The sequence below is a fragment of the Chrysemys picta genome, chromosome 21 (assembly GCF_011386835.1).
Source record: "Chrysemys picta bellii isolate R12L10 chromosome 21, ASM1138683v2, whole genome shotgun sequence".
Classification (NCBI taxonomy): domain Eukaryota; kingdom Metazoa; phylum Chordata; order Testudines; family Emydidae; genus Chrysemys; species Chrysemys picta.
Window position 1 is genome coordinate 23,036,862 of NC_088811.1, and position 144,179 is coordinate 23,181,040.

Below are 144,179 nucleotides of genomic sequence, written 5' to 3' on the forward strand. Positions count from 1 at the left end.
TTCTTCACAGGGCTGGTACCGTACAAAGTACACTCCACAAAACTGAGCTGCTTCTGAGCAAATTAAGTCTCTGTGTATCTCTCTTGAATAACCAAAGATTACCTGATGGCTCTCACTATGAAGATGCATCCACAATCTGCAAAGCTTGTGAAGCGCTAAAATGATAATTTGTGAACTGTGGCCCGTGGACCATGACCGACCCATGAAGCTCTGGCTGGTGGTTTATGGAGCACTTGGTAGTGGTCTGTGGAGTGCTGGTCACTCACATGGTGCTATCTCTTTCTCTCCAGCTGCTAAATCACTTTTTTAAAGGCTACAAATACTAAATACATTAAATACTTTCCTACTCTTACTTTTAAATGTAAATAATTGCTGTACATGCACAGGGATGATATTTGATTGCTAGTGGGAGTGGACAAGGTGTTTGGTTGTGGATGGAGGGAGAGGTGTCCAGGAGACCAGGCTTTCCATTAACATTTGGTCCACACTATGAAATCAAAGATGGATAACCCGTGCCCTAAAAGACTAGACCATTTTTTTTAGTAACAATAAAACACTTTCTCTGGTGTATTGTTAAAACATTAAAAAAAACATCCGTAATATACCCACGTATATGTACCCACTTACATTAAAGACAGCTAATCATTTCCAAGTCTCAGCAGCTTTTGCACACACCCTTCAGCCTTCCTGGTCAAAGAGCTGTTTCTACAAATTGGTGAAAAATTCTGGGCTTGTCCGTGCAGAGTTGTACCAATTTAATTACAGAAGTGATAAACCAGTGCAAAGGGTTTCATAGGCACTCTTCTTTGGGACTAAGTCACTCTTAAACCAAAAAATGAATGTCCACACAGGGGTTTTCACTGCTTTAATTAAACCAGTGCAAGTTTGTGTGTAGTACAGTGCTTGGACTTCACTTAAAAGTTAGGTAGACATAGCGACGTCAGTTGGGCGTGCTGATCTATCTCCCATTGTAGATGCAGCTGTGTTGACAGAAGAATGTGTTGTTATCTGGGGAGATGGTGTTCCTACACCTATGGAAAAACTCCTTCCATCAGTGTAGGCTGCACCTACACTACAGGGTTACGCTAGCATAGCTATGCCAGGATAGTCTCTGTAGCGTAGACACAACCTAGGCCTGAGATAGATTATGCATCTGCATGTCTTCCATTCAGGCAGAATTCTGAGGAGGCTTTCTACTGTGCCTTGCGAATTACTGCAAGGAGGATGACCATCCTAGCAGCCTGCTTAAATGGATTAGAATGAGCTTTTGAAACCCAACCCACTCTGCAAGGTGCCTTTAAAGTTATGTGATGTATTTAAGTGTTGCCTTGCCCAAAGGGGAAGAAATTCTAGCACCTCTGAACAATAGAATCTGTCACTGGAAGGTTATTTTGCTTGAAACGTTTGAATCATTTGAATGAAGGAGATGGCAAAATATTGATCAATGCAATGAGTGTTAGATGAGCAAAATCAATTGGGATGAGCAACTGGGAAAGGAGAAATAACTCCCAATATCCCTTGGCATTGTCTAACTCTTTCAAGTTAAATGTTTCTGGGGAATAGGCAACTTGCCTTGTTGGCACTCTGTAAGTGCCTAGAGGGGATGTTGTAGAGGTCTAAGCATCCTTTTAGGTGTATCTAGAATCCTGGAAGCACAGGTTCATATGCTGGCAAGCTTAATTAAGTCATCTTTTAAGGTAAATGAATTAAGTTCCATGCACTTTGTTAGGAGTATTTTGGATGAGACCGTAGGACTGTAGTTGTATCTGCCCTGCCTGGACATTAAAGACCCCATGTCTCTTTTCATAAGAACAGTTTGCTCTGGTGTCATTGACAAAATTGTCTCCTCCCATTACTAGTGTGATGCATTCTGTGTGCTGTTTGGTTACATTCTCTACAAAGATTCAGAAGGAGCTGAAGCTCTCAGGATAGGGCATATAGTTTGTAATGTGCTTTGAGACCTTCAGGAGGAGAGGTGATAAAATATAACTTCATTGTTAAATGATGACTGATTAAAATAGAAAAGGGGTAACTTAACAGTAGGTTCCATCTGAAAGTTCTGATCAGAAGGTATTTTTACAATGTATTTATTCCTAATCTGGAATGTTACTAAGGACGCACAAAAATAGGTTTATGTGAATTTCTGTGGAACCACCAACAAACAAATTACTCATTTCCTTTTGCCTGTCACAGACTAGTAGTGTTTTTTGTTCATGAGTAGTCTCATAGTAAGACAAAGGGGTGTGTGAGTGGATGCATCATAGACCTGCTGCAACAAACAAACACGGCTTTAAATTTTGCAAAGTGTGACCTTCCTTATGGGGACCACTGACCAGACTGGTCATTGGGGGTCCTGAAAGATCTTGCAAAGGGACAGCACAGTGCCCACATAACTGTTGTGCTGCAGCATAACTAGATGTTGCATATAGGCACAAGAGAGGCATAGTCCCACTATCTTGTGGTCAGGAGTGGCACCAGGGTTTTTGCCACCCTAGGCTGCAGCGCTCCTCCTCAGAGCATTCGGCGGCAGGGGTCCTTCCGCTCCGCGTCTTCGGGGCACTTCGGCAGCAGGTCCCAGAGCAAGTGAAGGACCCGCCGCCGAAGTGCCCCGAAAACGTGGAGCGGAAGGACCCCCTGCCGCCGATGACAGCAAAATGCCGCCCCACAAATCTTGCCGCCCTAGGCGACGCGCCGGCCCTGCGTGCGGTTAAATCCTGCACAGCGCAAGTGTGGAGTACTGCACTTACAAGCACAAGGCATAAGCTGGTGAGCAGGATAGAGAGAGGTGGGGAACCTAATTCTGCATTAATGAGAGAGCTGGCTGCTGTTTGGCAGCCAAGATTACTCCTTCCTAGTACAGGAATGAGGCCTAAGGGGAAAGGGTAGCAAGTTCCTTGCATGAATGCTGAGGATCATTTTTAAGTTGCTGTCCCATAAGTAAGAATTTGTCCCTACCAAATTCACAGCCATGAAAAACGATTTCACAGGGGAGACCAGCATTTCTCAAATTGTGTGTCCTGACCCAAAAGGGAGTTGCAGGGGAGTCTCAACGTTATTTTAGGGGGGTTGTGGTATTGCCCCCCTTACTTCTGCGCTGCTTTCAGAGCTGGGTGGCCGGAGAGCGGCGGCTGTTGGCCACACGCCCAGCCCTGAAGGTAGCACCCCGCCAGCAGCAGGGCAGAAGTAAAAGTGGCAATACCACACCATGCCACCCTTACTTCTACGCTACTGCCTTCAGAGCTGGGCGGCCGGAAAGTGGCGGCTGCTTACTGAGGACCCCACTCTTCAGGCAGCAGCACAACCCTAACCCTAATACCTAATGGTATGGTATTGCCCTAATGGTGGCAATACCATACCATGCCATCCTTACTTCAGTGCTGCTGCTGCAACCCCTCCCTACAATAACCTTGCAACACCCCTCCATACACACAACTTCTTTTTGGGTCAGGACCCCTACAATTACAACACTGTGAAATTTCAGATTTAAATAGCTGAAATTGTGAAATTAATGATTTTTAAATTCCTATGACCATGAAATTGACCAAAATGGACCGTGAATTTGGTAGGGCCCTACCTATAAGCCAAACCAACAGCACATCCCTTCTTTAAGCAGCATTCCTGTGGGTGCTCCACTTCAGGAGTCTTAGGGTACATCTACACTACAGCGGGGAGTCGATTTAAGATACGCAAATTCAGCTACGTGAATAGCGTAGCTGAATTCGACGTATTGCAGCCGACTTACCCCGTTGTGAGGACGGCGGCAAAATCGACTTCTGCGGCTTTTTGTTGGCGGCGCTTACTACCACCTCCGCTGGTGGAGTTAGAGCGCCGATTCGGGGATCGATTGTCGCGTCCCGACGGGACGCGATAAATCGATCCCCGAGAGGTCGATTTCTACCCGCCGATTCAGGCGGGTAGTATAGACCAGACCTTAGAGCCCGGCGCTTGTAATCGGAGATTTGTAGTATCAGTGCCTGGTCGGGCGTCGCACACACTGCAGCCGTCTCGTGCCACTCCAAGCAGTTATATAGCAATGTGCAGCCAACCAGCCGCCTTTGGCTCGAGTCAGAGCGACAGCAGCGCCCTTTTTTTCCCCTTCAGATAAGCTTAATAGTTCATAGTTGTTCCTGATGCTGTAAGCTTAGTTAGCCTTTGTCTTTTATATTTTACTTACTTTTTCTTCTCAAAAATATTTTTTTCCTTCCCTCTTTTACCCCTGCCTCCCCAGCAGATACTCTTGCCTTAAAAAAAAAAAGATAGAAGAAAGAAAGGAAAACAGGGTTTATCCCTGTCCTTTCTCCAAAAGACTTTCTCTCTCAGGCATGCCTGACTCACATGGCTTTAAATGTTGCCTGACTTGCAGACTCTCCATATGAGTCCCTGACAGCCATGCACAGTGTATCCACTGCCTTGGTGAGACACACATTACCAGGGCCGGCTTTAGGTTTTTTGCCGCCCCAAGCAAAACAAAAAACAAACAAACAAAAACCTCCGAGAGTGCAACTGCCGAAGGAAAAAAAAAAAGAGTGCTGCCCCAGGAATTGTGCCGCCCCAAGCACGTGCTTGATTTGCTGGTGCTTAGAGCCGGTCCTGCACATTACCCAAAAGTGTCCGCACTGTAGAAAACTGACAGGCAGGATAAGGAAGGCCAGGGATCTCCAATTGAAGCTCCTTGTGATACAGAAATCCTTCAGACCAGCCTCTGACCCTGAGTCCAGGACGCCTCCTGGCCAACGGCGCCAGTGGCAGCGTCTGACGGGATCTGCTTCAACAATGGCTGCTAAGGTGCCTTCTCCTAGCAATGCTACCAAAAAGCAGCCACACTGATCCCCACACCAAGAATCACCTAAAAGAAAGCAATCTCCAAATGAAAAATCTGCCATGACACCGAGAGTGCCGGATCGTGAGGCACCGGGAAAATCCACTACTGAGACTTCCTAAGGAGCTGAAGACCCTATGCAGGCAAGCTCTAATAGAGGTGCATGCAGCAAAGTCAAACCTCCCCGCTCGACACCTACGGAGCCGAAGAAAACCTTGGCACCAACCAGTACAATGGTGCCACCTGCTGTATCTATGCAGCACAGCTCTAAGTCATTGGCACCGACAGCTTCAACTCTAATTCCTGGTCAGTGCACGATGCTGTCCCCAACACCGAGCTTCACAGTCCCACAGCAATTCATGAGGCATGCGGACCTGACAGTGGCCTCATCGCCTGAATTTCCTCTACTCGGGACCGACGGTACTCCATCTAGACCAGGACCGAGCCTGGTAACCACTCCCTGTGGATCAGCCCTTTCCTTCTCCAGTGATGAGGAAGAAGAGGATGAGGCAGTAATATACACTCCTTGCCACTCCTCACCTAAACCTGGACCTTCTCATCACCAAATATCTACAGATATGCGGGGCTGGTATGGTCAACCATGGGCACCGCCCCCATACCATTCCCACCCAACTGGCCATACTGGGATCCGTGGGCAATGTATAGGGCCCAAAACTTCAGGCCCCCTAACTCGCCTAGACCGCACCCTCAGAGACATAAGAGGAAGAGACCGAGGAGCCTGAGGACACAGCTGAAGGTGACACTCTGCCGCCCACTCACATCTCATTTTCGTCACCGGACAAAACGATAATGCCACCACCACCACCCCACTATAGGGGATGATTTCAAATCTTTTCAAGACCTCTTCAAAAGGGTAGCAGAATCCCTGGACATTTCACTAGCACAACTACCAGAGACCCAACACAAGCTCTCACAAATACTCCAGGCATCCACAGCGGCAAAGATAGCTCTGCCAATTAATGATGCTATCATGGAGCCTGCAAAAATAATCTGGCAGAAACCCGCTACAGCCCCTCCCTCGTGTAAGAGGTCTGACAAAAAGTATTACATGCCAGCAAAAGGAGCTGATTTTTTATTCACGCACCCTGCACCAAACTCTCTCATGGTGGATGCTGTCAATTAAAGGGGACAACAACACAAGTCCAGAATGATCCCATATGATACGGACTGGAAAAGGCTAGACCAGTTCGGACGGAAAACCTACTCTTCTGCCACACTCCAGTTCCGCATGGCCAATTACGCAGCCCCACAACCAAAATACATGCACAATCTGTTTGCAAAAATGTCAGAATTTATTGAAAGTTAACTTGATGACAAAAAATATACCTGATGACATTTCTGAAGAGTCTCTCATCACCAGGACGGCCGTACAGGCCTTTCTTGACTCTGCAGACACGGCAGCATGGTCCATCGATACATCTGTGGTCGTGCACCGTGTATCCTGGCTCCACCTTTCTGGGTTCCCAAGGGAAGTCCAAGCAACTGTTGAGGACTTACCCTTTGAAGGGCAAAAATTATTCACAGACAAAACCGAAGTCTCTCTACACACCTTAAAGGACTCAAGGGCGACCTTAAAAACCCTGGGCATATATGTACCTTCAAATAAAAAGAAACAGAGCAGATTTTACAACCAGAGATTCCGGTCTACACCATACTCCCAGCCACAAAGACAGTACAACCAATGGCGTAAACAAAAACAGAACAGAACAAAAACCGTTTGAACCCATTGCAACTCACTTCTTGTTGCACTTATCAGTGAAGGTGGCTTTCCTCATTGCTATCATGTCTGCAAGACGGGTGGGAGAATTAGGTGCCCTGATGGCACACCTACCTTATACAAAAATTTTTAAGGCTAAAGTAATCCTACAACCTAAATTCATACCCAATCATAGAATATCAGGGTTGGAAGGGACCTCAGGAGGTCATCTAGTCCAACCCCCTGCTCAAAGCACGACCAATCCCCAATAATCATCCCAGCCAGGGCTTTGTCAAGCCTGACCTTAAAAACCTCTAAGGAAGGAGATTCCACCACCTCCCTAGGTAATTCATTCCAGTGCTTCACCACCCTCCTAGTGAAAAATTTTTTCCTAATATCCAACCTAAACCTCCCCCCCTGCAACTTGAGACCATTACTCCTTGTTCTGTCATCTGCTACCACTGAGAACAGTCTAGATCTATCCTCTTTGGAACCCCCTTTCAGGTAGTTGAAAGCAGCTATCAAATCCCCCCTCACTCTTCTCTTCTGCAGACTAAACAATCCCAGTTCCCTCAGCCTCTCCTCATAAGTCATGTGCTCCAGCCCCCTAATCATTTTTGTTGCCCTCCGCTGGACTCTTTCCAATTTTTCCACATCCTTCTTGTAGTGTGCGGCCCAAAACTGGACACAGTATTCCAGATGAGGCCTCACCAATGCTGAATAAAGGGGAATGATCACGTCCCTTGATCTGCTGGCAATGCTCCTACTTATACAGCCCAAAATGCCGTTAGCCTTCTTGGCAACAAGGGCACACTGTCGACCCATATCCAGCTTCTTGTCCACTGTAACCGCTAGGTCCTTTTCTGCAGAACTGCTGCCTAGCCATTTGGTCCCTAGTCTGTAGCAGTGCATGGGATTCTTCCGTCCTAAGTGCAGGACTCTGCATTTGTCCTTGTTGAACCTCATCAGATTTCTTTTGGCCCAATCCTCTAATTTGTCTAGGTCTCTCTGTATCCTATCCCTACCCTCCAGCATATCTACCACTCCTCCCAGTTTAGTGTCATCTGCAAACTTGCTGAGGGTGCAGTCCACGCCATCCTCCAGATCATTAATGAAGATATTGAACAAAACCGGCCCCAGGACCAACCCTTGGGGCACTCTGCTTGATACCAGCTGCCAGCTAGACATGGAGCCATTCATTGATCACTACCCATTGAGCCCAATGATCTAGCCAGCTTTCTATCCACCTTATAGTCCATTCATCCAGCCCATATTTCTTTAACTCGCCAGCAAGAATACTGTGGGAGACAGTATCAAAAACTTTGCTGAAGTCAAGGAATAACACCTCCACTGCTTTCCCCTCATCCACAGAGCCAAGGTCGCCTCCCCTTTTAATTTAAATCAGCCCATTTACTTACCTGTATTTTCCTGAAGCCACATGCTGACGGGAGGGAGGCTTCCCTCCACACGCTAGACATTCGAAGAGCATTAGCTTTCTACATAGAAAGAACAAAAACATTCAGAAAAATCAGCTAGACTATCTGTTTCCATAACAGAACACTCGAGGAGGCCAAACCATCTCAAAACAGAGACTATCCAAATGGATATCTGGATGTATCCATTTGTGCTACCAAAACAACGATCTGCAACCCCCACCGGGAATCCACTCACACTCCACCACAGCATTAGCAGCATCTGTGGCCTTTCTCAATAATGTACCTAGCGACATTTGCAAAGCAGCTACCTGAGCATCAGCCCATACTTTCACTAAACAGTATGCTTCAAGCATCTGCTGCTGATTGTTGTTCTAGTTTGGACTTATGGTGTTATCTGCCATCAATAAACCAACTCCAAAGCCCCTCCCCTCCACTGAGGGGCACTGCTTATTAGTCGCCTAAAGTGGAGCACCCACAGGGACATAGAAGAATAGAAGGTTACTCACCTTGTGCAGTAACTGAGGTTCTTCGAGATGGTTGTCCCTGTGGATGTTCCACTACCCTCCCTCCTCCTCTCTACTTCAGAGTTTCACGCCAATTCTCTGGGGTAGAGAAGGAACTGGGGAATGGTTGGCTGTACACCGCTATGTAACGGCTTGGAGTGGCGCAAGATGGCTGTGGCATGTGCCGGTCACTGTTGCTACAAATCTCCAATTGCAAGTGCATGGTGCCAAGACATCTAAAGTGGAACACCCACAGGGACAACTATCTTGAAGAAGCACAGTTACTGTACAAGGTGAGTAACCTTCTCTTCTTTACTCCACACTCCTGTGAATATGGGAGTAAGTTATTGATCAGTGTGAAAGACTATACTAGACATTACTTTAGTTAACATTTACTGGTGCTGGATGCTACAACCTTGTGCACAGGTTGTGTGCCATCTAAGAAGTGGCCGAATCAAAGTCACTGTTATTGGTGGAGCCGGCAAGGTCCCTTGTTGTCAGATGTTTGACTGCATGTGTGTGTTCTTCCTGTGTGCTGTCCCAGCTCTGCGCAGACAGCTGGCACAGCAGACCTCGAGCGAACCATCCAATGACCACAAGATCCATTAAGGTAAAAAGGCACCCGGCCAGGTTTATTGTCGATGAAGAATGGTAATAGCACCTGGCAGACTCTACGAGGATACTAAAACATGTATGCCCGGGACAATGGACGCAGCTCAGTGAATAGCAGGATTTTCCATTCTCCCCTCAGCTAGACAAAGATACTCCCTCTGAGATACATCTTTATACCCTGATACCAACAAGTTATGTACTGCCTCTGACATAGTTAGTTACTGCCCCGATGTGGCTAGTTATCACCCATCACCTTGTACATGTTGGTTCGATTCAAAACATCTCTATTACATACTGTCATCCTGACCTTATCTTTTAGGAGGGATCAGTGTGTTTTTGTTATTCTTGGGGAATGTTTTTGTACCATTCTTGATATCGAGATGTTCTGGTACCACTTGATACCGGGATGTGTTTGTGTGAGTACTCTGTGACTAGCACTTCTTAGGAATGTGTATTTCTGCAATATCAGCCCTGTTCTTGCTAGATTCTGTGAGCAGGTCCCCTACACTCCCTATGTGTACAGTTGCCCCAATTTCCCATTATTGGACCCTTTTTTTCAGTTGGCTTATAACTTCACCAAACTTTAACTATTCAGACTGAAATTTTCCATGTCAGGTTTCTGCCTTAGGATGAATTGTATTAGAAATTTTCTTCAGAAATGGTTCAACCATTTATGAAAATGAGATTAGGAAACAATGTTGTTTTGCCTAAGTTAAAAAAAAATGTACAATTAAGAAGCTATAGTACCTCCATGCTTTGGAGCAAGGGCTTGAAATTTGGCTGGGGTATGCCTGTTGCTATTGAAAAACTGCCAAATTATCAGCCTCTGAAAAATATCTGAGTTCACATATGCTTATTATTAGAGTTTGGATGTTAAATTCTTCAATGACACCATTTGTGGTGTGCATGCTCTAACTCAGGACTGCAGGGGCTGACCAGGACTTTTCCTGCAATTGTTGCTCCCAGCTGCTGCAGGCCGCTGTAGCTCTGGGCATGGGAACTCAGAGCAAGGACACACTGTCCCTGTTTGCTCAATGCTCCCCTGCTGGTGCCCAGGCAGCATGGAGGAAAAAGTGCTTGACTCAGACAGAAGTGACAGCAGCCAGACCACAGGGTTTGTTGTGGGTACAGAGGGAGTAAATTGGGACATCAGACGAGGATCTGTGAGGAGAGACTGGGACTGTCTAGGTGAGGAGACTAGGATTGAGAGAAGGAACCAGGATGAGGGAACAGAAGGGGATCAGATTGGCGAGAATAAGGGCATAAGGGTCTGTGACCACCAGAGCATATACTCGCCTCCAGAGTCTGGAATACAACTCAGGATTTCTGAGTCTCAGGCTCAGGACAACTTACAGTGGCACCAGTGGTTCTGGAGCTGACACAAGTGTTCTGAAGTACCATTTCAAAAGGTCAGTGTGTGGTGATCATTTGACCTTTGCACTTACAGGGATTTTTTTTGAGACTGGGGGGAAGTGAGGGAGCAAGAAAATTGTAGATTTCATGATAAGGGAGTTAGAGCAAGTTTGCTCGTTTGCAGAGCACTGATACACCCACCACCCTGCTGCCCTCTGAGCCCAGCCTGACTGAACAGTGTCTCTAGCCAAACAGGATCTGCAAATGCATGAATTCTTCCCCACCTAGATTATTCCTATAAAGTATTAACCTAGCAGTCTAGTTGGGAAAGCAAACGCTGACACTGAGTAGGAGTAATCTAAGGCCCCCTCTATACTGATAGAACTGGTTTGAAATTGTTCCATGCTAAAAGAGTTTGCCTGGCCAGTGTGGATGGGACATTTCAGAGCTGGGGAGTAGAAGACTTGATGTCAGAGCTTAGCTTCTCTCCTGCTTTATTGCCAGATGTAACTATGCTCAGACTCCTAATCCTGCTTTGCTGAGCTGTTTTTTTGAAAGTACATCTACCTCATATCATTTGCAAGAGACCCAGTGACTTGGTTTAGGCATAGTATATAATTAGTTAGTGTGAATGTGACTAGGACAGTTTACTTACAGAAGTTTTATCAAATCCCTGCAAATATCTGGGAAAATTCCCTGCCATTTTCTACATTTTCTCCCCCATCTCCCCGGGCCTCCAGTTACCATCTATGCTAACAATAACATTATAGCGGTTTGTTGAAATAACTTCCTCATGGTTATTCTCTGCTGCAGAGTGCCCAGTCTATGATCCATGGAAATCTGCTGGTGATACCATGTTGGCTACTCTTTCTTATTTCCAGCTGCTAAATTGCATTTTAAAAAAGCTAACACTACATTCAATAAAATCAGTACTTTCCTAACGGAACTTCTCCGTGTAAGCAATTGCTGTAGCTGCTGCTGCGGGGTGTTACATAATTGCAAGCAGGAGAGGAGGCGGGTCCATGAAATGTGGTCCACACTATGAAAATGTGACCATCTCTGCATTACTAAATGCATTTGTGCAATTACATAGTTCAGAAGAACCTCACTCGTACTTCACTAACCCACAAACACTGTGGTTTGCACACAACTTGGCTATCTCACTCCACTGCTCAGCAAAGGTTTAATGGTAGAGTCTGTAATGAAATCTCAGGTTACTAAGATTTATGCACTACAGAACATTAACTAGTATATAACTGAATGTTAAAAAGTACTACACTAACCTTGTCAAAGGAGGTGAGTATGTTTAGGGCTTTCTACAGAGGGAAATTGACTACTATTCCTGTGTGGACACTCTATTCCAGAATAAAGATAGCAATAATTATTGTGGAATAAAGTGATTTTTATTCCAGAATAGAGTATCCCTACTGAGAGCTCTTCTGGAATAGTAATGGTGGAATAGTAATGGTGGAATAGTTTCTTCTGCAATAGCTATTACAGTCAATTTCTTCTGTAGACAAGCCTTGAGTGATACATTATCGTTTACTCTGTTTGCTTACTCCTTACCTGACAGATTTTAGTGATTTGCAATGGGTCTCTGTAGTGTGTTGGCAGTTATCCCTCCCAGTCTGGCTCGGCGGGAGGCCACTCTGCTTCACTACATCACAGCAATCAAATAAGCAAATCAACAGTCTCTGGCCCTGGCCCTTTGGGCAGGGCATAGTAATAATCAATTTAAAGGCTCTAGCCTGCCGGGCAGGGCAGTCTAATGGCTCTGGCCTTAAGCCATTTTTTCTGGTCCTCAGGTAGGGCAGAGCAATAAGCAAACACAGGCTGTCCAGCCTAAGGTAGGGAGGTTGCCACCCCCTGGGGTGGGGCTAGCAGCAGTAGGTAGGGGGACCCAGGCCCACTCTGTTCCACTGGTCCCTGTCCAGGGCCCTGACAGTAGCGGAGGGCTCCACCACTGGGTCAGCAGGGATCCCACCAAAATACATTGGCTCATGTTCTGCCAGCAAAACCTGACTAAAGTCTGGTTCTTCTTCGAGTGCTTGCTCATGTTGATTCCATTCTAGATGTGTGCATGCCCATTTGCACCGTTGTCAGAATGTTTTGCCTTAGCAGTATCCGTAGGACTAGCGCTGGTGCCCTTTGGAGCCCCATGCTCACACGCCAGTATATGAGGCACTGCCAGCCCTACACCCTCTCAGTTCCTTCTTACCCATGATGGTTGGTCTGAGCACCTTCCTCTTGCTTTGCAAGTGTGATAGTGGTTCTATTTGCCTACTGGCTGTTTCTCTTAGTATATAGTTGATAGATAGTAAGTAAGTGTTAGATTTTAGGTTAGAGTCCCAACAGGGACTTTGCCCTGGGGTGGGGCATGCCCTGTTCCTCAGGCTTCAAACCTTGCTCAGCTTGTAGTAAGCCTATGATGGTTAGCAACCCTCACAGCAGTTGCCTAGTGTTTGGAGGAGTTGCACGTGAAAGAAAAGTGAAGACGCTGCAACAATTTCGGGCCAAGGCTCCAGAAGGAAAGGGACATTTGCTTAAGAGCCCTTCTCATGCAGGGCCCTTCACACTTCACCCGGCATCGGAGCCATCCTGCTCCAACTCAGTCCCAAGTGTGTCTGCATTGTTACAGAGTGCCCCTCCGGCACTGAGCTCTTCTCTATACCGTTTCCCCTCATTAGTGACGGCAAAGTGTCAGTAGTCCCCCGATGTTGAGTAAAGAGGGAAAAGGGGTGGCTCGCAAAGGATCGTGTTCAAGCCATCTGCCCACCCCAGAACATCAAGGGGCGAGGGGGCCTTACCATCAAGACCGTTGAGCCCTCCTAGTGATCCACCTCTGATTCTGTGGAGTGGTAGGGGACCCCGGCACCTAACAGTGCCTTCAGCACCCCAGATCAGCCAGTCTGCTAGGCACCTTATGTCCCTACCACTTCTGCATATGCCACGGCTAATGGGAGAGACCATGAAGGCCCCCTCATCCAAGGGCAAGTCGGCCAGAGATCCGCCTCAAGTGGCAGTGGAGCGTCGCCAGTCCCCAGGAGAAAGACTTAGATCCATCCATTGCAGCCGCAGTCTCCGGGACCACGTTCATGCTTTCCACTGTCATGATGTTCACCAACATCAAGATGTCAGTCTCCCGCCTCCCAATACTGATACCCTCAACACAAATCACCATCCCCCAGATGTTTACTGGGGTACTGGTCTCCGTCTACCCAGGGTCAATCTCCTGATTCGCGATGGTCACCACCCACCCGGCACTGATCTCCAGCGAGGCGCCAAGCACCACCCACATGGCACCAGTCACCTGTCCCCGCAGGCAGCCATCAAAGGGAAGGTCCCATGGCCCCACCGTGGTCCCCGGGAGCTGATTCCTCTGGGAATTTCGGATGTGAATTTAGCCCCTCCCCATGCAAACAGCAGTCGCCGTGGGTGCCGGATGCTACTGCAGAGCCCTCCACAAGCGCTTGGGCTCCCGATGATGCTAATGCTGTACTCGCACCGTTCATCTGCGGCTGCTTTGGAGAAGCGATGAACCATGCCAGCACCGGGTTCAGACATCAGTGCAGGCTCCATCGGAACAAGCACCAACACCACAGGGAACCTCCCCAGTCGGCGAGTCTGACACAGTCCCTCCACCTGTGGTGCCTTCATCATCCTAATCTCTGAATGAAGCTGTGGATGAAGCCATCTCAGTCTGCCCCTCCTGATGACTACAGCATATCAGGATCTATTAAAGAGGGTGGCTGCTAACTTAAAGAGGGAGGAGCTCGCAGAGCCCATGGACACATTTTTTTAATGTTTTGGCCGCAGCAGCCCTGGGTAAAGTGGCACTTTCAGTGCATGAGAGGGTCTTGAAAATAGCCACGGTCCTTTGGCAGACCCTGTCTTCCATACTGCTGACATCCAAAAGGGCAGAAAGGAAATATTTTGTCCCTGCCAAAGGTTGTGAGTATCAATACACCTACCCATCCCCCCGGGTTGTTAGTAGTGTCCATAGCTAACTAAATGAACAGGCAGAGTCAGGTGAGTGCCATGCCAAAAAATAAGGATTAAAAGAAATAGGATCTGTTTGGAAGAAAAGTTTATTTGACAGCCTTCAACTGCGGGTGTCAAACCACCTCTGGACTCTTTCCAATTTTTCTACATCGTTCTTGTAGTGTGGGGCCCAAAACTGGACACAGTACTCCAGATGAGACCTCACCAATGCCGAATAAAGGGGAATGATCACATCCCTCAATCTGCTGGCAATGCTCCTACTTATACAGCCCAAAATGCCGTTAGTCTTCTTGGCAATAAGGGCACACTGTTGACTCATATCTAGCTTCTCATCCACTGTGATCCCTAGGTCCTTTTCTGCAGAACTGCTGCCTAGCCACTTGGTCCATAGTCTGTAGCGGGTTCTTCCGTCCTAAGTGCAGGACTCTGCACTTCTCCCTCTTGAACCTCATCAGATTTCTTTTGGCCCAATCCTCTAATTTGTCTGGATCCCTCTGTATCCTATCCCTACCCTCCAGCATATCTACCACTCCTCCCAGTTTAGTGTCATCTGCAAACTTGCTGAGGGTGCAATCCACACCATCCTCCAGATCATTAATGAAGATATTGAACAAAACCGGCCCCAGGACTGACCCTTGGGGCACTCCACTTGATACCGGCTGCCAACTAGACATGGAGCCATTGATCACTACCCGTTGAGCCCGACGATCTAGCCATCTTTCTATCCACCTTATAGTCCATTCATCCAGCCCATACTTCTTTAACTTGCTGTCAAGAATACTGTGGGAGACCAGTGTATCAAAAGCTTTGCTAAAGTCAAGGAATAACACGTCCATTGCTTTCCCCTCATCCACAGAGCCAGTTATCTCGTCATAGAAGGCAATTAGGTTAGTCAGGCATGCAACTGTCCATCCAGGACCTCCTGTTTGAGGAAAATGCTCTTTTCTCAGAGCAGACCAATGCAAGGTTGCATGGACTAAAGGACTGTTGGACCATGCTACATTCACTAGGCCTTTACACCCTGCAAGCTGCTAGGAAGCAGTTTTGGCTGTCCCCACTGTCCAGATCCTGGGGACTGTTACCGAAATATCGGGTCCACCTAGCTGAGAGCCAATAACAGCCAGACAGGGATAAGGAAGAGTCGCTTTATTCTGCAGAAAAAAGGAGAGCTTTGCACCTTAGTACAAAAACTCTGTCTTACACACATTTTACAGATCCTTTATACACATTCAGACAAAGGTCCTTGCAATGTTAACACTTGATTGGTGGTTGTCAGACCCGTGCTTTTGCTATCTGGTCAGTGAAAACCGGCTTGGGACCAGCTCCAACTACCTTAAGGCCTTGAAGGGAAGACAGTTGAAAAGTTCAGGCTACTGTGTACTTGAAGTGTCTGCTTCCCCCTAATGGCCACTGGTTGACATAAAGGCTGCTCTGTTAAGGAGGGGGGGTCACTAGTAACTTTCACAGTCCCCCCTTCGGGCCTGACAAATTCAAAAATTGTCAGGCCCGTTATGCAATTTGAGATCAAGCTGGAGGGACAGATACTGGGTTTTCTTATGGAAAGCAGAGCTTTTGATCATAGCGTTACACAGGCATTTGGCACATTGTATCATTGTCCAAATAACACATAGAAAGAAAAGAATCCATTTAACAACTGTTCGAAAGAGCCCCGTAAACCATGACCCAACGTCTGGAAGGAGGTCCTCAAAACTAAAGGTGTGATCAAGAGATAAAGCACAGAAAACAACAGCAGCATTCTTAATGGCTTGTAAATCCTGCTCAATTAAGCCAGAATGATTAACATAGAAACAACATTTTCCCCGATGCGAGCACAAGTCCCCCCCTAATTGGTTCATATGCTTGGAAGGAGCATTGAGAATGTTTGTACTTCCACCCAGAAAGTTTCCAAGTATGTCTCCATGGCCACAGATCAGATGGTACTCCTGATGTGTCTGTAAGGGCAGTGGGCCAAGCCTGATGCTCTAGATCATTCCGAATGGCCATTAGCTGGTCATTCAGGAAATCCTGAATTTCTGAACATGCTAGATCCCACTGCAATGCCTTCCCAGCCTCTACACCAGCAACACCATCACAGGACCTAACCAGATCAGCTACAACATCACCGGCTCATTCACCTGCACGTCCACCAATGTTATATATGCCATCATATGCCAGCAATGCCCCTCTGCTATGTACATTGGCCAAACTGGACAGTCACTACGCAAGAGGATAAATGGACACAAGTCAGATATCAGGAATGGCAATATACAAAAACCTGTAGGAGAACACTTCAACCTCCCTGGCCACACAATAGCAGATGTAAAGGTAGCCATCTTACAGCAAAAAAACTTCAGGACCAGACTCCAAAGAGAAACTGCTGAGCTCCAGTTCATTTGCAAATTTGACACCATCAGATCAGGATTAAACAAAGACTGTGAATGGCTTTCCAACTACAGAAACAGTTTCTCCTCCCTTGGTGTTCACACCTTAACTGCTAGCAGAGCACCTCACCCTCCCTGATTGAACTAACCTCATTATCTCCATACTGATTTATACCTGCCTCTGGAGATTTCCATTACTTGCATCTGAAGAAGTGAGGTTCTTACCCACCAAAGCTTATGCTCCCAATACTTCTGTTAGTCTCAAAGATGCCACAGGACCCTCTGTTGCTTGAGGACTGCATACCAATATTGATGGCATACCTTATTGCCCCCCCCCCCCAAAAATTTGATGACTGTCTTACTCACTTTGCCACAACTGGAGGGCAATAACAATAGACAAGTGGGTACTAGACATCATGCACCAAGGCTACACTATTGAGTTTCTCACCTCCCCACCCAAACCCCCTTCCCAGGCCCTTTTCAGGGACCAATCTCACACAAAGATTCTTCATCTAGAGGTTAGTTCTCTACTCCAGAAAGGGGCCAGAGAACTGGTGCCCCCTCAGCACTAAAGAAAAGGGTTCTACTCCCCATATTTCTTAGTCCCCCCAAAATCCTGTGTACGGAGACCAAGTCTCAACCTATGCCAACTAAATCTATTCACCCAAAAATTAAAATTCCACATGGTCACATTGGCATTAAAAATTCCCTTTCTGGAAAAGGGCACATGGTACTCAGCTCTCAACATGAAAGACACTTTCATCTACATTCACCCATCCCACAGAAATTTCCTCCTTGGGCAAGACCATTTCCAATTCAGAGCCCTTCCATTCATACTAGCTATGGCACCTTGGGTCTTTACAAAAGTCCTTTCAGTGGTAGTAGCTTAATGAGAAGAAACAGCTTTATTGTGTTTCTATATCTTGATAACTAGCAGATCCAGCAGGGAAGTCCAACTGGCAACTCAATTCCTAGTCTGTCTTCCCTGGGAATCTGTCTCAACCACAAAAAGTCTATTTTGATTCCCATGAGATCCATAGATTTCATAGGAGTGACTTTGGACTCAACCACAGCAAGAATCTATCTTCCCATTGAGAGATTCCACACTGTGGACGAGCTGATAAAACAGATCAACCTCAAACATGAGACTACAGTCAGGACCTGTCTTTTCCTCCTTGTTTGCATGGCCTCATGCACTTATGTCTCACCATTCACCAGGCTTCATCTCCGCTGCCTACAAACCTGGCTTCAGTCCATCTACTCACCAAAGAAACAGACACAATCAATACCAAAGTAACTATTCCAGCACAGGGTATGGTTTCTCTCACTTGGTGACAAATCTGGAGAAAGTTTGGGTGGGAGTTCTTTCCTCACACCTACATCTGAGAAGACAAAAATCACAGTTGCTTCTTTCGTAGGGTGAGGAGCCCATATGGACAATCACACTGCTCAAGGCACCTGGACCTCTCAGGAGGCCAGCACGTATATCAGCTTAGTGGAATTAAGAGCAGTCTGTCAGGCCTGCAATGCTTTCCTTCCACTCATCTAATCCCAACATATCCAGGTAATGTTGGACAGTAGGATGACTGTCTTCTACATAAACAACAGGGGGGAACAAGCTCTCTCCTCCTGTGTGCAAAGACAATCAACCTCTGGAACTGATGTGTCAGAAACCACATAACCCTCTCAGCAGTATACCAACAAGTGTGCAGAATTCCCTAGCAGACAGTCTCAGTAGACAGTTTTCCATAGACCACAAATGGGAGAGTCACAATTCTGTTTTGAACAAGATCCTCACCCAGTGGAGAAACACCATCCTGAGGTCTCTTTGCCTCACAAGGGAACAAGAAACTACCCCTATACTGCTCCAGAGCAGCTGTGGCCGTAGCTCGAAGGGTGATACCCTGTTTGCTCCCCTGGACAGACCACCTCAGATATGCCTTCCCTCTCATCCCACTAATACCACAAGTCTTGCAAGAGATCTACCATGACAGGGCTCAGGTCATCTTTGTCGTGCTCAATGGGCCGAGACAAGTGTGGTTCTCGGAACTCCTGACGGTTTCAACCCATCTGCCCATCAATATCCAACCATTTCCAGATGTGCTAATGCAATGTAATGGTACAATCAGGCATCCAAGCCCAGAACCTCTACAACTCAAGGCCTGGTATTTGGATGGGCATCAGACACAGAGTGTTCATGTTAAGTGGCTGTTCAAACCATTCTCCAACAAAGCAGGAAGAATTCTACCAGGGGATGCTATTCGGCCAAATTCAAGCGCTTCTCCTCTTGGTAAGAACAGCATCAGCTACCTCCAGAGTCCCATAGAATCACTATTATTTTAAAATACTTACTTACCCTTAAGACATTAGGGCTCTCAATCAGTTCCCTGCAGGTCCATCTTCCAGCCATCAGCACCTTTCATCCTCCATTTGCGGACCATACTATCTTCACTTATCCCACAATGGCTAGATTCCTGAAGGGACTTATTCAAACTCTTCCACCAATGGCAAAAACAACACCACAATGGGACCTCAACCTTATTCTTTTGGTTTTCACCAAACCTATCTTCAAATCATTAGCCACCTGGTTCTAGGGTGACCAGAGAGCAAGTGAAAAATCGGGATGGGGGTGGGAGGTAATAGGATCCTATATAAGAAAAAGACCCAAAAATCGGGACTGTCCCTATAAAATCAGGACATCTGGTCACCCTACCTGGTTCTACATCCCATCTCTTGATGAAAGCTGCCTTCCTAGTAGCCATAACATCAGCCAGGAGGGTGAGCGAGCTGGGAGTACTCATGGCAGAGCCGCCATATGCCATCTTTCATAAAGAGAAGGTGTCTCTTTGCCCCTCTCTCCCACTTGGAAATTCATCCCTAAAATAACTTTGGAGATTCAAATGAGTTAAACCATCCACTTACCGGTATTTTTTACAAAACAGTATGCCTTTGATGAGCAGGGCTGACTCTAGGCACCAGCAAAGCAAGCAGTTGCTTGGGATGGCAGATTTGCAAGGGGTGCAAGAATCCAGCATGGGAGCTGAGAACCAACAGGGGGCCCTGGGAGCTGTAGTTCCTTGGATAGCTCCCTGCCTATTGAGCCAGCCCTGGAGCAGGGAAAGAACTACATTTCCCAGCATTCCCTTGGCCACTAGCAACAGGAAGGGGTGTGGGAAAGGCATAGGGAACTGAAATCTGCAGCTTGCTGTGAATGGTAGGAACAGAGCCAGCTCTAGGTTTTTTGCCGCCCCCCCCCTCCCCCCGCTGCCCCAGCTTTGGCCCCCACCTGCACTCCCCTGCTGCCCCAGCCCTGGGCTCTTCCCCCCCACACACACCCCCTGCCGCCCCAGCTCTGGCCCCCACCTGCATTCCCCTGCTGCCCCAGCCCTGGGCTCTTCCCCCCCCCCCCCCCGCATCCCCAGCCCCCCCATCCGCACCTCCTGCCGCCCCCAGCCCTGGGCTCTCCCGCAAAGAAGGAATTGGGGGGACTAAATGGACGGTGCACCTCTCTATCTGAAGCCTAGCAAGGGAGGTATGTGGATCCCACTAGAATTTAAAATGAAAAGTAAGGGAGGGGAGGCTCTGGACCTGGGCAGCTTTAGATACAGTACCAGGCACTTAGGAGGATTTCCACTTCTGAGCCATGGAAGCAGAAATTGACTTTTCCTCTCCAGATATAGCTAATATTCAGAAAGGGAATCTAGCACCTGCCTTCCAGATTTAAACACCCTCAAAATTCAGGAGTGCTCAAGCTCAATTTGCGCAGCTGTTACTTCATTTCCCCCAGATCAAATATACTGATCCACTGTAACTTGCTGTAGAAAAAGTAGAATAAATTGAGCAAGAAATGCTTCCCAGTGGTTATTAGGACTGGAGTTGCTATTTTCAACAGCCATTGCTTTTTTAATTTTTTTTAAAAGTTTTAGTTTTATTTGTTTAAAAGAAAGACCGTGATAGTGCATTCCCCATAGAAACAAAGAATGGAACAAAAGAATAATAAAGGCACCTCAACTTTTCCTCATTTATGTAGGACAGTCTTATAATGTGCATCCAGATATCCTCCAGTCACATAAGCTGAAAATTGTTCCACTTTACCGCAGTTCTGTAACCATATGGGAATCAATCCTGTCTGTGTTCTGTGCACATCCAAAATTCCTGCTGAATGACCTGCCCTGGGAGCGAGTTACCAGTGACGGGGCAGCAGGAGGGTGCAGTTGGGAGGGGGAGAGCCCAGGGCTGGGGTGGGGGCAGCCAAAAAATTTTTTGCTTGGGGCAGCAAAAAACCTAGAGCTGGCCCTGTTGTTGAGGAGAGAGGGCTCCATTCTCTAGACATCTGACAGGCACTGGCGTTTTATCTACAGAGAACAAAAGCAATTAGAAAAACACAAACTTTTTATTACCATAGCGAAGCGATCAAGGGGTCAAGCTCTATTTGTGTAGAGACTCTCTAAGTCAGTGGTTCTCAAACTTTTGTACTGGTGACCCCTTTCACATAGCAAGCCTCTGAGTGCTACCCCCCTTATAAATTAAAAACACATTTTTATATATTTAACAGCATTCTAAATTCTGGAGGCAAAGCGGGGTTTGGGGTGGAGGCTGACAGCTCACGACCCCCCCATGTAATAACCTCCCGACACCCTGAGGGGTCCCAACCCCCAGTTTGAGAAGCCCTGCTCTAAGTGGATCTCAAGTTGCATCATCCTTTGTTACCAACTAGCTCGTATTCCCTCCACCCCCAATGGGGTGAGATCCGATTCCACCAGATCTCCAGTAACCTCTGCAGCATCTCTGCGAGATGTACCTTTTCTAGGCATATGTAGGATGGTGATCTGGAGCTCCATATATACCACAAGACATTATGCATTGATCCAGACTTCTACTGCAGATACAGCTGTGGGGACAGCAGTACTATAGCCATACTGTGACCCTATTTTTTTAGTAGTTTACATTTACCACAGTACTATACTTGCCTTTTTTTGGTCTCTGCTGCTGCTTAATTGCTTACTTCTAGTTCCAACTGGTTAGTTTGTAACTCTGGTGTTTGTAACTCTGAGGTGCTAATGTACACACTATTAGTGGCTTTTATAACTTCTATGCCCAGGCAAAGAAGTGAGATGTATTTCCCCTATCAACTGGGCTTAATCCCTCCTCCCCATGGCTTTCAGTTTATGTCACCAGTGATATTGGGGGTGGGGGGGAATGTTATCCCCACTTTCCAAAGAGATAAATTAGAGGTGTTTCAGGCCTAGTAAATGCCCAATCAGTGCATGTTACACTATTTAGCCATTTGCCCCAGTTTTGGGCTGGGGCAGTCATTCAGCATGAATCTGGAATTGCTCCACTCCACTGTAGATTGACACTAAAGTGAGGACAAGGTCCTGCCATGTGCCTTAAAGCAGTTTATGACCAGTGTGCTTGCCTGGAGCCTGTTCGCTCTTCTGCCTGGTCTCGGTAGCTGCTCCCTCCCCCCGACTGGTTCTGTCCATTAAACACTCTCTGCAAGTAGGGCAGGGCCGTTTCCAGGACACCAGGGACAGGGCTACTGTGATGCGGTCCAGCAGGGAAGCATGGGCCCGGCTACCATTAGGGTATGTCTACACTTACAGAGTTTTTGCGCTGTAAGTTTCACCAGTGATAGGGAACCGGTGACAGTAAAGCACTGGTTTGTGTACTCACTCAATTCCTCAGGCATCAGAGAGTGTGTACACAGAGAACATGAAAAAGTGGGTGTTGCCATACCAACTGTAACAAGAGTAATTAATTAAGGTGAGCTATTAGGTGAGCTATTATCAGCAGGAGAAAAAACTTTTGTAGTGATAATCAGGAAGTAAGTTTTTTTGTTCAATACTCCAACAAAAAAACTTCAAAAATAGACTTCAATGAGAAACTGCAGAATTGGAATTAATTTGCAAACTAAACACCATTAAATTAGGCTTGAATAAAGACTGGGAGTGGATGGGTCATTATACAAAGTAAAAACTGTTTCCCCATGCTATTTTCCCCCCTACTGTTACTCACACCTTCTTGTCAACTGTTGGAAATGGGCTATCCTGATTATCACTGCAAAAGTTTTTTTTCTCCTGCTGCTAATAACTCATCTAATAGCTCATCTTAATTAATTACTCTTGTTACAGTTGGTATGGCAACACCCATTTTTTCATGTTCTCTGTGTATATATATCTTCCTACTGTATTTTCCACTGCATGCATCCAATGAAGTGGGTTTTAGCCCACGAAAACTTATGCTCAAATAAATGTGTTAGTCTCTAAGGCCTGGTCTACACTACGACTTTAATTCGGATTTATCAGCTTTAATTCGAATTAACCCTGCAACCGTCCACACAACGACGCTATTTATTTCGATGTAAAGGGCCCTTTAAATCGATTTCTGTACTCCACCCCGACGAGCGGAGTAGTGCCAAAATCGATTTTAGCAATTCGAATTAGGGTTAGTGTGGCCGCAATTCGATGGTATTGGCCTCCGGGAGCTATCCCACAGTGCATCATTGTGACCGCTCTGGACAGCAATCTAAACTCGGATGCACTGGCCAGGTAGACAGGAAAAGCCCCGCGAACATTTGAATTCCATTTCCTGTTTGCCCAGCGTGGAGAGCACAGGTGACCACAGATAGCTCATCAGCACAGGTAACCATGCAGGCTGATAATCGAAAAAGAGCACCAGCATGGACCGTGAGGGAGGTACTGGATCTGATCGCTGTATGGGGAGAGGATTCAGTGCTTGCAGAACTTCGTTCTAAAAGACGAAATGCAAAAATTTTTGAAAAAATCTCCAAGGGCATGATGGAGAGAGGCCACAATAGGGACTCTGAGCAGTGCCGCGTGAAAGTCAAGGAGCTCAGACAAGCCTATCAAAAAACAAAGGAGGCAAACGGTCGCTCCGGGTCAGAGCCGCGGACATGCCGCTTCTACGCCGAGCTGCATGCAATTCTAGGGGGGGCTGCCACCACTACCCCACCTGTGTTCGTGGATTCTGGGTCGGGGATAGTCTCATCAGCGATGCCTGAGGATTCTGCCGATGGGGGAGAGGAGGAGGATGAGGATGAGGATGAGCTTGCAGAGAGCACACAGCACTCCGTTCTCCCCAACAGCCAGGATCTTTTTATCACCCTGACTGAACCCTCCCAAGCCTCCCAAGCCAGTACCCAAGACTCTGACCCCATGGAAGGGACCTCAGGTGAGTTTACCTTTTAAAATATAAAACTTGTTTTAAAAGCAAACGGTTTTTAATGATTACTTTGCCTGACTTTGCATTCGCGGTCAGTTCAGCTACTGGAAAAGTCTGTAGCTACTGGAAAAGTCTGTTAACGTGTATGGGGATGGAGCGGAAATCCTCCAGGGACATCTCCATGAAGCTCTCCTGGAGGTACTCCGAAAGCCTTGCCAGAAGGTTTCTGGGCAGTGCATCTTTATTCCCTCCTCCATGGTAGGACACTTGACCACGCCATGCTTGCAGCAAGTAATCTGGTATCATTGCCTGACAAAGCCTGGCAGCGTATGGTCCCGGTGTTTGCTGGCATTCAAGCAACATCCGTTCTTTATCTTGTTGTGTAATCCTCAGGAGAGTGATATCACTCCTGGTAACCTGGTTGAAATACGGGAACTTAATTAAGGGGACAGAGGTGGCCGTTCCTACTGGGATGTTTGCCTGTGGCGGAAAATAAATCCTTCCCTGCAGTTAGCCAAGCGCAGATGGGAAATTGGCCCTGAGTTTTTCGCGTTTGGCTAGCAGGGATCTTCCCTGTTACCAGCCACGCGGTGGGGGGAGGGGTACCGTGATCATCCCAGAGAATTCATGGCGGGAGGGGGCGGGGGGGGTTAGTTTGGTGCCTGCAGGGATCTTCCCTGATACCAGCCACGCGGTGGGGGGGAGGGGTACAGCGATCATCCCAGAGAATTCATGGCGAGAGGGGGGGGTGGTTAGTTTGTTTTCTGGTGCTGCTGAATGTTAACAGAAAAACCGCAGCACTCTACTTGCCTGAAGGGGCCCAGACAAGCCCCCCCACACTGCCCCCCCCCCCAACTGGCTGAGATTGGCCAGGCTTCTTCAGCACTCTACAAGCTATGCTTGGTATGTGGGAAAGGAGGAAGCAGAAGCTTACCATGGCCGCATGCAAGCCGAATTCTGTTGCCCAGACCTGTGATCTCTAGCAGCAAAGCCACAGGCACTCAGCATTAAGAGGCAAAATGCGACCTTGCACAGAAATCACATGTGCTATGTAATGTGAACAGTGTTGGTCACCGTGAAAGAGTATAAGCATTGTTCTGCAAAATGTAGCTTTTAAAACAATTCTCTCTTTTTTCCCCTCCCTACAGCAGCTGCAAATTCCTCAAGCCTCCCTCCTCCATCCCGAAGGTTATCACAGATAAGGCGTCGTAAGAAGAGAACGCGAGAGGACATGTTTTCGGAAATTATGGAATCCAGCCGCAGTGACAGAGCTCATGTGAATGAGTGGAAGGAAACAGTTTCAAAGTATAGGAAAGAAGTCAGTGAACGTGAGGAGAGGAGGGACCAACGTGAGGAGAGGAGAGACGCTCGAGATGAGAGGTGGCGGCAGGAAGACCAGAGGATGAAGGATGCAACGCTGGGGCTGCTCCGGCGTCTGGTGGAGGTTCAGGAACGGCTGCTGGAAAACAGACTGCCGCTTCAGCCCCTGTTCCAACCTCCCCCCTCCCCATGTTCCGTATCCTCCTCACCCAGACGTGTAAGAACGCGGGGGGGGGAGGCTCCGTACACCTTCCCATTCCACCCCAGTAGACAGCCCAAGCAAAAGGCTGTCATTTTTTTAACCTTTTCTTTGTGGCTTTTTCCTTCCCAGCAATCCTCCTCCCAAATACCACCCGGGTTCCCTCCCTCTTTTTCTAATCTATTAATAAAGAATAAATGATTTTTAAATGATAGTGACTTTATTTGGTTTGAAAGAAAGCTGGGGGAAGGGGCAGGGTGGGTTCCTTACAGAAAATCAGTCAGTAAAGGGGGAGGGTTTTCATGAAGGAGAAACAAACAGATATTTCACACGGTAGCCTGGCCAGCCATGAAACTGGTTTTCAAAGCTTCTCTGATGCACAGCGCTTCATGGTGTGATCTTCTAATCGCCCTGGTGTCTGGCTGCGCGTAATCAGCAGCCAGGCGATTTGCCTCAGCCTCCCACCCCGCCATAAAGGTCTCCCCCTTACTTTCACAGAGATTGTGGAGCACACAGCAAGCAGAAATAACAATGGGGAGATTTCTTTGGCTGAGGTCAGAGCGAGTCAATAATGATCTCCAGCGACCTTTTAAACGGCCAAATGCACATTCTACCACCATTCTGCACTTGCTTAGCCTGTAGTTAAACAGCTCCTGACTCCTGTCCAGGCTGCCTGTGTATGGCTTCATAAGCCATGGCATTAAGGGGTAGGCTGGGTCCCCAAGAATAACTATGGGCATTTCAACATCCCCAACGGTTATTTTCTGGTCCGGAAAGTAAGTCCCTTGCTGCAGCCCTTTAAACAGAGTAGTGTTCCTGAAGACGCGAGCGTCATGAACCCTTACCGCCCAGCCCGCGTTGATGTTGGTGAAACGTCCCTTGTGATCCACAAGTGCTTGCAGCACCATTGAAAAGTACCCCTTGCGGTTTATGTACTCGGTGGCTTGGTGCTCCGGTGCCAAGATAGGGATATGGGTTCCGTCTATTGCCCCACCACAGTTAGGGAATCCCATTGCAGCAAAACCATCCACTATAGCCTGCACATTTCCCAGAGTCACAAACTTTCGTAGCAGCACCTGAGTGATTGCTTTGGCTACTTGCATCACAGCAGCCCCCACAGTAGATTTGCCCACTCCAAATTGATTCCCGACTGACCGGTAGCTGTCTGGCGTTGCAAGCTTCCACAGGGCTATCGCCACGCGCTTCTCAACTGTGAGGGCTGCTCTCATCTTGGTATTCTGGCGTTTCAGGGCAGGGGACAGCAAGTCACAAAGTTCCATGAAAGTGCCCTTACGCATGCGAAAGTTCCGCAGCCACTGGGAATCGTCCCAGACCTGCAACACTATGCGGTCCCACCAGTCTGTGCTTGTTTCCCTTGCCCAGAATCGGCGTTCCATGGATAGAATCTGCCCCATTAACAACATGATCTCCAAAGCACCGGGGCCTGTGGTTTCACTGAATTCTGTATCCGTGTCTGTGTCCATGTCCTCATCATGGTTGTCGCTGCGCTGCCGCCGCCGCTGCCTCCTCGCCTCGTTTCTCTGGTCCTGGCTGAGCATAAACTCCACGAGAACGCGCGAGGTGTTTACAATATTCATGACTGCTGTCTTGAGCTCAGCGGGCTCCATGCTTGCCGTGGTATGGAGTCTGCAGTGTTCACCCACCCAGGAAAAAAGGCGTGAAAATGGTTGTCTGCCGTCCGTTGCTTTCATGCAGGGAGGGAGGGAGGAGGTGAGGCTGTACCCAGAACCACCTGCGACGATGTTTTTTGTCCCATCAGGCACTGGGATCTTAACCCACAATCCCAATGGGCGCGGGAGACTGTGGGAACTATGGGATAGCTATGGAATTGCTACCCACAGTGCAACGGTGCAGAAATCGACGCTAGCCCCGGTACTTGGACGCACACCACCAAAGTAATGTGCTTAGTGTGGCCGCATCCATTTCGACTTTATACAACCTGTTTTTCAAATCCGAATTATCTAAATTCGGATTAATCCCGTAGTGTAGACATACCCTAAGATGCCACAAGTACTCCTCGTTCTTTTTGCTGATACAGACTAACACGGCTACCACTCTGAAAACTGTAGGCTGTAGGGCAGCTATCCCACAGGGCAACTCTCTCAACAGATCTTGTGGGGGGTGGGAGGGGGTTTAAGCAGAAGGCATTCTGGGTCCCTGCTCAGTGCTGCCCTGCTTCATGTCTCAGGAGCCCCATTACTTCCTTGTTTCTTCCTGGGCATTTTTTGTAAATGTCCTGCTGTCTAGCTGCTTTCCCTGCCACATCTACAAAGGGAGCTTCAAACTTCCCGGGGCTTACTAGGGGAGGGGCGATGCTGGCCAGAGTGGTCGCTTTTTGAACGGTGGGATATCCTCCGGAGGCCAAAAGGTGTTTACAGTGGTAGAACGTGTCTTCACTTTCACAGCAGCACAAAAAGAACAGTGGGAAGAGCTGTATGCCTCTGGTGAAGGTGGTTTTCTTCAGAAAGTCATTAACAAGTGTAGACACTCCCGCAGTTTCACTGCGAAAAGGGACTTTTTGCGATTGAAAGGGTAAGTGTAGACATACGCTAAGTTACCCCCAGGCGCTGGCTGAGCCTGGCCTGCTGCCTCTTCCCGCGCAGTGGCCCAGCTTCCCCGCCTGAGCAGGAGCCAAGGGCTGTCTCAGTCACTGTCTCTTTAAAAACAACTGCAGGGAGCGCGTGCTGTAGGGGGTGTGTCTCCTCTCGGGAGCGCGCGCGCGACGGCTGCGCAGGACTGGGCAGTTGGTGAGCGCTGCCGAAGTGTCAGGCCCCGCGGGCAGCACTGAAGTAACCGAGGCAGGGAGCGCGGCCGGCCGGCTCCCGGCGCCATTGGGGACGCCCCGCAACTTCGCCCTGCCCCGCGCGCTCCCGATTTGTTTTTTAGGGGCTGCCCTGCGCTGCGCTCTGATTCCCGCCTAGTTGTGCGCCTGCGCTTTGTGCGGCGGCGCTGATTGGCTGTCAACTCAGGGCTCTTCTGACTGAAGAGCCGTGCTGGCTCTCGAAAGGTGCTCGGGGGCTTCGATTGGCTGCGGTGCGGCTGTGCCCGCCCCCCTCCCTGTCTTCCCCGGTTTCTCCGTCGCCGCCATTAGAGGGGTCGCTTTGTGTCTACTGAGTCTGCCGGTGAGTAACCCCCCTCCCTGCGGAGGGGTTGGGTCCCCCGGGGTGGAGCCGAGGTGGGCCGCTGTTGGTGGAAGGGCCGGACGACCCCTCATCCCCCGCGTGGGGGGAGTGGCAGGCAGCGGCCCCCTGGTTCCCCGCGCCACTGGCCTAGTGTCCGGAGCGGGCGGGGGGCCAGACCAGGCCAGGCGGGAGCGAAGACAGGAGAGGATGGACCTGGAGCTGAGCAGGCTCCGGCCTCAGACGGCGTGGGGGCGTCCTGGCGCGGGTAGCAGCGTTCAGCTGTGACCGGGGGCGCAGGGCATTGGAGCGGAGGAGGCTGTGGATAGCGACTGGAGCGCCCTGCTCCCGCCCGAGCTCCGCGGGGTCATCCGAAACAGCACCAAGTGATACGCTTTACAGTAGAGTAGCCTGCAGTGACAGGTAGAGCTGTAGCAGCGGCGAGAAGAGGTGGTAGTTTTTTGGCCTGGCTTGGCATGGAGGGCCGTTGCTACCTGCATATCCAGCTGTGCTGAGGGATCTGATGTGGCTCCAAGGCTGGGCTGGACTGAGAAGGGCAGCCCTGGACTCTAAAAATGAAAGAGCCCCATTCCGCTTCTCTGGATAAACTCCCTGACTGAGCAGCATTGTTTCTGGTCTTGTCCTGGTTCAGTCACACCCAGAGACAAGCCTCACAAGCACAAAAGCAGCAGAGTTGAGTGAAACGAGATGTAGAATGGAGTTTCACCTGAATGCCACTGACATTGCGGTTTGTAACCCCTCACTATCTCATCTGTAGCATTTACGTATTGGGAGGGATAAAAGACTGAACCTTATTGTATCCAGTATTTGAGAGCCCTTTGAGAGGAAGTGATACGTGACACCACCTCCTTGATTGCAGTGTTGTTGATGCTAGACACTAAAAATCAAGGACTCAGTAAAGACACTGGATTTATGGCTCACTACAACAAACTGTAACCTACCAACCCTCCTTTGTCCTGCAATTACAGAGATGTTAACTGCCCACTTCACCTTGAGCAGCCTCTTGAAACATGTATCAACTCTCTGAGTACCTTTCCCAGACATGAAGAAGAGTTCTGTGTAAGCTTGAAAGCTCTCAATGGTAGAGGTTGGTCCAATAATATTATTTCATCCACCAAGTTTCCCTACGGTTGATGCTGTCCGATGTTGCTGACAGATCTAACAAAATCAGCATGGGATCTGTGAAAGTATAATCGCTTGGAGTAGCACAACCACCAAAAATATCAATAGCCTCTCTGTCATAAGTCCTAAATAGAATTGATGAGGATTTAGGGTGTTTCTTAACACCAGCTGTCTTAACACCATTTTCATCACAATCTTTGCCAGTACAAGAAGATTTTAAATCCGATGGTAGCTGTCTTAATTACCACTGTTGAGATGGTTTCTTGAGCAGTGGCCCAAATCTGCACAGGGGGCATAGCATCTAGTGCATTGTGTTTCCAAAAGAAAAGCCTTCATCCATGTCGGAATGTGTTTAGAGTCTGTTAGAAGCTATGGTTCAAATCCTAGAATACAAGGCACCATTCTCCATCTCATTAGGAAAAAAACTTTTCTTTGGTGAAGTTTCAAAATCTAAGCCTTTATCTTCACTACATTTTAGGTGGGAGAGGAGGCTATAAATTCTATAGCCAGAAAAAATTGGACTGTTCCAAAGTGGAAGCATTCTGGATTTATTAGCCTGTCCACCCTTCTGGACTGTGTTCCTGTTCTCTTTTCTACAAGAACATACACAAGGTTTCAACCAGAACTGTGAACACATTCTTAGCTGGTGCAAATTGGCATAGCTCCATTTAAATCAACAGAGCAATGACCGTTTACATCAGCTGGGAATCTATTGACTGTTCTTGTCCTTCTCCACATCTGTAGCTTGGGAACACAAACTCTATCACAGAACAAATTTTCTGTGTGATAACTGCTCATTGGCAACAAATCTATAAATCATGGAGACCTGCTTATCATCAGGGAGGAGATGTTTAGATAACACCCAATCACTTTTATCTCTGCTCTGTGACTCTCAGCTCACCTATATCAGCATTTCACATGCAAGTTTGTGTATTCAGGCATCTGACATAGCTGCTAAACTTCATTCTAGCATGTGAGTTGTGGTTCATAGCAGGCTTCTTAAACACACCCAATTTGTGACTCTCTAGGCATGTTTCAGTTATTTTTGCTAAAAATACACAATGTTTTCATCATTGTTTTCCCTCTCTCCTAACAAAAAAATCCTTTGGCAAGCATATCTTTACTGTATGGAAAAAGCAACAAGGAGTCCTGTGGCACCTTATAGACTAACAGAAGTATTGGAGCATAAGTTTTTGTGGACGAATACCCACTTTGTCAGACGCATGTGGTGGAAATGTCCAGAGGCAGGTATAAATATGCAGGCAAGAATCAGTTTAGAGATAACGAGGTTTGTTCAATCAGGGAGGATCTAGCAGTTGAGGTATGAACCACCTAGGAAGGAGAAACTGCTTTTGTAGTTGGCTAGCCATTCACAGTCTGTATAGAAAAAGATACTCAGGCCTTGGCTACACTTGGCAATTCACAGCGCTGCGAAGCGTGAGTGTAGTCGCGCCGCCAGCGCTGTGAGAGCTCTCTCGCAGCGCTGTAAGTACTCCACCTCTCCGAGGGGAGTAGCTTGCAGTGCTGCAGGCGCTGATTACACTGGTGCTTTACAGCGCTACACTTGCTGCGCTCGGAGGCACGGGGGGGGGGGGCGTTTTCACACCCCTGAGCGCAGCAAGTTGCAGCGCTGTACAGCGCCAGTGTAGCCAAGGCCTTAAATATTGATGCCTTATAAATAGGGCCCTACCAAATTCACAGCCATGAAAAACGCATCTTGTGTGCTTTTACCATATACTATGCAGATTTCATGAAGGAGACCAGTGTTTCTCAAATTGCAGGTCCTGACCCAAAAGGGAGTTGGGGGAGGAGGTGGGGGGGGGGTCACAGTACTGCCACCCTTCATTCTGCACTGCCTTCAGAGCTGGGCAGCCGGTGAATGGCGGCTGTTGGCCAGATGCCCAGCTCTGAAGGCAACGCCCCACCACCAGCAGTACAGAAGTAAGGGTGGCAATATGATACCTTCTGCGCTGCTGCCTTTAGAGCTGGGTGGCCGGGAAGTGGTGGCTCAGCTCTACAGGCAGCAGCGCAGAAGTAAGGGTGGCAAAACCGTACAGTAACTCCTTGCTTAACATTGTAGTTAAGTTCCTGAAAAATGCAACTTTAAGCGAATCCAATTTCCCAATAATAATTAATGTAAATGGGGGGGAGGGAGGGTTTAGGTTCCAGGGAAATTTTTTTCACCAGACAAAAAAATATATATTTTTTTATTTTTATATATATCAAATACACACACACACACACACACACACACACACACACACACACACACTATAAGTTTTAAACAAACAATTTAATACTGTACATAGCAATGATGATTGTGAAGCTTGGATGAGGTGGTGAAGTTAGAGTGTGGGATGTTTCCCAGGGAATGCCTTACTGCTAAATGATGAACTAGCATTTGGCTGAGCCCTCAAGGGTTAACACATTGTTAATGTAGCCTCATACTCTACAAGGCAGTATGAATGGAGGGAGGGAGACAGCATGGCAGACAGAGACACACACGCTGTGTATGGGGGGGGAGAGAGAGAGAGAGAGAGATGCGCATTGCCCCTTTAAGTATGCTGACACCACATTCTAAGTACATTGCTTTTAAAAATATCAGGAAGTGGAGACAGCAGCTGCAGCTGTGTCTTCTCCCTGCTCTATATGGAGAAAGGGTAAGCGGGCAGGGGGAGGGGGACACCCTGACATTAGTTTCTCACTCTCCTCCCCGCACAGCAAGCAGGAGGCTCCGGGGAGCAGTTCCAAGGCAGAGGGCAGCAATTGGTAGCCTGCTGTGCAGCTGCTGCACAGGGAATTTAGGGGAGAAGGGAGCTGCTGGGGGGGCTGCTGGTCCACCCTGATTCCAAGCCCCCACCAGCCAGCTGCAATGGGCTGCTCTTCCTGCAAGCAGTGGACAAAGCAGGCGGCTGCCAAACAACGGTATAAGGGAGCATTGCGCAACTTTAAATGAGCATGTTTCCTAATTGATCAGCAACATAACAACGTTAACCAGGCCAACTTTAAGTGAGGAGTTACTGTACCATCCCATCCTTACTTCCCCAGCTGCCCAGCTCTGAAGGCAGTGCCACCAGCAGCAACGAAGAACTAAGGGTAACAGTACTGCAGTCCCCCCTACAATAACCTTGTGACCCCCCCCCCAACTCCTTTTTGAGTCAGGATCCCTACAATTACAACACATGAAATTTCAGATTTAAAAAGCTGAAATCATGAAACTTAGGATTTTAAAAATCGTATGACATGAAATTGACCAAAATGGACCGTGAATTTAGTAAGGCCCTATTCATTAACAATTGGATAGCACCATAATGACACTGTTATTCACTAACCTCTAGGACAGTGGTCTCCAAAGTGGGGTGTGCGCAAGAGGATCCTTCGGGGTGCGCCGCCAGAGGAGCGCTGACGGAGCAGTGCTGCTTCGGCTGTTCGGGCGTTGTTGTTTCTTTTGGTTTTGTTTCTTTTTGCTTTGGCAGTTCGGGCAGGAGTCCGAGTGGCTTTTTTTGTTTTTGCTTGGGGCGGCAAAAATGGTAGAGCCGGCCCTGCGGCGCGGCAGGGGGTGCATGCTCAAAATTTTTTTACTGATGGGATGCATGATCAAAAAAGTTTGGAGACCACTGATCTAGGGTTTAACAGTCTCTTGCTCCTGAAGTTGTCATGAATGTTGTGCATGCAGGGAGCCATTGACTCATAGACTTTAAGGTCAGAAGGGACCATTATGATCATCTAGTCTGACCTCCCGCATGATGCAGGCCACAAAGCCGTCCCAACCCTTTCCCTTGACTCTGCTGTTGAAGTCCCCAAATCCTGTGGTTTAGAGACTTCAAGTAGCAGAGAATCCTCCAGCTAGCGACCCCCGCCCCATGCTGCGGAGGAAGGCGAAAAACCTCCAGGGCCTCTGCCAATCTACCCTGGAGGAAAATTCCTTCCCGACCCCAAATATGGCGATCAGTAGAACCCCGAGCATGTAGGCAAGATTCTCCAGCCAGACCCTCACTGGCCATTGATACTATTACCAGCGATGGCACACTGTTCATTTGACTAAAATCATGTTATCCCATTAAACCATTCCCTCCATAAACTTATCTAGCTTAATCTTAAAACCAGACAGGTCCTTCGCCCCCACCGTTTCCCTCGGAAGGCTGTTCCAATATTTCACCCCTCTGACGGTCAGAAACCTTCGTCTAATTTCAAGCCTAAACTTCCCCAGGGCCAGTTTATATCCGTTTGTTCTCGTGTCCACATTAGTACTGAGCTGAAATAATTCCTATTCCTCTAATATATTTAAAGAGAGCAATCATATCCCCCCTCAGCCTTCGTTTGGTTAGGCTAAACAACCCGAGTTCCTCGAGTCTCCTTTCATACGACAGGTTTTCCATTCCTCTGATCATCCTAGTGGCCCTTCTCTGTACCCGTTCAAGTTTGAGTTCATCTTTTTTAAACATTGGAGACCAGAACTGCATACAGTACTCCAAATGAGGTGTCACCGGTGCCTTGTACAACGGAAGCAGCACCTCCTTATCCCTACTAGATATACCTCGCTTAATGCATCCCAAGACTGCATTGGCTTTTTTCACCGCCACGTCACATTGTTGACTCATAGTCATCCTGCGGTCTACCAGGACTCCAAGGTCTTTCTCCTCCTCCGTTACTTCTAACTGATGCGTTCCCAGCTTGTAACTAAAATTGTTATTAGTCATCCCTAAGTGCATCACCTTACACTTTTCACTATTAAATTTGATCCTATTTCTGTTACTCCAGTTTACAAGGTCATTCAAGTATCAGAGGGGTAGCCGTGTTAGTCTGAATCTGTAAAAAGCAACAGAGGGTCCTGTGGCACCTTTGAGACTAGCAGAAGTACTGGGAGCATAAGCTTTCGTGGGTCAGAACCTCACTTCTTCAGATGCAAGTAATGGAAATCTCCAGAGGCAGGTATATATCAGTGTGGAGATAACGAGGTTAGTTCAATCAGGGAGGGTGAGGTGCTCTGCTGGCAGTTGAGGTGTGAACACCAAGGGAGGAGAAACTGTTTCTGTAGTTGGATAGCCATTCACAGTCTTTGTTTAATCCTCATCTGATGGTGTCAAATTTGCAGATGAACTGAAGCTCAGCAGTTTCTCTTTGGAGTCTGGTCCTGAAGTTTTTTTGCTGTAAGATGGCTACCTTAACATCTGCTATTGTGTGGCCAGGGAGGTTGAAGTGTTCTCCTACAGGTTTTTATATATTGCCATTCCTGATATCTGACTTGTCCATTTATCCTCTTGCGTAGTGACTGTCCAGTTTGGCCAATGTACATAGCAGAGGGGCATTGCTGGCATATGATGGCATATATAACATTGGTGGACGTGCAGGTGAATGAGCCGGTGATGTTGTAGCTGATCTGGTTAGGTCCAGTGATGGTGTTGCTGGTGTAGATATGTGGGCAGAGTTGGCATCGAGGTTTGTTGCATGGGTTGGTTCCTGAGTCAGAGTTGTTATGGTGCGGTGCGTGGTTGTTGGTGAGAATATGCTTAAGGTTGGCAGGTTGTCTGTGGGCGAGGACTGGCCTGCCTCCCAAGGTCTGTGAAAGTGAGGGATCATTGTCCAGGATGGGTTGTAGATCACTGATGATGCGTTGGAGAGGTTTAAGCTGAGGACTGTAGGTGATGGCCAGTGGAGTTCTGTTGGTTTCTCTTCTGGGCCTGTCTTGTAGCAGGAGTCTTCTGGGTACACGTCTGGCTCTGTTGATTTGTTTCTTTATTTCCTTGTGTGGGTATTGTAGTTTTGAGAATGCTTGGTGAAGATCTTGTAGGTGTTGGTCTCTGTCTGAGGGGTTGGAGCAGATGCGATTGTACCTCAGTGCTTGACTGTAGACGATGGATCGTGTGGTGTGACCGGGGTGGAAGCTGGAGGCATGAAGGTAGGCATAGCGGTCGGTGGGTTTTCGGTATAGGGTGGTGTTAATGTGGCCATCGCTTATTTGTACGGTGGTGTCCAGGAAGTGGACCTCCCGTGTAGATTGGTCCAGGCTGAGGTTGATGGTGGGGTGGAAGCTGTTGAAAGCATGGTGGAATTCTTCCAGGGCCTCCTTCCTATGGGTCCAGATGATGAAGATGTCATCAATATAGCGTAGGTAGAGAAGGGGCATGAGTGGACGAGAGCTGAGGAAGCGTTGTTCCAGGTCAGCCATAAAAATGTTGGCATATTGTGGGGCCATGCGGGTGCCCATAGCGGTGCCACTGGTCTGGAGATATATATTGTCACCAAATTTGAAATAATTCATTCAAGTCTCCCTGCAGAATATCCCGATCCTCCTCCGAATTGGCAATACCTCCCAACTTTGTGTCATCCGCAAACTCTATCAGCCCACTCCTACAAGTGGTTCTGAGGTCAGTAATAAATAGATTAAATAAAATCGGTTCCAAAACCGAACCTTGAGGAACTCCACTGGTGACCTCCCTCCAACCTGACAGTTCACCTTTCAGTACGACCCGCTGCAGTCCCCCCATTAACCAGTTCCTTATCCACCTCTGGATTTTCATATCGATCCCCATCTTTTCCAGTTTAACCAATAATTGCTCGTGCAGTACAGTATCAAACGCTTTACTGAAATCAAGGTATATTAGGTCCACCGCATTTCCCTTATCTAATAAGTCTGTTACTTTCTCAAAGAAGGAGATCAGATTGGTTTGGCACGATCTGCCCTTGGTAAAACCATGTTGTAATTTGTCGCAATTGCCATTGACCTCAAGGTCCTTAACTACTTTCTCCTTCAGAATTTTCTCCAGGACCTTGCACACTACAGATGTTAAACTGACAGGCCTGTAGTTACCCGGGTCACTTTTTTTCCCTTTCTTGAAAATAGGAACCACATTAGCTATTCTCCAGTCCAACGGTACCACCCCCGAGTTTAAAGATTCATTAAAAATTATCGCTAAGGGGCCTGCTATTTCTCGCGCCAGTTCCTTCAATATTCTTGGATGAAGATCATCCAGGGTTGGGTATTGCCATTACAACACCTATTTTGATCTGTTTAACTTATCTCCACTCACTAATGAACTGTAAAGGGAGATCCATCCAGTTCTCTTCCACCAGAAGGATGGCAGTTACAAGATATGATCCAAGGGTATTGGTGAATAAAGTGGAAGGTCTCAGTAAATCAAGGATGCATAGGACATAAAACTCTTCTCCCACCCCACGTTCTGTCTTTCCATGGAGAGAACCCAGTGAGAGTACACTGTAAATATATACTCTGGCTTTTACAATTTCTCGTAATTATTCTTAACAGTTACTCCTAAGCATATAACCACTGAGTGCAACTCAGGAAAGTGCAGAGTTAGGATTTTTTTTCATAATTTAGACAAAGGTGGGAGCTGCTTCAGTCTTTAGGGTATCACTTTTTTCACATTTTCCTTTTTGATTAAAACTGTCGTCTGTTGCTGATGTCTTTTATTGTCTGTTTACAAGTGACCTAAGATGTCCTCTTATAACCTTTTGAGAGAGAGAGAGAGAATAAAAGTAAAAAAGAGTTTCTTTACATAAAAAAACAAATATGAGCTGTTAGTGGATTATGTCCAGAACACACACAATTTTTTAATCTTTAAAAAAACCTCTAAAAATGTTATGCAGTTAGCATGAATTTAAAGAGTCATATTTCTCACTTGTCAACCTCTCTCCCTGATACATAGTATTAGTGATATAAATCTCCCTTCAAATGTAAGGTTAGCGGTATATCAAATTTTGAGTTACATCTGAATTCCAGTATCTATATTTTGCCCATAACTTCTCCAAGTGTTTCCATAATTAATTTTCTGTTATAGTAGCTTTAAGCTTCCGACCCAAACATACAATAAACTGCAAAAAGAAGAACACTACTCTGAATACAATAAACTACAAGTTGATATCCTGAGTTCAAAAGTCAGTGTATTGTGCCCTCCAAAAGTCTTCTGCCATAGCAGAGATTAGGATTCTAGGCCGGGAACCATAGCTAAAACTGTTTGAAAACGGTTTCCTCATATGGGTCATAGGTATCATGGTTTTGTGCTGCAATGCAGAGGACAAAAAATAACAATGCTGTTGTTTTTAAACAGCCATGCAAGCAGAAACTTCTGCTCTATGCTAATCCTTTAGAGTTCTAGAACAGTTCCTCAGCGTGGTTATAATATTACCTGTAACTTCCTGGTACAAGTGCTGGAGGAACCGACTAGGGGCGGTGCTCTTCTTGACCTGCTTAGAAACAGGGAAGAATTGGTAGGGGAAGTAAAGGTGGGTGGCAACCTAGGCAGCAGAGACCATGAGCTGGTTGAGTTCAGGATCCTGACCAAAGGAAGAAAGGAGAGTAGCAAAATACAGACCCTGGACTTCTGGAGCCTGAGCCTCCTAGGGGATCCTGCCCATCAGTTCCCTAAGGGAGTCTAAGTTGGCTTAGACTCCCTTAGGGAACTGATGGGCAGGATCCCCTGGGAGGTTAATATGAGGGGGAAAGGAGTTCCAGAGAGCTGGCTGTATTTTAAAGAAGCCTTATTGAGGGCAGGAACAAGCCATCCCGATGTGTAGAAAGAATAGTAAATATGGCAGGCGACCAGCTTGGCTTAACGGTGAAATCCTTGTTGATCTTAAACACAAAAAAGAAGCTTACAAGAAGTGGAAGATTGGACAAATGACCAAGGAGTAGTATAAACGTATTGCTCAGGCATGCAGGAGTGAAATCAGGAAGGCCAAATAACAACACTTGGAGTTGCAGCTAGCAAGGGATGTTAAGAGTAACAAGAAGGGTTTCTACAGGTATGTTAGAAGAAGGTCAAGGAAAGTGTGGGCCCCTTACTGAATGGGGGAGGCAACCTAGTGACAGAGGATGTGGAAAAAGCTAACGTACTCAATGATTTTTGCCTCTGTCTTCACGAACAAGATCAGCTTCCAGACTACTGCACTAAGCAGCACAGTATGGGGAGGAGGTGACCAGCCCTCTGTGGAGAAAGAAGTGGTTCAGAACTATTTAGAAAAGCTGGATGAGCACAAGTCCATGGGGCTGGATGCACTGCATCCAAGGGTGCTAAAGGAGTTGGTGGATGTGACTGCAGAGCCATTGGCCATTATCTTTGAAAACTCATGGCGATGGGGGCTGGTCCTGGATGACTGGAAAAATGCTAATATAGTGCCCATCTTCAAAAAAGGGAAGAAAGAGAACCCGGGGAACTACCATTCAGTCCCTGGCAAAATCATGGAGCAGGTACTCAAGGAATCCATTTTGAAGCACTTGGAGGAGAGGAAGGTGATCAGGAACAGTCCACGTGGATTCACCAAGGACAGGTCATACCTGACCAACCTAATTGCCTTCTGTGATATAACTGGGTCTGTGGATATGGGGAAAGCAGTGGATGTGAGATATCTTGACTTTAGCAAAGCTTTTGATACAGTCTCCCACAGTATTCTTGCCAGCAAGTTAAAGTATGGGCTAGATGAATGGACTATAAAGTGGATAGAAAGATGGCTAGATCATCGAGCTCAACAGGTAGTGATCAATGGCTCCATGTCTAGTTGCCAGCCGGTATCCAGTGGAGTGCCCCAAGGGTCGGTCCTGGGGCTGGTTTTGTTCAACATCTTTATTAATGATCTGGATGACGGGATTAATTGCACCTTCAGCAAGTTCGCAGATGACACTAAGCTGGGGGGAGAGGTAGAGACGCTGGAGGGAAGGGGTAGGGTCCAGAGTGACCTAGACAAATTGGAGGATTGGGCCAAAAGAAATCTGATGAGGTTCAACAAGGACAAGTGCAGAGTCCTGCACTTAGGAAGAAAGAATCCCATGCACCACTACAGGCTGGGACCGACTGGCTAAGCAGCAGTGCCCTCGTTGCCAAAAAGGCCAATGGCATATTGGGCTGTATTAATAGGAGCGTTGCCAGCAAATCGAGGGAAGTGATTATTCCCCTCTATTCGGAACTGGTGAGGCCACATCTGGAGTATTGCGTCCAATTTTGGTCCCCCCACTACAGAAGGGACGTGGACAAATTGGAAAGAGTCCAGCGAAGGACAATGGAAATGATTAGGGGGCTGGGGCACATGACTTAGGAGGAGAGGCTGAGGGAACTGGGATTATTTAGTCCGCAGAAGAGACGAATGAGGGGGGATTTGATAGCAGCCTTCAACTACCTGAAGAGGGGTTCCAAAGAGGATGGAGCTAGGCTGTTCTCAGTGACAGAACAAGAAGCCATGGTCTCAAGTTGCAGTGCGGGAGGTCTAGGTTGGATATTGGGAAACACTATTTCGCTAGGAGGGTAGTGAAGCACTGGAATGGGTTCCCTAGGGACGTGGTGGAATCTCAATCCTTAGGTTTTTAAGGCCCAGCTTGACAAACCCCTGGCTGGGATGATTTAGTTGGGAATTGGTCCTGCTTTGAGCAGGGGGTTGGACTAGATGACCTCCTGAGGTCTCTTCCAACCATAATATTCTATGATTCTATGTAATGGAATTGTACATAATGTACTATAACCCTGTTTAGAAATTATATTAATCTCTGGCATTCCCTAGCATGGAGAGGGCCAAAAAGGCTTAATGCGGTGGTACCTGGCTCTGGTCATCAAATTAGAAATAATAGATAACTCATTAGAACCTAATTGGTGTTATCTTCTCATCCTATAGAAGTGATCTGTAGAGTCCTGCAAATCTGTGGATATCCGCTTTATATTCACGGATATCTGCACCTGCGGATGCAGATATCCGTGGACCATGTTTGCGGATTGGATGTGGATACAAATTTTGTATCCATGTAGCGCTCTAGTGATCTGTTGCTGAGCTGCTTCTATAGAATTCAGAAGATTAGAGAGTGGACAGAAAGAGAAACTGGAGTTTATGGTGTTTTTTTTGGGGGGGGGGGGTTAGGGAATAGGGGAGTTAACACTGAGAGAACTCTCTCGTACTCAGTGATCCAGGGAGGTCCTTTCTAGTCCTATGTTCTTAAGATGTAAAAGCCTTGTAGAGACAAGGCATAAAGCTAGTTGAGATTATCACTGCCTTGTCTCCACTGTGAATTTACATCAAGAGAGCTTCCTTGAGTTAGCGATCTCAGTGTACACAAACAGGTTTTTTGCAGTGAAGATATAGCCTATGTGTAATCACAAATGTAGCATTTAACCTGTATGTCCTGTTTTTAGTTACTGCTGTTAATGCTATTGGGAGTCAGATGTCCAAATTTTGGTTACATTTGGTTACATTCTCATTTCAGTGCTGTATCACTCCGATTTATAATGAAGCTCCCTCTGTAGTATTTTGTATCTTTCTTCGAGTGCTTGCTCATGTTGATTCCATTCTAGGTGTGCGCGCACTCACGTGTGTGGCCGTTGGAGATTTTTGCCTAGCGGTACCCGTAGGGCCAGCTGTGCTGCCCTCTGGAGTGCTGAGCTCACGCCATGGTATATCAGGCGCCACTGGCCCTACGCCCCCTCAGTTCCTTCTTACTGCCCATGGTGGTCCGTCGGAGCAACTCTCTTCCTTGGCAAGAGCTAGCGGTTGTCTACCATTTTGAACTTCGGGCCTTAAGGCCGTTGTGTATATAGTTCACTTTGTTGGTCTTAAGGAGTTGGTAAGTAGTTAGTGGCCCAGTGGGACTTTGCCCCAGGAGGGGCATGCCCTGGTCTCCCGGGTTCAAGGCCTGCTCAGACTGCAGCAGGCCTATGCCTGTGAGTGACCCCCACAGCAGCTGCCCCAAGTGCCTGGGGGAATCGCACGTTCAGGAGCAGTGCCGGATCTGCAAAAACTTTTGTCCCTGTGCCCAGAAGGAACGGGACATCCGCCTAAGGGCTCTCCTGATGGAGTCCACCCTCCGCCCAGCTTCTGAGCCGTCTGGGCAGGTCGCACCAAGTGCTTCAGCCTTCCGTGCAAAGTGCACCACCAGCACCCGACTCCTCCTGGCCCCGTTCGCCATCACTGGTGTCGAAGAAGTAGTCCAGGAAGCGCTCCCTGGCACCGAGCAAGAAGGCCCAGCGGTCATCTATCAAGGGACCCAGGCCTGCCCACCAGATTGCTCCAGAGCCGCGTGATTGTGCTTCCCTGTCTGGGGCACCCAGCCCCCTGAAAGGTTTGCCACCGACTCTTGGGGGTGGCATGGGACCTGCATGCCTGCCTGCATCTTTGTCAGCCCAAGCTCCCGCGGTACAGAGAGAGCACAAGTCTCCATCTGCTCCAACAATGACCCCGGTGCTGCAGGACCCGGCTAAGACTCCCTAAGAGGGCAAGAGGGGACCAACATCAGTCACCAGACAGAAGGCGTCTATCTTCTCTGCTGCATCCGGAATCGTGGGGCAGATCCCAATCGCGTAGTCAGTCGCCCAGGTGAGCTTCCAGATTCCCATGGGGCTGACCCTCCCCTTACTATTCCCGGCACTGCGTGCCAAATCAACGGTTATCCTCTAGGCATCGGTCCCGATCACCAGCACGATGGGAACGTTCCCCATCCCAGTACCGGTCCCCCCGGCACTGGTCCCACTCACCACACTGCAGTTACAGTTCAGTTACGCCCGGGCAACGGTCACCGGTAGCCACAACCAGCAAACAAACTCAGGCGTTGACAGCTCCTCCCTGGTCGCTGGAAGGTGGCTTCTCCAGTATGGAGGTCCAGTTCAGCCCGTCGCCACAGTCTCCTCGACCTAGCTGGGCACCGGAGCCTGCTCCCTCGTTGGCAACACCACAATGGCAGCATGACCAGTGGCAAGCACAGTGGCCATATTGGAGAGCATGGGGTGTACCGGTTGTGACGATGCCTCCTTCATAGCACTCCTTGGTGGCCGTGACGGGGCAGCGGCCCCACCAGCACCGACCCAGTACTGGAAGTCTGTTCTGAGGTTGGGGCAGAGGAACCTGTGCCCACCCCAAAGCCTCTTTCTCTGGCCGTCAAGACTCCCGCACGCCCACCAGTGTTCCAGTCTTCCTTGTTGTCCCCAGACGAGGTGGTTGCGGGACCTAGAGCTAGCCCGCCAGATGATTTTCGGTAGCATCAAGCCCTTCTCCGGTATGGCCGAGAATGGGTGCTCAAGGTGCAAGAGGTGGCAGAGTAGGAGGACACCCTCTTCAACGTCCTCTTGGCCTCTACGCCCATCTGGGTCACCCTGCCTGTGTATGAGGGGGTCCTCACAATAGCCAAGGCTTTATGGCAGACCCCCTCCTCCATCCAATCCACCTTGAAATGGGCCGAGAAAAAATACTTTGTGCTGGCCTTTATATGCACCAGTCCCCAGCTCATTGGTTGAATCTGCAGCCAACAAAAAGGACAAGCAAGTCCCTACCTCCTCGACTCCCAAAAATAAGGACGCTAAAAAACTTGATTTATTTGGGAGAAAGATTTATTCTACCGTTATTCTACCGCCAGCCTGCTGTTTCGGGTGATTGAATCATCAGGCCTTGCTGGGCTGCCGGTACAATTTTAATCTCTGGGATGGTCTCAAAGTTCCAGGAATCCCTCCCTCAGGGGTTGGCCCAAGAGTTTGGCACTCTGGTGGAGGAGGGCACGGCAGTGGGCAGATGCTCCCTGTAAATGGCATGGGACGCAGCATATTTGGTGGCAATGGCGGTCGCATTCACAGTGGTCATGCAACATAGTTCCTGGCGCCAAACTGCAGGCCTCTCCCAGGAGATGCAGGCCTCTCCCAGGAGATGCAGGCTTCAATCTAGGACTTCCCCTTTGACGGAGTTGGTCTGTTTTAGGATCAAACGGACGCCAGGCTGCATGGGTTGAAGGACACCAGAGCTACCCGTTGTTCGTTGTGTATGCACACTCTTCAGTCAGTCAGGAAGCCCTTCAGACCTCTGCCACCGCTAAGACCCTGGCAGCCTCGTCAGAGACCTATGAGGAGAAGGGACTCTAGTTTTGGTCATCGTTGCCCTTCGTCTTCCCGCTTGCCAACCCAGCCTGGGGCAGCCGAACACTTCAGAGAGTGCCATAGCCGGCCCTCCGGGTACTGCTAAGGCAAAAATCTCCTACGGCCATGCACATGGGCGCGCGCACACCTAGAATGGAATGGACATGGGCAACGCATCTCGAAGAACAACAGTTACGAAAGGCAGGTAACTGTTTTTTTCCCCCCCCATAGTGTATACAGCACATCCATCTTCTACGCCGAAAAAAGCTTGTGGTGTTGTGTAACTTTTTTTTTTTTTTTCTTTCTTTTCTCTCCTAACTACTGGTTTAGAGATTAGTACTTAGGAAAATGTACTGGGACTGGAAGAATTTATACTGATGAGGCCAAAGAATTTCTTTCTAGTCTGGCAGGTTGTGAGTTATTAGATCTTCATATTGGACCATTATTCTTTTTTTAATTGAAACAGGAACTGCTCATGATTTGTGCATGGGCTTGAATAGTCCGTAAGAGCTTTCTGGGAAGGGGGACCTCAAGGGAGTTACGGATATGGTCTTTGCCTCTTAATCAGGAGCTACTTAACTAGAAAGTTAGCTTAACTAGGACACCTCCCAGGAAGCCCGTGCAGTATAAGGATAGTGAATGGCAAAGTCTGCTGCTTAATCGGGACAATTAGCATAAAAGTTGCTTTATGGAGGTGACTGTGGTGAACCCATGATGAAGTGGTGCTTAACCAGCTATGAAATTGAGTTAGTTTTAATATAGACAGGTTTCAGAGTAGCAGCCGTGTTAGTCTGTATCCGCAAAAAGAGCAGGAGTACTTGTGACACCTTAGAGACTAACACATTTATTTGAGCATAAGCTTTTGTGGCCCATAAGCTTATGCTCAAATAAATTCGTTAGTCTCTAAGGTGTCACAAGTACTCCTGTTCTTTTTAATATAGAAACTACCAAATAAAGACCTGAAAGAACACAAAAAGATAAAACACAGAGAATAAGCGTGTGTTCCTCCTCTTTATTTAGTAAGGTATTTTAGTCTCATAATTTTTTTAGGCTGACTTGAATGGCTTTATTCTACTGGACCAGCTTCCTTATCAGGCCACAGGCTGTGCACCAGGTTCTCCAATTAAAAGTGAGCTGCAAAATAAAAATGGAAGCAGAGTGAAGATCAGTAATGAGTACTATGCCTCTCAACCTATTTAGAAAGGCCTATTCAGCAAAGAAGTGAATTTTAACTGTTCCCTTTATGAAACTTTTTTTTGGTACTGAAGGTATTACAGGATACAGCATTCTGTGATGTGGCAGATATCCTGGGTTGCAGTCAGATGTCTTGTATTTGTGAGTTGCATTTTGTGACATCTTCAGTGAACCAGGAAATACCTAGAGGACTTCAGAGGGGCAATAGTCTGTAGAAGACTAGTTTCAAACTTATTTCTGTGCTGGTTTCAAATTACTTAGTGGATAGCATGTAGCACATTTCTGGGCTTAACTCAAATTTTCATTTTTGCTTTGCAGCTCATCTTGTTTGGAACTCTTGAGCAATAGCTAACATTCAATAACCAAATATTGGAAAATGATTTTAGTAAAATTAGGTGGTATCCATGGCTTGAAATCAATTCATTCTGATTATTTTGCTTTTTAATACTTTAGTTCTGATCATAGATGCTGACTTCTTCTGTACCCGGGTGGTGCCTGACCCCCACCCCGCCTCTTCCCCACCTTTTTTCTCCCTTCCAGCACCTCCTGCATGCTACAGAACAGCTGATCGTGGTGGGAGGGAGGGGGATGAGTTGATCAGCGTGGCTACTGGTGGGCGAGAGGTGCTGCGGGTGAGGGGGAGAGCTTGGCTGCCGGTGGGTGCTAAGCATCCACTAATTGTTTTCCATGGTGCTCCAGCCCTGGACCCATGTTGTCGGCGCCTATGGTTCTGATATTTTTAAACAGTGGATACCTCTTGAACTGCTTTTTAGAGTTTGGTATTTTTTTATATCCTCTAAAGCAGGACTTCTAATCCTTCAGATGTTATAAAACACTGGTGTCTAGCTTTATTGGTTTGAGTCCCAGAACCACTATGAAGATAGAATGTAGAAGTCTTCACTAACCAGTATATCTTTTAGTCACTGGTATTGTATGTTGCATGATCATAGTAAGTAGATGCGCCTTCCTTGGCAGAACAAGACTGAATGCCATGCCCCCTACCCCATCCCACAGATTTTTTTTTTTTTTTTTTTCTCTGTTGCACATTTGGTTGCAGTATAACTTACCCTGTGTGGTTAAAACTGCTTTTTAAAGTATTTCCTTATGGTGTCAAGATATCTCTAAGCCAGGATTATTGATAGCACAACCCTGAGAAGAGTTAACTTGTGTTGTAGAACGCGTGCTGAGGACCTGTGGGGTGGGCCGTCATTACACACGGCTCATGAGACGCATAATGGTCTCGGACACTATCCGTTGGTCCCGGGACATCTACATCGAGCACATCACCGGCCACCGCCAATACCGAGAGTGAGCCGGGGAGACCTCGTGCACCCACACACACACCCCCTGCTGGACCCTATCCCCTGAGCCCTGAACCCACCAAACCTAGCTGAATCCCGCCATGTGAGGGTCACCCCATCCCCATTACCCAGCCCGCTTACTTATACCCATGACTGCCTCTACTTCCCGTATGGGTGATAGACCCTCACCGCTTATCGACTGTTTCCTGATCCCGCCCACCGGTTACCCACCCCTCATTGGGGCCATTGCAGTCTGTATATACTATGTGTGCTGCCCAGCCCCAAAACACCAACATACCCCTATACTCTGTATGTTACCCCCAATGACCAATAACTGACGCTTCAAATTTTCTGTATCGTTTATTCTTTAAATATTCTCTAATAAAATCTGCTGAGGAAAGGTGAATACTTTACTCACCCATGTTGCCCTATTCAGTTGTTGTTTGCCTCAGACAAGAGTCCAAATTGGTACCCAGGGCAGTTGCAATTGCACATATCCACTAACAGTGTTTTTACTGGTAGCAGGGATTCTGTTATCCCTGTTTGAGACGGATTATTATCCTTTTACCCTCCTTACCTTTTTTTTTTTTTTTCCATGCCTTTCTTTTCTCTTCCTCTGCCTCCCTGCAAAATCCACAAGGTCCTGACTCACAGCAGCTATCCTCAATGGAACTTTGTTTATGGATGTTAGGGATGGCCCTGGCTGTGGGTTTGAACAGTTTTGGGCAGGCCTGCACAACTCGAGGGCCATATTACTCCAAAGAAAACAGCTGAGGGCTAAAACCCCCCAGCCCCACCGAACACACCCCCCCCAGCGCCACCCAGCCCCCCTGAAACACAACACCTCCCCCCCCCCAGCACCTCCCGCCCCACGGAAACACCCCCCCCCCCAGCGCTGCCCGCCCCACGGAAACAAACCCTCCTTCGCCCCACCGAAACAGCGGTATTAAACCTTGGTAATATGTTATAGCGGGCCCCTAAGGTACTATAATTAAGGTAAAAGAAAACTGTCTTTTTGCTAGAAGTATAATAAGATCTCCCCCCACACACACACACTTTGTAATCAATTGCCCTGTTGAATGAATGAGGAAGACATGGAAGGCAAGCACCTCCAGACAGCTGCAAGCCTTGGAGAGGGGATGGGAGCTAGACCAGTTCAGTAGAACAGGTCAGCCACCGACTCACCACTCACCTCCTCAGCCCCTTCTATCTGTCATCTTGCCAGCCTTTATTGGCTATCAGTTTGGGGTCACTGCTTGGAACTGAAAGTCTCTTACCTGACTGATCAGTCCTTAAAGTCCTCTAATAATGCCTGCTACTTTTTCACCAGTGAAAATTACTGTTAAACCTGGTTTTTGTGAACTCACTAGGGTTTGTGTAAGAAGAGCATCCTCCACATACCTTTACCCCCTCCTTTCTTTTCTAGCAGAGATGGAAATGCCTTAGTAGGGGGAGACTAGAGATATGGAGAGACTTCACTTAAGGACAGTGAAAAGACTTGCAAACATCTTGGGTTAGAGAGGAATGGAATAAGAGGGCATGAGAAATACATAAAATAAATGGAATACACAAGTAAATTGGGTACTATTATTTACACTTACAAAACAAGGGGATATCAATGACATTGAAAGGCAAGATGTTTAAGATGTACAAATAAATGCTTTTATACAATGCATAATTAACCTATGAACTTCGGATTCAAAAACAGTTATCGGTTTGTGGATGAGAACATCCACAACTAAGATACATTTTTATTTTTATATGTATATAAAACACACATGCACATAGAATACAAACCCTCATGTTGCATTCAGGACATAAGCAGACAACTAACTGACAGAAGTTAGGCAGGAACTTCTCTATATGTAAAGTTTTCCACATCTTCACTGTGTCGTCTTGTACCTTTCACTGAACAATCTGGTACTGATCACTCAGAGAGAGAGAGGATACTGGACTACATGGGCCACTGGGCTAAGCCATGTATCATTTCTTATGGATAACCTAAGTGAATAGTAACTGTGTGTGTGTAAAATTATATGTATTTCCAAAGCAATTTTTAGAAATCTCACTTTTAGTATCTGTTTTGTTGACTCATTCTGGTATGTCTAGGAGGGATCTGAGGTTTTGATGGTAGTTGATCAGATTAACAAAAATTACCTTGTAACCATTTTGAATGGTGACCTGTTTCTTGTCTTAACCTGCATCACTGGTTTGTTAATATTCTCTTAAATATAAAACAATTACTGCTTTCCAAATTACTCTTGCAATTAAAAGCAATTATAGAAACATCTTCTATGTGTCACTGCAGCTTTTTTAAACACTCCTGACCATTAAAGATCCCTTGGTACTCAGTGCAAGGAGTTTGGGTATCTTGGTCAAATTCAGTTTGGGTAACTTGACTTTTACCTCTAAATCCACCTGCAATTTAATTGAAAACAGTGTTCTTGTTCACTTCCAATCCTCAATTTCTGTGCAGAAGAGTTGCAATTCAGTACTGTATGAAGGTTTCTGTCTGTGGTCTTGTCAAGGCTGGATCCCCACTTTGAACTTTAGGGTACAAATGTAGGGGCCTGCATGAAAACTTCTAAGCTTAACTACCAGCTTAGCTCTGGTTCGGCTGCCACCATTTCAATGGATTCCATTCCTGGGAAACCTTGAAAAACCTTCACCAAATCCCTGGTGAATACAAATCCAAACCCCTTGGATCTTGAACAAGGAAAAATCAATCAGGTTCTTAAAAAGAAGGTTTTTAATTAAAGAAAAAGGTAAAAATCATCTCTGTAAAATCAGTATGGAAATTAACCTTACAGGGTAATCAAACTTAAAGAGCTCAGAGGACTCCCCTCTAGTCTCAGGTTCAAAGTACAGCAAACAAAGATAAACACTCTAGTAAAAGGTACATTTACAAGTTGAGAAAAACAAAGGAAAACTAACATGCCTTGCCTGGCTATTTACTTACAAGTTTGAAATAGGAGAGACTTGTTTAGAAAGATGTGGAGAACCTGGATTGATGTCTGGTCCCTTTCAGTCCCGAGAACGAACACACTCCCAAACAAAGAACACAAAAAACAGCCTTCCCCCCCCAAGATTTGAAAGTATCTTGTCCCCTTATTGGTCCTTTAGGTCAGATGCCAGCCAGGTTACCTGAGCTTCTTAACCCTTTACAGGGAAAAGGATTTTGGAGTCTCTGGCCAGGAGGGATTTTATAATACTGTACACAGGACAGCTATTACCCTTCCCTTTATCGTTATGACAGGTCTGTAAAATGCTTTTGGATTAAAGGTTCTTTTTAAGTGTAAATTAATAAAAAGTTGGGGGAGTGTCTGCTTTCTTTTCACCTGGTCTGACCTTGCATGAATTTTGATGGAAATGTTGCTTTTGCTGAGACTTGTTGTTACTTGCTTCAGTGTTTTTGATAAACTGATTTAGACCTTTCATCAGCTGCCATCTCTCATGCTCAATCCAGAAAGCGAGGTTTGGGTTTGTCCTGGTGTAGAAATCAATCTTTAGCCTGATTCCTCGGGCAGGCAGGCAGATATATTTGTTAAGAGTGGGTTGTTTTTTCATATTTGAGTGGAAGGGACCATCACATCTAGTCTGATCGCCAGTATATCACTAGTCCATTAAATCACACCCACCCACATACCTTTTATATTAAGTCCAAAAACTTTATTTAGACCAAAGCATTTCAGTCCTCAGGAGACTAAATTGTGTGTTAGAGGGAGAGAGCAGAATAGACTAAGGTGCCACTAATGCCTAAGGCTCTTGCAGTAGCATGGAATTGATTAGGTAAGATATGCCCAGATGATTCCAGCTGGCAGACCTTGAACTTTGACTTCAGAGGACCAGAAGCACTTGTGATCTTGTTTCCCCTTATCAGAGCTTTAAATTCAGCAGAGGATTGAAAGACCTCTATTCTTTCCATTCTCCCTGCATTTTGCATTTTTGTAGGAGCATCTATATGAGAGGAGCAGAGTGAAATTGACAGGACTAATGTCAGTTTCAATCTACCACCTTAACTAAAGCATCTAGTTTCTTTGAACTGTCTGAGTAATGAATGGTAACCAAAAGAATGTAGGGATTCTTTGATAGCCAAAGCTGCTGATAGTTTATAGTAATTGGATTAATAACTGAAAGACTCTGAAATTTCATTAGGTGTTCTCTCTCTCTCTCTCACCCCCACCCACACACATTTGATGGGGCCTCCCATCCCAGACAGAAATGAAATTAAAGTGCTGGACATAGGGCAGATGGCTTAGTGATGTATTGAAATTCCAGGAGAAGAGTGGAATGACGCAGGAAAGTTCATTTCCCCCTCATGTTTGTTTGGAATGCAGCACTTTATGAACGTAGCTTTTTACCACTGGGGGGGACACAAACCTAGTCTACTTCATTCACTTCCATTAGTGTAGAGACCACAACACTTTTAAATGACACTTGCGTTCTTTTAATAAAAATTGTCCTAAAGAGCATCAAATGAGGTTTACATTGTAGAGGAAGTGGATAAATTGTATTTAACCATCAGAAAAGCCTGCCTTTTGCAGGCTGTCTGCTAAAGAAATGTCTCAGGGTATGTCTCCTGTTGAAATGCTGCCTGCTTTGGTTCATCTGGGAATAGTTCCAGTTATCTTACTGCCTCCCTTTGGTTGGCCTACGGTTGAATTGGAGATATTCTTAGCCTTACTCAGCCCTAAATCACCATTACATCCCCTTGTACTACGGCTGAATTTGGTCCACTAAATTCTGAAGGGAAGGTCATTTTTTGTTAAGCTTGAACCTAATTGACCATATTCAGTCTTCAGGAATCATCATTTCCTAATACTACATGTTCCTCTCAAGTCCTCCCTCTTTCTCTCTTCTCACTCCCCCCCCCCCCCCAACTCCACCAATTTTGTTTGTATGAATGTTGCTATGTGTATGTGTTACTCCTGCGTGCGCAGAATTCATGTCCCCCACAGATTTCTTTTCTTCCCTGCAGAAAAATGACTTTGACAGGGAAGCTGCAAGAGCAGTCACGCACTGCTACCTAGCATAAGAACATAAGAATGGCCCTACTGGGTCAAACCAAAAGTCCATCTAGCCCAGTATCCTGTCTTCCAACAGTGACCAGTGCCAGGTGCCCCAGAGGGAATGAACAGAACAGGTAATCATCAAGTGATCTATCCCCTGTCTCTCATTCCCAGCTTCTGGCAAACAGACACTAGGGACACCATTCCTGCCCATCCTGTCTAACAACCATTGATGGAGCTATCCTTCATGAATTTATCTAGTTCTTTTTTGAACCCTGTTATGGTCTTGGCCTTTACAATATCTTCTGGCAAGGAATTCCGAAGGTTGACTGCGTTGTGTGAAGAAATACTTCATTTGATTTGTTTTAAACCTGCTGCCTATTAATTTCATTGGGTGACCCCTAGTTCTTGTGTTATGAGAAGTAGTAAACACTTCCTTATCTACTTTCTCTACACCAGTCATGATTTTATAGACCTCAATCATATCTCCCCTTAGCTATCTCTTTTTTCCAAGCTGAAAAGTCCCAGTCTTATTAATCTGTCCTCATAAGGAAGCCGTGATAGACGGGTCACTATATGGGGAGCTGCTCCCCCATCCACTCAACCCCCATGCATCCAGACCTCCCATACCCAGACATTTCTACCAAGCCTCACCCAGTACATCCAGAACCCCCCTAGTCCTCCCTGAACCCCACCCCACTGAACCTCAACCCCTGCATCTGGAGCTGCCCTGCATCATACCCCCTGCCTCCAAACCCCCATCCCTGCACCTCCACTGAGCTCTCAAACCCCCACCCAGGTGCATTCAAACCCCACCCTGATGCCCCACCCTGAGCCCCCACATCCAGACCCCCATGCCACTGACCCTCAACTAACTGCACCTGCCTTCACCGGGAACACACACACTTCCTCCTTCTCCCGTGCCCCCCCCCCCCCCAACAAACCTCTGAGCATCCAGATCCTGCCCACACCTAGACCCCAACTGAGCTGCCTGCACCCACATTGTCCCACACAGAATCCTCTCACCTGGATCCCCCCAGACTGAGCGCCTCCACAGATCCTGCCTGGTTGAGCCTGCCTGTCCCATATCTGGCACAGAGAGGCAGGGGCCCAGGGTGTTTCTGGGGCGGGCCCAGGCCTTCTGCTGTGTCAGAGTCGGGTGCAGCCTCACCAATGAGTCAGTGTCCTGGGCATGGGGGGTGGGAGGGCTGCAGAGTGCTCTCCCATCTTCGTCCAGCCAGTGGCCTGTGGTTCCCACTGCCACGCTGGAGCCTCTGCATTTATTGACAAATAAAACTTGCAGAATTTTTAACTTTTTGGCATAGAATACCCCCAGAAGCAACCTGTGTGGAAGACCCAGGTTGAGTTGCCTCGGAATACGATGGAAACAGAAATCTGCTCTAGTGACCGAGAGAATCCTTGTAATTATCTAGGATGGGAGGGCAAACTATGGCCTGCGGGCCGAATCCGGCCCATCGGGGCTTTCAGTCCGGCCCATGGGATAAAATCATAGAATATCAGGGCTGGAAGGGACCCAGGAGGTAATCTAGTCCAACACCCTGTTCAAAACAGGACCGAAACTGGTAACACATTCCAGTGCTTCATCACCCTTCTAGTGAAAAAGGTTTTCCTAATATCCAACCTAGACCTCCCCCACAGCAACTTGAGACCATTACTCCTTGTTCTGTCATCTGCTACCACTGAGAACAGTCTAGTTCCATCCTCTTTGGAACCCCCTTTCAGGTAGTTGAAAGCAGCTATCAAATCCCCCCATATTCTTCTCTTCTGCAGACTAAATAATCCCAGTTCCCTCAGCCTCTCCTCATAAATCATGTGCTCCAGCCTCCTCATCCTTCTTGTAGTGTGGGGCCCAAAACTGGACACAGTACTCCAGATGAGGCCTCACCAATGCCAAATTGAGGGGAATGATCACGTCCCTCGATCTGCTGGCAATGCTTCTACTTATACAGCCCAAAATGCCGTTAGCCTTCTTGCAACAAGGGCACACTGACTCAAATCCAGCTTCTCATCCACTGTTATCCCACAGGTCCTTTTCTGCAGAACTGCTGCCTAGCCACTCGGTCCGTAGTCTGTAGCGGTGCATGAGGTTCAACAAGGACTCTGCACTTGTCCTTGTTGAACCTCATCAGATTTATTTTGGACCAGTCCTCTAATTTGTCTAGGTCCCTCTGTATCCTGTTCCTACCCTCCAGCGTATCTACCACTCCTCCCAGTTTAGTGTCTCTGCAAACTTGCTGAGGGTGCAGTCCATGCCATCATCCATATCAGGGGTGGACAAACTTTTTGGGCCAAGGGCCACATCTTGGTGGGGAAATTGTATGCAGGGCAGGGGGTTGGGGTGTGGGAGGGAGTGCAGGGTGTGGGAGCGGGTGTGGTGTGCAGGAAGGGGCTCAGGGCAAGGGGGTTGGGGTGCAGACTGCGGGAGGGGGCTCAGGGCAGGGGTTGAGGTACAGGAGGGGTGCAGCGGGGGTTGGGGTGCAGGAGGGGTGAGGAGTATACGAGGAGGCTCAGGGCAGGGAGTTGGGGTTCAGGAGGGGTGTGAGGTGCAAGCAGGGGGTTTAGGGCAGGGAATTGGGGGGCGGGATGCAGGAGGGGTTCGAGCTCTGGCCCGGCGCCGCTTACCTAAAGCAGCACTGGGGTGGCAGCGGCGCACCAAGGCCAGGTCCGGCTCCCTGCCTGCCCTGTCCCCGGCTCCGCTCCACTCCAGGAAGCGCTGCAGCCCCTGTGGGAGGAGGGCTCTGTGTGTGCTGCCCTTGCCGCGCCTGCAGGTACCTCTGCCGCAGTTCCCCATTCCCAGCCAGTGGGAGCTGCGGGGGGCAGTGCCTGGAGGCAAGGGCAATGCATGCGGAGCCCTCTGCCCCCCTGCGCAGGGGCTGCTTCTGAGAGTGGCACCAGGCCCGCGGCACTGCGGGCCAGATCCAAAGCCCTGAGGGGCTGGATCCGGGCCGTAGTTTGCCCACTCCTACTCCAGAGCATTAATGAAGATATTGAACAAAACCGGCCCCAGGACCGACCCTTGGGGCACTCCGCTTGATACCAGCTGCCCACTAGACATCGAGCCATTGATCACTACCCGTTGAGCCTCATGATCTAGCCAGCTTTCTATCCACCTTATAGTCCATTCATCCAGCCCATACTTCTTTAACTTGCCGGCAAGAACACTGTGAGATTGCCTGCCCTGTAGTGCAGCGGGGCTAAGGCAGGCTCCCTGACCCTGTGCCACTCCCAGAAGCGGCCAGCACCATGTCTGGGAGGGGGGGGAGCAAAGGTCTTGCGCTGCCCTTGCCTGCAGGCACCCACAGGCGAGGGCAGTGCACGGCAGAGCCACCTGCCCCACTCCACTCCAGGAGCCACTGATGGACATGCTGGCTACTTCCAGGAGTGGTGAGGGGCCAAGGCAGGCAGGGAGCAGAGTTTTAAAATATTGTGCACATAATTTTTAATTTTTTGGTGCAGAATCCCCTCAGGAATATGGGGTGCTGTGCAGCTGTGATGGTGGGACTGTGAGGAAGGTGATGGGCAGTGGCAGAGGTGGGGGGCACTGGGCAGGGCGCGGTGTGGTGCGGGCCTGCCCTCAAGGGGAAGGGGCATGCTGGCAGCACAGGGCTGGACAGGCCGGTGTGCGTCTGGCAGCTGCAGGTTTGTAAACAGTGCTCTCCTGCTGGGCTGTGCAGAGCGGGACTGCTCCCGCTGCGCTGTGCCTCATTGCCCCAGCCTGCCCTTCGCTCTGGAGACTGACCATCCCGCCTCCTGCACCTTGCCTCATGGGGGCCCACAAATATATTTGGGGCTGGGCCCCGCAAAAAGTTAATCCGGACCTGGATGCCACTGGCTATTTCTCTGGACATGAAGGGAGACAGAGGCCTAAGTGTTACTGCTCCTTTAACAGTATATGAGGAAAGTGGAAGAGAAGTTCAGCCCTGGTTTGTTGTTTGTTGGTTGAGTATTCTTAAAGGAGATGATGAGGGAGGGAAGGAAATGGAGAAGTTAAAACAATTCCCTCTTTAATGGTGGGAGGGAGTGAAGCTATCCATACCACAGAGGGAGAATGGGATCCTGTGATGGAGGGGAACAGATAATGAATGTGAGGTGTATGAAATGAAGGAGATAATGAGTAAATACAAATGTGGAAAAGATAGAGTGTGGGAGAGACTATGGTCATTGGCTCTTAAACTTGAACAGATGTTCATTACACCTGCCAAGCATTAATTTATAGTGCGTGATAGCCACCAATAAATCAATGTATATTTTCTTCCCAGTAAGTTGAGTTGTTTGAAACAGTTTTATTCCTCCTAAATGTTAAGGAGTGTGGCTTGGGTCACTGGTATATTTCTGCCTGTCTAATAGACTTCATTCTTGAGTTAGTAGGTACTGGGTAATTTTTCAAGTCCTGCTCTAGCCCTGTTACCTTGAAGCTTTATCTTTAGCCAACTGGTGCTTTAGCAGGGTGGATTTGATTTAAATCACTAGTCAGGAAGACTCGATTTAACCATGGATTTCTACATAAACATGCATTCTTATTGGTTATAACCTTAATACATATTCTTCACAACTCGGAGATAGATAGAGGTTTCATTTTTAGAAGGTACACACAAATCACTTTTAAAAATGTATAATTTTGAAAACTTTTCAGATTGATTTTACAGCTATATCAGAAAAATGAATGATTGGTTATTTCATTTACCAAAGGTAATTGAACCAGATAGTTCACCTCCCAGTTACTTCATAAACATCTCCAATTCAACAGGTTAATCATTAATATTTGGAGGATTTTTTTGCCATGATGTGTTAGGAGGAGAACATCGCCAGACAGACATTAAATTGCTTTATTTAACTAAAACAACAATGTTATGTATTCAACAGCAAACATAATATTTTAACAAAACAAGCATATAAATTTTTGAATTTCATTAAATCATCAAGTTTTTTAAAATCAGGTTTGTTTTTGTTAAATTGTTTTCAACTAAAATAGTTAAATGAAATATTAAAAAAAAAAAATTAATAGACTGTCAGCCAGGTCAACACGAGAAACTTAAAATATTGGCTTCTAATATTAAAAAGGTTAGCTGCTAACTCAGTCGTCTTCACCTTCATTTTTCCTGTTTGTTCCTAATCTGGAAAAGAAAAACAAGTTTTCCTGCTTTTAGGTCCCAAAAGATTTCTCAATTTGGAATGAATTAGTCCAAAGGAAAAAAATATTCCTTCTACACTGGCAAAAGAAGCTACTGCTGTTAAAAGTGAGATTATCACTTCAACAGTCTCTGAATCCACGTGCTTAAGTGACTTCCTCCAGTTCATTGGTGTGACTTTCTTTAAAACATCATCAGCAAACATATATTTCTTGAATGGTTCTTATTCCCAAACTGGGTCTCTCTTACGGCCTGCTGCCATTATAGGTTTTCCCTTCTAGTGAGAGAATGGTATGGTAGATCTCAAATCAGTTTATTTAATAACAATTTTGCTGTTAACAAGCATGTTATCTCTGGAGATACAAATCCACAGTTTGAGAACTGCAAAATTAAGCATCTCTGATGGTATCTTCTAGACTGAGCACCCATTGGGTAGATAGAAAGATTAACCTAAATAATCTATACAGAAGCCCCTGGAACCCCATAAGATTGGGTCCCTAATCCATGAACTATTGGAACTCACATACAAAACTTTTCTTAAACATTACATGAATATATTGTCTCATACTATAGAATTAGAATTTCTAATCCCTATTCCATGATTACATTATAGCTCAAAGATATCTATCTTAATTAAAACTATCATTAAGCAGGTTTTTTCCTCAAAAAGCATTTTATCAAAAAAATCTGATTTAAATTAAAAAATCATTGATTTTTATCCACCCTGTGCTTTAGGCATAGTGTATTGTGGTGGTTCTATTTTTGAATGTTTCTTCCTTTGTGGGGTCTCCTTTTTCCCTTAGAAGGTGCATTAACTGAACAGACTGCTGCTATAGCTTCTGCCTTTGTCCTAGCTATGTATAATAGTTTGTGTGTGATGTTGTGGCATCTTTATTGAACATGAAGTATATGCTGTCAGTCATGTTGATATAAACAGTAATTCATCCTTTTTATTTTTTTTAAATCTTTAGTTTAATAGAAGTGGTTGTGTTTTGTTTTTTGTTAATCATACCAGATCTTTTCTGTACTTTAGGTTGACTCCTCACTGCACTGTGAAAACCATTAGGAAAAAATCTTTGTGGTTAAAACCCGGGGCTCCACAGTGTTACCTGCACTCGGGGCTAGAAATTAATTTAAATGGCGACTGATCTGTCTGAAGCTGAACCCTTACATCATAAGGCGCTTCCATTGTTAGCGGGAGCTCAGCTGATCCACACGGACAAGTTAAGTGAGGTAGGGTCTGACCCATTCTCCAAGCTCGCCCTTGGATCAGTCCTTGACTTCCAGCCCTGCTGAGGGTTATTTTACACTCTTCCTCCCCTGCTTGTAGGAAACTTGTTTGGGAGTCTGATTAAAACCCTGTAGGCATGCTTCCTCCCCTCCCCTGATTTCCCTGAGATGTGTCTGGTTTGCCAGAATCCTCAAATGTTCTCCTCATTTAATGAATTGAAATGAAAAGATTCTCTCTCATAAATTGTAAACTGGAATAAAAAATGTGAAACTATTTTGTCTCCGAATGTGATTCAGAGAAGCTGGTTTGGGTTTTACCTGTAAGTTTAGAAAGCTGATTGCATCAGATCTTGCCTGGAAAATTTCTCCACACACTTCTTCCAGTAGCTTCTAATACTCTGCTTTAGGCCCATTTCAGGAACTTTCTCAGACTCTTTCTCATATTTGCTTGATTTTCTTACTCTGTTTCTTAAAGAAGGTTGAAGACGACACCATGCCAATCCGTCGTGCTGTGAATTCTTCTGCTCGGGAAACTCCTCCCAAAAGCAAACCTGCTGAAGGTGAGGAGGCCAAGCCAGGTAAAATGAAATAATTGTATACTGAGTTACCAATGTGTACACCAACACAGACTTCAGTTCTGTAATTCCTACATAGATATTACTGCCAAGTTTAGAGCAGTCACTAACAAAGAACTTCCATTCATACGCCTTTTTTTTTTTTTTTTGTAATTTAAAAGTTTTTTGTCTTGCAGCCATCATTTGCAATCTGAAACCGTACCTCACTTACTTACATGCACCAATATAAAACCACATATAAACTAAATTTGTTTTATGATTAATATAGTTGTGGCTTTACTGCATTGCATGAACATATAACTAATAAGCATGGTCTGTTATGATTGCCTGTTGGTTGTTCAGGATGAAAGTAGAGATATGTGGCTTTCATTGGTGGAAGGAAGGCAGTTTGCGATTGAGAAGGGGAGCTGACGAATGGAGTGTAGACAGGGTGCTGAATGACTTAACTGCATGTTTTTCTGCTTTTTTCTGTTGTGTTGATGGACTATGCAGTTTAGCAAGGTGTAACGTGTTGTGCTCTGGGGACCCACCTCACTTCCAGACCACAGCGTCCCCTTCAGGACACGGCCCTCCAGCTGTGCCCTAACTCCGTTGTCTCCCCCCGTCCGGGGAAACCGGCAGTCCTTCGCCTGGCCTCTCACCGCAGTGGCGAACTACAGCCCCTAGTCCAGCCCCTCACTCAGGGGCAAACTGCAGTCCTTTGGCTGACCACTTCCCCAGGCCCACCCACTTCTCTGGGCCCCAATGCAGGGACCCTATAGCTGGCAGCCACTCACGGCCTCTCCTTCCCCTCTGCTGCTACCTGCTTTCCCTGGGCCACTTCCCCGTAGCGCCAGCACCTACTTGGCCCGTGTATCAAGGCTTCCGTCTGGGAGCCAGCCAGGCTGGAGCTCCGCTTACACCCCTGACCTTGCCCAGCACTGCTCTGTCCCAGGCACTTCTCTCTACAGGCAGCCAGTCCTTCTCCCTCAAGCTTCAGGGAGAGACTGAGCTCCTCTCTGCTCTGCAGCCCTTCTTATAGGGCCCAGCCTGGCCCTGATTGGCTGCTTCTAAGCCTTCCTCTGGTTGTCTGGGTTCTGCACAGCCACTCCAAGGTTTGCTATTAACCCTTTGCCAGCCAGTGAGGGGCAGCTACCCCGTCACACTACCTCTTTGTAAGATTGATGTACGTTGCATCTCTGATCATCTGCTGAATTTCTTGGCAAAGTGATTCTTGGATATCATATTGAGTTAATCCCACTGATTCCTTTTACCCTCTTTCTTATGGAAAAAAGGAAATTAAAGCAAAAATAGTTGTTAATCCAGCATTTGAATTAATATTTTAAATTCACAAAATTTCAAAGAGAGATGTGCTCAGCAGAACTTCTTAAAGGGAGAGGGAAAATGGCTTTCCATAGTGCATAGAGTAGGTTGGGGCTCTCCATCCAAACAGGTAACGAATGGACAGTTGAAATAATGAATTTACCAGAAGTTTAATCATAGGACTGGAAGGGACCTCAAGAGGTCATCTAGTCCAGTCCCCTGCACTCATAGCAGGACTAAGTATTATCTAGACCATTCCTGACAAGTGTTTGTCTAACCTGCTCTTAAAAATCTCCAATGATGGAGATTCCACCACCCTGACAGGAAGTTTTTCCTTATGTCCAACCTAAACTTCCCTTGCTGCAATTTTAAGCCCATTGCTTCTTGTCCTGTCCTCCGAGGTTAAGAAGAAAAGTTTTTCTCCCTCTTCCTTGTAACAACCTTTTATGTACTTGAAAACTGTTCTGTCCCCTCTGTCTTCTCTTTTCCTGACTAAACAAACCCAATTTTTTCAGTCTTCCCTCATAGGTCATACTTTCTAGACCTTTAATCATTTTTGTAGCTCTTCTCTGGACTTTCTCCAATTTGTCCACATATTTCCTGAAATGTGGTGCCCAGAACTGGACACAATACTCTGGTTGAGGCCTAATCAGCGCAGAGTAGAGCAGAATAATTACTTCTCGTGTCTTGCTTACAACACTCCTGCTAATACATCCCAGAATGATGTTTGGTTTTTTTGCAACCATGTTACACTGAGTCATATTTAGCTTATGGTCCACTATGACCCCCAGATCCCTTTCTGCAGTACTGTTTCCTAGGCAGTTATTTCCCATTTTGTATGTGTGCAACTGATTGTTTCTTCCTAAATGGAGTACTTTGCATATGTTCTTATTGAATTTCATCCTATTTACTTCAGACTATTTCTCCAGTTTGTTCAGATCATTTTGAATTTTAATCCTATCCTCCAAAGCACTTACAACCCCTCACAGCTTGGTATCGTCCGCAAACTTAATAAGTGTACTCTCTGCCATTATCCAAATCATTGATGAAGATATTGAACAGAACCGAACCCAGAAATGAAAACTCTAAGGCCCTGTCTAGGACCATGCATGACTAGTGAACATTTAGGTAACATGTTAACACTTTTAAACACTACTGTTTAGTATAAACAAAGACTGTGATGTTTTAAAAACATTAGTTGGTCATGATCAAACCTATTCTTGAAAACAAAAGAATACCAGCCTGGGTATGTTTATATTGATCTCAAGTTTTTGGAAAACTTGTTTTTTGTATCTAAATGTTGTCAAATTTTTACCTGGCAGTGTCTCTTCAGTATTTAAAAGGTGTGTAAGGATGCCAGATATCATCTCAGTCTAGGCAAAAACCTTTCCACTTCATCTAGAGTTAGCACTAAACAGAGATGATAGTGGCTTCTTCTGTGGCATCTCACTTGAGTGACCACAATGATAGTAAACTTCCATAGTCTAGAACGGGTGGGCAACCTACGGCACGTGTGCCAAAGGTGGCATGTGAGCCAATTTTTGATGGCACGCAGCGCGGGCTGAGCCGCTCACCTCGCCGCTGCTCTGGGGTTCCCGCTGCTGGCCCCTTGCCAGACAGGGTCCTGCCGTCGGTCCCACTCAGCACCCGCTGCTGGCTTGGGTGAAGGAACCCCAGGCTGGCAGCGGGCTGAGACCCCGGCTGGCAGGAGCCAGTGCCCGAAACCCCAGAGTAGCGGTGGCCTGAGCTGCTCAGTCACTGCTCTGGGGGTTCCGACTGCTAGCCCCTGTCCGCAGCCCCACTCACCTTGCTTCTGGTTGGAGTTCCAGCGCAGGCCCCCTGCCAGACAGGGTCCAGGCCTCCGGCCCTGCTCAACCCTACCAGCCGCCAGCTCCACTCATCTTAGCTGCCAATCTGGGGTTCCAGCCGGTTAACAACTGATCACTCAGAAGCCTGTGTGCTGCTTAAAGTATCCAAATAGGTGCCAGACATTGGAAAACTCAGCAAGGGCAAGGATCACACTAAATTAAAATGCGGATCTTATCAGTGTAATTTTAAATAAAGCTTCTGAAACATTTTGAAAACCTTGTTTACTTTACATATAACAGTAGTTTGGTTATATATATTAGACTCAGAGAGAGAGAGACTTTCTAAAAAACGTTAAAATGTATTACCGGCACGCGAAGCCTTAAATTAGAATGTATAAATGAAGACTCGGCACACCACTGCTGAAAGGTTGCCGACCCCGGTGTAGGAAAAGAAAATGGGGGTGTGGGGGGGGGAAGTGGGTGAAATGAGAAAAGTGAGTTAATTCGGTTTGAGAATTTTTATGTAATGTCTGTTTTGAAGCTTGCTCTGGCATTTTGACATACTGAAGAGATTAATAAATTAATAGAACTATTTAAAGTTTAGTTTAAATGGATCATTTGAGTTTTTCACAGAGATTATCTGGGGAAATGGCTGCTTTTGGGTGTGCCTTTTTTTTAAAGAGTAGAGTTTTGTTTTGGATACAGACTTTGTATTTCCAATTCTTTCATTAGACCCGGAAATCAGCTCAGAGGAATCTGCTTCTACTGGAGAGGAGCAAGAGAATGAAACTCCACCTGCTACATCCAGTGAGACAGAGCAGCCAAAAGAACCAGAGAGTGAGAAGGGAGAAGCAAAGTCTTCTGAAGAAACCAAAAAAGAGTAAGACATACTCCTTGCTGAGTGCCTGGAATTGGGGGGGGGGGGGATTGTAGGGGAAGTTGGAAAATTTTTTGTAAAGGATCTTAATGAAAAAAGACTAAAATTTTCTTAAACTAAGGATGGAAGCCAAAATGCAGCTGCTGTTTTTGAAGTAAATTAATACAAAATTGAGTATTTTGTTTTGGGGTGGAACAAATTCCTTGGGTTCATCCAGTAGCAGATAACTTTTCCCAGGAAATGATTTGTGTGGAATTTTTTTCCCTTGCAAACCAGATTTGCCTGGAAAATACATGTGTTTTCTGCAAACCGGTTTGCTAGTCTGAATATATTGAACATATTCTCCATCTTTTGGGTTTCCATTTGTGCAGGGAGAGGGATATACTTGCGTCACTTGACTGCTGACCTGAAATGAGCAATTCTTCTTTGAGGTGGTTCTGCATATTACTGTTTGTGGGATGTACATACGCACAAACTCCTGTTTTTGACCCAGAGAATCTACAGCTAGTTGTGAAAAGGAAGGCACTGAAGAGGATGGGAACTGTGTACTCTTGGGGCACAGAATGCTTACTTGTGGTCCCAACAGGCATTGCTTTTCTAGAAGATTCCAAAGTGCAGCTGGGCTGTAGGCAAATCCCACAAATGTAAATAAGTAGGAGTAATAATTCAGGCAAACTGTCTTTCCTGTCCTAGTCAGAGATTCTGTGTAATGGGCTCCACTGTTAGCACCTTGTTCTGTTACCGCATTCCCAGAATGTGAAGTAAGTGTTTTATTGTATTTGATGCTGTTTCCCAAGAAGAAAACTCTTGAGGTTGCTCCAAACTGGTGTCCCTCCCCCACTTTGTGGTTGCAAATAATTCTTCCTGTTGTGCCACTTTCCAATGAACTGAAATAAATCCTTGCTGCAATTCAAAATCAGTTTTGCTAGACTGATAAGTTAGTGTTTTATATGTGCTATGAGGTCATATTCCTGTAACCTTCTTATGACAGTTACTTTGTCTCTTCCCTGATAAGGCAGAGCCCTTGCAGAAGTTTTATTGAACAGCCAATATGCCATGTTAGTATGCTGTAAGGGTGCTATCAGGAGTGCAAAGCTTTCTGCATTATCTTCTGACTAACTCTGACAGCCCATCACAGGGGGCTAGGTATATACTGGGGTATGTCTTCACTACTGGCTGGATCTGTGGGCAGGGATCGATTTATTGCGTCTAGTCTGGACGAGGTAAGTCAATCCCCGAGCCCTCTCCTGTCGACTCCTGTACTCCAGCTCAACGAGAGGCGCAGGCAGAGTCGACGGGGGAGCAGCAGCGGTCGACTAGATCTAAGTACGTCAACTTCAGCTATGTTATTCACATAGCTGAAGTTGCATAACTTAGATCGATTCCCCCCCCCCCCCCCCCCCCCCCCCCCCCCCCCCAAAAAAAAAGGTGTAGACCAGGCCTAGGAGCCCTATGACAATGTAGGTATAGTACTATACTGTACTGGCAAAGTGCTCCCAGTGTGGACACAGCTTGTTCTAATAAAACTGTACTTTTGCTCACATAGTTCCTTCTAGGTATCATGTCTGTTCTCTCACACCCTCACCCTCCAAAAGCTAACCAAGCATCATTGGCAGAAGTGCAGTTTTGCCAATATAACGATTTACGTTAGAGACCGTTACAGCTGTGTTGGTCACACCTGACTGACACAGGTATGTCCACAAAAGTTTGTAGGGTAGACCTGGCCTGTATATGGGCCTCCATTCTGTCTTGGAACCCTGTGTTATCCAAAGGAAAGTTACAGAGTTGTGTGATATACTGTGTGAATCCTTCTGGCCGAAGGGACAAGGGCAGATCTCTAGTTCCTTGTGTCCTTGTTGGTCTTGAACACGTCTGTTAGTTATGCAATAAATTAATTGGTCTTTTTGAGGGGTTTGGGATTTATCCTCTGGTACTGAACTACCACAGTCTATGCTTCAAAATATATCAATTTAATATAAAGTCCTCAGTGCTTTATCCACTTAGCCTCCTCCTATATTTTTTTAAAAAGCCCTTCCTTTTAAAGACAACGTTTTGAGATTTTTTTTTTTCTTTGTTTTGCTTCTTTGCTCCATGGGCTGTCTCGGTGCAGTATCTGTTGTCTTACTGTCACTATTTTTTTTTTCCCCTAAGTGAGAAGGATCAGTCTAAAGAAAAGGAGAAGAAAGTGAAAAAGACCATTCCCTCATGGGCAACACTTTCTGCTAGCCAACTAGCTAGAGCACAGAAGCAAACACAGATGGCTGCCTCCTCACGCCCAAAGATGGATGCTATCTTAACTGAGGCCATCAAGGCAAGTGGAAGACTTCATTCCCTTTGTATGTCAGATATAAAATATATTATGAATTTGAGGATTCTTAGGATTCATAGTTGCATCCTTGCAGTTTCTTATGGTGGGACTAATATATACTTAATTCTGACTGTGGGTAAGCAAAATCACCTTTAGCATGTGTTAAGGCATGGACAAGTAGGTATTCAGATACTACAAGGAGTATGTTATAAGTGCGTAGATAAGGCAAGAGATCCTGTATCTGTATTAACATAACTGTGCTGCTGCGATGGTGGGGCAGGGAAAAATAATCATAATAGGAGGTCCAGAAATCCCACTGTAATGTTGTGCCCTTGTGTTCAGGTCAGCTTTCTGTATAGACATGAATAATACTGTACTTTTAAAGGGAAACTTCCTTTTGTAGTGTAGTTATACCATTAGCTATAATACATTGTATACTATTGGACTTTGGTGACAGAAATTCCTTGTGGTCAGATGGGGGGTGTGTGTGTGTGTGTTTTCTCTCTCTGCTGTCCCAGCTCTGCGGAGATAGCAGACTTTGATTGAGCTGCCCACTAAATCCACAGACTCTGTTTTCAGCAAAGGAACTTGGTCAGGTTTATTGCCGACTAACGGTGCTAATGCCATGGCTCAGTGGTACACTAACACATGTATGCTCGTGACAATGGACTGGCTCAGTGAATGGCTGGACTTTCCATTCTTCCCTTGGCCAGACAAACACGCTACCTCTGAGATACATCTTTATACACAGATACAAACAAGTTACCTGTTGCCCCCTTGACGTGGCTAGTTATTGCCCTCAGACACCCTGTGTTACTGCCCTCAGCTACCTAGATACCACCCTGTGACGTAGCTAACCGCCACCCATTACCATGTACCTATTGGTTCGATCAAAACATCTCTATCCATCATGCTGTTATCCTGACCTTATCTTCAAGATGGGTTAGCATGTTCCTGTTATCTTTTGGGGAATGTGTTGGTATCAAGGTCTTCTGGTACCACCCCTCTGGAATGGGTTTGCATGCATGGCCTGTGCCTAGCACTTCTTAGGAATTTGTGTTTCTGCAATATCAGCCCTGTTCTTGCCAGATTTTGTGAGCAGGCCCTACGTAGCTCGCAGCCTGACTCTGCTTTATATCAGCACAGCTTTGACCATTATTTTAGCTCAGGCCTCTGATACAAGGCTTATGTTTCAAGTCCTCTTCCTACTACACTCTTGACTCCTGGCACTTGAGTTCTGTTTCTCAGTCAGTGATGTAACTGAGGGGGGCTCTTGACTAACTTTTCTCTGTCTAGACTTTGTTCCTCTTCCTGCTTGACTCATTAGAAACTGTTGCATTGATTTTGGTTGACTGCTGGCCTCAGTTAACCAATCTGCTGTGCTTCTGCTTCTAGCTGTGTTCTACCGGACTTATATTGATTGGCACAGCAATTTGCTATGTGTGTCTTTCAAAGCTCAAAATGGATGAAATACTGCAAATTAAGTCCAAAAATGTCAGTGGTCTACTTCATCCCCACTTCTGGCTCTGGCCCAAGCTCCTTTTTGTAGCAGTAACACTGCCACCTTCCCCTTAGAACTCACTCAATGCACACTCCCTTCGCAGGGAGTCTGGGCTCCACCAGCCTTGGTTGCAAAAGACTCTACCTCTCCTGCCCCTGCGGTCTACCGAAGTTTCGTCAAAATCCATTGGAGGAAGAGAAGAAATGCTCTAAACTCTAGGTTGCTCTAAATCCTAGATTGCTGGCTGTTATTTAGAAGAGGCAGGTAACGGTGTAGATACTAAGGCTCATAACTGTGCTCTGTGTGGGTTAAATTCATCCCATGTTACATGACTGTACATGTGGGTAGTCGTCCTAAATCTACCTAGACCTGCAAATTGACTTTATACCTAGAGTTTCATCAAGTTAAACCCTTGGAACTACCAATTAATTGATTTAAAATAAGATTTTTTTTTAAGTAATTGATTTAGGATGACAACTGGGCTACAAAACAAGCAGAATTATAGTATTGTTATAATCTCAAGAGATCTTATACTTAACAAGGAGATTTTAAAGTAACATTTGGTATCCTAAACCTGAATCCCTGAAAGAAGCAACTTTAAAATATGAATTTGTAGCTTAGTTTCTGTTTTTAGCCTGCTAGTTTCACTCTCAACATTCATGGCAAAAAATTGGGAGTGGAAATTTGGCAATTACTTCCGTAACTACATGGGTGGAACATATTAACAGTTGTGCAGTTGTTGTTTTGCTGTAAGGAGTGACAGGCTCTGTTACAACAAAAATTGCTACTCCATGACACAGGACAAGTGAGCTGTCCACCTGTTTACCACACTACTTTCATGTTGTCTGCTGTTCAGTCGGTCTGTGAAGGGTAGAAAGATGTGACATTGTTAGTGCTATTCTTTGCTTCTGAAACCAATGTGGGACCAAGGCAGCCCTGGCATGTTGGGCCACTGTGCCGTCATATATGCAACAGTTAATCTCTACCCCTCTGGTCCCATGAAGAGGTAGTTCTGTTGCATGTGGTTTGTTAACTTGTTGGTTCTATTTCAGGCATGCTTTCAAAAGAGTGGTGCATCAGTGGTTGCCATACGTAAATACATTATCCACAAGTACCCTTCCCTGGAGCTTGAGAGGAGAGGCTATCTTCTAAAGCAAGCGCTGAAAAGGGAGCTGGAGAGGGGAGTCATCAGACAGGTAAGAGCCACTTTGAGCAGCACTGCAGAGGTGGGTGAAAACACCATGTTAATCAAGTAGTGAGACACTCAATAGTCATGTCATTTGGGTGATCTTGTTCTCCCTCATGAAGGTTACTATACCTTTGTCTCAGCTTCTTTGATCATTGACAGTGTCAGCATTGTTCTAGGAACCATATACTTCCTAAGTTTCTGGACAAGATATAGACAACTGTATCTTGATGGTGAACTGTGGTTTATGGCATTGCAACAGCTTGTGTTTTCACCGTAAGTTTTAGCTGTCTCACCTTTGTATCAGCATGTCTCATTTAAAAGTATGTTTTGTGCTGGCAACATCAGATTTCCAGCATCACAGGATCATCTGCTCAAGGCATTGTGCTATTATAATTGCCTTTTGTTACCAACTAGCTCCTTTAGTCTTACAGAAAGGTCAGTCCCTATTGTTTAAAATCACCAGTGCCTCTGAGGTTCAGTGTGCTGCTCTCTATGATTACGATAGAGGGCTCAAATCCAAGTCTCTGGATTTGTGGCAGTTTACTGCCAGGATGCCTTCCAATCTAAGACTGTCTTTTGTCAGTTGGGGATGTGGGGGGGAGAAAAAATCCCTGACCGACAAAAGTTTTACCGATGAACAGCGCCGGTGTGGACAGCACTTTGTCAGCCGGAGACGCTCTCCTACCAACAAAGCTACCGCCCTTCATTGGGGGTGGTTTTATTTTGTTGGCAGGAGAGCTCTCCTGTGTCACTGTAAGGTGCGCAGTGTACAGGTAATTCTTTGGCACGATATACTACGTCCTTTCTCAACTGGCCATTATTGAAAGTTAATTTATTGCTTACTTGGGAATGAAATGGAAATTATTCTTTTAAAATAGGTGAAAGGAAAGGGAGCCTCTGGGAGTTTTGTGGTGGTCTCTAATGCAGGGAAAACTGTTCCGAAATCCAGAGACAGAAAGGTAAGATGTATCAGTTTTAATAATAAATATGGTCTCAAAGGCCTTTGAGGTGCCCAGCAAAATACAACAAAAAACATATTGTACAAAATGCAGTATAGCCAAAAATCAGACACTCAACAGCTGCACCTTCCCCTTCTTTCCCAAATATAATCAGTAAAACATGTTCTCACAGGTAATTTTTTCCTATCATAGAAATCATTTATTTGGTCTGTCTAGTTCTTAATGAGACAAGGTGGGTTACATAATATCTCTTACTGGATCAACTTCTGTTAATGGAAGGTACAAGCTTTCAGGCTTCATAGAGCTCTTTTTCGGCTCCGGAAAAAGTAATCCGTGTCACAGCTAAATACCACGTGGGACAGATTGTTAAGCATAAGGGGTTAACACATTGCAGGAAACCATTTAAAATGATTTTAGCAATAGTACCTCTACAGTCATAGGAAAAGAAGGTTAGTAGGTTACAAATTGTAATTAGCTGTAAAACCAGTGTCTTTGAGTCCATGACTTTTAGTGTCTAACAGAGTTATGAATTTATGGTCCCAGGGCCTTCTTTTGAAGTTTCCTTTGCGGATGAGGGCTGAAAAGTCAGATATGGATATTTGCGAAAAGTGTTCACCCACAATTGTATAGTGCGGGGGGTTGTTGGTTTTTTTTTTTTTTTCTTCCTGTGAGAGCTCATTCGAGAACGTAGTGGTTGTCTCACTTCACCCACATAGTTCTTGTAGGGGCATTTGATGCACTGGCTGAGATACATCAAACATTGTGGTAGGTACATGTAGGACACATGGATTTTGAAAGGAACCTACTGCAGAGTTGTTTCTTTTTTAAAATAAAGCTGTGTTGCTGCATTAAAGACTACTGCAGCTGATCCATGCTAATATGTCACTTCATGTCCTTGCAAAGCATTGAAGCAAATCAGTATTTCTCATCGCTGTTTGCTTTCTTCATGTAGGATAACTTAGCCTGCTGCAGCAGCAATTAATAATCTAATTAAAAACAAGTAGCTAGCAACCTGACCTGTTGTGAAAACTGTCTGGATGTGTAGTTCCCACACGTGAATAACTATTCACAAATCTTCTGCATTTTCTTGCCTTTGATTCTTCACCAGGATATTTTTGTGTAAAGAGCAGAACTCCCCTTTCTAATCATCCATCTCCTACTACTGTGGAACTGATAGGGAAACCAACGTGTGAAGGCTTGATTAAAAGGAACACCGACTTAAAAATCACACTCCGGTCTTTTTTGTTTCTACAGATTAATAGAACTGATGCAGAATGCATGGGGGAACCTTACCTCTTCAGTTTTGCTTTTGTGCATTTGATGATAATGTAAAGTCAGAGTCACATAAACAGTTAAAAACTTTCACACAGCAATTAGGAATGGGAGAAGAGACATTAAAACGATAAAAAGGAAGATGTGACTAAACCCACATGTGGTCAAGAGCATTCAGGTCAGGTGTATTAACTCTGTTATTTAAGGCTGGGATTGTAAGTGCCCAGCTCCATTAGGCTCCTTTGAAAATCCCAGACAAATCCCAGACAGATTGACTAGATTTCATGTAAACAATGCCCCTTTAACTTGTTGATGCAACATTAAGTTTGAAAAGCTGCCTTATTATAACTTTGTTTTATTAAACATGTAGCCAGGTTCTTCAAGTGCTGATCCCTATTCATTGTGGGTGTGCACGCTCTCTGTGTACCTGGTACTGGAAATTCTTCAATACCAGTGTCCGTTGGTCCATGCTTGCACTCTGCACCCCTTTGTGCCCCCAACCAAGAACATAAGGGGTGGTGTGGATCAGCAGTCCCTCCAGTTCCTTTTCTACAACTTGTGGTCTGTGATGGAACCCTCCTATGTCCAATTCCGCTCTTCAGTGCTCTGCTTCGTCAAACCTGTAAATATTGTAAATAGTTGTTCAAAATTTTAAATAGCTTGAGTTTTGGGTACCTATTATGCCCAAAGTTCCAGGCTTCAAGCCTTGCCTGGCTAGCCCCCAGGTCTTCCTACTGAGCGACCCACATGAGAGCTGCCTGTATTACCTCGGGGAAGCACACACCCCTTCAAAGTGTGGCATCAGCCACGCTTCTCCCTGTGTACCAGGCAATCTCACTAATTCAGGCTCAGAAGCTCTGGAGCTCTCCATGAGGCCCTGTTCAGAACCTGGGCCCTCCTACTCCCCAACTACCTATTCAGAGCCTCCGGGCAACACCCTTCCTGTGTCTTGTCCCAACAGGTGGGAGGCCTCGAGAAATGGACTATCAAGCAGAAGCATGAGGAAGGCAAGGGCCAACAACCCCACAAGAAGAGGGACAAATCTCCCCATAAATTCTCTAAAAACGGGTCTCCTTTGTCTCTTCCTCCTGCTAGACTCTGTGCCCCAGAACAGGTGCACCTGGACTACAGGAAGAAGATTACATTGACGGTATTGGGAGCTTCCAAGGCGCTGAAAACTTCCAGTGAAAGTACAGTAACGACTCATGCACTGCATAGAAACAGAAGGGATCATTCTCTCTCTGCACTGGTGGTACTGGCCCTGCATAAGTCCTCCACTTCTAAGGTGAGATGGACAGTTCAGGCCAAGCTCAAGACATCTGGCAGGCTGGACCTCAATATGCCCTCTTCTAGGAACTAGCTATCTATACAGATCTGGAATCCTCAGTCATTCTTAGATCCAATCCTGCTATAGGATGTCCTGACTCAGTCAGGCCAACATCCACCAATAGCTTGCCCCAGCTGTGAATTGGAAGCTCCAGTGCAGTCATGTGCTCCCCATCTACTCCTGTTCCGGATAGGTCAGGATAGGATTCCACGATACCTTTGGCTCCAGTGTTGGAGCATGACATAAGAATGGCCATATTGGGTCAGACCAATGGTCTGTCTAGCCCAGTATCCTGTCTCCCAATAGTGGCCAGTGCCAGATGATTCAGAGGAAATTAATAAAACAGGGCATTTATCAAGTAATTCATCTCCTGTCATCCAGTCCCAGCTTCTAGCAGTCAGAGGTTTAGGGACATCCAGAATATGGGGTTGTCCCTGACCATCATGGCTAATAGTCCATTGATGGTCCATGTTAGGAGAATGTGAAGTAAATAGGGTAAAGACTAAACAATAATAAATAATCTTGCTTCTGGCCTTGCTTTTAGTTTAAACAGGCTGAATAAGCAAGCAAAAGAATGTAAGTGAAAGCACAAGGCTGCACTCCCCTCCTTCTCCCTCCCCTTGCCCCCCAGCTGGTAGCCTTACCTTTCAGTAACAAGAGAAGATAAGGGGCCTAATCAGTTGCTATGGTAACCAAGCAGCTGGAGGAGCAGGGAAAGTGTAAGGAGGAGACACAAAGTCTGCAAGAAAGTGATCATGGCCAAAAGTAACCTCGCTCCTTAACCCTCCCATCAGGTACATAAGAGGTGGGCTCATCGCCCCCCAGACACAAGACCCCCCCCAGAACAGAACATGACCGTATATTGGAAGGGGTGGTACCAAGGGAGGGACACTACAAGTATAATTAAGTTTACCAGTGGGGCGGAAGCAAATTCCATTCCCTCTCTACACTCTCCCTTAACCCGTATGGCTGGAATTGGTTCCTATTCCTCTTCCCCCTTCATTAAATCACAGGTGGGTATTCGGTGAGTGGTTACACCTCTGTTCTGGATTATTAAACATTCACATCCACAGGTACCATTTACCTTTCCACATTTTAGCGTTGTTGATTTTCTCCATTCCACCATCCTTTGAATTTTGTTTCTGTAAAACAAATAACATCATTGTTTCCTGTTTCTCATCTTTTGTGTGCTTGTACCTCTTTATTTGTGTACAATGAACCCACTCCTGTTGCCAGTAATAGTAAACTGGGCCCTAATTGGTTAAGGACCAGGTAAAGGCCCTTCCATTCATGAATGGTGGTGTCCTGGAATCGTAGAATCATAGAAGATTAGGGTTAGAAGAGATTTCAGGAGGTCAACTAGTCCAACCCCCTGCTCAAAGCAGGACCAACCCCATCTAAATCATCCCAGCCAGGGTTTTATCAAGCTGGGAATCTGGTATATCACTCAATCACCCACTGTGGTATATTGTGTTCTCCTGGTAGATTATACCATGTTTTGACTTTTGCTGCTCCTTGCTCATTTTGCCAGGCCACTGCTTGCTGTGGTTAATTAGGTTTAAAACCCATTCTTGTGTTAATCCATGTATAGTAATCGCTCCAGGTACTGGAGTAAGCGCAATTTCCCACTGTTCCATTGGCCTTCCCATAAGAGCTTCATGTGGGGGGGGGAGAATCCTGTACCTTTTGATTCTCGGGCCCGTATTCTCATTAGAACAAAGGGTAACAATTGTGACCAATTTTTCCCTCCTTTTTCTACCCCCCTTCTCAATTCACTTTTAATAGTGCGATTCATGCGTTCCACCTGTCCCACAGCCTGCGGGTGATAAGCAATATGGAACAGCTGTGTGATTCCGGTGAGTGCTGTGAGCTCCCCCATCAGATCTGATTGGAAAGCAGCTCCTTGGTCAGAGTCAATTTATTTTTGAAACCCCCCAACAAGTAAATACCTTATTGACCAGATTTTTAGCTGTCACCTTGGCAGTTTGGTATCCTGTTTGGAATGCCTCCACCCACCTGCTAAAAGCATCTACCACCACCAGTATAAATGGATTTCCCCCCCCCTGTAATTTAATGGTAGGGGTCCTACATAATCCATCTGTATCCTTTCCCAAGGTCCCCATGGGACTTGTCTCATTAAGCTCCCCCCAACCACCCTGTGAGTCTGTGACATTTCCCCCCCGCCCCCCAAGGAATTGTCCAGCATGGCTGGCATCCCACACTGTCGCACTCTACTCTACTGTCTTAGCTGCCTCCAGAAAGTATTTTGATGCGATACATGAGGACATCTACCAGTCTCTGCGCTGCTCACTATCCCCACTTTTGGTGGCTGTCTGGCCCATTGTCTCCCAGTTCTCTTGCATTATCACAGTAGACAAATGAGTCCTGGATGCTATCAAACAGTTACACACTAAAGTTGCTCTCTCCCCATCCCAGTCCCTTGTCAGGGACCAGTCTCATTAGAGAATTCTCAAAATAGAGCCCATACTACCAAGTCTTTTACTCAAGGTACTTCTCATGCCTAAAAGAAGGGGGGCTGGAGGCCCATGCTGTACCTCAGGCAGTTGAATGTCTTCAGCGCTCAAAGTTCAGGATGATCACCCTGGCCTCTGATACCCTCCCTCAACTGAGGTGACTGGTTTACAGCCCTTGATTTGAAAGAGGCACACTTTCATTTGGACATTCCCCTTCTCTTCTCTCTCCCCCCCCCCCCCCCCCCCAAAAAAAAAAGTTCCTCCTGATGGCCCTGAGGGTCTTTACAAAAGCGCTTGTACTGGTAGCCAAGGCAGACCAACATTTTCCTACCTGGATGATTGGCTGCTCGTGGGTTGGTCATGTCAGGAAATGTAAGCAGCAGCCCCTGCTGCACTTCAGCTCCTTCATTCCTGAGATTCCAGCTAAATTTAGACAAGTCAACTTTAATGCCCACGCAAATCATATAATTAGTCGGGATGGATCTGAACTCATTCATAGCAATGGCCTACTTACCTCAAGACTGATTCCTTGCTATGAGGGATCTCATTGCCCAGCTTTGTCTCAGTCCTCAGACTACAGTATGATCCTGCTTGGTCCTGTTAGGTGCACACTGCCATGTGGTTTATGTCACCCTGTTTGCACAGCTGCACCTGCAGTGCCTCCAAACATGGTTAAGGATAGTCTGTGTCCCAGTCAGGTACTCATTGGACAAAGTTTCTCTTCTATGGAATGTGCTGGTGGGAGAGCAGCTATGACCAGACAGCCCACAACTCCTTGTCCCCAAAAGAATCTAGGCTGCATATCAACCTACTTGAGCTTCAGCCAATTCACAAAGCCTGCAAGATGTTTCTACCCATTATCCAGTCTCCACACATCCAAGTGAAGTCAGACAATATGAACACAGTCTAACATATAAACAAGAAGAAGCAAGATCCACCCCATTCTGCAGAGAGGCAATCCAATTTTGGAATTGGTGCCTCAGACCACCAGATCACCCTCTCAGGAGTACACATTCCAGCAATAATAACTCCCTTTGCAGACATTTCTATGTGGATCACGAGTAGGAACTCCTACCTGTTGATAGTGTAGTGCATTTTTCAGCAAGAAGGTCCTATCTTAGGATCTCTTTTTGACCCAGCGGAACAAGAAGTATCTGTCATACTGCTCCCAGGCTGCCCAGGACCTCAACTCCAAGGGGATGCCTTCCTGGTACAATGGTCAGACCCCTTGATGTATGCCTTCACTCCATCCACCTGGTACCTCCGTGTACTTGGGTAAAATCAAGCTTGTTGGGGTGATAGTGATCCTGACAGGCCCCTAGTGACTGAGGCAGTTCTGGTTCACCACCATCCTAAAGCTAGCTTCCCATCCACGTGTCCACCTACAACCATTCCTGGACCTGCTGTCCCAGAACATGGGCAGGACAAACCACTCCGACCCAGCTTCCCTGCATCTGGCAGCGTGGTTTTTGGATGGACAACAAGCATAGAGAGGGCATGCTCTCAGAATGTTCAATCCATCATAAACAACAACAGCAGGAGATCCTCTCAGTGGAATAGCATTTACACTGAAGTGGATACGATTCTCCCTTTGGTTCTGGAGTACCACTTACATCCTGAGGCATCGGGAATACCCCTCATACTGGACTATCTTCTCTCACTGAAGAAGTCAGGCTTGTCTATGTACTCCCTACGTGTTCCACACGGTAGCTCTCCGTGCTTTCTACGCCCTGGTGGAGGGGTGCTCGGTCTTTACCCATCCTACTACTGTGAAGTTCCTGAAGGGCAATATAAGGACAGTCCCATCCTATTTCTTCCTCCCTCCCCCCACCCCACCCCCCATTTTCCCCCTCCAGTTTCAAAATCTGTCCCTGCCAGGGTGCTTAAGATTGTACTTTCAGCTCTTATGAGACCACCATTTGAACCTTTGGTCTTCTGCTGTCTCCTCAGTCTTCCTTTGAAAAGTTGCCTCCTTGACAGCGATTACCTTGGCTAGAAGGGGAGAGAAGGTTGGGGCCCTTATGGCACACCTACCTTATATAGTTTTTCATAAAGACAAGGTTGTTCTTTGAGTGCTTGCTCATGTTCATTCTGTTGTAGGCATGTGTGCTTGCCACATGCACCAGTGCCAGAAGTTTTTTCCCTCAGTAGTATCCATAGGGAACCGGCTCTGGTGCCCTCTAGAGTGGTGTGTGTATGCTCTGGTATAAGGGGCACCACTGGCTTCCCCCGCCCCCTTCAGTTCTTTTTTTTAACCACCAGTGATGGTGCTGGAACATTCCCTTGCTGCAGCAAGCTTTACCTTGTTATACAGTTAGTGTTCCTATTTGTGATTATACTGTATATAGTTGTTTAGGGTTTTTCTGTTTTAGTTTTTAATAGTTCCCTTAATGTTTAGTGTAGAAATAGTCCCCTACAGGACTTAGCCCAGGGATGGGACATGCCCCGATCCCTGGATTTCGAGCCTTCTGACTGCTACAAAAAACCTATATTTGTCAGTGATCCCTACCAAAGCTGTCTGAAGTGCTTGAGGGAAATCCACGTAAATGACAAGTGTTGCATCTGTAAAAGTTTCATCTGCGCACCAAAAAGGAGTGGGACATTCGGCTTTAAGCACTCCTTATGGAGTTGGCCTCTGAGCTAGCCAGATTGGACTCAACCCTGAGCACTGCCATGTCAGTGCAGTGTGTGCCACCAACCTCTGGGACCTCCCCATTCCCAGTGCCGGCTAAGAATCAGAAAAAACCTGGGAGAGGGCAGTATCGTATATCCCATAAGAGGAAAGAGAGAGCCGGAGGCGAGCAAAGACTTGGGTGAGGCAACTCACCCCTTCTGTAGCCAAGCTCTAGTGTCCACAGAGCTGTCAAGCTTCCTCCGAGACCCGTCCGCCATCCCAAGAAGCGGCCCTTACACCTTCCAGGCCACTTGCACCTTCTGTTGCCGCTGACGCCTGTCAGCGAGGTTGCCCGTTCTAGGGGCAAACCCACCATGGGGGCCCTTTTAGCAATCTCCGACTCCGCAGCACCGATCCCCAGCAACGCCGCAGGTGGCATCCTGTCAGCGGCCTCCAGAGCAACGCCGCCAGCCCTCCAATATCAGTCGGATTACCTGCCAGAGTTCCCGGCCCCACTCCCTGGACTCTAGGCACTGCTGTCTGGATCCCGATGTTGATCACCAGCTGTCTGGCAGAGACCGACAGAGGTGAGTTGCCAGTCTCCAGAGGCCCAGCACCGTTCCCCTGAGCATCTGCATCACTCTCGGGACTCACAGCGCCGATCTCCGGAGTCTTGTCCCCAATCTCCAGATTGTCGATACAGGCCTCCAGAGGCCCATCCATGATCTCTGGAATAGAGACTAAGGTCTCCCTGCTCCTGCTCCAGGTCAATAGAGAGGCACCACTCTCAGAGTGCGAGGCGTTGATCGCCGCATTACCCTCGCTAATCTGCTATCACCGGAGACACCGCACCAGGTGTCGACATCCCAGCACTGGTCCCCAAGAGAAGAATGTGGGGACGGCCAGCATGGAAAGGACAGACAGGTGGAAGCAGTACCTCCTTGGTCCCGGAGACAAGTTTCTTCCTCCTCAAGCTTGGAAAGCAAGGAAGGTACGTTGCCTGCGGGCCAAATCACCCACCGGAGGCATCAGGATTCCCCCTGGTACCGCCTGTGAGCGCATGAGCTCCGTGGCAGTTCTGGAACCCCTGGGGGCTTCAGATTTTGGAGCATGGTCAGTCTCGGAGATATCTGAGAAGTGGTTGGCGACAGTCTCCCGCCCGCCCCCTGACTCAGAGGAGGAATCAGAGTAGAGTCCCCAAGAGCAGCCAGCCTCAGCCGAGGCTCCCCTGGCAGGGAAAGCGGAGTTGACTGACCCGCCTATACCTAACTCCTCATCCTCTTCACCTGATGAGGTAGTAGCGAGGCCTTCATCAAGAGCTACTTAAAAGGGTGGCAGTAAACCTGGAGCTAGGGGCCAAGGAGTTGTTGGAACCCTCCACACTATTCAACATTTTGAATGCAGCCGCCCCCTCTTACGATGGCCTTACCCGTCCACGAGGGAGTGGTAAAACTGATCAAGGCCTTGTGGCAAACTCCCTCCTCCCTGTTCTCCATCTCCAAGTGGGTGGAGAGGAAATATTATGTTCCCGGCCAAGGGCTTTGAATACCTTTATACCCATTCCTTCCCGAGCTCGCTGGTCGTATCCACGGCCAATGAGCGCGACAGACAAGGGCAACTGGGTTTGACCCCTAAGAACAAAGAGATGAAGAAGCTTGATCTCTTTGGCAGAAAAATTTATTCAACTACCAGCTTCCAATTGAGAGGGGCCAATCACCAGGCCCTACTTGGCCACTATGACTATGACATTATGTTTATAAAACATTATAAAATGTTTTGATCGAACCAACATGTACAAGGTAATGGGCAATAACTAGCCACGTCAGGGGGAAGTAATTATGTCAGAGGGGCTGTATGTAACTTGTTTGTATCAGGATATAAAAATGCATCTCAGGCGGAGTGTGTTTGTCTCGCCTAGGGAGGAACGGAAAGTTCTGCCGTTCAATGAGCTAATCCATTGTTACGGGCATACATGTATTAGTGGTCCGGTAGAGTGTACGGGATACTAGTACCGTGCTTCATCGACAATAAACCTGGCCTGGTGCTTTCATACCTTGACGGATCTTGTGATCATTGGGCAGTTTGCTCGAGGTCTGGTGTGCCAGCTGTCTGCGCAGAGCTGGGGCAGCACACAGGGAGAACACAGAGAAAAAACACATATGCAGCCGAACATCTGACCACACTGGTGAACCATGACCGCTGATTTGGTAAATAAGCAAGCTGTCCTCTGTAGGAATTGCGATCTAACATAACAAAAAAACAAAGCTAGGAAACTCCCTTATCCCCTCCCTGCAGATCCCCACAAAGTTGGATGAAATTTGGACCCGCTGGATTACCAGCGGGAGAGAGGCCCATATGAATTTTAAAAAGACGAGGGCAAGACCGTGGCAAGGACTGCCTTCCAAGCAACCTAAGACGTGGCGGACTCTGCAGCCAGGACTATGGCTTCAGCCATTTCCATGAGGCGCGCGTCTTGGCTGCAATCGTCTAGGGTGTTGGTGGAAGTAAAGGAGTCAATCCAGGACCTCCCCTTCAATGGCCTGGTACTGTTTTTGGAGCGGACAATGGATTATATGGCCCGAAAGCTTCTAGGGCTACTTTGCACTCCCTGGACCTTTATACGCCAGCACCCGCAAGAAAGTAATTCAAACTGCAGCAGACCCACAGATTCAGGAGCCAGTCCCGATCAGAGCCCTTCTGTGAAAAGGCCAAGGACTTTAAGCGCCGACAAGTCCAACTGCCAGCCTCCTCGGCTCACTCGAGCTCCACCAGCTGCGTAACAAACAGGTATTTTGAGGGTGTGGTCGAGGGTGACCTTCCAACTGGTATCTTGGAAAACAAAATGGGTGTTGGATCCAACTGTTTATTGCCCTACCTCCCTGCTTGGACTTCTATAAGATTAGACCAGTGGATACTCAGCACTGTGGCGGGGGGGGGGTATACCCTCCAATTCCTTTCTATCCCTCCCTCCCACCCCTGCTCCCCGTCCCTCTTCAGGGACCCTACTCATGAGCATCTGTTTGCTCAGGAGGTGCAAGGCCTCCTGTGGGTGGGAGCTGTGAAGGAAGTTCCACAGCATTTGAGAGAGAAAGGGTTTTATTCATTCAGATTTTTTATTTTACACCCCATCCTCAACCTGCAAAGCCTCAACAAGTGTCTCAAGAAGTTGAAGTTCAGCACGGTCTCCCTGGCCTCCATCATTCCCCATCAATCCGGGAGACTGGTACACTGCCTTCGATCTGAAAGACGCTTACTTTCATATTTCAATATTTCATGGCCACAGAAGGTTCTTACATTTGTCATCGGGAACACCAGTTTGCAGTGCTCCTATTTGGCCTAGCGATGGCGCCGAGGATATTTACAAAGTGCATGGCAGTAGTCTCAGCCTACCTCAGATGTCAGGGTATCCAGATCTACCCGTACCTTGATGCCTGGCTCATCAAGGGCCGCTCTAGGCACCATGTCCAATGCAGTTTCATGACACTGCGAGCCACCTGTCAAGCACTGGGCCTGTTGATAAAATTGAACATTGGTACCGGTGCAGAGGATAGAGTTTATCGACGTGGTCCTCAAGTCTACCTAAGCCAGAGCATTCCTGCCAGAAGCCAGATTCAGGGCAGTGTAAGATCTGATCGCCCAGGTCACTGCTCACCACAGCCCGAGTCTGTCTCAGGCTATTAGGGCACATGGTGGCATACACTTGTGTTGTCCAGCACACGAGACTCTGGCTCCAACCTCTCCAGATGTGGCTGGTATCTGTCTGTCTGCTCCCCGGCCAGACCTCAACGGGATAAACTTCTCACGGTCCTGCCGCGGATACTCCCCTCACAGCAGTGGTGGTGCAACCCGACTCCGGTGTTGGAAAGTGTGCCGTTTGTGAATCCATGGCCCACGTTGTCCCTGATTTTAGATGCATCCAACCTCGGTACACTCAGAACTCAGGGACTATAGTCTCAAAAGGAGCTGTCGCTGCACATAAACATCAGAGAGCTCAGGGCCATCCACCTGGCTTGCGAATTGTTCCTTCCCCATCTGTGCAGTTGTGTAGTGCAGGTGCTGACAGACAACATGGCCTCCATGTTCTGTCAACAGACAGGGAGAAGCTCAATCGTCAGCCTTTTGTCAGGAAGCTCTTCCTCTGTGAGACTTCTGTATCCAGCATGCTACCCACTTGGAAGCCTCGCACCTCCCGGGTGTCCGGAACACGCTGGCAGATCGCCTCAGCAGGTCCTTCTTCTCTCACCTCGAGTGGTCCCTCCACTCGGTGGTCGTCAGGATGCTCTTCCAGAAGTGGGGAGCTCCCCAAGTGGACCTGTTCGCCACCAGACAAAACAGAAAATGTCACCAGTTCTGGTCTCTGCAAGGTCTCGACAGTGGCTCGCTATCCAATGCCTTCCTCCTGTCGTGGTCAGGTGACCTGATGTATGCCTTCCCACCAGTCCCACTGATTGGCATGGCCCTCTTGAAGATCAAGAGGGACAAGGCACGAATCATTATGATTGCCCCAGCTTGGCCACGCCAGCATTGGTTCAGCATGCTCATGGACTTAGCGGTGGCAGCCCCATGGGCACTTCCCAGCTGCCCAGATCTGCTCTCTCAGAATCACTGACAATTACTGCACCCAAACTTCACCTCTCTCCACCTCACAGGGGGGTTGCTGAGTGGCTGAATCCCAAGAAGCAAGTCTGCTCTAGTCAGGAGTAGCAGGTCCTCTTGGAAAGCAGAAAACCCTCTACCAGGGTGACATACCTGGCAAAGTGGAAGCGCCTCTTCAGCTGGGCATTGGAATGGAATATCTCTACAATCCAATCGTCTCTACAATCCATCCTAAATTATCTGCTTCACTTAAAGCACCAGGGCCTGACTTGTTCATCGATGAAGGTACGCTTAGTGACCGTATCAGCCTTCCACCCTCGTGTCCAGGGTAGATCGGTATTCTCACATGAGATGATGATCAGGTTCCTGAAAGGCCTATTCCAGACCCAATTCCCCAGTGGGATCTCAACCCAGTCGTCTCCAGACTCACTGGCTCTCCCTTCGAACCTCTGGCTTCCTGCTCTGTTTCACACTTGTCATGGAAGGTTGTGTTCCTTGTAGCTATTACCTCAGTGAGGTGAGTCTCCAAGGTTAAAGCCCTGGTGTCAGAGCTCCTGTATGCGGTATTCTACAAGGTCAAGGTCCAACTGCATCCCCATCCAGCATTCCTGTGCATGGTGTCGCAATTCCATGTCAACCAGGATATCTTCCTCCCCATGTTCTGTTCAAAGCCTCACGCATCCAACGAGGAGAGGCATCTGCACACCCTAGATGTTAGGTGTGCCCTGGCTTTCTACCTGGAGCGCACCAAGGCCTTCCGGTGTCTTCTCAGAGGATTTCAGCCTGGATCACCACCTGCATCTGTATTTACCATCTGTTATGCCCTCAGTTGGAGGCACAGGTGCAGGCATGGACCTATTGAAGAATTTCCAGTCCCGGGTGCACATTGCACATGCACACCCACAGTAAATACCCATAGAGCAGTGGTCAGCAACTGGTTGATCGTGATCGACTAGTCAATCCTGGAGACTCTCCCAGTCGATTGCGATCTCCGGTGGTGCATCGGGTCTGCCACTAAGGCAGGCTCCCTTCCTGCCCCAGCCCCACGCCACTCCCAGAAGCGGCCAGCGCCCCAACACGCCTCCGTGGCCTTGGCGGAAGTGGGGGGGGGGGTGTAAGAGTCTCCGCGCACTGCTCCTGCCTGCAAGCACCGCCCCGCAGCTCCCATTGGGAAACTGTGGCCAATGGCAACAGAGAGTCCTGTGGCACCTTTAAGACTAACAGATGTATTGGAGCATAAGCTTTCGTGGGTGAATGCATCCGACGAAGTGAGCATCCAATACATCTGTTAGTCTTAAAGGTGCCACAGGACACTCTGTTGCTTTTTACAGATCCAGACTAAGACGGCTACCCCTCTGATACTTGTGGCCAATGGGAGCTGTGGGGGCGGTCCCTGCAGAGAGGGGCAACGTGCAGACTACGTGCCCCCTCCCGAGGGGCCGCAAGGGCGCGTTGGCCCATTCCAGGAGCAGGGTGGGGCCGGGACCACCCGAGGTAAGTGCCGCCCCCTTCAATGGGCAGGTTCTGAATGGCTCTGCACCATTAAGACCAGGAGTAGCATAAGTACAGCAGGACTAGCGTTTGTCTTCCACCACCCAACCTGCAGCCTCCCAGAGCCAGCAGCCCGTGTCCCCTCATGCACCCGAAGCTCCTGCCCCAGCCCTGAGCCCCCTCCCAGAGCCAGCACCCCATACTCCCTCATGCACCCCAACACTCTTCCCCAGCCCGGATCCCCCTCCTGCACCCAAACTCCCTCCCAGACGTTGCACCCCTCATCCCCTCCTGCACCCCAAACCTCTGCCCTAGGCTCACCCCAGAGACCCCTCCCACACTGCGAACCTCTCGACCCCAGCCCAGAGCCCGCACCCCCTCCCGAACCCCACCCCGCTGAAAGTGAGTGGGGGGGGGAGAGCGAGTGGGGGCGGTGGAGTGAGCGGGGAAGGGGCAGGGTAGATCCTGGGTTGCCCTTAAATTCCAAAAGTGATCTTGGGCGTGTAAAGGTTGGAGACCACTGCCATAGAGACAACACATCTTGCAGAACACCAGTTACTATAAGTAACCTTTCTTTCAACAACGAGGCCATCCTACAGCCCTAGTCCCTGTTCTGATTTTAGATATATTTTGAAAAATATATTTCAGAGAAGTACCTCCACATCCACTCCAGAGCAGCAAGTCAAGCTAGAAGACATCCTTCCGTTGGCATTCACCCGCCTTTGTGAACCTAAGGAAGCTTCATACAGCCTGATCAAAAAATATGTGTCTCAGTATTACCCCAAGCTCAAGGTGGATGTAAGGTAGGTGCAGGTGGTACATATTGGTAATGGGTGTCTCTATCACTGTTTTGAAACACTAATTTCCGTTGGTATTCCCTCTTCTGCCCTTTAAGGAGACTGGCATTTTTAGCTCAGCATTGTAATATCCTTCTAGAAGCTGAGAATAAAATGCTTTTTCCTGTGACTCTTTTTTTTTTTCTGTGACCCATATGAAACTTCTGATCCTTAAGGTTGTATTGTTCATATTGCACATCCACCAATAACATAAATGTAATCCCTTTAGTTTTTGGGATATGAATATTTACAGGTTTCCTCTTGGCATCTTATTCCACTTCCTTTTTTATGCTTTAAAGGGCACACAGCCTGCCAGCTAGTTCACCCATGTGGATGGTTTCAAAAAATGTGATGTTATGTACAGTCTTTTAATTGGTGAACGTAAAGAGCCTTCTGTCTATTGACTGATTGGTGAGTAAGTCACCCACCTTGTCCCGTCTACAAATTTGCTTTACAGTTGTTTCAATTTAAAAGTTTGACTCATGAAACTTGATCTTTTCTGGATAAACTGTAGAACCAGAAGACAATGTCAATTCACCTTTAAATAATGTCCATTACTCCTTGCTCATGTCACTTGCTGATCGTTACTCTCATGCCCTGGGTAAAGTGTCATCTCTCCACCTCCCCTTTAAAGCTATATTGCCCATCTTTTTCAGACCCCAGCTGTTGAAGAATGCCCTGCAGAGAGCAGTAGAGAAGGGCCAGTTAGAGCAGATCACAGGCAAAGGAGCTTCTGGAACATTCCAGGTCAGAGGCCAGAGTTAGTCTTTCTTCACCTTCTGTTGTTGTTTATACCATACATAATCCTTCTATTTTCTCCCCCATCTGATTTTATTGGGCTGCAACCTTCTCTGGCAGTCTATCAAGTAGGATTCACATGCAACAGTTCTCAGATTGTGGAGTATTAGGATTCTTAGGTTGGTCTACATTTTTGGAGCAGCTATTCTTGCTGAGATTTATAGCCTGTTTGTTGTCAGTAGTGCTCCACATGCTGCTTCAGCTCTGTCTCACCCCACCCATCCTGCCTCATCACTCTAGTAAGTGTTTGGTTTGGGTTTTTTTTAACATAAATACTCTTGCTAGGTGTGTGCATGTGTCCCACTCATGGCAGAGGCATAAGGAAGTCTAAAGCCAATGGCTGTCTGGTCTGTGGGATGGAGGAAGGTCATGGCATGTTAATTTGTCTGTGGTGTTAGTTTCTTCAGCTCAATATAAATCCTAGGACTGGAAGGGACCTCAAGAGGTCATCTAGTCTGGTCCCCTGCACACCGTACAGTGCTAAGTATATTAAAAATATATCTCCTGTGTATCTTGGAGATGGGACAGTGGCTCCAATAAACAGCATTTCTGGCCAATTGACTAAAAAATCTGTCTTCTCCTTGTGGGTGGGAAGGAAGTATTCCCTGTGCAACATTTTAATTTAAAACGTATCTGTGCTAATGCAGGAGCCCCGGCTCACCTGGTGCAGAGGAGTCTTGTCCCGAGCTGGTTTGGGAGAATTTTGTCTTGATTGCTTTTCTCTTCCTTCTTGGAAAATAGTTGAAGAAATCAGGGGAGAAGCCCCTACTTGGTGGGAGTCTGATGGAAGATGCCATCCTGTCTGCTATTGCTGCCATGAATGAACCGAAGACTTGCTCCACCACAGCTCTGAAGAAGTATGTCCTGGAGAACCACCCAGGGACCAACTCCAACTTCCAGGGTATGACTCCAAATCTTCATAGCTGTTAGTTTCACAGAGACTAAGCGAGGAGTCCCAAAAGCCACAGAATTCTCTATACTCCCTGTTAAAAATGTAACTGTTTTACTTACCAGGGGCCAGGCAGCTGCTTAGCACTATCCTGTGTGAAAGAAGCACACTACAGAGATTCCCAGGATTTTAAAGTCCCATTATTTCCATTGAGTTCCAAGGCTTATAGCAGCCTGGTCCATCTGAACCATAATGGATTCTTGTCATCTTGCTCTAAAGCCCATTTCTAGGGGAGGAGAATAGTTTATTAAAGCAGTCTATTAGTCTAGATAGTCCATTCTTATTTGTCTTAAGCCAGTTGAATTGATCTTTTTTGACAAAGAGTCCTGTGGCACCTTATAGACTAACAGACGTATTGGAGCTTAAGCTTTCGTGGGTGAATACCCACTTTGTCAGATGAATGTAGTGGAAATTTCCAGAGGCAGGTATAAATATGCAGGCAAGAATCAGTCTAGATTATACCTGCCTCTGGAAATTTCCACTACATTCATCTGACGAAGTAGGTATTCACCCACGAAAGTTTATGCTCCAATACATCTGTTAGTCTATAAGGTGCCACAGGACTCTTCGTCTAGATCTGTAAAAAGCAACAAACACGGCTACCCCCTGATACTTGATCTTTTTTGTTACTTCTGGAAAAATTCTCAGACTATATAGCTCAACAAAATAAATTCAGTTCCAAATTTACTTCCTACCTGGAGGTGTTGCACAATCCTAGCCCTTGAAGCACCCATGCTTCACCTTGAGCAGTTTGCTTGTTTGTGCTACCCCCACTTCTCCATATTTTATAATCTTAAATCAGATAGATAACTGCTTGAGGTAGAGACTGTGTGTTAGTTGTATTTGAAAGAGGCATAGCACATCTTGATTGCCAGAAACAGTATAAATATCTTTCCATGGGATATTCTAATTTGATTGTGACTTGTAAACCATTCTGTATTAAGAGTAGTGGTGATGCCTTAGGGACTCAAAGGTAGATTTCTTTTCTAACCATTCACTTGCAGAGGAACTACAGTATGTGGTGTTGATCTGAGCACTTCTGGACAGTGTGATTGTTTGACCTGTGCTGGCAGTCATATGAAGCAGATGTCAACTCACTGCCAGACCTAGAAGCAAATCTCCAGACACATTAGCATTTTTGGTTCGTTGTTTCAAAATGTTTGTGATGCTTGGTGTCTTCCTGTAATGCTTACAGGAGACAGGGCCAGAGATAGCACAGCCCATCTTGTACTCCCCATCTGCATCAGCATAATCAAATCTTTGATTCAGGGCTCTCTGATCCATAAGGGGGCCTAGTAATGAGGGCAAAAGGGGATTGGCTAAGGCTACTGTTGTCATTCAGAGATCATGATGTCAGGTTCTTTTTCAAGTAATGTCCTATGGGTGTTCCACTGTAGGTATGCTTGCGTCCCTGTGCTGCTGATCCGTGAACAATCCACTGCCTTTTCAGTTCCCTCTTTCCATCTATGGCGGTCGCTGGAACACTCGTATCTCTTGCTCAGCAAGTGATCCTGGTAGTGGTAGTCTTCCTGTAAATAGATTGTAGATAAGTGTAAATAGTTAGTTAGCATAAGTATAGTAGTAGTTAGTTTTCTGGTAAACACCTGCCCTGTGGGGCTTTCCCACCTGAGCCCCAGGACATGCTTCGGTCCCAGGGCTTCAAATTGTGTGGCGTGCCGCAAGCACATGCCAGTTAGTGACCCTCACAAGAGCTGTTTAAAGTGCCTTGGAAGGTGTCCTATCCAAGATGAGTGCAGATCTGTAGGAACTTCAAACCAAAAAAGAGAGAGACGATCAATTAAAATTCCTACTTATGGAGGCATCACTCCATCCCACTTCAGAGTGGCAACCTAATCCAGCACTGAGCGCTTCCTCTACCAGTAGCACGTCGACGGCCATTCAGAACACCCAGCATAGCATGGGCTCCCTGGCGCCAGCCTCCTCCCGACACTGGTATGCTTCTTCGGCACCCAAGAAGTCAGCGACAATTACACAGTACCTTTTGGGAAACAAAGTCTGAACGAGGGCATTCCCCCTGGGGAAACATTATGGAGAGAGTGCGATCTGTGGTGGTCCACTCTCAATTGGGTGCAATTCAAGTGGCTCCGTTGACTCTGGCCCTGGGAAGGGACACATCGAATCCAATACAGAGGGACTCCCACATAGGGTGAACCAAGGAGGGGACACACCCCTGGCAGCAATATTGACGCAGAGGTGTACGAGGCAATGCAGAACCTCCTAACTCTCCCGGCACCACCTTCCTTGCAGGCCTCGGTTCAGGGGAAAAGTCAGGCTCCGCAGGGGCTGGCCCACGATAATGGCAAGGCACTGGCCCCCATCCCGGTCATAGTCCGGAAACTCAGCACCAAGGCCACGCTCACCGCACCGGTGCCACATCTTCATCGCGGCAGGATTATTTGGCACCATGAGGCATTGCCCTGGTTGCCTAGAAGCGGGTCCTCAGTCTCCGAATTGCAGGTGGAATCATATGCCTTGTGAGGGACTGGACCCCAGGCAAATCAGAGACTCCGCGTTGATATGGCCTCAGTGGATGATGTGGACTCCTTGGCTGCACATGGTTCAGGGCTCCCATAGGGGACATTCATTCTCTGCACTCTCTGAGACGAGGGCGTCTCCATCTGAAAGAGGATCTGTTCCTGGTGCAGAAATTAGGGACCCTCAAGCCACACTGGTAGGAGACCCACCAGGGCCAGAGGAGGTACAGGCACCGGTGGCAGTCCAGGCCACTTTCTCATCTTCTCCTGACAAAGTATTGATGGGTATGGCCATAGCCCTGATGCAGGATGACACCAGGAGCTCTTGCATCAGATGGTTCAGAAACTTAATTTCCAGGTGGAGGAGATTGCTGAGTCAGCCCTGGCTTTGGTAGACATTTTGACTTCTTCAGGGCCAGCAAGAGTTGCCTTGCCCCTGAACAAGGTCATCCTACAGCCTATAAGGGCATTGTGGCAGACCCCGGCCTCTCTCCAGCCTATGGCCAAACAGGTAGAGAAGTAGTATTTCATCTCCCATAAGGATTATGAACATGTCTACACTCCTCCTCCACAGCGACAACCAAGGAGCCCAGTGGCCAACAAGAAGAAGAGGTAAGGGCAGCAGGGTCTATCACAAAGGCTAAAGAGGCCAAAAAGCTGGACCTCCTTGGGAGGAAAATTTACTCCATGGGGGCCTCCAGCTAAGAATCGCGAGTCACCAGGCTCTATTTAGTCACTACAATTTTAATTCCTGGTCCATGATCCAGAAATTCAAAGAGCTCCTGCCATCTGAATAGGGCAGAGTTTACGGCCATGGCAGAAGAGGGCAGGGCCATAGCCCTCCAAGTGGTCCTGATGCCGCAAATGCGGCAGCCTAGGTGATGGCCACCGGAGTTGTAATGAGGAAAAGTTCCTGGTTTCTGTTGTCGGGCCTCCGCTATGAAGTCCAGCAGACAGTCCAGGACCTCCTGTTCAAAGGATGATCCTTCCTTATTTTCTGAACAAACAGATGCCTGGCTGCATAGCCTAAAAGAAATCATTGGGCCTCCACAGTCTGACCCCATCCCGGAAATACTATAAGCTGCAGCCCATGGGCTGTTTTTTACCAGTCCCACCAGAGGCAAGACTTCTAGCAGAGGAGGAATAGGGTTTCAGGAAAAGACAGGCCCCTCACTCCTCTGCAGCCTCAACATCTGCACCCGCGAAACAGCCATCAGGGAATAAGCAAAACTTTTGAGGGTGCGCCCGAAGATGGTGCACCAGCCCAGAACCTGGATCTTACCCCATGTTTGTGGACTGCTTGTCCTACTTTTATCAGGCGTGGGGCAACATCACACAGTGCTTTGCACAGTAGTAGTGTGATACACCATGCAGTTTTTTTTTTTCTCCCCTCCTTCCAACCCCTCTACCCCATCCCTCTTCAGGGACCCTTCTCACAAAAATCTCCTGGCCCAGGAGGTGCAGTCACTCCTAAGGGTGGGGACAGTGAAGGAGGTTCCCATGGAGCTAAGAGGCAAGGGGTTTACTCCTGCTACTTCCTGATCCCAAAGTCCCAACAGGGATCTCAGGCCTATCCTAGACCTCAGAAACCTCAACAAGTTCTTAAAGAAATTCAAGTTCTGCATGGTCTCCCTGGCCTCGATTATTCCTTCCCAAGATCCGGGGGACTGGTATGCCGCCCTCAACCTAAAAGATGTGTACTTCCATATAGCTATCTTCCGAGGGCACAGAAGATACCTTCGGTTTGTGGTAAACCATAACCACTATCAATCAGTTCAAGTTCTACCCTTCGGCCTATCAACAGCTCCAAGAGTTTTCCCAAAAATGCATGGTGGTGGTGGCAGCCTTCCTCAGGAGGAGAGGGGTGCAGGTCTATCATTATGTGGACGACTGGCGGGTAAGCAGTTGGTCCAAGGTACTAGTGGAACAACATGTGGACTTCATACTGTCTACTTTCAAGAGCCTGGGACTCCTGATCAGCGAACAGAAGTCCATCTTCATGCCCATTCCAGAAGATAGAATTCATAGGAGCAGTCCTCGAGGTGAATTGGGCAAGGCCTCACTACCACAGTCAGGGACATCTCAGCTCTTATACAAAGCCTGAAAGCATGCCCCACCACCACAACAAAACTGTCTAAAGCTCCTGGGGAATATGGCTTTTTGCACATATGTGGTTCAGCATGCATGTCTCAGACTCCACCTTCTCCAGCTGTGACTGGCATCAGTATACATACCAGGTCGACACCTGCTAGACAGAGTGGTTACTCTTCCTCTGATGAGACTCAAAGCCCTTCAGTGGTGGCAGGATAAAGGCATAGTGTGTGCCCATGTTCCCTTTGCAAGACCCGCACCTTCAGTAGAACTGGTCACAGATGCCTCAGCTATGGGGTGGGGACCCCAACTGGGGCCTCCCAGGACACAGGGTCTCTGGACACCAGAGGAGTTACACGAGCAGATCAACGTCCGGGAACTGGGGGCAGTGCACCTTACCTGTCAAATGTTCTGCCTCAGGCTCCGAGGCAGATGTGTGTCGGTCCTCATGGACAACACCACAGCAATGTTCTATATAAACAACAATTGGGATCCTGATCCTCTCACCTGTACCGTGAGGCGTTGAAACTCTCGGACTACTGCTTAGCCCACTCCATTCACCCGGAGGCTGCTTATCTTCCGGGCTCGCAGAACGGGCTAGCAGACTACCTGAACAGGTCCTTCACCAGTCATCACAAGTGGTCTCTCTAACCTCCATCCTGGAGGCTATTTTCTGGAAGTGGAGATTTCCCCAGGTGGACCTGTTTGCAATCAGAAGCAACAGGAAATGCACCCAGTTCTGCTCATATCTGGGGCACAGCGTGGGCATTCTCTCGGATTCCTTCCGTCTGCCATTGGGGGGGGGGGAGCAGGCTTCTTTACACCTTTCCTCCCACACCTCTTATCCACAAGATGGTCCTCAGGGTCAAAAGAGACAAAGCACACATGATTCTCATAGGGACGGCATGGCTGCACCGGCGTTGGTTCACAACCTTGCTGGACCTCTTGATAGATACCCTAGTTGGTCTTCCATTGTGGCCAGATCTTATCTCCCAGGACCACGGCCGCCTGCTCCACCCAAATGTGGAATCCCTGTATCTGACAGCTTGGCATCTTTGTGACTGAGCGAAACAGAACTGGGATGCTTGGGCACTGGTTCAAGCAGTCCTTATGGGTAGTAGGCCATTCTGATAGAAAGCAATCAATCTAGCAAAGTGTAAAAGGTTCTCACTCTGGACACTTCAGAAAGGGGGTCCCTCCCTTGGAGGCCACACTCCCCTTTATCCTGGACTACCTGCTCCACCTGAAGGGGGAAGGTCTTACAGTATCTTCCATCAGAGTCAGCATTCCCCCCCCGCTCCCCCACCACCACTACCAGTGAACGGCAGTGTCATAAACATACAGCTAAGGGTAGCATAAAATCCCTCCTTTACCTGTAAGGGGTTAAGAAGCTCAAATAACTTAGTTGGCACCTGACCAGAGGACCAATGCGGAAAGAAGATGCTTTCAAATCGGGGGGAGGTGGGGGTTGGTTGTGCTCTTTTTGTGTTCCCACTTGAGACAGAGAGAGACCAAGCAGGTAATCCAGCTCCTACTGAAATGATGCATCTAAAATTCCAGAAATTGTAAGTAATAGCAAGGAAATGCGTTAGGTTATCTTTTGTTTTAGGTTTTGAATTTTCCCTGTGCTAAAAGGGAGATTTATTCCTGTTTTGTAACTTTAAAGTTAAGCCTAGAGGGGAATCCTCTGTGCTTTAAGTCTTATTACCCTGTAAAATTACCTTCCATCCTGATTTTTTACAGAGGTGCTTCTTTTGCTTTTTTTTTTTTTTGTTTTTTTTTTTTTATAATAAAGTTCTTCTTTTAAGAACCTGATTGGTTTTTAAGTGTCCTAAAACCCAAGGGTCTGGTCTGTGCTCACCTTAGTAACCTATTTGGTTGGTATATTATTCTCAAGCCTCTCCAGGAAAGGGGATGAAGGTGCTTGGGGGGACATTTTGGAGGGAATAGGGCCCTCCCTGAATGTTCGTTTAAATCACTTTGGTGGTGGCAGCAATACCGTTCAAGAACAAGGAAAGGAATTTGTGCCTTCGGGAAGTTTTTAACCTAAGCAGGTGGAATATAAGCATAGGGGGTCTTTCAGGCGGGTCACCACATCTGTACCCCAGAGTTCAGAGTGGAGAGGGAACCCTGACAGGCATATCTGTGTTCTCCAACCCAATTAGCTCTTGGTTCTTAAAGGGCTTGGAGCGCCTGTATCCACAGGTGCACCAGTCTCTGCCTTACTGGGTTCTCAACCTGGTACGATCTCCATTGACTGGGCTGCTGTTCGAGCCATTAGCAACATGTTCCTGTGTTAGACCTGCACCAGGAGTCTCCCTACGAGATAGGGGAGCAGGCAGATACTGGACACAGTGTTGGTATATAATCCACAAATACTCTTTGTTGCTTACAAAATAAACCATTCACTGCACATTCATAACCCAAGCATACTACACCAGAGTCTGAAGATCAGAATTGAAGTCCCAGTGGCCAGTCAACGTTCAGTCCCATCACAGGATGCGGGGAACCATCATTACCACATCTTAATCTAAACAGGGCTATGGAGCCATGAACGACTCCAAATTGCGAGTGTATCGAACATCCTTTATAAGCAACTCTGTCACATCATCAGTTGTCTGGGCAATTTCAAAGAGACAGTTCTGGGCAAATTGCCAAAACCCAAGATGTTTAGAAATGGTCCCAGGCCGAAGTTGTTCCTCTATCCCCAATTCTTGTTTACAACTGCAGCAGGTACATTGCAGCAGGTACATTATCATGGCAATGCCCCCAATGTTATTTCCTTATCTGGTATTTCTTCATCTTTCTCATAAAGTTATTTTTCACAAACAGCTCTTGACTGCTTAAAACCTCAAATTCTTGCTTTGGTTGTCAACACGCAACTCACGTCAAGCACACGTCATCCACACTAGGCCTATAACATATTACATGGATATATGGATTATATATATATATATATATTCCTGAGATTAACACTTTGTAGAGAAGTGGGGGGGGGGGGGGAGGAAGAGACATTAAAGAGTTTAATTTCCGGATTTCGAGACTGAGTCTTAGTGTTGGGGGAGTCCTTTATTTGTGGAATTTGTAAGGGTGGAAAAAAAATATGCATGGGGGGGAGGGGGGATATCACATGGAGAACTACAGTGAGTGTGTGTGTGCGCGCTGTGTTATTGTAACAATGTTTAAAACATGCCTAAGAAGAAAAGTAATGGGGTGGGGGCGGCACCCCAGTGGATTAAAGTTAAAGCCCCTTCTCTGTTAGAAAAGGAGATTGTTGCATTTGGGACGTGCCCTTGGACGGATGGTGCAGTGGAGCCCAGTGAAACAATTGAGAACTTAGAAAACATGTTTGAGAAATATGTACAGCTGTACATATGCCAGGAAAAAGCAAATGGCTGTAGTGTGGCTGTTGTAGCAGGCTGTAAAAAAGGCAATTGTATGTAAGGGGGAAATCTGTGCAAAGTTACAGACACTGCAAGAGAACTCTAAAACTGCCAGGAAAATTTGTAGCGGGAAGCAAGACACGCACAGATAATGCAAATCCAGTTAGACCAAATGGGGAAACAAAATAGTGAACTGGAAAAGATTAAGGCAAATAAGGATAAATTAGAAAATCAAGTGGTAGGAATGAAGGCGTTGATTCGAGAACTGACTAAGAAAAAGGAAGAGGAGATTCTAAGTGCTTCTCACAGTTTTGTGTCAGAAAACCATTGCAGCATTAAAGAGAGAATTGAAAATGAAGGGACTACAAGTGGTGGCTATGTGCCAAGGAGACCGGAGATTGGGATTTCAGTGAAAAGTGCAATGGAGACGTTTGGTATGGAGAAGATCCGGAATGGTGGGGGGGGGAGTCAAAAGGAAAAGCCTCAAGAGGGACTTTATACTAAGCTGAGGGAAGAGATAAGAAACTGGCCAGGAGAGCCTAAGCCAGAAAAGTCGGTTGATCTCCTTTCTATCACTGCTACAGTTAGGGATGCAGCGGGGGATATACAGTCAGAACAGACACAAATAATTCCTGCAAGTTCATCAGACTTACAGTTGATGGCAAAGTCATTAGACCCAGTGAATAAGAAAAATCTAGCTATACGGCTAGTACAGTGAGCAGAGTTAAGAGGAATGGAGAATTTAAATGAGTTACTTTTATAAGTTGATCAGGGCAGCTACCACTGGAGAGAGTAGACAGGCAGTAGATCGAGTGAAAAATGCTGTTAGGGAAAGAGAGGTCAAAGACCTATGAAGGTGCTATCCAGTGCAAATTACATGAAGCCTGGGGATTCGTTCAGGGATTACCTGTTAAATAGAATAATGTTGGGATTATTGGCTGGAGAGATACAACTGTGACTAACCCCAGGACAGAGGTTGCCAGACACATCACAGCTGATTCTTTAATGTCAGTTTATTTGAATCAGAGGGAATTTTGGAATGATGTGTTTGAGGGATTGGATAGGAATTTATTAGCAATGTCTGCTAATTTGGTGAACCAAACAGCCCAGGACAAGGGGTTAACTATTATGGATGCACTGGATAATGTGCCAACGAATGATAAAAGGTAGAAGTATTGAAATCCAGAGTACCCTTTGTTGAAGCAATAACGTATTCAAATGAGAGCGCTTATAGATTAGAATTCCGTGAGAGAGAAAGAGGCTGTGGTAGAGGGTGGAATAATCAGAGCCCCAGAAGGGAGTAGGTGTGATTTGAAATATTGCTTGGAGGTATTTGAAATTGAGGGGAGTAAATATGGATAAGTGGAATGGGAGACATACTGATGAATTAATAAAAGAAATGCAAAGGATGGAAGAAGAAATGTCTAAGGAGCAGAAAAGAGTTGCAGCTGTGCAAGTTGAGGATTCAGAGAAACCTACCATATAGGGAAGCCCCGATGACAAGTTGCTCCCATAGGAAATGGGTCCCCAGGAGTGGGAGATAACTAGATTAAAATGGGACTCGAACGGGAGGCCTAGGATAACTGTCATTGTGGGAGATAATGGACCCAAAGATGACCTATTGGATAGTGGGGCTGGTGCAAATATTGTAAATAGAAGTTGTGATTTGACTTGATGTGTCTCAAACCATTACAGCAGCCTCCTTTATTGGGGAAGGAGTGACAGGAAAGATGTATCGTTCAATAGAAATAGCTATACCCAGAGAGAGTGGGGGATTTTTGTTGTAAAGAACAAATGCTTCAGATAAATCAGGCAGCTGAGCCACTAATAGTAGGTTTCAGAGTAGCAGCCGTGTTAGTCTGTATCCGCAAAAAGAACAGGAGTACTTGTGGCACCTTAGAGACTAACAAATTTATTAGAGCATAAGCTTTCGTGGGCTACAGCCCACTTCTTCGGATGCATAGAAGGGACGCCTTCTTTTGAAGAGGAATTGGTTGGGTTAGGATTTAACTAATGGAGTTCTGTGGCGTGTGCCCGGCTTGACGGAAGGCAGTGAGACAGCAGGGTACATTCCAAGAATATGTGCTGCAGAAGCGGTGGAGGAGATTACACTGAATCAACAGGATGTATGGGTAAAGGAGTTTCCTGATGGATGGACTAAGAATAAAGTAGAATGTGGTAAAATTAAAGCACAGAGGATCTCTTCCTGGATAATGTCCTGCATCCACATGAGCTATGACCTGCTGAAGGTGGCTCCCCCACGCCTAATGGCACAGTCCACGAGATTGCAGGCTTCATCAGCTGCATTCATGGTTCATGTTCTGGTTCCACCACCTGACTGACTGTTTGGGAATCGCCTATATTGGAACGGACATAAGCAAGCACTCTAAGAAGAAAAGACTTATTAACCTTTCCGTAACTGTTGTTCCTTTCATGGAAAAGACTGATGCCTCCATTCATGCCCTGAAGGATTCTCGAGCCACTCTCTGTTCGCTGAGCATCTACGCTCTAGGACAAAAGAGGAAGTTTAGTCCACAGCCCCAGCGCAAACCATGCACCTCCCAATATCTGGCTTAATGCTACTATGAGCCACAGACTAAAAGAAAAAAAATGTCAAGGTGTAAACCATCTGGCTCACAATCTTCCTCATCCCAGCTGTCTATATCCAAACACCAATTTTGATGTGTTGGTCATGGTGTCGACAGACCACTCCTCGCAACTGCTACTACCAACCATCACTAGCCACCCATTTGGTCACCAGTTGGCAAGGTTCCGCAGCACCTGGGAACCCATAACATTGGTCTGATGGGTCCTAGAGATCGTTCACAATGGATACTCTATCCATTTTACCTCCCTTCACAATGCCCTTCCCCTTCCTTTCTCACAAGTTTTTACTATGACAAGAGAAATCATCTTCTCCCGTTAGGAGCCGAAGAACCAGTACCTCAACATCTACGGAGCAAAGGGTTCTACTCTCTCTATTTCCTAATTCCCAAGAGGAAGGAAGGTTGGAGACCCATACTAAACCTCAGAGCTCTAAACAAGTTTGTCAAAGCTCAAAAATTCAAAATGGTCACTGTAGCAACAATCATTCCATCATTCGCATAGGGAGACTGGTTTTCGGCCCTCAACCTTCTGGACACCTACTTTCATATCTCAATCCTTCTGACTCTCAGGTGATTTCTTAGATTCATTCTAGGACAAGACCATTACCAGTACAGGATACTCCCCTTCGAGCTATCATCGGGCCCAAGAGTATTTTCCAAGGTTCTCTCAGTAGTGGCCGCACACTTCCACTCCCATGGGATCATGATTTACCCTTATCTGGACGATTGTCTCCTCAGACCCCAATATCTCCAAGAGGCTCACCAAGTCACCAAAGCTGCAATGCACTTGTTTACAGATCAATGCCCCAAAATCAACCCTTGTTCCAGTGCAACACCTGGAATTCATAGGGGCCGACCTCGACTCCTTACAGACCAGAGCACTCCTACCTCCACAAAGATTTCTCTCTGGCCACACTCAGAGATTGTTCAAAACTGCCCACAATTATCAGCCAGACACAGCCTTCAATTACTGGGGCATATGGCAACAGTCACAGTGGTAATACCACCCGCCAGACTTCACATGCGATGCCTCCAGATGTGGTTCAGCTCGGTTTACAGACTAAACCGGGACAGACTAGACAAACCCCTGTCACTACCCACCAGGATCAAGAACTCCTTAGCCTGGAAAGATCTAGTCTACATTTGCAAAGGGATCCCCTTATCACAACTCCCACCCTCCGTTGTTGCTTTTCACTATCGATGCATCACTCATAGGGTGGGGTGCTCATCTAAACAACCTCACCAACAAGGCAAATGGTCACCCACAGAGATCTCTTAACATCAACCTCCTCAAGCTAAGGATGGTCAGGAATGCCTGCCCACACTTCCTCACGCTGATCAAAAGATCGCACACAAGAACTCTAACAGAATGTAGCCTGTATGTACTACATAAATTGATGAGGAGCCAGGTCGCCCTCCATTTGTGCAGAGGTGATGAGACTATGGAACTGGTGCATCTCCCACAGCATCACACTGTCAGCAGCCTGCCTTCCAGGCACACACCTCTCCAGTTGCAAGTTCCCCTACAACCATGAGTGAGAGCTAGATCCAGTAGCACTTCATGATCTATTCAGGTGATGGCGGACGCCGACCACAGACCTATTTGTCACTTACCTGAACAAGAAATGTCCACGCTACTGCTCCAGAGCAGGGATAGGACAACACTTTCTGGGCAATGCTCTTCTCCTCCTCTGGGATGGGGACCTTCTCTGTGCCTTTCCTTCCTTTCCCCTACTATCAAAAATCCTGCTGAAATAAAAAGAGATGGCATGATCAATCTGACGTGTGCTCCCACTTGGCCGAGACAGACCTGGCACCCTTACCTGTCACAGCTTGCGATGTGCCTGCCGATCCCTCTCCCATTCCTCCTCTCACAGAACAGCGGATGTACCCTACATCCCAATCTTTGGATTCTCTGGCTCAAGGCATGGCTCCTACTTGGTTCCAACACCAAGAAAGCTCCCGTTCAAAGGAGGTGTAAGAGGTATTGCACAGTAAAAAGTCCTCAACGTGACATACTTACCTGCAAAAGTGGTCCAGGTTTTGGATTTGATGTACTTCCCAACAAATTTCCCTGATATCAGCAACTCTTCCACAAATCTTAGATTATGCATTGATCCTAAAAAGATCAGGGCTCTCTGAGTCCACCCTGCGGCTGTAGCAGCCTTCCACCAACCAGTAGAGGGATACTCACTGCTGTTGCATCCAATCACTTCCTCAATTTCTTACTCCCATGTGGGACCTAAACCTGGTATTGAAAGGACTGACTAGGCCTCCCTTCATACCGATGGTCACCTGTTTGTTTGCATATCTCTCAGTGAAAACGGTCTTCCTGATAGCGATTACCTCAGCTAGGAGAAATAGCAGCTCTGATGACACATCCACCCTACACTGTATTGTTTTGGGACAAGGTTACGTTCAGACCGCACCTGAAATTCACTGCCATGGTAGCCTCCCCATTTCACATGAATCAGTTGATTCACCTTCCAACCTTTTACTCCAAGCCTCACCGAAACAACAGGGAGGCTATACGACACACTCTAGATGCCAGGAGAGCCCTAGCCTTCTACCTGGACAGGACAAAAGTTTTCAGGAAGTCCCCCTAGATTTTTTTTTTCTCTCCATTGCAGAAAGATCCAAGGACTCAGCAATATCAACCCAAAGACTCTCCAAGTGGATCTCGAACTGCATCAGACAATGTTATCAAGTTCACTATTTAACCCCTCCAGATACTACTTGTACACACTCCACAAGGTCAATCTTCATCTCTCATTTTCTTCAAGAATGTCCCTATCTCAGAGATCTGTAGGGCAGCAACATGGGCATTAGTCCAGACTTTCAGAGAACATTATGCAATTTCTGGGAACTACACCCACAATGCCATCTTCAACTCCACAGTACTGTCATCTGTAACTGACCTTACTCCGAAGTCTTAGCCCTCCAGTGGGGATACTGCTTGGGAGTCACCTACAGTGGAGTACCCATAGGGACACTACTAGATGAAATAGTACAGGGATCGGCAACCTTTGGCACGCAGCTTGGGCCGGTCTGTTCGCCGTTCCAGGCCAATGGGGGCAGCGGGAAGCAGCGGCCAGCACATCCCTGGGCCCACGCCACTTCCTGCTGCCCCCATTGGCTTGGAGCGACAAACCGCGGCCAGTGGGAGCCGCGATCAGCCGAACCTGCGGACGCGGCAGGTAAACAAACCGGCCGGCCCATCAGCGTGCTTACCCTGGCGAGCCGTGTGCCAAAGGTTGCCGATCCCTGAAATAGTAGTTACTCACCTTGTGCCATAACAATGGTTCATTTGAGATGTGTCCCCCTATGGGTGCTCCACAACCCATCCTACTCCCCTCTACTTGGAGTTCTTGTCAGTGACTCTGTGGTAGAGAAGGAACTGAGGGGGTTACCCCACACACGCTGACTAGCCTCGTGGTAGGGCATGAGAGGAGACCAGCATATGTGCGGGCCTAATGGACACTGCTGCCCAAGTTCTCCAATCTGCAGCGCATGGACGCAAGCACACCTACAGTGGAGTACCCATAGGGACACACATCTTGAAGAACCATTGTTACTGCACACAGTGAGTAACTTTGTCTTTTGACTCATGACTCAGCTTGAATCTCTGGTGTGGGAAGAATATCCAGACTAGTCTAATATGTATTTAGCACTGGCATTATTTGGTTTAGAGCATTGCTGTAGGAAATTTTAACTCAGATTGTACGCCTATCAACCAATTGATATGTACGCCTTATCAACCAATCCTCGGTGCCTGAGAACATTGATCATTGCTTGCAGATATGACATCTGTTTACTGCTGGTCGTATGTGGAAACATTTCAGCATGCCATCTGTTAACTTACATCCCCTACTACTAGCTGGAAATATCTGTAATGATATTTCTGTAAGAGAAATCTCTCTTTCTGGACTATCCAGAGCGGGAGACCTGAGGAGATGTAGAAGCAGACAGGAGTTCTGTGCTCTGCCATGGTTGTCATTTTGTCCCTTGCACTTCTTCTTCGAGTGATTGCTCATGTGTATTTCACAGTAGTTGTGCGTGCTCGCCATGTGCACCGGTTCCGGAAGTTTTTCCCTTAGCAGTAGCTGTAGTGAGGGAGCCCCGCTGCGACCCCTGGAGTGGTGCCTCTATATCGCGCCATAAATGGGGCTGCGCGCTCCCCCCACCCTCAGTTCCTTCTTGCCGCCAATGAAGGTAGTCGGAACTTGTGCTCCAGCATTGCTGTAGCTTCTATCCTTGGCAGTCTTCCATAGGGATATGGTCCAGCTCTGCTCACACCCAGCTTTTCTGCCGAAGGTAGTCTCAGCTTTTCACATAGATCAGGACGTTTTCCTCCCAGTCCTCTGTCCAAAGCCCCATTCCTCCAATGAGGAACGGCGCCCGCACATGTTAGATGTGCGTAGAGTGCTGGCTTTTTACCTGGACAGAACCAGGCCATTCCGGAAATCCCCTCCGCTGTTTATTGCATCGGCCGAGCGCATGAGGGGGCGACCGGTCTCCACCCAGCGGATCTCCCGCTGGATCACCTCGTGCATACGCACGTGTTACGACCTGGCAGGGGTTCCCCTGCCTCCTATAGTAAAGGCTCATTCAACGAGAGCTCAGGCCTCGTCGGCTGCCTACGTGGCTCATGTCCCTATTCAGGACATCTGCAGGGCTGCTACATGGTTCTCTGTCCAAACCTTCTCATCGCACTATGCGATCGTCTCCCAAACGCGGGATGATGCCGGGTTTGGTAGGGCGGTACTCCGCCCGGGCAACCCTTAAACTCCTACCCACCTCCATCAGGTATAGCTTGGAGTCACCTACTGTGGAATACACAGGAGCAATCGCTCGAAGAAGAAAGGACAGTTACCTGTTCCGTAACTGGCGTTCTTTGAGATGTTGCTCAGGTGTATTCCACATCCCGCTCTCCTTCCCCTCTGTCGGAGTTGTCTGGCAAGAAGGAACTGAGGGTGAAGGGAGTGCGCAGCCCCCTTTTATGGCGCGATATAGAGGCGCCACTCCAGGGGTCGCAGCGGGGCTCCCCCACTACGGGTACTGCTAAGGGGAAAAACTTCCGGCACCAGTGCATGTGGCGAGCGCACACACCTACTGTGGAATACACCTGAGCAACACATCTCTAAGAACGCCAGTTACCGAACAGGTAACTGTCCTTTCTTTCGCTGCCCAGGTTTAAAAATAGCCTTATGAGGCATATTATAACCTATTATAACTTGGTGGTTTTCCTTTAAATAATTTTTTTGGACTCTTGCACATCTAACATGGGCAAAGCTAATAGTTTAATGGAAATAAGCCATTCAGTTAATAAAGCGAGCTCTTTAAGTGCTATTTTTAATTAAAACTTTATTCAGTGGGAATGGTCTGACTGATAAAAGGATGGCTTAGTCCCAAATGATTTTGGTACAGTGAAATGTTCTCTCTCTAAAAGCCCCACTTCAGCAATATTGTGGAAGCTGGATGGCGTGAATACCTTTCCATTTATTATGCTTAATAAATCAAGTCATTTAAGCAGTATATTCAGATGCTATTTTTCTTTCCGTTCCCCACCTGAGTCTCTTCTGAATCTGCTAAATGTAAAGGCTCTTTCCTGTCTCTCGGTGGTTTGGAGGGAAGTAACATGTGGAAATGTTCCATCCTAATTGAAACTGAAAACGGTCTCATGACACTGTTGAACCAGCTGTGCTCGTCTCCTATCTGCCAGAGAGGCAAGTTCCCTTTATATGTGCAATAGGCTCCATCAATCCACAGAAGTGCCAAGGAAAAGACTGGAGCAAAAACATGTCTTAATTTTTTTCCCCTGGTACTTCATCCCTCAAATCTTGCCCTAGCAATTCACTGTAACAAGGAGGAGCTAAGAAGGTGCCAGATCACAACTAAAGATCTGAAAACAAAAGATAGGGAAGGATGGGGAATGAAGTGTTCAAACTAAGGCAAAAATACTTCAAAGAACAATTGGAACAGAACAGAGACAAAAGGTCAGTGTAACTAAAATTAATTATGTTGTATTAGAAACATTAATAAAAGAACTGTCTCCGGTCTTAATATTTCCACCAAGAAGCCTTGACAGTTAAAATCTTTCCAAAAGGAGATTAAACTAACATTTTGTTAACAGTTCAGGCCCAATACTTGAAATCTACCTAAATATTATCTGTGGGGAGGATTGCCCTGTAAGTTCTACATACAGTACATATGTAGTAAACCTCTTCTAAAGCAGCTCTTTAGCTGGGTCCTTCACAGAAGCTGACTGTATAGAACAGTGAGGTCAGGGCTTGTGGCTGGATAAACGTACTGACGCACCCTTACTTAACTTCCTACAGTGCATCTACTGAAGAGAACCCTGCAGAAATGTGAGAAGAATGGCTGGATGGAGCAGATCTCTGGGAAGGGTTTCAGTGGCACCTTCCAGCTCTGCTTCCCTTATTACCCCAGGTAAAGAGCCCTCCGTTGACAGGTGGTCATGCAGAGCATTTCACAAACCATTAGCCCAGCCATGTTGTTTAACGTGTTGATGTTCACAGGACCAATTTTTTACCCTTGGAAGATTTTTTTTTTTTTTTTTTTTTTAAATAGGGTTTAACAACCTTGATTATGCCCATCATTGTATAACCCGTATCATTCTAGGTATGGGGTCTGAAACATGTGGCCCGTGGAGCTCTTCCCTGCGGCCCGCCAATCTCCCCACGGCGCCCCCCCCCCCCCCCCCCCCCCCCGAGTTATTTTATGTGGCAGCTAAGCTCCCTGCTCACTGCTCTCCAAAGTTTGGGGCTGGGTCTCCCCCCCCGGCCCCGCCTGCTGCCCCCACGCACCTCCCCCGAGTGTCCCCTGGCCTCACCTCTGCACCCCCGCATAACCCCAAACTCCATCCCAGAGCCTGCACCCCCACCCCCTGCCCTAGCCCGGAGCCTTCACCCAGCACCCAAACTCCATCCCAGAGCCTGCACCCCAGACCCCCACCCAAACTCCCTCCCAGAGCCTTAGGCAGGTGGGGGGCAGAGTTTGGGGGGGCAGGTTCTGGGCACCACCAAAATTTCTACAAACCTGCCACCCCTGGAAGAGGCAGACCAGTGGTGGAGTGGTGGTGCAGCCCAGTGCAGTGGGGGGGCTTTAACAGAAGTAAATCTAACTAAGTGCATGTTTTGTCCTTTGAGTGAGGTGCATTACTGAGTGGATATATTTTATTAAAACCGCTTGGAAATGACTTGTTGTAGGAGTATCAGTGATCTGTATGCTCTGTATAATGCTTAGCACTTTCCAGGAGGGAGGGGGGAGGAGCACGCTCGGGGGAGGGGGAGAAGAGACGGGGCAGGGGCAGGACCTCATGGAAGGGGTGGAGTGGGGGGTGGAGCCGGGGCCAGCGAGGGGGACTGTCAGTGATGCGGCCCTCGGGCCAATGCACTAGTCCTCATGTGGCTCTTGTGGTCATTTGAGTTTGAGACCCCTGTTCTAGGTTCTGATAACAAATCTGATTAAACATTTCGATGGCTTTACCAACCAGGAAACTCTTAAGGAACATATAAAATACTGGGTCTAGTAGTCTCAGATATTCTGTCCTTTTATCATCTGTAGTACCCATCATTGTATTATTTAAGCGCTTCCAAGATAAAGCAAATCTGCATGGCCCTCAGAGTTTCCTTGCTTCTTAACACAAGAATGATCATAAAGAAAAATATCCTGGGTCTAACTATCCCACTATCTGTAATACCATATATGGGGGAAGATTAAAGCTAGCCTCTTCTCTTTATGGAGGGGAGAGAACAAGTCTCAACTCCACCATTTTTAATTTCTTCACATTCGTACCTTTAGCTGAGCCACATGGTGACTATCTTGAGAGCCCCTTCTGCGGAGCAGTGTGGCAGGGTGACCTCTCAAAGGCTCTACTCTCAAGCGTGAATCATCCCATTAATCTTCAAGTCCATCCTGGCTTCAGCACAGCTGCCTGGGATCATAGAATCATAGAAGATTAGGGTTGGACGAGATCTCAAGAGGTCATCTAGTCCAACCCCCTGCTCAAAGCAGGACCACCCCCAACTAAATCATCCTAGCCAGGGCTTTGTCAAGCCGGGCCTTAAAAACCTCTAAGGAAGGAGATTTCACTACCTCCCTAGGTAATCCATTCCAGTGATTCACCACCCTCTTAGTGAAATAATGTTTTCTAATATCCAACCTAAACCTCCCCCACTGCAACTTGAAACCATTGCTCCTTGTTCTGACATCTGCCACCACTGAAAACAGCCGAGCTCCATCCTCTTTGGAACCCCCCCTCAGGTAGTTGAAGGCTACTATCAAATCTCCACTCCTTCTTCTCTTCTGCAGACTAAATAAGCCCAGTTTCCTCAGCCTCTCCTCATAAGTCATGTGCCCCAGCCCCCTAATCATTTTTGTTTCCCTCCACTGGACTCTCTTCAATTTGTCCACGTCCTTTCTATAGTGGGGGGCCCAAAACTGGCCCCCCACTACAGAATAGTGGCAATACTCCAGATGTGACCTCACCAGTGCCAAATAGAGGGGAATAATCACTTCCCTCGATCTGCTGGCAATGCTCCTACTAATGCAGCCTAATATGCCTTTAGCCTTCTTGGCAACAAGGGCACACTGCTGACTCATATCCAGCTTCTCGTCCACTGTAATCCCCAGGTCCTTTTCTGCAGAACTGCCACTTAGCCAGTCAGTCCCCAGCCTGTAGCAGTGCATGGGATTCTTCCGTCCTAAGTGCGGGACTCATCAGAACCTCATCAGATTTCTTTTGACACAATCCTCCAATTTATCTAGGCCCCTCTGGACCCTATCTCTACCCTCCAGTGTATCTACCTCTCCCCGTAGCTTAGTGTCATCCACAAACTTGCTGAGGATGCAATTCATCTCATCATCCAAATCATTAATGAAGGTGTTGAACAAAACCGGCCCCAGGACCGACTCCTGGGGCACTCCACTTGATACTGGCTGCCAACTAGACATGGAGCCATTGATCACTACCTGTTGAGCCCAATGATCTAGCCAGCTTTCTATCCACCTTATAGTCCATTTATCCAATCCATACTTCTTTAACTTGCTGGCAAGAATACTGTGGGAGATCATATCAAAAGCTTTGCTAAAGTTAAGGTAAATCACATCCACCACTTTCCCCATATCCACAAAGCCAGTTATCTCATCATAGAAGGCATCAGGTTGGTCAGGCATGACTTGCCCTTGGTGAATCCTTATCGACTGTTCCTGATTACCTTTCTCTCCTCCTTCAGAATGGATTCCTTAAGGACCTGCTCCATGATCAGTGAGAACCTGGACTTAAACTGCCATCCCCCTGCTATGTCTGCAATGGGAGGGAGCAATGTGTAAGAGAGCTTGAGGCAGGACTGCTTAGGGGAGAGGTGGGGCTGTGGCTTGTCCATTAATTTGCAGCCAGCTTGACTTCATCCACCTTGGCCCTTCCCTAGCAGCATCATGTGTAAGTCCACAGTGTGTGGAAGCTCAAACTAGCTAGGTTTTACTGTAACAAAATGGGCAACTAGCCCTGGCAATGCGGGGTCAGTCAGTGGCTCCCTTTCAGCCATTTGACACTGAACTTTGTATCTTTTGACACGAGTTAACAAGATTACTCTTGCAGCCCAGGTGTGCTGTTCCCAGAGAAGCAGCAGGAGGAGGATTCTGAGGAATCTGAGGAGGAGGAAGAGGAGGCAGAAGAGGAATCTGAGGAGGAAGACGAGTCAGAGGAAGAAGAACCACCTCCGAAGAAAAGGTATAGAGCTGAAAACAAATGGGCTTGTAAGCCTGCATGGCCATCCCTACTGGTCTGTCTCTGAGGGAGGCCATGCCTCCTCGCTGTCACGCACCTGTAAAGGTGATCTCAAAAAGGGGGAATTACCTTGTATCTAGTATTCAGGCCCTCAGGCCAGGCAGAGCGGTAAGGCCGTCTGAGCCCCGGACCCTCAGTCAGGGCAGGGCAGCAAAGCAATCTAGGGCTCAGTGGACAGTAGACCAACACAGGCCTTCTGGCCTACGGTGGGGAGACTTCCTACCCAGGGGTAGGGTGGCAGGGGATGTTGGCCCAACTCCTCCACATCCCAGCATAGGGCCCTAACAGTGGTCCACCTGCAACACTCTGAACTAGGATCAGGCCAACACTTAACCAGATGGTCATCTAGTTCCCCTGGGCTGCTTCCTACATCCCTGGGGTTTGATACCTCTGTAACGTGGGGATCCTTTGTCTCCTTGGAGAGCTCTGGCCAGTCCTCAGGTAGCAGCTCCTTGGTGTCTCGGTTGCCGGCGGCCCTGGAAACTCTGGCCAGTCCTCAGGCAGCAGCCCCCACAGCTACTCAGCATCTTGGTCAGCTAGCAGCCCCGGGAGATCTGGCCAGTCCTCAGCACGGTGGGGTTCCTCTGCAGGTACCAGCAGCAGGGGATGCATCTGTCTCCCTTGGCGGCTCCAGCCCAACTGAGCTAAAGGGCCTACCTTTTGTACTTCTGCTTCCTGTCCTGCCCCTCAGCTTCCAGCGGGGCAGGCATGGCTTTCCTGGTTCTGCACACCAGGGGGCATGTTGTGGTCCCTCCCTGTCAATCTCTGAGGGAAGCCAAACCTCCTTGCTACAGGACTCCTCCAGTATGACATACTAAAAAGTATGACTGACCTGAAGTTACAGGCTTCATGGGAATCCTGCCTCTTCAGCAGCAGGCTCCAGCAAAACGTCATAGTGCAGGGGCGACTCAAACATTGAATCGTCCATGAAGGAACTGAGGTCATGATTAACCAGAGTTTGGGGCAATTAATTGGCCTTTGTCATGGCTGTGGTAAAGTTCTTTAGGACTAGGGCTAGCTGCTGAGAATTGATTAGTCAATCTTTGGCAGTGGATAATTATCCACAGATAGCCATTACTGCTGCAGAGAGGCCCAGGACTGGAATAGCAGGGGATGATGCAGGCATTTGCAAGGTGATGTATGTTTTTTTTGTGATTGGAGGCTTTGGACACTGTCAGGATCAGGACTCTATCATTGTAGGTACTGTACACACATAAGTGTGCACCTGGACTGACTCCAGTGATAGTCTTTTTTACTCAATTTCATAAAAGCTGAGAGGGGCCTGTTATTCTTTGTATCATATTTAGTGTCCATTTCCTTTTTCCATTTAGCTTTTCCATGTTTCTTCTATGCTTTAGGAAAGGTTGTGGTCTCACTTGAAAAGCTGGAGACTTTTTAATGATATCTGATAAATACAGGATAAGTTTACTTTGCTCTCTTCGGGCTGGTGTATTTACTGTTCTAAAGCCAAATGAAACTGTTCTTGCTCCAAATGTACATTTACGCTGGGTGGCTATATTAGTAACAAACCCAACACAAAGGATGGGTTTTGGATGCTTGGGTTGCATGACTCATACTCCTGAATGACAGGCAGTATTCATAGGGTTATATGCTAACAAAGGAGATACAAACTTAGATCACCCTGGGGACTGTTAAGAGCTTTACACTGTGATCTTGCTTAAAAGATTTTCTTGCTCTTGGGGTCTGGCTACTCAAATTGAGGTGGATCATTGCATGCTGGGTCCTCCACGTTAAAGATGAAGGAGGCTGAAATCTGCTCCATTTTATATCAATTAACCCTTGGGCTCTAGGCAAGTTTTGGTGCCTTGGTACTAAATTCTCTTGTCCTTCCTGACAGGATGCAGATGCGATCCCCCCCAAAATCCCGGAGCAGGGCCCCCCCTGTGAAACGAAGAGAGTCCAAACCCAAGCCAAGAAAGGCCCCTGCAGCCCGCCGGGGGAAAGCAAAGCCCCCACCCAAGGTCAAAACCCCTGCCAAGAAAGCCAGACCAGCAGCCCCATCCATCAAGAGGCCCTCTGGTAGCAGCTCTTCCAAGAAACCAGCAGCGAGTGGGAGGAAGGAAGCAAAATCCCCTGCCAAGGGCAAATCCACCATGAGGAAGTCTCTCCGGGCAAAAAAGTAAACTTTTCCAATGTGTCAGGGAATCCCATGGTCAAATCCACAATCTTGTTTTATAACGTCAACGTGCATTTGTATTTTAGTTCTAATGCTTAAACACTTCTTAATTTTTTTTTTTTTCTTGAATGATGGGGAAAAGCTGAAAACTAAGTCAAACCAACCTGAGTTAGATCTAGATGCCCTGTGCCTGCCCTCCCCCCGGAACAAGTCATCTTTAGTTTTTGCAATAATTTTAGGGCTTTTCTAGAGAGTGTAATCTGTACATTTTATGGTGTTTGGGGTTTTTGCTTTTAAAATTTGTTCAAAGAATTTTATATCTTTACAGAGCAGGAACAGGATCATTGGGGAAATGTAACTCTGAAGTGAAAAGGCAAAACTGCAGTAGTTTTCTCCTTAGATTTGCTGCATGGTAACTATCACAAAGGGTTCCTAATGCTTCTATGGAGAAGCAAAATACATACAATGCTCGCACTGAATTCTGAAGGTGCTTCTCTGTCCCACCGTTGTAGTGATTTGCTAAGGAGATGTTTTGTTTGGCCGCTTCAGACCAGTAAGTTCCCCTTGGAAACGAGTCGGATCTCAGAGTGAATGCAAAACGTTCTGACCCATCTGATGTCAAAGGGGTCCCAGAATGGGCAATCTCCTGATTTTCAGTTAGTCGGGTTGTTGTGATTTGAGTACGCGATTCCACACATCCTCCATCTGTTACCTAATACCAAAATATATACAAGTCGTCTTGAATTCAACTTTGAAATGTTTTTAAAAGATAAAGAACCTGAGTTTTCACTTCTTGTTTGCGCTTTTTAAAAAAACAACAAACGGAGAGTTCTATAACTCCTAATGTAGAGATGTTGATAAGTAATGAACATGCAGTTTGCTAAAATAAAATGAAACTAGATTCCAGCCCTGTCTTGTGTGCTGCTTCCTCTCTAAAGCTTTCTCAGGTTCTTTAGGTGACATCTAGGAAGTGGGCTTTACCATAGGGATCAATGTGAAGGCCCATTTTATTTAACATTTTGTTAAAGGGATACCATCAGCTTGAAATCTGGTCCTTGTTAATGAGTTCTGGATATCTTTCCCCCACACACCCGCTTCCCAAGTCCCCTACCAAACTCCATCATTTTACACTCACTCTTTAAAACACTCTTCTCCCCCTCCTTCTCTGTGAAGACCAGTGTGAACTGAGGAAATTGGTATAGTCAGTGTTGAGGTTTGCGATGGTCCTTAGTTCCTGCGGGAGTTCATTTCACTCATCACCTTCCACTCCAAATGCATGGTGCATTTTCTTCCATCCGCCTTCTCTAACATAAACTCTGAACATACACAGCATGTACATTTGAAAAACTAAAATTCTTATCAAAACACTGCACACGCAATCCTCTCCTGGAATGAGGGTGAGAAAATGAATGAACCTCACGTGACAGATAATGATTCATAGGAAGGCGCTTGAGTGTATGATGGTGTTCAGGGTGGTATAAAACCTGAGAACAATACAAAATAAACTGAAAAAAGTGATATTTTCCTCCATTCCTTTACAAGTAACCAAAGGTAACCACAAGCAACAATAGTGGGTTTAAAAAATAGACAAAATTGACTTACGTTGTCAGTGTCCCTTTAATTGTTAGAAAGAGGCTGAAAACAGCAGGTTAATGAAATTCAGATGATACTAAACTGGGAGAAGTTGAAAGTATCTGTGAAAACCAAAACAGTCTACAGGTGCATAGAACAATTAAATCATGGTTAGTAAATTACAAAGGAGGGGCAGGGGAGTAGAAACTACTGCATCTGGGGACAAAGGCCAAAAGGCAGAAACTCAGTGGGAGGGAGAAACTAAAGAAGCTTAATATGCTAAGAGAACAGCATTTAGAGGTGTGTGCATTGCTTGAAAGGGAACTGGAGGTTTTGAGAGAGGTGAAGGAACTCTTCTCTTCAAGCAGATATTCACATCTGTGTTATTGCTTGAAGTAGTTACTCAGATTCTGTGCCTGCATTACCCTCTGATGGGGGAAAAGATGGGGGGGTGGGGTAGCCTACCCACTGTCAATACTGCTGCAGGAAAGGGGGACAAAAGAAAAGTACAGTCGATCCCACAGTCTCCTCCCAACCAGTTGCTGGGCCTCAGTCTCCCTTGGCTTTCTCCGTGGGATGGTACAACTTGACTACTGGCGAAGTTTTTATATCCTTGCTCTTGTTCGTATATGTTGCAGATACTGAGCTGTGCCATCACTAAGCGAATCTAGTAGAAGTCTGCTGATAATGGAGACCACCTCTGTTTACACACTGATAATTAGTAATGATCCTTGTCAGGAAAGGAAAGACCCAAAACAGTGTGTCCCATATATTTCATTTCAAATTTTACCTACTGCTGACTTGACTTAACCTTTTGAGCCATGTCCCAAGGAGATGGCAAAGTGATGTTAATGACACACAATTAGAACATAATATGGGATATCTTGTAAAATAGCAGAAAGCAGTTGGCCTTTACTTTCCATCACTGCATCAGTGTAAAAAATTAAAACATTCTCTAAAACTCAAATCATGTTAGTGTAGGTTTTAATGGAACAGGAATGTTATTCCATCTGTGGGACTGCAGACAAAAATCTTGCTGCTCTGAGGAATAACTTCCTCGCAGTAACTTCCCCACACTAACAGCCCTGCAGGTAATATAAGATCCATATACACCAACATAGCTGAATAAAGAGAAAGGGTGAAGAATGTAGCCTGTCAGATAGGTGTGTCAAAGTTTGCTGCTGCTCAGAGAAGAGTGCTGGGCATGCTAGCCTTAAAAACAGCCAGAGTCAAACTAAGGCCATTTCAGTCTATAGTGCTGAGAAGTGAATGCAACATGCTCGTGCCAGGGATTTGATCTGGGACTGTGATTCTCATGTGAATCTCTTACCACAATGCTATAGAATATTTTGATGTGGGGCTCCTGCAATCTTTCCTATTGAAGTTGTGCCATTTTAATTAAACAATAGAATATGTGGCTATTAATTGGGCTAGAGAAAGCATTAGGATGAGACACTATCCTGGTGGTTAGGGCACTCAGTTGGGAGGTGGCAGATCCCTGTTCAAATCCCTTCTCCCAATCTGGGGGGAGGACTTGAATGGAGGGTCTCCCACATCCTGGGGTGAGTACCCTGGCCACTAGGCTAAAGATGGAAGGGAGCTTCTCTGCCCTTGGCTGTTTAATGTGAACTCACCTGAGAACCTGATCCTGTAGGTGTGCTCAGAGGCTGCCTTCCAGATCAGTCCTCTTGGGCAGCTGGATGCCTGTCTTTCCCAGTTTGTGAATCACTCTGGGGCTTATTTGGACACCTAGCTCTTACCTACCTAGAGGGAGGTAGCACTGCCCGTGCTCAGAGGAAAAAACAGATGCTAAGTGAGTTTAGGGACCTACAGGGTTTGGCACCAGTTGAGTGGGTAGGTTGTGGATTGCAACGGTTCCTAAAAAGGGGACACAGGTGCTTATATACCTTCATGGATCCCACCTCCCAAACTACTGGGAAAAGCATGGAGCAAGCCATACACTCAGCCACAAGTTCATTCACTCCTCTGCGACAATTTGCCAAAAACAGAAAATGGGACTTAGCTAAAATTTTCCATCCATGGAAGGTTAAAATATGCATATTCTACTGCACTGTAGTAAACATTCAGGGCTAGTCTACACTATCCGCCCGGATCGGCGGGTAGAAATCGATCTTTCGGGGATCGATGCGTGTACTCCCACCTCATCAGGAGGAGTAAGCGCTGTCGGGGGGGGCCGCAGCGGTCGATTTGCCACCGTCCTCACAACGGGGTAAGTCAAATAGGATACGTCGAATTCAGCTGCGCTATTCACGTAGCTGAATTTGCGTATCTTAAATCAATTCCCCCTTCCCTCCCCCTCCCTCCCCCCCAGTGTAGACCTAGCCTCAGACCAGGTCCAACAGAATTTGAGTAACTGCTTCATAAAACCTATTTGACTGAGCCTGGTATGCTGTGGTTATGACTGATATTGACTACATCCTCTAAATAACTGACTCCAAAGCTGCTATTTTGTTGGTAAGTATTTGTATAGGCTATTCACTTGGCTAGGCAGTCTTTCAAGAACACATCAGTGCTAGCCTTTGCTGATAGCTGCTAGAGTGAAAAGTTCAGGTTTGTTTTGTGAGAGCATATGAGCATCTGTGATTACCATTTCTGGTATGTTATTTTTAGCCTGTGTTGAGATGGACTGTGTTTTATGTGCTATGGAACTATGGGGGTTGTTTGTAAAGAAATTAGTCTTCTGTCTCAAAACACAAACTCCTAGGATCTTCATGCCATTTCTGTGTATTGTGACAGACCCAGACCAGTGGGGTACAGGAGTCTGGTAGAGGGCAAATATACTGGTCACTGGATGAGTAGTTTTCTGTTCCCTGAGTGACCAGAGCAGGAGCTGTAATCAGGAACCTGCTAGAACCAGTTAAGGCAGGCAGGCTAATTAGGACACCTGGAGCCAATTAAGAAGAAGCTGCTAGAATCAATTAAGGCAGGCTACTCAGGGCACCTGGGTTTTAAAAGGAGCTCAGTTTAGTTTGCGGTGCGAATGTGAGGAGCTGGGAGCGAGAGGGGGTGCTGCTGGAGGACTGAAGAGCACAAGCGTTATGAGACACCAGGAGGAAGGTCCTGTGGTGAGAATAAGGAAGGTGTTTGGAGGAGGCCATGGGGAAGTAGCCCAGGGAGTTGTAGCTGTCATGCAGCTGTTACAGGAGGCACTATAGACAGCTGCAGTGCACAGGGCCCTGGGCTGGAACCCGGAGTAGAGGGCGGGCCTGGGTTCCCCCCAAACCTCCCAATTGCCCTGGACTGTGGATTCTTCCAGAGGGGAAGGTCTCTGGGTTGTTCCCCAACCCACATGGTGAATCTCTGAGGCAAGAAAATCCGCCAATAAGCACAGGACCCACCAAGATAGAGGAGGAACTTTGTCACAGTATCCTCCAAGATGCCTTTCCAGTAGCAGCTTTCCTGAACATTAACCTCCAGCATCCAGTAGCTGCAGCATCCAGAAGCATAGTGATAAGCTTTGAATCTTACTGGAATTTCATTATTATGAAAATTGAGTGTGACTTTGCAACACATCCAGATCTCTTGCCTTACCAAACATCTCTTGTTGCCACAGATATGTTGCCTCCAAGCTTATTGCTTAAGAACCATCTGTTGTCTCTGCCTTTATTACACACTGGTAACCTGAACCTGCTGCCTAAATCTTCCAATGATATGTCTTCTTTCTTAACTCTGGAGCCAAATGACCTTTTATTTCATTATCTTACATGAGGATTTGCTTTCATTGCCACTGCCAGAAAACTCAGTCATGTTGACAGCCCAAGATTTTCCTGTTCTACTTTAGTTCACTGCTTCTAGCAAACTGAATAACACAGTTATGGCCCCATTTGGTCTGTGAGAACCAGACTTCCTTGTAAAGTTTCATTTGGCCAATGCTTTGAGCCCAGTGTTACTAAGGGGTTAGTCTTTCCAAATAGTGGATGTAAAGCTCTGTTTAGTCTGGGATGTGGCATGCACTTGGAAAAATAGCTGTGCAACTATTTACTGTAGTAGGAAGAGAGCCTGAGACATAAGCCCTTGTATCAGAGGCCTGATATGAGGCAGGACCTGCTCACAGAATCTGGCAAGAACAGGGCTGATATTGCAGAAATACACATGCCTAAGAAGTGCTAGTCACAGAGTACTCAGCAAACACACCCTGATATCAAGTGGTACCAGAACATCCCGATATCAAGGATGGTACAAAAACATTGCCGAAGGATAATAGGAACACACTGAACCCTCCTAAAAGATAAGGTCAGGATGGCAGTACCTAAGGGATGTTTTGATTGAACCAACATATACAAGATGAGTACTAACTAGCGACGTTGGGGGGGCAGTAACTATGTCAGAGGGACAGTACTAACTTGTTGGTACCAGGGTATAAAGATGTATCTCAGAGGGAGTATCTTTGTCCAGCTGAGGGGGGAATGGAAAGTCCCGCCATTCACTGAGCTGTCCATTATCACAGGCATACATTTCTTAGTATCCTCGTAGAGTCTGACAGGTGCTATTACTGTGCCTTGTTGACAATAAACCTGGCCCAGTGCCTTTGTATCTTAACAGAGCTTGTGGTAATTGGGCAGTTCGCTCAAAGTTTGCTGTGCCAGCTGTCTGCATAGAGATTGGGCAGCACACAGGGCGAACACACACATGCAGCCGAACAGCTAACCACATTTACCAGAAGCCAAAGGTCTTCGTCTCAGAGGGGCTATCACAGCCGGTCACGGCACAACCGTTGACATTGTTCCCATTCGTCATCCTGCTCCGGGACCCCGCCATGGCACCCTGCCCCACCACTGCCTCCGCAGCCCCGGGCATTGATCACTGGCGTCTCACCGTCGCGGATCCGCCCACCAGAACCAATTGCAGAGCAGCTGTTGCTACCGGTCCTCCACATTGGGATCGCAGTCCCATGGTCAGCATCGCTCCCGGTGCCACTGCTCCTCCTGGTCCAGAAACAGCGGCAGGTCACATGTCAACCCGGTCTCCCTTCAGGCCAACCCGGCCGAACAGTTGGCTCCACTGGTGCCATAGCAGGTGCAGTGGCGCCAGCCCAATGGTACATGGTATTCCAGAGTCTGGGTCTCTATGTTCTGGCTCCGGCTAAACCTACGTTCAAGCTGCAGCAGACTCCCGCTCAGGCCACCCATTCAAAATACGAGCCCGCTCATAAAAAGTCTCGGGACAGGGCAAAAATCTGTTGGATGATTTAGTTGGTGTTGGACCTGCTTTGAGCAGGGGGTTGGACTAGATGACCTCCTGAGGTCCTTTCCAACCCTGATATTCTATGATACTTATTTCCAGCTGACAGTGTCGGCTGCAAGAGGCCGAGGACTCCGGGTTGGAGCCTTGCTAACGGTCCGGGCTTGTGTGTGTTCCATGGATCTATGTCTACATGGCATACAAGGGATCCCCTGGGGGGTTGAGTTAATGGAGGCTTGTATCTCCAGGGATCCGGCTCCGCTCACTCTCCCTGGCTGACACGCTGGTGTCTGAGAGGGGAGTCCCTGGCTCAGAGAGTTGGGAAGCTCACACCAGCTATTGCCGTAACAGATCCCCGTTGGATTTCCTGCAGCCTGTGGAAGCACAGGCTGGGTGTGGGGTTCGCTCAGCACCATGACGAGTCAGGGAGCAGAACCTGCCCCTGCGCTGGGCGTTGGGGTGAGGGACACCGAGCCCCTTTCCTGGCTGAGTCACTGCACCATGACGCTCGTGGGAATGTCAGTGGGGTGAGGAGCGGGAATGGAAACAGATCTAAAAGGCCCTTTCCTCTAGCAGGTGAGCTGCAGGAGATATCGCTGCTGGGAGCAGTAGGGATCCTTTGTTGTCTGTGTGAGCTGGTTCCAGAGTGCGCAGACACATTCCCAGCATGTCATGGCACCTGCGGTGAATCCTGCTCCAGAAAGAGCTATTCCTCAGTGCCTGCAACCTCTTACTGATGGGGGTTCCTTGATCCATGGGACCCCAAAGGTTGGCTGCCCCAGGACTCTTATTCACCTTGTGAGATACTAGAGGGATTTGGAGCCTGGTTCTGGGCAACTGACAAGGGCTGTGGTGCTGTTGGTTTTAGGTCTTTGCACAGATCTTTCCTCTAGGCGGCGCTTCTGGCCATGACCCCCAGATCCGTGTCAGCCAGGCTGGGCTGGTGCTAACGTACTCCATCCTGGGGGAAGCTGGGCAGCTGATAGGGGATGAGGTAACCAAAGAAGGATCAATTGGGGAGGGAGCCCTAGGGCCTTTCACCTCCAGGCCATTGAAAGTCATTCCCATCCCATCCCCATGCGCTGACCTGGGAGCAAGGAGAGGATGAACCCAGGCAGGTGCCATTGGTTGGTGCCAGTTTGTCCCCTGAGCAGCTCAAAGCAGGGCAGACCCAGCTCTCCAGCAAGGCTATTTCCTAACATTCATCCCATCATCACGACACGCTGCCATTGCTCATACTAGGGGCTGCCAATTCCCCATGCGACCTCTGAGAGCCTTTCCCACCCCTCAGGGCCTCAAGCCGGTTCCTAGGGCTCTGGTATTGTGTTATCCCAGCCACCACCTGCTCTGGGAGAACTGGAGGAGTCAGTCAGCAGAGACTGCTCAAGTGCCCCATTCCCCAGAACCACTGTCCATGGCGTCATCTTAACAGGGGCGTCCCTTGGGAAAAGGTGTCCACATCTTCTCACCCCCCCGGCACTACTGCCCAGAGCCTCCCAGCCCCTCAGGTGGAGGGGGAGAGGGCGACTGAGGGGATTCTGGGGAGCGGAGCTGAACCCCCAGCTGGGTTGGGAGGTAGAACAGCTCTCACGAGGGGACTGAGAGGAATGGGGGCAGGAGTTCATTCCACAATGGTGGGAGTGGGGTTGGAGGTCACTAGAGAGGAGAAAAGATTTCGTCTCGGGGGTTGGGTGGGGGAATCCGTCCCTCAGATGAGGGGAGGAGTGGGGTGGAAATTCTGCCGGTTCCCGTTGCTGTTAATGCCCTTCGTTGCCATGGGTGTCTAGTCTCTGACTGATTCTTGTTCCCTTTCAGCAGGAGGATGTTAGCGCAACGATCATGGTGCACCTGTTCTACATCCGGTGCTTGCACCAGGTGCCCAAAGCACTGCAGGGGCTGTGTGCAGTGGGACACCTTTGAAGTCCCCTCTCCCCCCTCGCATGACCAGAAGCTCCCACTCCCTGCTGCAGGTACTGCTCTGTCTCACTGGGCCTGGGGGAGAAAGGCTGGGGGGAGTGGACATAAACCCCACAGCACTGAGAGAAACCCAGGCCGAGCACCTCACTCTCACCGCCATGCCCCTCCCCGACCCCTGGAGCTGGGGCCAGGCCAGTTACGGTCCCTGCCCCCATGCCCAGAGGCCAGTTTCGGAAGCATCAGGTTATCAGCGCCGTGGGGCTGGCCCAGAAATGAGAGCATCCGCAGAGCCAGGGGTTATCCTCAGGAACCATTGCAGTCTGGGAGGGGGTGGCCCGATGTGGAGCCCCTCCCCTGCCGTCACTGCTCAGACCTTCCCATGGCCCGTGTCACCCTGCCGCAGTGAATGTCTGACCATCCCCCACCTGGGGCCCAAGCCACCCAGCCGGTATCTGAACCCTTCCCAGCCAGGAATGAAACTGCCCCCTAGCACCTTGGGGCAAGGAAAGCTCCTCCCCATCTGGCAGGTGGGGTCTGAGACACAGAGGAAGGGCTGTGCTCCTGGTCACACACTTCTGGGGGTAGATCTGGGAACTGGACTGGGTCCCAGGCCGGTCCCTTTCCCCCAGGGGCACCTTCGCTTTCTGCCCTTTATTCTCCCCTCCTGCTAAGGGGTCTCTGAGTGTGAAAGGAACCAGGAGGGTGATGGGGTCCTGGCACAATGCCGGGGTGGGAGCTCCCCTTGGCTTGGACCCCAGGGTCAGAGACATCTTTGTCATCTTGCTCTCCTTCTTTTATTCCTAGGAAGGGAGTCCCCCAATGAGGGGTCTTTAGAGCTCCAGCTGGGCAGTGCCTAGGAGAACCTGTAAATCATCCTGGTTCCCGCCTGCATGCACCACCCTGCCCTGCCCTGCCCTCCGGTTCCTCGCTATTGACTCTGGCTTGACCCTTGGCTCCGGTCTCTGGTTATGACTTCAGCGTGACCCTTCTTGGCTCCAGATGTTGGCTACCCACCCTGGTTCCGTATTCTCCTTGCCCTTCTCTAGCCCTGCTCCAGGCCCCCCACCGACCCGCTCCAGCATTGCCTTTTCCTCCTTATCTTCCCCAAGCAGTCGGACTTTGACTACCCGGCTTTGACTCTCGTCCTGTATCTGGACTCTGGCTTGACATTGGCTTGGCTGATCTTTGGTCTCTGACTACCCGGCTATGACCTCTGGCCTGGACTTGGACACTGGCTCTGCTTCTGCTTAGTCGATGGACTCTGATCTCGGTTTTGACCCTGGTGTGTCCCTGGACCTTGATTCTAGCACCATTCTTAGCCTAGGCACAATCCTGCACCTCCCTGCGACCTGCGCTCCAACCACTGGGCCTAATTATCAGACTCAGCACGTGACATTAGGTGGTGCAACTTTTTGCAGAAAAGCAGGCCCTCCACAAGTAAGTGGCCCGTATGCAAAAGGGACACACCACACCAGATGTGAACAATGACCTCACTACCTGAGCCTCGTCCAATGCAGCCCCGACTGGAGTTGTGCAATGGAAATGACTGAAAAAATGTTGGGGTTCCTTTAACCAGCCTCCGCCCCTGGACCTACTCCACCATTCTTGACTCAGACACCCGGCAATCCTGATAAATGCCCGGATTACATGGATATCTTTGAAAGAAATGGGGGTTCGTTTCCGCTGCACTGGTACTATGACTGCCCTATTGACCTATAGCCTTGGTTGAAAGTTGCCTTCCTCAGTATTTACACATTGCTGGAACCAGAATTGGTGGCTCTCCCTGCATACAGTTCTAAAAACTGATCCTAAGAGTTTATGACCAAATATGCGTTTCCCACGGGTGCCCAGGCCCTTTTTGGGAAGAAGAAATGTGGGAGTCTACTACACCTCTCTTTAGACAATCAGCCCCTGAAAAAACTGATCGTTTGGAACCATTATCCCCTGCTGTGAATCCCACAATTGTTGGCTCACAGGAAATCTGCAAAGTTGTTCATCAAACTTCATCTGCGAGGATTTCCAATCTAACGCTCATTTGGCCAGGGGACAAATGGAAACCAGATTTCAAAGCACACTATGGACATTTTAACTGTCTGATCGGCCATTGGAGCGAACTAACGGTCCCCTGGCCTTGCAACACATCATCAGTGATGTATTTGGGGACATAGTGGATCCACACAGTGTCATCTATTCAGGTGACAGACTTCTCTTTCTGGAGAACCCGGAGCAGCACCCGCACCACACCCGAACCTGGAGAGGTTTCGGCAGCATGGTCTCAACACAGAATTGGAAAAGCGTACCTCCAGCCAACTCTCCTCAGAGGTTTTGGGGTACATCCTCTCCCCAGAAGGTGTTACGATTGATCCAAATAAAGTGGAAGCCATTCATAGATGGGACGAAGTTTGAAGTCTTCAAGAAGAGCAGCACTGCCTAGACTTCACCCGCTTTACTGCTGCTTCCGCCCAGGGTTCTCAGAGCCAGTAACCTCCACGAGAGCTCTCCTCCACATAACGGCCACATTCGTTTGGTCACCCAAGTTCCAACAAGCCCGCAAACAGCTCAGAATTGCCTTCCCCACAGCACCTATTCGGAGGCTCAGCATTCATCATGGAAGTAGAAGCATCTACTATGACCACCAGGGCCCGCTTCATTTGGTGGTGCCAGATGTGGGCTGAAATTCAGACTTAGCTTGACTGACGTGACTTCTGTGCTTTCACCAAGGCACCACGCACCAAACTTCTTGGCATCTCAGGCCTCTGGAGACCCTGCCCGGGCCATGGGCAACCATTGCCAGGAATTTCACTGATTCAAATGGCCACAGGATGGAACTGACTCTCATAGATCACCTGACCACAATAGCGCGCTTCATCCCCTTGTGAACGTGTACTGTCGATTGAGAGGCCAGATCAGTTCTGAATTTGCAAAGGCCAATGACACCTTTCTTTTGCTAAATGTAGCTTTCCCACTGATTTCATGCCTCTCTATGAATGGCCTCTCTGAACTTCCCAGCTATTGACCTGGGTCACCGTCAAGAAGAACGAAGGGAGCCCCTTGAGGACACTAGGAAGGAGTTCAGATAGTGTCCAGACTGCTGATGACAAGAGGAAAGCCATTTGCTGAAGGGAGGTACAAAGTCCCTGGCACTGACTGAATCCCTAAGTCCCGTCTGTTGCAGCAGTTCCTGACCCATCCCCCTTGGCTGACCTTCTGATCCCATCCTCCTCCTCTGGGTCTAGGGAGCAAACTCTGGGTGTCTTCCCTCACTCTGCACAATCCAGGCCCAGAGTGTCCGAGCCCCTCACAGAGAATGGGACTCTCCTCCCTTCTCCTCCTTGGGGGGGGGAGGAGAGACTAGTACCACCATTTTACAGACAGAGAATGAAGGTGATGAAGTGACCTCTCCAAGGTCACACCTAGCAATGTGGGGGAGAGCTGGGAACTGGAGTGGGTTCTACAGGAGTGCCCTCTCCACGGGGCAGCTTCACTTTCTGCCCTTCGTCCTCTCCTCCCCTATTGGCCCGTCTTTGAAGGGGGCTCTGAAAGGGAAATGAGCAGGGGTTTCCTCCCCCCTCTGCCTTCCAGGTTCTGGGATCTGTCCATGTCACCTACAGCAATGCAGCCTGCAGCTGGCCCAGCTTGGGGAGCCATAACCTCATCCTGTGAAATCGAGAAATACTGGCTGTCAGTGATGCGTAGATGGAAAACCACACACCCCACCTGGAGGTAGAAGCCACCCATTCCCAGGTTTTCCCGAGGAGCCATGATTCCTCCAGGAGCTGGGGAAGGGCACAGTGATCAGTTTGTCAGAGGTAGGGGAAGATCGTGTAAGGAGAAGGGCTAGGAGAGGAGGAGCATGAGCTAGGCTCTGTATTTGGGCTTGGCAGGGATCAAGAGAAGGGACAGGGGCTGTTAGAGGGCAATGGTGAGGTACAAGGGGTGTCGGAGGTGGGGGCAAGGCCTGAAAAGTTCAGCTACATTAGATCAATTGTGCCAGAGAATCACCGGTTGAGGTGACTGAAAGCTCTGAACTAGGGCTGGCCAAAATCCTCCTCCTCAGATGGGAACATCCGAAAAGTCTGCAGAAGCTCAGCCTCTGAGGTGAATGTTGTGGCCCAAACGTCTCTCTGCTCTGTACCTCACAGGATTCCCACTGGCTGTTCCAATCCAGGAGGAAAACTATGCCACCGAAGTCTCACAGCTCTGGTGCAGTGAAGTGCCACTTAAACCCACTGTGATGCGCAGACCTTGCCCTAGCTGTCTACACAGGGCTGAATTTCACCCCTTCAGAGTGTAAGGAAGTAATTGGCTGAAGGGCTTTTTCTGGTCGGATGTGGTTCTGGTGGGAAAGAACCATGGGCATTGTTAACCTGTATTGCGCCCAGGACTGGTGCTTCAATGATGCCGAGAAGTGCTGATGCATTGGATTTTTTGGATTTTTTTCCCCGCTTTTAATCTAACCTCTTCCTCTCTTTTAACAGGTATTCTAAGGGCACCCTGTGCTTCATGTGGGCATTCTTGTGTGGGCCGATTGTGTCAGACCTGCACCGGAATAAAGAATAGTGAATGAAATATGCAGACACTAAAGTTCTGCAGCCAAATTCTCAGAAACTTTCCTCTTCAATGTAGAATCAGGATTTTGTTATTAATTGATTTTTTTCAGGTGCTAAGCAGATGCTACCCTGTAATAAGAGGAAACAGAAGCAAAAGCTGAAAGAATGTTACTTACACCGATGATCAGATGCAGAGAGTGGAAACACGGCAAAGCAAACAAATGAATACTGTGAGTAAATAACCTGAAAGCAAATGGGGAAGAAAACCTCATCTGGATAACTGTGGCTCTTGGGACAAAAATCAGGTTCCTGGTACATAGCCTGGCTGAGATCATACCTTTTCCCTGGATCCCAGACCTGGGATTCAGATGTCATTCTCTGTGTGGTGTCCTGATTTTATTCCTAGGAAAAGGATCCCCAAAGGAGGTGTAAGGATCCTGGACTCTAGTGCCTGCAAGAAGCTTCAGCCACCTTCACAAGTAGAAGTCACTGTCTTTCCTACAATGCCACTAGTGCCCTTTCTGCTCTCCAGTCTGCTCCCTGCAGCAGGACAGAGACACCCCTTATCTCCCCGAGTCCTGATTTCCTGCCATTCAAGGGGCTGGGGGCTTCCATTGCCCCATCCCCGCCATCAGAGGCTTTTCCTGTGGGAATCTCCCTAGAGCAGGGAAGAAATCTGTTCTTCCCTAAGGCTAGGTCTACACTAGCCGCCTGAATCGACAGGTAGAAATCGACCTCTCGGGGATCGATTTATCGCGTCCCGTTGGGACGCGACAATTGATCCCCGAATCAACGCTCTTACTCCACCAGCGAAGGTGGGAGTAAGGGCCATCGACGGGAAGCCGCAGAGGTCAATTTTGCCGCCGTCCCTACAGTGGGGTAAGTTGGCTGCGATACATCGAATTCAGCTACGCTATTCGCGTAGCTGAATTTGCGTATCTTAAATCGACACCCCCCCCGTAGTGAAGACCTGCCCTTAGAACCAGTCTGCTCAGTAAATCCACCCACACTGACCTCATCTTGGCTGCTTTGTTTATCTGAGATTAGTGGTATCTTTGGAAAACTCTTAGCGTGCGGGGGAGTGAGGTGGAACAGGGGATACAGGAGCTCCAGCAGATTCCCCTAAAGAACACCACCCTGTCTTTCTCTGGTCAGGCTCAGACTCGCCGTCCATTAGGAGGTGAAGACTGGATGGGAGCTGCTGGATCGACCTTGATATGCCATGTCCTTGTGTGGATGAAGGACCTACATCTCAGGGATGGCCAGCAGCAGATGTAAGAATGTGTCCAAGAATAGTCTGAACAACCTACACTGATAGGTAAGTAAAGTCATGGCCACATGTAGACACCACAGGAATTGGAGGGGATTGAACCAGGGTCCTTCAGCACAAGCTCCGCTCACTCATTGTCAACCACTCCAGCTCCACCCACTAGACCACGTCCCCTTCCAGAGTCACGGAACCCAGGAGCCTGGATTCTCAGACGCGGGCCTCACATCACAAGGCCAAACCCGCTCCCATTATGGGCGCTGTAGAAGGGATCATTGGCAAAAACCCCTCTACATTCCCCCGTCAGAGACTGCAGCCACAGGTGACCAGTGAAAGAGCAGAGATCTCCGCTGTGGGAACCCGAGGGGCTGCGCATTTGGGGTTTCACAGGGAAGGCCTCTGGCAGCCACTGACAGAGTGTTCCTGGGAGGAGATTTTCCGTCTCTAACAAAGGGTTTCTGTTCCCCCAGATCTCAGCCGCTCAGCAGAATGCGGGAGAGCCGAGTGCTGATGAGCAGAGGGGTCACAGGAGTCACCGTGCGGCTGTGCAGCAGGTGCAGTGTCTGCAGTCACCAGGGGCCAAACCCTGCGCTCCAGACAACCCAGGCTAAGGCTCCCTGGATTGCCAAGGGGACTTTGGCTTGGGGAATCGGTTGCTGGTGCCTGTGTTCACAACTGGGATGTTGTCATGAGTAGCCACTCAATGGTCCATGAAGAGCACGGGGAGAATGGGCATTAAAGAGCGAGGCTGGGACCTCTGCGGAGCTGCTGCAGTCAAGCATCCACAGCCAGAAGAGAGACGATGGGAAACTCGCTTCGATGGCTGGCTACAGCCGCAGCAGCTGTCTCATAAAGCTCTGCTCACGCTCTAGCCAACAGAGGCAGGACAAAGAGCCACCCAGTGAGAGCCTGCGTTGCAATTCGCAATACGCGGTTTTTCAGTGGATTCTGCTGCCCTGGCAGTCTATTTCCTGTAGTGTGCACATCCAGCCTCCCTGGCTGACCTAAATGGGAGTTAGGTTCTCCGTGCCCACAGGACAGGGCTGGCCTTACCATGAGGCAAACCGAGGTGGCCGCCTAAGGTGGCAGACTGTGGGGGGGCACTACTAGGACCCAGAGTGTAGAAAATTGTGTCTGCTGCGGGTGCCTATGTATTCTCTCTGCTCGAGATGCACAGAGATGGTGGAGTGCTGTGCTGGAGAAGGAGGACACAAGAGACGTAACAGGCAGGCAGGCAAAAAGGTGAGAGGGAATAACAGAAAGCAGCAGGAGCTGCAGGGAGAGAGAGGAGGAGGAGCCTCTTATGTACCTCTCCGGCACCCCCAGGAGCCTGGACTGATTAACACCAGCTTCTCAGGGAGCTTCCTGTTTCCTGCTGCTTCCCTGAACCCACTTGAGGAGAACAGGCAGTCAACTGAAATAGTAGGAGCCAGTTAGGCCCTTAAGACGCTGAGATCTTTCCTCACTCAGACTCTGCTACCAGTCTGCTTATTTGTTCCCTTCAATTGAGTGTTGAGAGCCACTATAGCTGGCACAGAACAGCAGTCATGAGTGAAAGAAGAAAACGCCCCTCTGGGGCAGCATTCAGAAAAAGAAAGAAAGCAAAAGAAGCTTTTCTATCTAAGCAGGAAGAAGCTCTCCTGAGATACACAGACACAAATGTTCACGCTGAGCCTTCTGGCCCCAGCGAGGATGTGAGTGGTGAGGAGATGCCTGATCTTGCAGTTAGAGTGCAGGTGACCTGGCAGCTACTGCAGCATCCATATCTCCATCTCAAATGGGTGTAACCATGCACATTCCTGAAGAAAAGTGTAGATCAGAGAGGAGTGTGGTGGAGGTGCAAGAAACAGCTGCTGATGAGTTTAGTTCCTTAAATCTAGATGATCCAGGACTGTGGACCCACTTGAGCAGTAGCCTGAGGGACTTCCTTGTAGTGCATGGGCCACAGCAAGTGAAAAACTTCATGTTCCTCAAAGACAATGAAAATAGTAGCTTCCATCCAACACATTACTGGTGTGAAATTCCCAATGGTGACAAAGTGAACAGGCCATGGCTTATGTACTCAAAAACCTAGAATGCTGCATACTGTTTTTGTTGCAAACACTTCCAGTCTAATGTTCCAGCCACATTGGGTTCTACAGGAACAAAGAACTGGAAAAATGTGGCTAGAAATCTGGCATGCCATGAGAAGGCAGCAAATCACCAGAGAGCATTCCATAGGTGGAAAGAGTTTAAGCTGAGACTAAGGTTAAAGACCACCGTAGATGATCAGCATCAAGAGAATCATAGAATCATAGAATATCAGGGTTGGAAGGGACCTCAAGAGGTCATCTAGTCCAACCCCCTGCTCAAAGCAGGACCAATTCCCAACTAAATCATCCCAGCCAGGGATTTGTCAAGCCGGGCCTTAAAAACCTCCAAGGAAGGAGACTCCACCACCTCCCTAGGTAACGCATTCCAGTGCTTCACCACCCTCCTAGTGAAATAGTGTTTCCTAATATCCAACCTGGACCTCCCCCACTGCAACTTGAGACCATTGCTCCTTGTTCTGTCATCTACCACCACTGAGAACAGCCGAGCTCCATCCTCTTTGGAACCCCCCTTCAGGTAGTTGAAGGCTGCTATCAAATCCCCCCTCATTCTTCTCTTCTGGAGACTAAACAATCCCAGTTCCCTCAGCCTCTCCTCATAAGTCATGTGCTCCAGACCCCTAACCATTTTTGTTGCCCTCCGTTGGACTCTTTCCAATTTTTCCACATCCTTCTTGTAGTGTGGGGCCCAAAACTGGACACAGAAATCCAGATGAGGCCTCACCAATGTCGAATAAAGGGGAACGATCACGTTGCTCGATCTGCTGGCAATGCCCCTACTTGTACAGCCCAAAATGCCATTAGCCTTCTTGGCAACAAGAGCACACTGTTGACTCATATCCAGCTTCTCGTCCACTGTGACCCCTAGGTCCTTTTCTGCAGAACTGCTACCTAGCCATTCGGTCCCTAGTCTGTAGCAGTGCATGGGATTCTTCCGTCCTAAGTGCAGGACTCTGCACTTGTCCTTGTTGAACCTCATCAGGTTTTTTTTGGCCCAATCCTCTAATTTGTCTAGGTCCCTCTGTATCCGATTCCTACCCTCTAGTGTACTACCACGCCCCCTAGTTTAGTGTCATCTGCAAACTTGCTGAGAGTGCAGTCCACACCATCCTCCAGATCATTAATAAAGATATTAAACAAAACCTACTTTTTCTACAGCAAGTTACAGTGGATCAGTATATTTGATTTGGGGGAAATGAAGTAACAGCTGCGCAAATTGAGCTTGAGCACTCCTGAATTTTGAGGATGTTTAAATCTGGAAGGCAGGTGCTAGATTCCCTTTTTGAATATTAGCTATATCTGGAAAGGAAAAGTCAATTTCTGCTTCCATGGCTCAGAAGTGGAAATCCTCCTAAGTGCCTGGTACTGTATCTAAAGCTGCCCAGGTCCAGAGCCTCCCCTCCCTTAGTTTTCATTTTAAATTCTAGTGAGATCCACATACCTCCCTTGCTAGGCTTCAGATAGAGAGGTGCACCGTCCATTTAGTCCCCCCAATTCCTTCTTTGGGGGAGAGCCCAGGGCTGGAGTGGCAGGAGGTGCGGGTGGGGGGGAAGAGCCCAGGGCTGGGACGGCAGGAGGTACAGGTGGGGGCCAGAGCTGGGGCGGCAAGGGGTGCGGGGGGGGGGGAAGAGCCCAGGGCTGGGGTGACAGGAGGTGCGTGTGGGGGGCGAACCCAGGGCTGGGGGAGCAGGGGAGTGCAGGTCGGGGCCAGAGCTGGGGCAGCAGGGGGTGTGGGCGGGGGAGAGTCCAGAGCTGGGGCAATACGGGAGGCGGGGGGGGAGGCAGCAAAAAAACTGGAGCTGCCTCTGTTTCTACAATTCACAGTAAGCTGCAGATTTCATTTTCATACTCCTTCCCCCTCGCTTTCCTGTTGCTAGTGGCCAAGGGAATGCTGGGAAATGTAGTTCTTTCCCTGCTCCAGGGCTGGCTCTATAGGCAGGGAGCTAACCAAGGAACTACAGCTCCCAGGGCCCCCTGTTGGTTCTCAGCTCCCATGCTGGATTCTTGCGCCCCTTGCAAATCTGCCGCCCCAAGCAACTGCTTGCTTTGCTGGTGCCTAGAGCCGGCCCTGCATCCAGAGACCATGAAAAGATGGAATTAGCCATACCAACTGTAAGAGGCCAATCAATTGAGATGAGCTATCATCAGCAGGAGAAAAAAAACGACTTTGAAGTGATAATTGAGATGACCCATAGAAGGTGTGAGGATACTTAACATGGGGAAATAGATTTAATTAATGTAATGATCCAACCATTTCCAGTCTCTGTTCAAACCTAAGTTAATTGTATCTAATTTGCATATTAATTCAAGTTCAGCAGTCTCTCTTTGGAGTCTGTTTTTGAAGTTTTTTTGTTGCAAAATTGCCACCTTCAACTCTGTCACTGAGTGGTTAGAGAGACTGAAGTGTTCTCCCACTGGTTTTTGACTGTTATGATTCCTGATGTCAGATTTGTGTCCATTTATTCTTTTGCCTAGAGACTGTCTGGTTTGGCCAATGTATATGGCAGAGGGGCATTGCTGGCACATGATGGCATATATCCCGTTGGTAGATGTGCAGGTGAACGAGCCCCTGATGGCTTGGCTGATGTGATTAGGTCCTATGATGGTGTCACTTGAGTAGATATAGAGAGTCCTGGGGCAACTTTAAGACTAACAGATGTATTGGAGCATAATCTTTCGTGGGTGAATACCCACTTTCGTCGGATGCAACTTGAATAAATATGTGGACAGAGTTGCCATCGGGCTTTGTGGCAAGGATAGGTTCCTGGGTTAGTGTTTATGTTGTACGGTCATAGAATATCATAGAATCTCAGGGTTGGAAGGGACCTCAGGAGGTCATCTAGTCCAACCCCCCTGCTCAAAGCAGGACCAATCCCCAACTAAATCATCCCAGCCAGGGCTTTGTCAAGCCTGACCTTAAAAACCTCTAAGGAATTCCACCACCTCCCTAGGTAACCCATTCCAGTGCTTCACCACCCTCCTAGTGAAAAAGTTTTTCCTAATATCCAACCTAAACCTCCCCCACTGCAAATTTGAGACCATTACTCCTTGTTTTGTCACCAGGTATCACTGAGAACAGTCTAGATCCATCCTCTTTGGAGCCCCCTTTCAGGTAGTTGAAAGCAGCTATCAAATCCCCCCTCATTCTTCTCTTCTGCAGACTAAACAATCCCAGTTCCCTCAGCCTCTCCTCATAAGTCATGTGCTCCAGCCCCCTAATCATTTTTGTTGCCCTCCGCTGGACTCTTTCCAATTTTTCCACGTCCTTCTTGTAGTGTGGGGCCCAAAACTGGACACAGAAATCCAGATGAGGCCTCACCAATGACTAATAGAGGGGAATGATCACGTCCCTCGATCTGCTGACAATGCCCCTACTTATACAGCCCAAAATACCGTTAGCCTTCTTGGCAACAAGGGCACACTGTCGACTCATATCCAGCTTCTCGTCCACTGTAACCCCTAGGTCCTTTTCTGCAGAACTGCTTCCTAGCCATTCGGTCCCTAGTCTGTAGCAGTGCATGGGATTCTTCCATCCTAAGTGCAGGACTCTGCACTTGTCCTTGTTGCACCTCATCAGGTTTCTTTTGGCCCAATCCTCTAATTTGTCTAGGTCCCTCTGTATCCTATCCCTACCCTGCAGCGTATCTACCACTCCTCCCAGTTTAGTGTCATCTGTAAACTTGCACACCATCCTCCAGCTCATTAATGAAGATATTGAACAAAACTGGCCCCAGGACCGACCCTTGGGGGACTCCACTTGATACTGGCTGCCAACTAGACATGGAGCCATTGATCACTACCCATTGAGCCCGACCATCTAGCCAGATTTGTATCCACCTTATATGAAAAGAGAGGAACACGGGGTGGGGGGCAACGCAGTACCTTGTAGATAAAGAACACTTTATACGGGGGTTTTGATATAAGAGCTCTAATCTCCGAGACACTCCTGACTGAGGTAACTGCTACCAGAAAGGCGACCTTCCAGGAAAGGTACAACAGAGGGCAGAATGCCAATGGCTCAAAGGGAGGCCCTGTGAGCTCTGACAGGACCAGGTTTAAGTCCCCCAGGGGGATGGGTTCCCAGATTTGCAGGTATAGCCTTTCAAAGCCCTTGAGGAACTGAATGGACATTTCATGTGAAAAAACTGATCGACCACCCAGCAGGAGGTAGAATGCTGAGATGGCTGCTAGGTGTACCTTAACAGATGAAATTCCTAGACCTGGCTGTTTCCAGACTTGTTCTGGAGTATCTGCTTCATCTGAGAGATGACTCAGTGGGTGAGAGGCAGGGGTGCTGGAACAGGGGGACCAAGAGGCCATGGCCCTGCCACTTTAGCAGCAGGTGAGAGCAGGGGGTGGAGCCTCAGGAGAAGAGGTGGAGCGGGGGGGGGAGGGGCATCAGGGGAAGAGGCAGATTCACCCATCAGGGGAAGAGGCAGATTCACCATTTCAGCACTGGTGGCTCCCCGCTCATAGGGAGGTTCTGGCACCCCGGTGAGGCCCTGCTGGGGAGGCCAAACGGAGAAACGCTTCCACTTGGCGAGGTAAGTAGCTCCGGTAAATGGTTTCCTACTGCCTAGCAAGACCTAGCAGACCTGCTCCGAACAGGCCAGTTCTACAGGTTTAACCATGGAGCTGTCAGGCAGATGGAGCATTTGGCCGTGATCTTGTGAGAACAGGCCCAGAAGGGGAGGGATGAGCATTGGAGTTGCTACTGACAGGTCTAGAAATAAGGCAAACTAGTGCCGATGTGGCCAGGCTGAGGCTATAAGAATAACCTTTGTCCTTGACCTTCAGCAAGATCTTGTGCGCAAAAGGAATGGGGGGAAAGGTGCAGAACAGGTGCTTTCTCCAAGGGAGTAAGAAGGCATCTGTGAGTGAGCCCGGGTCGCAGTCACGCAGACAGCAGAACTGCTGACATTTCCTGTTCTGTCTGGTTGTGAACAAATCTAGGAGGGGAGTAACCCACCACTGGAAAATGGTCCTTGCTATGTCGGGGCATAGGGACCATTCGCGGTGAGAAGAGCTGATCTGCCAGCTCGTTCTGGGCTCCTGAAAGGTGAGAAGCTTTGAGGTGGATCGAGTGCTTTATACAGAACTCCCACAAGCAAATGGCCTCCTAACACCGGGGGGAGAAGAGCGGGCTGCTCTCTGCCTGCTCATGTAAAACATGGCTGCCATGTTGTCTGTAAGAACTCGCACCACCTTGCTTGCGACATGGGGTAAGAACACCTGATGTGCTAGGCGGACCGCCCTGAGCTCTCTGACGTTTATCCATAGCAAGAGTTCCTGCTGGGACCGCTGACCTTGTGTCCTGAGGTGCCTCAGATGGGCAAGCTCTGTGAGCACCGAGTCCAAATGCTGGCTGTTTGGCTGGTACACTGAGGCCAGCCAAGCCTGAAGGGGTCTGAGTTGCAACCTCGCATAACGAACCATGTATATGTACGAGGCCATGTGACCCAATGCCCTGAGTGTGCCTTGACCTGTGATGACACCGACTGGAAGTGGGCTTCTGGGAGGAAAACTCCGGCCTGGGTAGAATCGAGCACCGCTCCGATAAACTCTGTCCTCTGAGCCGGGAGGAGTGTTGACTTCTGCTCATTTATCAGCAGGCCCAGTGGGTCAGAGATGCCCTTTTGGCCTTAGGGATTAGGAAATAATGGGAGCAAAACCCTTTCCCTCTGAGGCACTTCCTCCATGGCTCCTACCCGGAGAAGGGCTTGCACCTCCTGGGCTAAAAGTTGCTCATGAGAAGGGTCCCTGAAGATGGACAGGGATAGGGTTTGGGAGGGAGGCGTGGAAACGAACTGAAGCGTATAATCCTCCTCCACAGTACTCAGCACCCAATGGTCTGTGGTGATAAGGGACCTGCTGAGCTGAAGCAGGAGAGATGGTCCAAAAACAAAAGGGGGGCAGGACTGGTGTAATGCCCTTGGGTGCCCCATCAAAAGTTCTGCTTGGAGCCCCCTGAATATCCGGGAGGACCAGGCAGTGAGGCTGAGGCAGATGGAGGTGGCTGTCTGCCCCTATAACTTCTGTTCTACTTTTTGACAAGTCCTGACAAGGTGGCGGGCCTGGGAAGCAGGCAGGCTGTTGGGGCTTGAAATGTTTCCTCGAAGGCACCAAGGCACGGAGATTCAAGGACTTGAGGGTGGCTCTGGAGTCCTTCAGGTTGTGAAGTTTGGCTTCCGTTTGCTCTGAGAAGAGCGAAGTCCTTTCAAACAGAAGGTCTTGAACAGACTGCTAGACCTTTGTCTGTAGGCCAGAGGCCTGAAGCCAGGAGCCCCTTTGCGTGGCCACTGCTGATGCCATAGCCCCAGCCACCACATCCACTGTGTCAAGGGTGTCTTGTGGGGAAGCCCTGGCCACTACCTTCCCTTCCACCACAGCAACAATCTCCTGCCTGGACTCTTGGGGAAGCGAGTCTTTAAATTTCAACATGGAGTGAAAGTCATATCTGCCCAGCTGTGCCTGTTGGCTGGAGCTGTGGAGCTATAGTCCATTGGTAGAATTCATTTCCCTACCAAAATGGTCTTGTTTTGAGTCTTTTTTCTTGGGCATTGCACCTTACAACCCTGGCCTTTCCCCCTCATTGGCTGCCAAGGCCACCAAGGATCCGGGAGGGGGTTGGGAGCATAAGTTCTCCTACCCTTTGGCGGAGACATAGTACTTCCTATCTGCCTTCTTTGATGTGGGGGGCAGTGAGGAAGGGGTCTGCCACAGGGTTTTAACTGGACCCAGGATGGCCTCATTGAGAGGCAGAGCTACCTTCGACGGGGCCACTGCAGCCCAGATGTTGACCAGGCTGTTGGAGGATTTTTTACCTACTTTCACTTCCAGTCCTATGTTCGGGGGTCACCTTCTTCCATAACTCCTAGTGAGCCTTGAAATGTCCTGGGGAGGTGAAACACCCACCCCTGCCTCTTCTGGGGTGGAAGAGGCAGTCTGCACCAGCATGGGAGCTTTCTCCTCTCCTTCTGCACCAACCGGATCCTGTCGCTCCAGGTTCTGGCTCAATATCGTAGTCAGGATCAGCTGCTGTTTGGTGTGACAGAGGAATCCTTCTCTCAGACACCACTGAGTAGGAGCAGCTAGACGAGGGTACAGGCACTGGAGGAAAACCCCAGGGTTTCCGAAAAGGCCATTACATCTGCATGGGCCATTGCCCACTGGGCCAGGCGATCAGAGGAACCCCAATCCCGGGATCCACCATTGCATAGGGCTGATTGGTGGGGTACTGGTACCAGTCCCTTGGCTGGGTGCAAGATTCAAACTCCAACTTGGATGATGAGTCATTTTGTGGGGACGAGGGGTGTGTGGTACCCGTCGGCTCCAAGGGACGGTGCTGAGAATCCAGGGATCGGTGCCGAGATGGTGAAGCCTGCTTCAACATAAGAGAGCAAGGGGCCGGTACCAAATGGGAGCTCGGGGCATCATGCTCCCTTCTGCTTGACCGCACTGCTGGCACCAACTGTTGTACTGCCGGCAACGGTGGTAGTGAACATGCCAGCAAGTCCCTGGCCACAACAAACGCCTCCAGGATGGATGGTACCGCAACTCTGCTGGCCCCTCTGGTGCCAGCAGCTGGTCGGGTACTGGACTCAACAGAGCCTGTGAACAGGGTGGAGTCAATGGTATCACCTCCGTAGCAGGGGCAAACGAGTGGCCAGACACAGGTCGCACTCCCCTGCGCTCCCCATGATCGTCCATTCTTAGAGATGGGGAACCTCTCAGACAGCTGCTTCTTCTGTTTCTTTCTTGGCCCTGGGCATGGGGGACAGTGCCAAGAGTCCCGTATGGACTGGTCTATAAGGTGCCACAGGACTCTTTGTCGCTTTTTACAGACCCAGACTAACATGGCTACCCCTCTGATACTTGACACCATTTAGACAATTTCTGATGTAAATTTCTTAATGAAATGATTGAGTTCTATCTTTCTAGGCTTTTATACCATATTATCAATGCAGCTACCTGACCAACTGAATGATCCCTTAAAATTGTAGGATAGTAAAAGAGGAAATTAATTCACAAAAGAAGACCCGGCATTTTAACTGCTTTTATTAGACCAGACTGATGCATTTGAAAAGAGCCTTGCAATCAAGTGAATGTCATTTCTCCCAGATCTGGGGTGGCAGTCTCCCCTTTGCTCTGTTCTCACTTAACAGGGACAGGAGCAGGGGCAATCCTTCTCTTGATGGCTCTCCTGCCATTCCTCTTCTTGGAAGGTAAAACCACAGGCTGATTTAAGGGCAGGACTCCGCCCTGAGAGATGGTGACACCTCCCAGCAGTTTCTTGAGCTCTGAGTCGCTGTGAATGGCCAGCTGGAAGTGCCGTGGGGAAATCAGACGCTTCTTGCTGCATGCAGCGACTTCCCCAGCAATATCCACAATCTCATGAGTCACTTAGTGAAGCACCGCGGCCATATATACTGGGGCTCCAGCTCCAATACGGTCTGCAAATTGTCCTTTGCGGAGCAATCTGTCTATGCGACTGACAGAGAACTGCAGCCCAGGCCGGGAAGAACGGGTGATCTTGGCCTTAGGGTCTTTTGCGGTTGAGGTCTCACCAGAGTGCTCAGACTCAGTCTCAGTCTCAGTCTCAGACATGTTGCAGACTTCTAGTGTTCCAGCAACACTTGGCTTGACTTTCTTGGCTTTCTTTTGTTTTCTCTGCTTGGTTTACCTGAGTCTTTACTCAGGAATTGGCCTGCCTAGCTTTTTTTTTGACTTGCTTGGCTTCAGTGGATGTTTTCTTGCTTGGCTCCACTTGCCTGTGTCTTTCTTTACTTGGCTTGCCTGACTCTCTTTCCTTCTGTTCCTTCTGCCTTCTTTGATTTCTTCCTGGTCTAGCCTGATTATGACTGGCCTGACAAACTATGTCTTGGCTAAACCACCTCTTGAAATCACCACAGTAGTATGCTGACCCTGTCTGAGCCTGCAGCCTTTTATAACCTCAGTGCAGACAGAGAAAACATACTTTCTGATTGGTTGTCTGAGAACCAATGGGCAGGTACCCAAGCCAGAGGGGATATGTCATCCTTTTATGACATCATTCCCTTTGATTCACCATTTGGATTGGATTTTTAGTCAGTGATATCTCCTATTAGCAAAGCTCATCCTGTAACGGCATGAAATAGGCTTTGGTTACATTTTGAAAATTAGATGCCTTAAATTAGGCACCTAAATAACTTATAAGTGGCCTGATTTGAAGAGGAGCTGAGCCCCCACAGCTCCTGTTGATTTCACTAGGAGTTTTGAGTGCTCAGCACCTATGGAAATCAGGTCACTTTTAGTTAGTTGCTTCAAAGTGGGCTTAGGGGCTGAAATTCAGGCATCCTAAAGTTTGAAAATATTGGCCAGTTTCTCTGGAGCCCTTAACTTGGTGATGCTTCCCGTCTCTTAGAGAACCCTCATGGCACCCAAGCCCATGGTAAGGGTTCTTTGCCATTCCAGAAACCCAAGTGTTCACCTTTGTCACTCTCAGGTTTGATTAGCTGCTTCTCTTGTTCGTGAGCTATTTTCTGAGACCGGTTTAAAAACAGCATCTGGAGAGAACCCCTCACATCAGGCCAAATCCATTGTGTGATGTTGCACTCTAGATGATTTTATGAAAATATGCTCATGAGTTAAATATAATGTAACTGGAATATGCTTCATGCAAAAGGTCTCTTGTAAGGTATCATTACAAAGCTTATAATCTACTGAGCGTGGTCATCCTATTTGTATAAATGTACCACTCATGTATCTGAAACTAGAAATATGAAATATAACTCTGAGGGCCTATTGTAATTATGCAAAGTGTGGGCCATTAATGGTGGTTTGGAATCTTGATGACTCCCATTAACCAGGACAATCGTTTGCAGATGGCTCTCTTTTACGTGTAAGTCTCCCTGTATACCTGTGTGCTGGCAAGTGGGTAATGTTTTCCCTTTAAAAAGGTGATCAAAGTTTATGTGAACCCCTCCAGGTATTTAATAATTTCAGAAAGCCTGATTCTAGTATCACTTATACTGTATAAATCTGATATTACTCTAAACGAGTCAATGGTTTTATAATGGGGTAACTAAAAAATAAAACAAAACAAAACAAAAAGAACAAAACAAAAAGAAAAACCAGGCCCATAGGCTTTATCCTTCATGTGTAATGGATTAAATTTTTCTGTCATGAGTTTGTTCTGTTTTCTGTTTTCACAAAACATGCAATACACATCAACTTCACTATGGGAAAAATGTTCCTAATCTTCAATCTATTGGGGAAATGCCTGAAAAAAACACAGAAATCACCTCCCAGAATCTACATGATTTAGACATTTATGCTCCAATATGTCTGTTGACTCTCTGCAGCAGCTCTTCGTACCAAGTTTGACTGGCTCAGCTCTAAAGCAGGTCTGAGCGCCACTTCCATCAGGAGGGACTTCAGCCTGGCCTCCCTGTCCTTTTTCATATGTGGATTGAACTGGTGGCAGAGCTGACAGCGATTCGCAATAGGAGTCTCACCCAAGCACTTTAGACAGCTAGAGTGCAGGTCGCTCAAAGGCATGGGCTTGCCGCAGGAAGCACCAGGTTTGAAGCCCAGAGACCGAGGCATGCCCAGTTGCAGGACCAGAAGAAACTCTGCTACAAGAGCCCAACTAAGTATTTATACCAATCAACTAAAGTCAAAAAGAGAAAACAACTGTGGGGAAAAGGGATGGAGTAACGAGAGAACCACTGAGACTCTTGAGAGGTGCAGGGCGGCTGGTCACAGAACACGCAGAGATCCCAAGCCAGGCGCGCGAGAGGAGTGGGGTGGGTCAAGCCTCCCCACCCACCCCTCTTCTCCTCTGTGCTGCACTCCACAGGGATGAGCAGGGTGGGGGCACCGATGGGGTCTCAGAGGGACCAGACCCCAAATTCCCCCATGTGCGTGTTGGGGACAGATACAGCTAGAGAGGGGAACACTGTTGGTGGCCAAGGTGCAGGACTGCAGTGAGCTGGCAGCCCCAGGACTGCGAGGAGGGGGCAAATGGGGGGAAGAGGGCAGGAGGGGCAGTCGGGTCGGTGGGGACAGAACAGGAGCTCCCCAGCACATGCTTAGGGGCAGGCGATCGGAACCCCTCTCTCAGCCCTGGGAAATCTGACCTTAGATAAACCTGGGAAATAAGACAAAGCGAACAATGAAGGAGGCTCACCGTTGAGCAGCTTCTCCCCAAGGCTGGGGTGAATGCAGCACTGCCTGCTCTTGCGACTTTGCTGTGCATCTCATGATAGCATGGAGTTTTATAAATCCCCAGTTCCTGGACTCATGGGATTAGAGGAGAGTCTCAGCTCTTTTCTTACAGCAGTAACTTCTAGTCCTTCTAGGAGCAAGGAAAACCCCGGAAATGTGTCCCCTAAAGGCTCAAACCAGATGGCAAATAAAAATAACCTCCAATATTATTCCCAAAATACTTACGATATTTAAGCTAAACTCAGGATTTCTGGGGCCTGACTCATGATGTCTGAACACTTGGGGCTGTCGATATTGGGATTCCCCATCCCTCAGTGTGTTCCAGTTTTATTAATCTCTCCTCCTGTGGAAGCTGTTCTATACCCCATATCATCTTTGTTGCCCTTTGCTGTACCTTTTCCAGTTCCAATAGAGCTTTTTTTTCCAATAGGGTGACCACATCTGCACACAGTATCCATGATGTGGGCATCCCATGGATTTATATAGAGGCAATATGATCTTTTCTTATCTATGCCTTTCCTAATGATTCCCAACATTCAGTTCGCTTTTTTGACTGCCGCTGCACATTGAGTGCATGTTTTCAGAGAACTATCCACAATGACTCCAAAAGCTCTTTCTTGAGTGGTAACAACTAATTTAGACCCCATCATTTGATACGTATAGTTGGGATTATGTTTTCCAATGTGCATTACTTTGCATTTATCCACACTGAATTTCATCTGCCATTTTGTTGCTCAGTCACCCAGTTTTGTGAGATCCCTTTGTAACTTTTTGCAGTCTGCTTCGGACTTAACTTATTCACGCTTTGGCTGCACCTAGGTCCCCTGTAGGGACCAGTCCCCCTCTTGTTCCAGTCACTGCACGGGCCCTGCCCCATGGAGCTCACTGGCTGATCACCTGTCCCTACAGTCGGGTTCCCCCAACAGATCCACAGGCAGGATCAGGGCCAAAGCAGGGGGTGGGGAAGGGCAATGGCTCCCAGACAAAGGGCCTGGTGCTGCAGAGACTGAACCCCTGATCCCTTCACTCCGGTGAGCATCCCACTGACATCAGACACTGCTCAGGGGAGTTACACACACCCTTTCTGATCCCCACAACTGGCTCTCCCTTCCAGCCTCCCACACTCATCCTTGGTAACTTCAGCTTCCAAGTCGATGGCCTATCCGACCCTCTGCTCTCCATCTCCTCATCTTCCCCTCTGCATTCACCTGGCTGCCCTGGGTCAGCTCCTCCACTCTCCAAAAGGGCCATGCACTGGACTTGTGTTCACCAAGCCCTGCTCTCTGAGCTCTCCGGTGCTGATTCCCCTTCTCCGACCATCACCAGGTCTCTCTCCGCATCACCCATTAGCCACCTCTCCCCATGTTTTAGAATGAATATTGGGTGTGCCTTGGTTTCCACTATGAGCTGCATGGTTAACAAGGTGGGGGGAAAGATTAATGGCTCTGCAGAGATCCAGGTGTGACTGATGGTGTTCCAAGAAGAAGGAGTCCTAGGCAGAGACGGGCTCCACCTAACGAAAAGAGGGAAGAGCATCTTTGCCAGCAGGCTGGCTAACCTAGTGAGGAGGGCTTTAAACTAGGTTCACCGGGGGAAGGAGACCAAAGCCCTGAGGTAAGTGGGGAAATGGGATCCTGGGAGGAAGCACAAGCAGGAGAGCGTAAGAGGGGAGGACTCCTGTCTCATGCTGAGAAAGAGGGACGATCTTAAGTGCCTATACACAAATGCAAGAAGCCTGGGAAACAAGCAGGGAGAACTGGAAGTCCTGGCACAGTCAGGGAACTATGATGTGATTGGAATAACAGAGACTTGGTGGGATAACTCACATGACTGGAGTACTGTCATGGATGGATATAAACTGTTCAGGAAGGACAGGCAGGGCAGAAAAGGTGGGGGAGTTGCGTTGTATGTAAGAGAGGAGTATGACTGCTCAGAGCTCCGGTATGAAACTGCAGAAAAACCTGAGTGTCTCTGGATAAAGTTAAGAAGTGTGAGCAACAAGGGTGATGTCGTGGTTGGAGTCTGCTATAGACCACCAGACCAGGGGGATGAGGTGGACGAGGCTTTCTTCTGGCAACTAGCAGAAGTTGCTAGATCGCAGGCCCTGGTTCTCATGGGAGACTTTAATCACCCTGATATCTGCTGGGAGAGCAATACAGTGGTGCACAGGCAATCCAGGAAGTTTTTGGAAAGTGTAGGGGACAATTTCCTGGTGCAAGTGCTGGAGGAACCAACTAGGGGCAGAGCTTTTCTTGACCTGCGACTCACAAACAGGGAAGAATTAGTAGGGGAAGCAAAAGTGGATGGGAACCTGGGAGGCAGTGACCATGAGATGGTCGAGTTCAGGATCCTGACACAAGGAAGAAAGGAGAGCAGCAGAATACGGACCCTGGACTTCAGAAAAGCAGACTTTGACTCCCTCAGGGAACAGATGGGCAGGATCCCCTGGGAGAATAACATGAAGGGCAAAGGGGTCCAGGAGAGCTGGCTGTATTTTAAAGAATCCTTATTGAGGTTGCAGGAACAAACCATCCCGATGTGTAGAAAGAATAGTAAATATGGCAGGCGACCAGCTTGGCTAAACAGTGAAATCCTTGCTGATCTTAAACGCAAAAAAGAAGCTTACAAGAAGTGGAAGATTGGACAAATGACCAGGGAGGAGTATAAAAATATTGCTCAGGCATGCAGGAGTGAAATCAGGAAGGCCAAATCACACTTGGAGTTGCAGTTAGCAAGAGATGTTAAGAGTAACAAGAAGGGTTTCTACAGGTATGTTAGCAAGAAGAAGAAAATCAAGGAAAGTGTGGGCCCCTTACTGAATGAGGGAGGCAACCTAGTGACCGAGGATGTGGAAAAAGCTAATGTACTCAATAATTTTTTTGCCTCTGTCTTCACGCACAAGGTCAGCTCCCAGATTGCTGCACTGGGCAGTACAGCATGGGGAGAAGGTGACCAACCCTCTGTGGAGAAAGAAGTGATTCGGGACTATTTAGAAAAACTGGACGTGCACAAGTCCATGGGGCCGAATGCGCTGCATCCGAAAGTGCTAAAGGAGTTGGCGGGTGAGATTGCAGAGCCATTAGCCATTATTTTTGAAAACTCATGGCGATCGGGGGAGGTCCCAGATGACTGGAAAAAGGCTAATGTAGTGCCCATCTTTAAAAAAGGGAAGAAGGAGGATCCAGGGACCTACAGGCCAGTCAGCCTCACCTCAGTCTCTGGAAAAATCATGGAGCAGGTCCTCAAGGAATCAATTATGAAACATTTAGAGGAGAGGAAAGTGATCAGGAACAGTCAGCATGGATTCATGAAGGGGAAGTCGTGCCTGACTAACCTAATTGCCTTCTATGATGAGATAACTGGCTCTGTGGATGAGGGGAAAGCAGTGGATGTGTTATTCCTTGACTTTAGCAAAGCTTTTGATACGGTCTCCCACAGTATTCTTGCCGCCAAGTTAAAGAAGTATGGGCTGGATGAATGGACTGTAAGGTGGATAGAAAGCTGGCTAGATCGTCGGGCTCAACGGGTAGTGATCAATGGCTCCATGTGTAGTTGGCAGCCGGTTTCAAGCGGAGTGCCCCAAGGGTCGGTCCTGGGGCCGGTTTTGTTTAATATCTTTATTAATGATCTGGAGGATGGTGTGGACTGCACTCTCAGCAAGTTTGCAGATGACACTAAACTAGGAGGCGTAGTAGATACACTAGAGGGTAGGGATCGGATACAGAGGGACCTAGACAAATTAGAGGATTGGGCCGAAAAAAAACTGATGAGGTTCAACAAGGACAAGTGCAGAGTCCTGCACTTAGGACGGAAGAATCCCATGCACTGCTACAGACTAGGGACCGAATGGCTAGTTCTGCAGAAAAGGACGTAGGGGTCACAGTGGACGAGAAGCTGGATATGAGTCAACAGTGTGCTCTTGTTGCCAAGAAGGCTAACGGCATTTTGGGCTGTATAAGTAGGGGATCGAGGAACGTGATCGTTTTGGGCTGTATAAGCCAGCAGATCGAGGAACGTGATCGTTCCCCTTTATTCGACATTGGTGAGGCCTCATCTGGAATACTGTGTCCAGTTTTGGTCCCCACACTACAAGAAGGATGTGGAAAAATTGGAAAGAGTCCAGCGGAGGGCAACAAAAATGATTAGGGGTCTGGAGCACATGACTTATGAGGAGAGGCTGAGGGAACTGGGATTGTTTTGTCTCCAGAAGAGAAGAATGAGGGGGGATTTGATAGCAGCCTTCAACTACCTGAAGGGGGGTTCCAAAGAGGATGGAGCTCGGCTGTTCTCAGTGGTGGCAGATGACAGAACAAGGAGCAATGGTCTCAAGTTGCAGTGGGGGAGGTCCAGGTTGGATATCAGGAAAAACTATTTCACTAGGAGGGTGGTGAAACACTGGAATGCGTTACCTAGGGAGGTGGTGGAGTCTCCTTCCTTGGAGGTTTTTAAGGCCCGGCTTGACAAAGCCCTGGCTGGGATGATTTAGCTAGTGTGGGCTGTTGGAGGGAGGAGAAGCTTCTGGACTGGGACAAAAGAGAAAGTTCTAGGTTCTGAACAGACCCAGATGGACTTGGCTGTAACTTTCCATTCTCTATTGGAAAGCCTGTTGAGCGTCTTTAGGGTGCGTTTAGAGGAGAGAGCAACAAGGGTGATGTCGTGGTGGGCATCTGCTATAGACCATCAGACCAAGAGGATGAGGTAGCTGTCTGAAGAAAGCTTCGTCTAACAAGTTTCCTGGTCACAGCCCTGGTTCTCATGGGGGACTTCAATCACCTTGACACGTGCTGGGAGAGCAATACAGCAGTGCACAGACAATCCAGGGGCCGTGCTCCTCTTGACCTGCTCACCAACAAGGAAGAATTGTTAGGGGAAGTAGAAGTGGGTGGCAAGCTGAGCAGCAGTGACCATGAGATGTTCAAGTTCAGGAGCCTGACAAAAGGAAGAAAGGAGAGCAGCAGAATACGGACCCTGGATTTCAGAAAAGCAGATTTAGACTCCCTCGGGGAACTGATGGACAGGATCCCCTAAGGGGTTAATATGAGGGGGAAAGGGGTCCAGGAGAGCTGGCTGTATTTTGAAGAAGAACACAGGAACAAACCATCCCGATGTGCAGATAGCATGTCAAATATGGCAGGTGACCAGCTTGGCTTAAAGGTGAAAATCTTCGGTGAACTTAAATACAAAAAGGAAGCTTACAAGAAGTGTAAACTTGGACAGAGGACTAGGGAGGAGTATAACAATACTGCTCGAGCATGCAGGGATGTAATCAGGAAGGCCAAAGCACAACTGGAGTTGCAGCTAGCAAGGGATGTGAAGGGTATCAAGAAGAGTTTCTACAGGTATGTGAGCAACAAGAAGGTGGTCAGGGTAAGTGTGGGACCCTTACTGAATGGGGGAGGCAACCTAGTGACAGATGATGAGGAAAAAGCTGAAGTACTCAAGGCTTTTTCTGCCTCGATCTTCACAGACAAGATCAGCTCCCAGACTACTGCACTGGGCAACACAGTATGGGGAGGAGGTGAGCAGCCCTCAGTGGTGAAAAGAACAGGTTGAGGACTATTTGGAAAAGCTGACATGCACAAGTCCATGGAGCCGGAGCTAATGCATCCAAGGGTGATGAGAGAGTTGGTTGATGTGATTGCAGAGTCATTGGCCATTATCTTTGAAAATTCATGGCCATCGATGGAGGTGCCGGATGATTGGGAAAAGGTAAATATAGTGTCCATCTTTAAAAAGGGGAAGAAGGAGAATATGGGGAACTATGGACCTCACCTCAGTCCCTGGAAAAATCATGGAACAGATCCTCCAGGAATCCATTTTGAAGCACTTGGAGGAGACGAATGTGATCAGGAACAGTCAACATGGATTCACCAATGGCAAGTCATGCCTGACCAACCTGATTGCCTTCTATGATGAGATAACTGGCTCTCCGGATATGGGGAAAGCGGTGCACGTGATATATCATGACTTTAGCAAGGCTTTTGATACGGTCTCCCACAGTATTCTTGCCAGCAAGTTAAAGACGTATGGATTGAATGAACAGACTATAAGGTGGATAGAAAGCTGGCTACGTCGTTGGGCTCAATGGATAGTGATCAACAGCTTGATGTCTAGTTGACAACCGGTATCAAGCAGAGTACACCAGGGGTCGGTCCTGGGGCCGGTTTTGTTCAGCATCTTTATTAATGGTCTGGATGATGGGATGGATTGCAGAAAGTCTGCAGATGACACTAAGCTATGGGGAGAGGTAGATGTGCTGGAGGGTAGGGATAGGATCCAGAGTGACCCTAGACAAATTGGAGGATTGGGCCAAAAGAAATCTGATGAGGTTCAACAAGGACAAGTGCAGAGTCCTGCACTTAGGATGGAAGAATCGCATGCATCGCTACAGGCTGGGGACCGACCAGGGCCGGCTCCAGGCACCAGCCAACCAAGCATGTGCAATGGGGCAGGGCGGCGCTCGGGGGGTTGTTTCGATGGGGCATGGCAGCGCTCTGGGGCGTTGTTTCGGCGGAGTAGGGCAGCGTTCAGGGGGGCGTGAGGGGGGATTTGATAGCAACCTTCAACTACCAGAAGGGGGGGTTCCAAATAGGATGGAGCTTGGCTGTTCTGTTGGCAGATGACAGAACAAGGAGCAATGGTTTCAAGTTGCAGTGGGGGAGGTCTAGGTTGGATATTAGGAAACACTATTTCACTAGGAGGGTGGTGAAGCACTGGAATGGGTTCCCTAGGGAGCTGGTGGAATCTCCTTCCTTAGAGGTTTTTAAGGCCCAGGTTGACAAAACCCTGGCTGGGATGATTTAGTTGGAGTTGGTCCTGCTTTAAGCAGGGGGTTGGACTAGATGACCTCTGAGGACTCTTCCAACCCTAATCTTCCGTGGTTCTATGACCCCGCAGGGCCAGGCTGCACAGGCCTAACCCTGTTTAGGTCAAACCAAGCCTGTTACTGAGGTGACACAAGGGCACCAATGTGCCTTAAACCACTTCAAACAAAACTCACCCCATAGCCTCACCCAGCTCAACACGGGCTGCTGAGCTCCCCAGGGTCTGAGCTACAGCCTCATGGGGAACAAGGAAGATTCAAGTCCATGCAAGGAAAAGCATGACGTGCCTTCCCTTCTTCTCACCCCTCCCTGTTGGGATCTGGAAGCTCTTTATCCGGCAGTTACGGGAGATCCTACCAGCACAAATGCAGCAGCTGTTCTGTGCTCTGCAACGGGAGCTCACATCCAAACTAAGACCTGATTAATGCACAGATCCCGGGTTCTCCAAACTCTGCCCCCGCCCTGGGGCGCCAACACAACGCCAGAGACAGAGGGGGTTAACATCTCTGCCCAAAGGGGAAGGATAGCTCAGTGGTTTGAGCATTGGCCTGCTAAACCCAGGGTTGTGAGTTCAATCCTTAAGGGATCCATTTAGGCATCTGGGGCTCAAAAAAAAAAAAAAAAACTGTCAGGGACAGCACTTGGTCCTGCTAGTGAAGACAGGGGACTGGACTCAATGATCTTTCAAGGTCTCTTCCAGCTCTATGAGATAGATATATCTCCATACATCTAACAACCTACTTCCACTAGAGATATGACCCATTGCCATTGCTGACTATGGGTGCAACTAGACTGGTGCTGACACAACTTAGCTGTATGTAGCCAAGGACAAGTCACACTCAGGACTTCCAGGCAGTGGGGTTAAACACAGCGTGAAGAACCTTCTGGGAGCCATTAAAGGTCAGAGCTCCAAGAAGCCTTTTCCCTTCATTTAACCCTGGTCTATCTGGGAGGGTTATTTACTTCCTCTCACTAGCCATTAGCCTGAGCTCTGCACACAGGAATTGTGTCTGAAATCCCCGCCCTGCCCTGAGACGCTGGGAATGAAACAGCCTGGGCAGCACCTGGAACCGGGGATTTCCCGACAGCCTGGGAGCATCACGGGGCTGCGACGGGATTGTCAGCATGTGCAGCACCCATAGGTGCTGGACCCAACGGTGCCGCACCCCCTAGCTGGGAGTGATTGGTTAGATGATGGGGTTACAGTTCGGGTCAGTGGCTCTCAGCCCCCCCCCCCCTCACTACACACGTTGTCCCAGCAGCGCCTCGGCACCGCCAACTCATCTAGTCTGACCTCCGCGGCACCCAGGCCTGAGATCTTCCCGCGACTCCTTTATGGAGCTCAGTAACTTGTCTGTCAGGCTAGGAACTTTAAGCACTTTATGAATTAAGTCCATCCCCCCACTCTCCCTTTGGGGTGAGGATAACACAATAATCCCTGGCACTTCTACAGCATCATTTGCCCCCAGTTTGGGGATGGGGAGAGAGGCACAAAAAGAGGCCAGTGATTTGCCATGGAAGAATAGGGATAGAACCCAGGATTCCTGGCTCCCAGCCCCCCTGACTAGAGCCCACTCCTCTCCCACAGCTGGGGATAGAACTCAGGAGTCCTGGCTCCAGCCCCTGATCTAAGCACAGGAGGACAATGACCTAACCCCTGTATTTTCTTTGCTTTTGCAAGTCACTCGGCTGTTTACATCATTTCTGGGAATTATTTTTGGTTAGTCTCCTCCTCTTGGGGGGGAGAGGAGGTACCAAGGCTCTGGGGCCTGTGAAGTTTGCCCTATGCTGCAGTACAGTCACTGTGGGCTTTAGTATCCCTGGGGTTTGGATACGGCCCTGGGTCGGTCTCTCCTGGTCTGGGGAGCCAGGCTAATGGGAAACATCTGGGATGCTGTCAAGGCTGATTCCCCACTTCGAGTGCAGAAGGTGGGGGTCCACAAGGACTCTAAAAAGTAATACTGGCCACTCCAGGCTTGTATTAAACTCCCAGTGTTACAGATCCCCCTGGCATTGGGTTGGTAAATGTTGCCACCACCCAAACCCAAGAAGGCACACTTGGGAATTCCTTCCTGTGGGGTACCCCCAAGCTCTTTCACCCTCACTCTGGGGAAGAGCTGAGAGAAGGAAAAGAAAAAGAAATCAGCTGTTGCCACCAGCTAACTGAAAAACATGTGCACAGACTTCTTAAGACACAGAAATCCAATCTTGTTCTTAAAAAAGGTAAATTTTATGAAAGAAAGAAAGAAAGAAAATCAGGCTGTTGCTAGATATTAAAAGAGCAACTGCAAAGATTAAGCACTGAGAATGGCTTTCTTGGGGTCCAGTTTAAACATTACAAAAACATCTGTGTTTAGCACATAGGAATCCACAAGCTCAAAATAAAGAGATAAACCTGATTGCGTTTAAACTAAACATTTTCTGTTCTACTTACATATCTGTGGTTCTAAATGACTGATTTCTAGGTATGATAATGATGATTTTTCATACCTGGCCCAAGCTTCACAGCATACCCTGCTGCTCTCTGTGTCTCTGCAGCCCAAGGAACAACAACAACACACACAAAGGGGAAGTTTTTTTCAATTTTAAAAGTTGCTAGTCTTCCCATTGGCTCTTTTGGCCAG

The 144,179-nt window shown here is 47.9% G+C and overlaps 1 protein-coding gene and 1 long non-coding RNA gene across 18 annotated transcripts; one reads left to right on the forward strand and one right to left on the reverse strand.

Moving 5' to 3' along the window:
- Window positions 1–5,757: 5,757 nt before the first annotated feature.
- On the reverse strand, window positions 5,758–19,922 carry LOC122174286 (uncharacterized). The gene is made up of 3 exons (XR_006175895.2): window positions 19,746–19,922; window positions 7,955–8,032; window positions 5,758–6,436 (listed from the first exon to the last, which is right to left on the reverse strand). It is a non-coding gene; the product is annotated as an uncharacterized LOC122174286 (long non-coding RNA).
- An 8,607-nt stretch (window positions 19,923–28,529) lies between these two features.
- HP1BP3 (heterochromatin protein 1 binding protein 3) lies at window positions 28,530–107,831 on the forward strand. 17 transcript variants are annotated; one of them, XM_065575061.1, is made up of 14 exons: window positions 28,558–28,670; window positions 57,330–57,529; window positions 58,002–58,104; window positions 60,333–60,531; window positions 61,944–62,091; window positions 64,240–64,399; window positions 66,950–67,093; window positions 67,965–68,045; window positions 82,468–82,622; window positions 83,312–83,402; window positions 84,195–84,354; window positions 101,316–101,427; window positions 104,600–104,731; window positions 106,647–107,831. In XM_065575061.1, the coding sequence occupies exons 4-14, from the start codon at window positions 60,480–60,482 to the stop codon at window positions 106,930–106,932; spliced, it is 1,521 nt and encodes a 506-aa protein (XP_065431133.1). In that variant the 5' UTR covers window positions 28,558–28,670; window positions 57,330–57,529; window positions 58,002–58,104; window positions 60,333–60,479; the 3' UTR covers window positions 106,933–107,831. The 17 variants fall into 17 exon arrangements, with proteins under 17 accessions (XP_065431131.1, XP_065431132.1, XP_005281776.1 ...); XM_065575062.1 differs by having other exon boundaries at window positions 28,622–28,670; window positions 58,005–58,104; XM_065575059.1 differs by lacking the exon at window positions 57,330–57,529 and having other exon boundaries at window positions 28,530–28,670.
- The last annotated feature ends 36,348 nt before the right edge of the window (window positions 107,832–144,179 follow it).

Coding starts and splice junctions, on each gene's coding strand:
- HP1BP3 (XM_005281719.5), top strand. CDS start 57,434: ATGGCGACTGATCTGTCTGAAGCTGAACCCTTACATCATAAGGCGCTT. Junction 57,530..58,001: donor ACACGGACAAGTTAAGTGAG/GTAGGGTCTGAC, acceptor TGTTTCTTAAAG/AAGGTTGAAGACGACACCAT. Junction 68,046..82,467: donor CGAAATCCAGAGACAGAAAG/GTAAGATGTATC, acceptor AATATATTTCAG/AGAAGTACCTCCACATCCAC.